This window comes from Bufo bufo, chromosome 1 (genome assembly GCF_905171765.1).
Source record: "Bufo bufo chromosome 1, aBufBuf1.1, whole genome shotgun sequence".
NCBI lineage: Eukaryota > Metazoa > Chordata > Amphibia > Anura > Bufonidae > Bufo > Bufo bufo.
In genome coordinates this window covers 388,712,963-388,857,141 of record NC_053389.1, presented here as the reverse complement: position 1 = coordinate 388,857,141, position 144,179 = coordinate 388,712,963, and the positions used below count along the sequence as shown (strand labels likewise).

Here is a 144,179-nt window from a genome sequence, read left to right as displayed (position 1 = left end):
AAACAACTTTTCATTCACTATTGTGGCCAGAAAGAGTCCCTGTGGGTTTTAAAATTCACCTGCCTATTGAAGTCTATGGCGGTTCGCCCGATCGCGAACATTTGCGGAAACTCGCGTTCGCTGTTCGCGAACGGAAAATTTTATGTTCGCGACATCTCTAATGACCTATACTCAAGATGGTTCATTAATATCTTATCAGTGGGGTCCGACACCCAGAACCTTCATTGATCAGATGTTTGAAGAGGGCGCAGCACTCGTGTGAGCACTGCATCCTCTTCACAGTTAACCTGTTTACCATCTAGATCGGAGCAGCGGTGCAGTGTAACGTCCACTTGAATGGGGGAGGAAGGTGTAATTACACCGTGCCATAGCTATGATCTAGATGACAAGCAGATTAATTTCCTTCTTTAAACAGCTGAGGGTGTCAGGCTCCAGATATTGATGATCTATCTAAAGGATAGGTCATCAGCATCAAAGCACTGCACAACCTCTTTAACCACTTCCCATCTGGGCCCTTTGCCCCCTTCCTGACCAGGCCAAATTTTGCAAAACTGACATATCTCACTTTATGTGGTAATAACTTTGGAACGCCTTTATTTATCCAAGTCATTCAGAGATTGTTTTCTCGTGACACATTGTACTTCATGATAGTCATAAATTTGAGTCAAAATATTTCACCTTTATTTATGAAAAAATCCCAAATTTACCCAAAAATTTGAAAAATTCGCAATTTTCTAAATTTCAATTTCTCTGCTTTTAAAACAGAAAGTGATACCTCATAAAATATTTATTATTTAACATTCCCCATATGTCTACTTTATGTTGGCACCATTTTGGAAATGTCATTTTATTTTTTTAGGACGTTAGAAGGCTTAGAAGTTTAGAAGGAATTCTTCACATTTTTAAGAAAATTGCCAAAATCCACTTTATAAGGACCAGTTCAGGTCTGAAGTCACTTTGTGGGGCCTACATAGTGGATACCCCTATAAATGACCCCATTGTAGAAACTACACCCCTCAAGGTATTCAAAACCGATTTTACAAACTTTGTTAACCCTTTAGGCGTTCCACAAGAATTAAAGGAAAATGGAGATCAAATTTTAAAATTTCACTTTTTTGGCAGATTTTCCATTTTAATCAATTTTTTTCTTTAACACATCGATGGTTAACAGCCAAACAAAACTCAATATTTATTACCCAGATTCTGCGGTTTACAGAAACACCCCACATGTGGTCATAAACTGCTGTATGGGCACACGGCAGGGCGCAGAAGAAAAGGAACTCCACATGGTTTTTAGATGCCATGTCCCATTTGAAGCCCCCTGATGCACCCTTACAGTAGAAACTCCCAAGAAGTGACCCCATTTTGGAAACTAGGGGATAAGGTGCCGGTTTTATTAGTACTATTTTTGGGTACATATGATTTTTTGATCATTCATTATAACACTTTATGGGGCAAGGTGACCAAAAAATTGGTTGTTTTAGCACAGTTTCTATTTATTTATTTTTACAGCGCTCACCTGAGGGGTTCAGTCAAGTGACATTTTTATAGAGCAGATTGTTACGGACGTGGCGATACCTAATATGTATACTTTTTCTCATTTATTAAAGTTTTACACAATAATAGCATTTTTGAAACAAAAAAATTATGTTTTAATGTGTCCATGTTCTGAGAGCTATAGTTTTTTTATTTTTTGAGAGATTTTCTTATGTAGGGGCTCATTTTTTGCGGGATGAGGTGACGGTTTTATTGGTACTATTTTGTGGGACATACGCATTTTTGATCACTTGGTGTTGCACCTTTTGTGATGCAAGGTGACAAAAATTGCTTGTTTTGACACAGTTTTTATTTTTTTATTTTTACGGTGTTCACCCGAGGGGTTAGGTCATCTGATATTTTTATAGAGCTGGTTTTTACGGACGCGGCAATACCTAATATGTATACTTTTTTTTATTTGTTTCACTTTAACACAATAATAGCATTTTTGAAACCAAAAAAATGATGTTTTAGTGTCTCCATGTTCTAAGAGCTATAGTTTTTTTATTTTTTGAGAGATTTTCTTATGTAGGGGCTCATTTTTTGCGGGATGAGGTGACGGTTTTATTGGTACTATTTTGTGGGACATACGCGTTTTTGATCACTTGGTGTTGCACCTTTTGTGATGCAAGGTGACAAAAATTGCTTGTTTTGACAGTTTTTTTTTTTTTTTTTTTTACGGTGTTCACCCGAGGGGTTAGGTCATGTGATACTTTTATAGAGCTGGTTTTTACGGACGCGGCGATACCTAATATGTCTATTTTATTTTATTTTTTCTATTTCTTTTTTTTTTTTTTATTCCTTACTTGGGAACTTTTTTTTTTTTACATGTGAAACTTTATTTTATTTTTTCAACCCTTTATTTTTTTTTTTTTTTTTTACACTTTTCGTCCCCCATAAGGTCATACAAGACCTCTGGGGGACATTTGCTTCACTTTTTCTTTTTTTTTTCACAGTTGATTTCTCCTGTAACTGGGGCTGACATAGTAGCCCCAGTTACAGAACAAATGCACCCCTATAGAGGCTGTACAGCAGCAATCCTGCGCTGTACAGCCTCACAGCAGGGCTGATCGAGGTCTCTTAAAGATCTCACACAGCTCCTGCACACTCCGGTCACGGCGGTCACATGACCGCCGGGCCGGAACAGGAAGCGCATAGCGCTTCCTGCTCTGCAGACACAGCGCTCGGTGAGCGCTGTGTCTGCAGCGATCGTGGAGGCAGGGACACCTGGGCACTGTCCCTGCCTCCTCTCTGGGTTGCCCTGCTGTCACTGACAGCGGGCAACCCGATCAGCAGCTGCACGATTAGCGTGCAGCTGCTATTTCTGACAGGACGTTCTAAAACGTGCTGTCAGAAATAGACGTCCACCCATAGGCGGTTAAACACCATAGTAATCCCGGAAAACCCCTTTAAAGGGAATCTGCCACCACATTGATTCCAATATTTTCCAATATGTTATATGTAGTTTATGAGAAATTTACTGTTTATTAGCTTCAGTGTGAGCTGTGAGGAAGGAATCATCTCATTCATGATTTTCATGTTTTCCCCGGTCAAACTGCACTCAATAACCTATAATGAGAAAGTGAAAACTGAAAATTATTAAAAAGGAAAAACTAAAATTTCACATGAACATAGGTATTCAGACACTTTACTATGAGACTTGAAATTTAACTCTAGTGGCTTCATTTATCTTGATCATCTACACCTTGATTAGTGTCCACCTGTGGTAAATTCAGTTGATTGGATATGATTTGGAAAGACACACCCCTGTCCATAGGCTGATACCCAGAGGGCCACCCAAGCCCCCCTCTTGGCTGCCAGCCAGGTAAATAAAGATCCGATGCGCTCAGCATTCATGTAAGAGCATCAGGCAATTATGCACCTGGCCAGCAGCAATGATACAGGACAAGACGAAGATATAGTTTCACACTGTGGCGGGGGCGGCAGTATTTTGTGCTGCACTGTGGTATTTGGTTTTGCAGAGGCAGTATTTTATGCTGCACTGTGGTGTTTGGTTTTGCTTAAGCAGAAGTTTGTGCTGCACTGTGGTATCTGGTTCTGCTGGAGTGTAATTTTGTGCTGCTCTGTGGTATTTTGTTCTGCTGAGGCAGTATTTTGTGCTGTAGTACGGTACTGCTAGCCCCGCCTTCTGTGAATTAGGACCATCTACAATATGGGCCCAATTTTAGTTTTTTTTTTACCAGGGCCACTTTATGTTCCCAGTCTGCACTTGCTTATGTCTATATACAGTCTCAGAACTGACAATGCATATCAGAGCAAAACCAGGCCATGAGGAGAAAAGAACTGCTTGTAGACTTCAGAGACAGGATTGTGCGTAGACACAAACTTCTGCTACACTAAAAGCTCCAAATTCTTAAATTAAAGACGTTTGGAACAACCAGGACTCTTCTTAGAGCAGGCCACCCCACCAAACTAAGTAATCAGGTGAAAAGGTCTTTGGTAAAAGAGGTGACCGAGAACTCAATGGTCACTGTAGTTGAGCCCCAAAGATCCTGTGTGAAGGAACTTCAAAAAGGTTAGTGGCCAGAAAGAAGTCTATCCTCAGTAAAAGATAGTTGAAACCCACCGGAAGCTTGCAAAAATACACTGTGAGAAATACGATTCTTTGGTCTGATGAAACCAAGATTGAACTTTTTGACCTCACTTCTAAATGTCATGTCTGGAGAAAACCAGGAATTGCTGCTCACCTGCCCAATACTATCCCTAAAGTGAAATATGGTGGTGGCAGCATCATGCTGTGGGGGTGTTTTTCATTAGCTGGGACAGGGAGACCGATTAGTGTTATGAGAAAGCTAAATGGAGCAAATTACAGAGACATTCTTAATGAAAACCTTACTGGGCCAAAAGTGCAACGTCCAACAAGACAATAACCCTAAGCACACAGCCAAGACAACATAGGAGAGTCTTATAGAAAACTCTGTGAATGTCTTTGAGTGGTCCAACCAGATCCCTGAATTAAACACAATCGAATGGAAACCTGAAAATGGCTGTTAGTGTTGAGCGAATCGAAGTTAACGAAGTGAACTTCCATCCGAATTTCAGGAAAGATTTGTCATCAAGCCAAATTTCCTCACGCTTCATGGTAATGAATCCATTTTTCCTGGAATGATGGTAAAAAAATAAAAAAGAATACATAGCCACTTCATCCACTTGCTCACGGAGATGCCTTTGCGGCCATCTAGATTAAAAAAATGTGCCAAATCTTGTGCTGGCTGGGCATTTTTTGTTTCTAACCCCTGAAAGGCCTCAATTAGTGTTGATCGAGCATGAACATTTTGACTCGAGGATCGCGATGCTTGGCCGAACACGGTGTGTACTCGAGCACGATGCTGGAGTCAGTGTATTTAAATCTAATTTAGCCTCTATTTCTGAAAAGTTTCTGCGGGGATTTGAACTCACAAACTTCTAAATTAGAGCCAAGAACCTTAAGCACTCAGCTATAAAGCTGAATGATAAACTGTGTCAGAAAAACCTCATAGTAGTTTCTCATGTACTAAGTATTCATATACAGCAGAAGTATCATTTTATATTTAAGTGTAGGTTAACATGGAACTCTATAGCATAGTGGTTAAGGTTCTTGGCTCTAATGTAGAAGGTTGCGAGTTCAAATCCCGGCAGAAACATTTCAGAAATAGAGGCTAAATAAAATTTATATATATTTTTTTTTTTTTTTAGTAATTGTAAAAAATGTATGGCAAAAAATAAATTTGTAATTACCAAAAAAATATAAATATATGTGTGTGTGTGTGTGTATATATATATATATATATATATATATATATATATATATATATATAAACAGTACAGACCAAAAGTTTGGACACACCTTCTCATTCAAAGAGTTTTCTTTATTTTAATGACTATGAAAATTGTAGATTCACACTGAAGGCATCAAAAGTATGAATTAACACATGTGGAATTATATACATAACAAACAAGTGTGAAACAACTGAATGTATGTCATATTCTAGGTTCTTCAAAGTAGCCACCTTTTGCTTTGATTACTGCTTTGCACACTCTTGGCATTCACTTGATGAGCTTCAAGAGGTAGTCCCCTGAAATGGTTTTCACTTCACAGGTGTGCCCTGTCAGGTTTAATAAGTGGGATTTCTTGCCTTATAAATGGGGTTGGGACCATCAGTTGCGTTGAGGAGAAGTCAGGAGGATACACAGCTGATAGTCCTACTGAATAGACTGTTAGAATTTGTATTATGGCAAGAAAAAAGCAGCTAAGTAAAGAAAAACGAGTGGCCATCATTACTTTAAGAAATGAAGGTCAGTCAGTCAGCCGAAAAATTGGGTAAACTTTGAAAGTAAGGGCTATTTGACCATGAAGGAGAGTGATGGGGTGCTGCGCCAGATGACCTGGCCTCCACAGTAACCAGACCTGAACCCAATCGAGATGGTTTGGGGTGAGCTGGACCGCAGAGTGAAGGTAAAAGGGCCAACAAGTGCTAAGCATCTCTGGGAACTTCTTCAAGACTGTTGGAAGACCATTTCAGGGGACTACCTCTTGAAGTTCATCAAGAGAATTCCAAGAGTGTGCAAAGCAGTAATCAAAGCAAAAGGTGGCTACTTTGAAGAACCTAGAATATGACATATTTTCAGTTGTTTCACACTTGTTTGTTATGTATATAATTCCACATGTGTTAATTCATAGTTTTGATGCCTTCATAGTCATGAAAATAAAGAAAACTCTTTGAATGAGAAGGTGTGTCCAAACTTTTGGTCTGTACTGTGTGTATATATATATATATATATATATATATATATATATATATATATATATATATATATATAAAACTTAAATTTAGCCTCTATTTCTGAAATGTTTCTGCCGGGATTTGCACTCACTCCATATATGGACATTCTCCTAAGCGTGGACTCACACTGGGGGATTCTCACGCTGTACAGCGATCTGCTGCATAGACCTCAGTGGGACCCATCACCCTCCCCTCTTCAGAGCAGGGGGTGCCTGGTTTAATGCTCGGGTTCTCCCATTGACTTCCATTGTGCTTGGGTGCTTTGTAGAGCACCCGAGCTTTCCAAAGTGCTCTACTCGAGCACCCGAGCACTTTGGTGCTCGATCAACACTAGCCTCAATGTTACTGTCAGATGCTGTGATCAGCATTGAACGCTGCATCTGAGGGGTTCAATGATTTGGGGGAAGCGTGTTCCCTGTCATTGCTCCTGCTACATACAATGGTATGCGATACGTGACAAAGTGATTCAAATTGACTTGAATGGCTGCCCACTGTCAGTTCCCATCCACTCTGCAGAGAAGAACAGCAGAATATCCCCAAACTCCTGGTGTGTAAACCTTGTGGCATCATACCTAAGAAGACTGGAGGCCAAAAGTGCTTCATCTAAGTACTGAATAAAGGCCTGAATACTTTTATTATTTTTTCCTTTTCAATAAATCACCGTACCAAAGATTTCTAACATTCTGTTTTCACTTTGTCATTATGGGGTATTGAGTGCAGAATGATGCAGGGATGCAATATAATAAAATATGAAAAAAGTTAAAGGGTCTAAAGACTTTCTTTCCTATTATACACTATATATATATATATATATATATATATATATATTATAATATAATTATAGTGTACATCCCCTGAAATTTATTTTTGGAATATTATTTTTTACATTGGGGATCCACTTTTACAACTTTATATTTTTATTACTATCTCGTACTGTGTCATTTTAGTTCAACTGTATCGGTAATTATGTTTTGCAGGCTGGTATACAATTTAGTAAAGTATAATCCCACAATATAAGATTACTTGAGTGCCATGATCTGATAGTTATTGATCTGATTTGAATTGAAAATGTCCTTTTTTCCGCTGTGCTCAACAATTTATCCATAGTTCTGTTGGTTGAGCTGCCTGTTCTTTACTTTTCAAATTAGATTGCAATACCAAAAAATGTTAATTCAATATGACAAGGAGATACCAACTGTTGTGCATATGTACTGTGTCTCAACCAAATATCAGTGTCACACACCTGTATACCTGTTAACCTCTTACTATCAAGCTGAAACAAGCATGCCAAGACAGATGCATATACCAAAAGGTATTTGTTAGGGTCTTTGTCATGGGGGAACAAGTGAACCCTAATTTTCCCCTGCACCTCTGTCCTTGCGTACTTGCACAACCAAAGTGCTGGTGAGGTATATAGAACCATTCACACTTCACAGGCAATCTGTGACCAGCATTTAAATACCCCACACTTCCTTGTCACATGATGCACTGCCTGGTCACCTGACATGGCCAGCGTCACGTGACCTCCAACATCAGAACACTTGACGTGAGAGATCAGACTGTCTCCCTGGCAACCAGACACAGACAGGTACACGGAGAATCGCGTCTGCCGACGCTGGTAGTGACAATCTTTTTTTGTTTGGTTGTCTCACACCATAATAGTTGCCGCATATAAACGGCACTTATCTAGCACCGATGAACACAGTCGGAAAAAATCTGCCTATGTAAAAAAAAAAATATGCCTTAACCACTTCCCATCTGGGCCCTTTGCCCCCTTCCTGACCAGGCCAAATTTTGCAAAACTGACATATCTCACTTTATGTGGTAATAACTTTGGAACGCCTTTATTTATCCAAGTCATTCAGAGATTGTTTTCTCGTGACACATTGTACTTCATGATAGTCATAAATTTGAGTCAAAATATTTCACCTTTATTTATGAAAAAATCCCAAATTTACCCAAAAATTTGAAAAATTCGCAATTTTCTAAATTTCAATTTCTCTGCTTTTAAAACAGAAAGTGATACCTCATAAAATATTTATTATTTAACATTCCCCATATGTCTACTTTATGTTGGCATCATTTTGGAAATGTCATTTTATTTTTTTAGGACGTTAGAAGGCTTAGAAGTTTAGAAGGAATTCTTCACATTTTTAAGAAAATTGCCAAAATCCACTTTATAAGGACCAGTTCAGGTCTGAAGTCACTTTGTGGGGGCTACATAGTGGATACCCCTATAAATGACCCCATTGTAGAAACTACACCCCTCAAGGTATTCAAAACCGATTTTACAAACTTTGTTAACCCTTTAGGCGTTCCACAAGAATTAAAGGAAAATGGAGATCAAATTTTAAAATTTCACTTTTTTGGCAGATTTTCCATTTTAATCAATTTTTTTCTTTAACACATCGATGGTTAACAGCCAAACAAAACTCAATATTTATTACCCAGATTCTGCGGTTTACAGAAACACCCCACATGTGGTCATAAACTGCTGTATGGGCACACGGCAGGGCGCAGAAGAAAAGGAACTCCACATGGTTTTTAGATGCCATGTCCCATTTGAAGCCCCCTGATGCACCCTTACAGTAGAAACTCCCAAGAAGTGACCCCATTTTGGAAACTAGGGGATAAGGTGCCAGTTTTATTAGTACTATTTTTGGGTACATATGATTTTTTGATCATTCATTATAACACTTTATGGGGCAAGGTGACCAAAAAATTGGTTGTTTTAGCACAGTTTCTATTTATTTATTTTTACAGCGTTCACCTGAGGGGTTCAGTCAAGTGACATTTTTATAGAGCAGATTGTTACGGACGTGGCGATACCTAATATGTATACTTTTTCTCATTTATTAAAGTTTTACACAATAATAGCATTTTTGAAACAAAAAAATTATGTTTTAATGTGTCCATGTTCTGAGAGCTATAGTTTTTTTTATTTTTTGAGAGATTTTCTTATGTAGGGGCTCATTTTTTGCGGGATGAGGTGACGGTTTTATTGGTACTATTTTGTGGGACATACGCATTTTTGATCACTTGGTGTTGCACCTTTTGTGATGCAAGGTGACAAAAATTGCTTGTTTTGACACAGTTTTTATTTTTTTATTTTTACGGTGTTCACCCGAGGGGTTAGGTCATCTGATATTTTTATAGAGCTGGTTTTTACGGACGCGGCAATACCTAATATGTATACTTTTTTTTATTTGTTTCACTTTAACACAATAATAGCATTTTTGAAACCAAAAAAATGATGTTTTAGTGTCTCTATGTTCTAAGAGCTATAGTTTTTTTATTTTTTAAGAGATTTTCTTACGTAGGGGCTCATTTTTTGCGGGATGAGGTGACGGTTTTATTGGTACTATTTTGTGGGACATACGCGTTTTTGATCACTTGGTGTTGCACCTTTTGTGATGCAAGGTGACAAAAATTGCTTGTTTTGACACAGTTTTTATTTTTTTATTTTTACGGTGTTCACCCGAGGGGTTAGGTCATCTGATATTTTTATAGAGCTGGTTTTTACGGACGCGGCAATACCTAATATGTATACTTTTTTTTATTTGTTTCACTTTAACACAATAATAGCATTTTTGAAACAAAAAAAATGATGTTTTAGTGTCTCCATGTTCTAAGAGCTATAGTTTTTTTATTTTTTAAGAGATTTTCTTATGTAGGGGCTCATTTTTTGCGGGATGAGGTGACGGTTTTATTGGTACTATTTTGTGGGACATACGCGTTTTTGATCACTTGGTGTTGCACCTTTTGTGATGCAAGGTGACAAAAATTGCTTGTTTTGACAGTTTTTTTTTTTTTTTACGGTGTTCACCCGAGGGGTTAGGTCATGTGATACTTTTATAGAGCTGGTTTTTACGGACGCGGCGATACCTAATATGTCTATTTTATTTTTTCTATTTTTAATTTTTTTTTTTTATTCCTTACTTGGGAACTTTTTTTTTTTTACATGTGAAACTTTATTTTATTTTATTTTTTCAACCCTTTATTTTTTTTTACACTTTTCGTCCCCCATAAGGTCATACAAGACCTCTGGGGGACATTTGCTTCACTTTTTCTTTTTTTTTCCACAGTTGATTTCTCCTGTAACTGGGGCTGACATAGTAGCCCCAGTTACAGAAGAAATGCACCCCTATAGAGGCTGTACAGCAGCAATCCTGCGCTGTACAGCCTCACAGCAGGGCTGATCGAGGTCTCTGAGAGACCTCACACAGCCCCTGCACTCTCCGGTCACGGCGGTCACATGACCGCCGGGCCGGAACAGGAAGCGCTGTGCGCTTCCTTCTCTGCAGACACAGCGCTCGGTGAGCGCTGTGTCTGCAGCGATCGTGAAGGCAGGGACACCTGGGCACTGTCCCTGCCTCCTCTCTGGGTTGCCCTGCTGTCACTGACAGCGGGCAACCCGATCAGCAGCTGCACGATTAGCGTGCAGCTGCTATTTCTGACAGGACGTTCTAAAACGTGCTGTCAGAAATAGACGTCCACCCATAGGACGTTTATATCCTATGGGCGGACGTGAGGCGGTTAAGTAACTTCGGTCAGTGGAGATGAACAGATCTCTTTAGAAAATGGAGTCAACATTTATTTAAGAAAAATTCTTAAATGACACTAGTATTCATTATATATCACAATGCTGAGGTGGTGAGCAAGATACATTGCATACATAACTGTAAGAGGTTCTCTTGAGATATCCTTGTAAGTTGCAAAGAAACTGAATTACCTGAAATCACTACTGTTTATTAAAAGACAAAAGTCACACTGTATTGATCTGTGATCTCCTGACCTTGGGATCGTGTTCTCCATCATTGAAGTCACTCGATTTTCCAAAGCAATATGAGAAGTGATGATTATGTGAGGAACAATACACATGACAGAAACACGGACTGTCACAGAAGAAACAGTAGATTAATGTGTCTGTGTGCATATAGAAAAATAATACAATCTGTATCAAAAGGTGAGAAAAGGCCACTTTATATATATATATATATATATATATATATACACTCACCTAAAGAATTATTAGGAACACCTGTTCTATTTCTCATTAATGCACTTATCTAGTCAACCAATCACATGGCAGTTGCTTCAATGCATTTAGGGGGGTGGTCCTGGTCAAGACAATCTCCTGAACTCCAAACTGAATGTCAGAATGGGAAAGAAAGGTGATTTAAGCAATTTTGAGCGTGGCATGGTTGTTGGTGCCAGACGGGCCGGTCTGAGTATTTCACAATCTGCTCAGTTACTGGGATTTTCACGCACAACCATTTCTAGGGTTTACAAAGAATAGTGTGAAAAGGGAAAAACATCCGGTATGTGGCAGTCCTGTGGGCAAAAATGCCTTGTGGATGCTAGAGGTCAGAGGAGAATGGGCCGACTGATTCAAGCTGATAGAAGAGCAACGTTGACTGAAATAACCACTCGTTACAACCGAGGTATGCAGCAAAGCATTTGTGAAGCCACAACACACACAACCTTGAGGCGGATGGGCTACAACAGCAGAAGACCCCACCGGGTACCACTCATCTCCACTACAAATAGGAAAAAGAGGCTACAATTTGCACGAGCTCACCAAAATTGGACTGTTGAAAACTGGAAAAATGTTGCCTGGTCTGATGAGTCTCGATTTCTGTTGAGACATTTAAATGGTAGAGTCCGAATTTGGCGTAAACAGAATGAGAACATGTATCCATCCTCTGATGGCTACTTCCAGCAGGATAATGCACCATGTCACAAAGCTCGAATCATTTCAAATTGGTTTTTTGAATATGACAATGAGTTCACTGTACTAAAATGGCCCCCACAGTCACCAGATCTCAACCCAATAGAGCATCTTTGGGATGTGGTGGAACGGGAGCTTCGTGTCCTGGATGTGCATCCCTCAAATCTCCATCAACTGCAAGATGCTATCCTATCAATATGGGCCAACATTTCTAAAGAATGCTATCAGCACCTTGTTGAATCAATGCCACGTAGAATTAAGGAAGTTCTGAAGGCAAAAGGGGGTCCAACACCGTATTAGTATGGTGTTCCTAATAATTCTTTAGGTGAGTGTATATATATAGTATCTATATATATATATATATATATATATATATATATATATATATATATATATATACCGTATTTTTCGCCTTATAAGACGCACCTAGGTTTTTGGGGAGGAAAACAAGAAAAAAAAAATTTAACCAAAAGGTGTGCTTTTGGTGGGTTTGGAACTAATGGTGGTCTGTGGATGGCACTATTACTGGGGATCTGTGAAGGACACTGTTATGGGGGGATCTGTGGATGACGGACACTGTTATGGGGGGATCTGTGGATGACAGACACAATTATGGGGGGATCTGTGGATGACAGACACTGTTATGGGGGGATCTGTGGATGACGGACACTGTTATGGGGGGATCTGTGGATGAAAGACACTGTTATGGGGGGATCTGGGGATGACGGACACTGTTATGGGGGGATCTGTGACGGACACTGTTATGGCGGGATCTGTGGCTTGCACTGTTACAGGGGGATCTGTGGCTGGCACTGTTACAGGGGGGAACTGTGGGTGGCACTGTTAGAGGGGGGATCTGTGGGTGGCACTGTTATGGGGGATCTGTGGGTGGCACTGTTATTTATGTGCCATCCACAGACCCCCCACCCCATAACAGTGCCATCCACAGACGGTTCCCCATAAAACTATCATCCACATATCCCTCCCCCCGCCGCTCCAGTATACAAATATAAAATGTCTTATTCAATTAAAAGTGATTACACATGCCCCCTCACTCCTAATAGTACCGTACATCCTAACAGCTTCTGTACAACCCAGGTAGGCAGGCCGGGCGGCCGGCGCGTCACTCACTGACGTCACTTGCCTGCGCCGCCTGCTTCATTCATAAAGTAGGCGGCGCAGGCACGTGACATCAGGGAGTTACGCTGCCGCCCGGCCTGCCTGCCTGCATTTTACTGAAGCTGTTAGGATGTACGGTACTATTAGGAGTAGGGGGGGGGGGGGCATGTGGAATCACTTTAAATTGAATAAGACATTTCATATTTGAATATTGCAGCACTGGAGTGGCGGGGCCGGACTACAGTGACTGCACCGACCCCGCCGCTATTGCCGGCCCCCAGCTCCTCCTCCCAGTCACTCCCCGCTCGCTCGTACATCGCAGACTGCGATGTAAAATGGTCAGCATTCGCCCCATAAGACACAGGGGCATTTTTCCCCCATTTTGGGGGGAGAAAAAGTGTGTCTTATGGGGCGAAAAATACGGTATATATATTTTTATATACACATATACATATATATATATTTAAAAAAATATATATAACAAGGCAGCACTCTGGTCTTCAGTGAAAAAGGTGGATTTTTATTAAGCCCAATGCAATGTTTCAGCTCATTTCTATGGAGCATTTGTCAAGCAGTTGGTTTGGTTATAATATATATATATATATATATATATATATATATATATATATACAGTACAGACCAAAAGTTTGGACACACCTTCTCATTCAAAGAGTTTTCTTTATTTTCATGACTATGAAGGCATCAAAACTATGAATTAACACATGTGGAATTATATACATAACAAACAAGTGTGAAACAACTGAAAATATGTCATATTCTAGGTTCTTCAAAGTAGCCACCTTTTGCTTTGATTACTGCTTTGCACACTCTTGCATTCTCTTGATGAGCTTCAAGAGGTAGTCCCCTGAAATGGTCTTCCAACAGTCTTGAAGGAGTTCCCAGAGATGCTTAGCACTTGTTGGCCCTTTTGCCTTCACTCTGCGGTCCAGCTCACCCCAAACCATCTCGATTGGGTTCAGGTCCGGTGACTGTGGAGGCCAGGTCATCTGGCGCAGCACCCCATCACTCTCCTTCATGGTCAAATAGCCCTTACTTTCAAAGTTTTCCCAATTTTTCGGCTGACTAACTGACCTTAATTTCTTAAAGTAATGATGGCCACTCGTTTTTCTTTACTTAGCTGCTTTTTTCTTGCCATAATACAAATTCTAACAGTCTATTCAGTAGGACTATCAGCTGTGAATCCACCTGACTTCTCCTCAACGCAACTGATGGTCCCAACCCCATTTATAAGGCAAGAAATCCCACTTATTAAACCTGACAGGGCACACCTGTGAAGTGAAAACCATTTCAGGGGACTACCTCTTGAAGCTCATCAAGAGAATGCCAAGAGTATGCAAAGCAGTAATCAAAGCAAAAGGTGGCTACTTTGAAGAACCTAGAATATGACATATTTTCAGTTGTTTCACACTTGTTTGTTATGTATATAATTCCACATGTGTTAATTCATAGTTTTAATGCCTTTAGTGTGAATCTACAATTTTCATAGTCATGAAAATAAAGAAAACTCTTTGAATGAGAAGGTGTGTCCAAACTTTTGGTCTGTACTGTATATATATATACAGTCAGGTCCATAAATATTGGGACATTGACACAATTCTAACATTTTTGGCTCTATACACCACCACAATGGATCTGAAATGAAACAAACAATATGTGCTTTAACTGCAGACTGTCAGCTTTAATTTGAGGGAATTTACATCCAAATAAGGTGAACGGTGTAGGAATTACAACAGTTTGCATATATGCCTCCCACTTGTTAAGGGACCAAAAGTAATGGGAATGAATAATAATCATAAATCAAACTTTCACTTTTTAATACTTGGTTGAAAATCCTTTGCAGTCAATTACAGCCTGAAGTCTGGAACACATAGACATCACCAGACGCTGGGTTTCATCCCTGGTGATGCTCTGCCAGGCCTCTACTGCAACTGTCTTCAGTTCCTGCTTGTTCTTGGGGCATTTTCCCTTCAGTTTTGTCTTCAGCAAGTGAAATGCATGCTCAATCGGATTCAGGTCAGGTGATTGACTTGGCCATTGCAAAACATTCCACTTCTTTCCCTTAAAAAACTCTTTGGTTGCTTTTGCAGTATGCTTTGGGTCATTGTCCATCTGTACTGTGAAGCGCTGTCCAATGAGTTCTGAAGCATTTGGCTGAATATGAGCAGATAATATTGCCCGAAACACTTTAGAATTCATCCTGCTGCTTTTGTCAGCAGTCACATCATCAATAAATACAAGAGAACCAGTTCCATTGGCAGCCATACATGCCCACGCCATGACACTACCACCACCATGCTTCACTGATGAGGTGGTATGCTTAGATCATGAGCAGTTTCTTTCCTTCTCCATACTCTTCTCTTCCCATCACTCTGGTACAAGTTGATCTTGGTCTCATCTGTCCATAGGATGTTGTTCCAGAACTGTGAAGGCTTTTTTAGATGTCGTTTGACAAACTCTAATCTGGCCTTCCTGTTTTTGAGGCTCACCAATGGTTTACATCTTGTGGTGAACCCTCTGTATTCACTCTGGTGAAGTCTTCTCTTGATTGTTGACTTTGACACACATACGCCTATCTCCTGGAGAGTTTTATTGATCTGGCCAACTGTTGTGAAGGGTGTTTTCTTTACCAGGGAAAGAATTCTTCGGTCATCCACCACAGTTGTTTTCCGTTGTCTTCCGGGTCTTTTGGTGTTGCTGAGCTCACCGATGCGTTCCTTCTTTTTAAGAATGTTCCAAACAGTTGTTTTGGCCACGCCTAATGTTTTTGCTATCTCTCTGATGGGTTTGTTTTGTTTTTTTCAGCCTAATGATGGCTTGCTTCACTGATAGTGACAGCTCTTTGGATCTCATCTTGAGAGTTGACAGCAACAGATTCCAAATACAAATAGCACACTTGAAATTAACTCTGGACCTTTTATCTGCTCATTGTAATTGGGATAATGAGGGAATAACACACACCTGGCCATGGAACAGCTGAGAAGCCAATTGTCCCATTAATTTTTGTTCCTTAACAAGTGGGAGGCACATATGCAAATTGTTGTAATTCCTACACCGTTCCCATGATTTGGATGTCAATACTCTCAAATTAAAGCTGACAGTCTGCAGTTAAAGTACATCTTGTTTGTTTTATTTTAAATCCATTTTGGTGGTGTATAGAGCCAAAAATGTTATAATTGTGTCGATGTCCCAATATTTATGGACCTGACTGTGTGTGTATATATATATATATATATATATATATATATATATATATATATATAAATAAAGGAAAAAAACACTGGCAGCACCACCCTAAGAGAGTGTGGAAAATAGACGGGTGCAATGTCCAAGTATGGTAAAAGGTGCTTACCCACTTATAGAAAATAAAAATCGGACTGCACTCCAAGCGTTTCTTCAGAGAAGTTTGTTTTTATTCACCCATATGGCCGAAACGTCGCTTTTGCCACCATATGGGTGAATAAAAACAAACTTCTCTGAAGAAACGCTTGGAGTGCAGTCCGATTTTTATATTATATATATATATATATATATATATACACAGTGGATATAAAAAGTCTACACACCCCTGTTAAAATGTCTAACAGGGCGGGCCAGTCCATAGCATCAATGCCTTTGTCTTGCAGGAACTGCTGACACACTCCAGCCACATGAGGTCTAGCATTGTCTTGCATTAGGAGGAACCCAGGGCCAACTGCACCAGCATATGGTCTCACAAGGGGTCTGAGGATCTCATCTCGGTACCTAATGGCAGTCAGGCTACCTCTGGTGAGCACATGGAGGGCTGTGCGGCCCTCCAAAGAAATGCCACCCCACACCATTACTGACCCAATGCCAAACCGGTCATGCTGGAGGATGTTGCAGGCAGCAGAACGTTCTCCACGGCGTCTCCAGACTCTGTCACGTCTGTCACATGTGCTCAGTGTGAACCTGCTTTCATCTGTGAAGAGCACAGGGCGCCAGTGGCTAATTTGCCAATCTTGGTGTTCTCTGGCAAATGCCAAACGTCCTGCAAGGTGTTGGGCTGTAAGCACAACCCCCACCTGTGGACCTGCCTCCATGCTCTGGACACTACGCTGACAGACACAGCAAACCTTCTTGCCACAGCTCGCATTGATGTGCAATCCTGGATAAGCTGCACTACCTGAGCCACTTGTGTGGGTTGTAGACTCCGTCTCATGCTACCACTAGAGTGAAAGCACCGCCAGCATTCAAAAGTGACCAAAACATCAGCCAGGAAGCATAGGAACTGAGAAGTGTTCTGTGGTCACCACCTGCAGAACCACTCCTTTATTGCGTGTGTCTTGCTAATTGCCTATAATTTCCACCTGTTGTCTATCCCATTTGCACAACAGCATGTGAAATTGATTGTCACTCAGTGTTGCTTCCTAAGTGGACAGTTTGATTTTACAGAAGTGTGATTGACTTGGAGTTACATTGTGTTGTTTAAGTGTTCCCTTTATTTTTTTGAGCAGTGTAGCATCTTATGCTATGTGTCATCCACAGATCCCCTCCATAACAGTGTCCCTGTAGTGTGAATGACCCTCAATACAGGGGATGGGGGTCGCATCTGCTTTTATAATGACAGCGGGGCCCGTACAGTATTACCCGATTATATACATAACAATTAACTATTACAGATACGATTATATACAGTGAGCGGGGCCCGTGTAGTAGAATACAGTCACTGCACGGGCCCCGCTGTCATTATAAAAGCAGATGCCGGCCCCCAGCCCCTCCTCCCTCTCAGCTGATACACCCACCGAGTGGCATCGCGGTGGGTGTATCATTGAAAATTCGGCAAAATGCAGCATTCGCCCCATAAGACGCACTGCTATTTCCCCCCCACTTTTGGGGAGAAAAAAGTGCGTCTTATAGGGCGAAAAATACGGTACCTTTTGATTTTATTACAGTCTTTTTGGGTATGAGTCTATCAGCACGGCACATTTTGACTTGGCAAGATTTTCCCACTCTTCTTGGCAAAAACACTCCAAATCTGTCAGATTGCGAGGGCATCTCCTGTGCACAGCCCTCTTCAGATCAGCCCACAGATTTTTAATCGGATTCAGGTCTGGGCTCTGGCTGGGCCATTCCAAAACTTAAATCTTCTTCTGGTGAAGCCATTCCTTTGTTGATTTGGATGTATGCTTTGGGTCGTTGTCATGCTGAAAGATGAAGTTTCTCTTCATGTTCAGCTTTCTAGCAGAAGCCTGAAGGTTTTGTGCCAATATTGACTGGTATTTGGAACTGTTCATAATTCCCTCTAGCTTAACTAAGGCCCCAGTTCCAGATGAAGAAAAACAGACCCAAAGCATGATGCTGCCACCACCATGCTTCACTGTGGGTATGGTGTTCCTTTGGTGATGTGCAGTGTTGTTTTTGGGACAAACATATCTTTTGGAATTCTGGCCAAAAAGTTCAACCTTAGTTTCATCAGACCATAACACCTTTTCCCACATGCTTTTGGGAGACTTCAGATGTGTTTTTGCCAAATGTAGCCTGGCTTGGATGTTTTTCTTTGTAGGAAAAGGATTTTGTTTTGCCACTCTACCCCTTAGCCCAGACATATGAAGAATATGGGAGATTGTTGTCACATGTACCACACAGCCAGTACTTGCCAGATATTCCTGCAGCATCTTTAATGTTGCTGTAGGCCTCTTGGTAGCCTCCCAGACCAGTATTCTTCTCGTCTTTTCAACAATTTTGGAGGGACGTCCAGTTCTTGGTAATGTCACTGTTGTGCCATATTTTCTCCACTTCATGATGACTGTCTTCACTATGTTCCATGGTATATCTAATGCCTTTGAAAAAATTTTGTACCCTTCTCCTGACTGATACCTTTTAACAATGAGATCCCTCTGATGCTTTGGAAGCTCTCTGTGGACCATGGCTTTTGCTGTGGGATGCGACTAAGAAAATTTCAGGAAAGACCAACTAGAGCAGCTGAACTTTATTTGGGGTTAATCAGAGGCACTTTAAATGATGGCAGGTGTATGCTGACTCCTATTTAACAGGATTTTGAATGTGATTGCTTAATTCTGAACACAGCTACATCCCCAGTTATAAGAGGGTGTGCACACTTATGCAACCACATTATTTTTTTTTTTGTTTTCTTTCCTCCACCTAAGGGTACTTTCACACTAGCATTTTTCTTTTCCGGCATAGAGTTCCGTCACAGGGGCTCTATACTGGAAAAGAACTGATCAGGCATATTTCCATGCATTCTGAATGGAGAGTAATCCGTTCAGGATGCATCAGGATGTCTTCCGTTCAGTCATTTTGACTGATCAGGCAAAAGAGAAAACCGCAGCATGCTACGGTTTTATCTCCGGCAAAAAAAACTGAAGACTTGCCTGAATACCGGATCCGGCATTTTTTCCCCATAGGAATGCCGGATTCGTCCTTCCAGTCTGCGCATGCGCAGACCGGTAAAAATGCTAAAGAAGATACAAGATGGATCCATCTGTCCACATGACAAGCAGAGAGACGGATCCGTTATTGCAATGCATTTGTGATACGGTTCCTCATCCGGATGCGTCTCACAAATGCTTTCAGTCACATCCAGATCGGCGGATCCGGCACGCAGTTCCGACGATGGAACTGCTTGCCATATCACACTGCCGCAAGTGTGAAAATAGCCTAAAAGATTTCAGTTTGTTTTTCAATTGAGTTGTACAGTTTATAGGTCACATTAACCACCTCAGCTCCCCTAGCTTAAACCCCCTTAATGACCAGACCACTTTTTACAATTCTGCACTACACTACTTTCACGGTTTATTACTCGGTCATACAACTTACCACCCAAATGAATTTTACCTCCTTTTCTTCTCACTAATAGAGCTTTCATTTGGTGGTATTTCATTGCTGCTGACATTTTTACTTTTTTGTTATTAATCGAAATTTACCGAAATTTTTGCAAAAAAATGACATTTTTCACTTTCAGTTGTAAAATTTTTCAAATAAAACTACATTTCTATATAAATTTTTCTCTAAATGTATTGTTCTACATGTCTTTGATAAAAAAAAATGCAATAAGTGTATATTTATTGGTTTGCGCAAAAGTTATAGCGTTTACAAACTATGGTACAAAAATGTGAATTTCTGCATTTTGAAGCAGTTCTGACTTTCTGAGCATCTGTCATGTTTCCTGAGATTCTACAATGCCCAGACAGTAAAAACACCCCACAAATGACCCCATTTCGGAAAGTAGACACCCTAAGGTATTCGCTGATGGGCATAGTGAGTTCATAGAATTTTATATTTTTTGTCACAAGTTGGCGGAAAATGATGATTTGTTTTTTTCTTACAAAGTCTCATATTCCACTAACTTGTGACAAAAAATAAAAACTTCCATGAACTCACTATGCCCCTAATGAAATACCTTGAGGTGTCTTCTTTCCAAAATGGGGTCACTTGTGGGGTATTTATACTGCCCTGGCATTTTAGGGGACCTAAAGTGTGAGAAGAAGTCTGGAATCCAAATGCCTAAAAAATGCCCTGTGAAATCCTAAAGGTGCTCTTTAGAATTTGGGCCCCTTTGGGCACATAGGCTGCAAAAAAGTGTCACACATGTGGTATCGCCATACTCAGAAGAAGTAGGGCAATGTGTTTTGGGTGAGAGAAATATATCTGTAAAACTCAACTTTTCCCATTTTTTTATACAAAGTTGTCATTTTAGAGATATTTTTCTCACCCAGCATGGGTATATGTAAAAAGCCACCCCATAACACAATGCCCAACTTCTCCTGAGTACGGCGATACCACATGTGTGACACTTTTTTGCAGCCTAGGTGCGCAAAGGGGCCCAAATTCTAAAGAGCACCTTTAGGATTTCACAGGGCATTTTTTACGCATTTGGATTCCAAATTACTTCTCACGCTTTAGGTCCCCTAAAATGCCAGGGCAGTATAAATACCCCAAAAGTGACCCCATTTTGGAAAGAAGATAGCCCAAAGTATTCCGTGAGGGGCATGGCGAGTTCCTAGAATTTTTATTTTTTTGGCACAAGTTAGCGGAACATGATGATTTATTTATTTTTCTTACAAAGTCTCATATTCCACTAACTTGTGACAAAAAATAAAATTTTACATGAACTCACCACACCCCTCACGGAATACCTTGGGGTGTCTTCTTTCCAAAATGGGGTCACTTGTGGGGTATTTATACTGCCCTGCCATTTTAGGGGCCCTAAAGCAAGCATGAGAAGAAGTCTGGAATCCAAATGCGTAAAAAATGCCCTGTGAAATCGTAAAGATACTCTTTGGAATTTGGGCCCCTTTGCGCACCTAGGCTGCAAAAAAGTGTCACACATGTGGTATCGCCGTACTCAGGAGAAGTAGGGCAATGTGTTTTGGGGTGTATTTTGACATATACCCATGCTGGGTGAAAGAAATATCTCTGGAAATTGACAACTTTGTATAAAAAATTTTAAAAGGTTGTCATTTACAGAGATATTTCTCTCACCCAGCATAGGTATATGTAAAAATACACCCCAAAACACATTGCCCTACTTCTCCTGAGTACGGCGATACCACATGTGTGACACTTTTTTGCAGCCTAGGTGCGCAAAGGGGCCCAAATTCCAATGAGAATCTTTACTATTTCACAGGCATTTTTTACGCATTTGGATTCCAAACTACTTCTCACGCTTTAGGTCCCCACAAGTGACCCCATTTTGGAAAGAAGAAACCCCAAGGTATTCCGTGAGGGGCATGGCAAGTTCCTAGAATATTATTTTTTTTTGCACAAGTTAGCGGAAAAAGATTATTTTTTTGTTTATTTTTTTTCTCTTACAAAGTCTCATATTCCACTAACCTGTGCCAAAATTTTTTTTTTTACATGAACTCGCCATGCCCCTTACGAAATACCTTGGGGTGTCTTCTTTCCAAAATAAGGTCACATGTGGGGTATTTATACTGCCCTGGCATTTTAGGGGCCCTAAAGCGTGAGAAGAAGTCTGGAATATAAATGTCTAAAAATGTTTACGCATTTGGATTCCGTGAGGGGTATGGTGAGTTCATGTGAGATTTTATTTTTTGTCACAAGTTAGTGGAATATGAGACTTTGTAAGAAAAAAAATGAAAAAATAAAATCAATTTCCGCTAACTTGTGACAAAAAAAAAATATCTTCTATGAACTCGCCATGCCCCTCAGAAGTGATCTTTTCATTGCGCCGCAGTGTTTTTGCAGTGATCAGAAAAAAAAAATTCTGTCACTGCGGTGGGGCGGACTGAACGCAAGTGTGTGCACAAGATCAGGCCTGATCGGGCAAACACTGCGTTTTTTGTAGAGCCTATAGAACAGTTTTTTGTAGAGCCTATAGAGCAATTGCGGACAAGAAAAGGCATTTTCTATATAGTTCTGGCAATGTGCGGATCCGCAAAATGCGGAAAGCACATTGCCGGTGTCCGTGTTTTGCGGATCCGCGGATCCGCAAAACACATACGGACGTCTGAATGGAGCCTTACAGGGGGTGATCAATGACAGGGGGGTGATCAGGGAGTCTATATGGGGTGATCACCCCCCTGTAAGGCTCCATTCAGACGTCCGTATGTGTTTTGCGGATCCGCAAAACACATACGGACGTCTGAATGGAGCCTTACAGGGGGGTGATCAATGACAGGGCGGTGATCAGGGAGTCTATATGGGGTGATCACCCCCCTGTAAGGCTCCATTCAGACGTCCGTATGTGTTTTGCGGATCCGATCCGTGGATCCGCAAAACACATACGGACGTCTGAATGGAGGCTTACAGGGGGTTGATCAGGGAGTCTAATATGGGGTGATCAGGGGTTAATAAGGGGTTAATAAGTGACAGGGCGGGGGTGTAGTGTAGTGGTGGTTGGTGCTACTTTACAGAGCTGCCTGTGTCCTTTGGTGGTCGATCCAAGCAAAAGGGACCACCAGAGGAAAAGGTAGCAGGTATATTAGACGCTGTTAACAAAACAGCGTCTAATATACCTTTCAGGGGTTAAAAAAATCGCATCTACAGCCTGCCAGCGTATGATCGCCGCTGGCAGGCTGTAGATCAGCTCGTTTACCTGCAGTTCCTGTGAACGCGCGCTCTTGTGTGCGCGCGTTCACAGGAAATCTCGCGTCTCGCGTCATCTCGCTGGCGCGTCGAAGAGGAATGAATCGACCGCCTCCGGAACGCAATCCTGCGTTAGGCGGTCCGGAGGCGGTTAAAGGTGGAAAAAGTTCAGAAATGATTTATCTTTATATCTATATTTTTTACAGCACAGAAACCTGACATTTTAACAGGGGTGTGGTGTAGACTTTTTATATCCACTGTGTATATATATATATATATATATATATATATATATATATATATATATGGAGAAAATCCAGCGGGAGCACCAACCAGGATTTGGGCGCAAAGTACAGTGCAGGGTAACGGCTATACCCAATATTGTAGAGACGAAGAAAGTAGGACTGCACTCCAGAATAATAGTGAAATAAAGTGTTTAATCACCCATAGTATGGCATGCCATACTATGGGTGATTAAACACTTTATTTCACCATTATTCTGGAGTGCAGTCCTACTTTCTTCGTCTCTATATATATACACTGCTCAAAAAAATAAAGGGAACACATAAATAACACATCCTAGATCTGAATTAATTAAATATTCTTCTGAAATACTTTGTTCTTTACATAGTTGAATGTGCTGACAACAAAATCACACAAAAATTAAAAATAGAAATCAAATTTTTCAACCCATGGAGGTCTGGATTTGGAGTCACACTCAAAATTAAAGTGGAAAAACACACTACAGGCTGATCCAACTTTGATGTAATGTCCTTAAAACAAGTCAAAATGAGGCTCAGTAGTGTGTGTGGCCTCCACTTGCCTGTATGACCTCCCTACAACGCCTGTGCATGCTCCTGATGAGGTGGCGGACGGTCTCCTGAGGGATCTCCTCCCAGACCTGGACTAAAGCATCTGCCAACTCCTGGACAGTCTGTGGTGCAACGTGACGTTGGTGGATAGAGCGAGACATGATGTCCCAGATGTGCTCAATTGGATTCAGGTCTGGGGAACGGGCGGGCCAGTCCATAGCATCAATGCCTTCATCTTGCAGGAACTGCTGACACACTTCAGCCACATGAGGTCTAGCATTTTCTTGCATTCGGAGGAACCCAGGGCCAACCGCACCAGCATATGGTCTCACAAGGGGTCTGAGGATCTCATCTTGGTACCTAATGGCAGTCAGGCTACCTCTGGCGAGCACATGGAGGGCTGTGCGGCCCTCCAAAGAAATGCCAACCCACACCATTACTGACCCAATGCCAAACCGGTCATGCTGGAGGATGTTGCAGGCAGCAGAACGTTCTCCACGGCGTCTCCAGACTCTGTCACATGTGCTCAGTGTGAACCTGCTTTCATCTGTGAAGAGCACAGGGCGCCAGTGGCGAATTTGCCAATCTTGGTGTTCTCTGGCAAATGCCAAACGTCCTGCACGGTGTTGGGCTATAAGCCCAACCCCCACCTGTGGACGTCGGGCCCTCATATCACCCTCATGGAGTCTGTTTCTGACCGTTTGAGCAGACACATGCACATTTGTGGCCTGCTGGAGGTCGTTTTGCAGGGCTCTGGCAGTGCTCCTCGTGTTCCTCCTTGCACAAAGGCAGAGGTAGCGGTCCTGCTGCTGGGTTGTTGCCCTCCTACGGCCTCCTCCACGTCTCCTGATGTACTGGCCTGTCTCCTGGTAGCGCCTCCATGCTCTGGACACTACGCTGACAGACACAGCAAACCTTCTTGCCACAGCTCGCATTGATGTGCAATCCTGGATAAGCTGCACTACCTGAGCCACTTGTGTGGGTTGTAGACTCCGTCTCATGCTACCACTATAGTCAAAGCACCGCCTGCATTCAAAACTGACCAAAACATCTGCCAGGAAGCATAGGAACTGAGAAGTGGTCTGTGATCACCACCTGCAGAACCACTTCTTTATTGGGGGTGTCTTGCTAATTGCCTATAATTTCCACCTGTTGTCTATCCCATTTTCACAACAGCATGCGAAATTGATTGTCACTCAGTGTTGCTTCCTAAGTGGACAGTTTGAATTCACAGAAGTGTGATTGACTTGGAGTTACATTGTGTTGTTTAAGTGTTTCCTTTATTTTTTTGAGCAGTGTATATATATACAGTGTATATATAGTATATAGATATATATATATAAGCAGCATTTGGACTACTAAAACATTTTGTCAGCAAGCAAAAGTTTGATCACAACTATTGTTGTTAATAGGGCAGCACTGGTGATTCTGATGCAATTATTGGTTCCATTATTGTAAATCCGCCATTTTGAAGTATTCATGTGAAGAAGTGCATGAAGCAACATTTCAGGCCAATAGGGAAGGACCTTTGTCAAGCTAAATATAGGTATATATAATGACAGGTAAGTATCATCAGGGTTCATTATATCACAATCATATCAATCAATGTCACAGATCATATAATGTCATAATAATATAATACTATACTAATAAAATAATATAGCACTCTCTCATATAAAACATGATACGCATTATGCAGTTTGTGATTCGTGCATGATTTAATAGACAAAACCGCCCATAGTGTGGTAGAATTCATGTACGGTTAAAAACCTATTACCCAGAACTGTCTGATAGAATACCCTCCTCACTTTCCACTACTGTCTGAAAGTCATAGTAGCTTGATATTGGTAATACATGGCAAGTTACTTATGGAAATCTGCCATAGCAGTAATTAAAATACATATATAACGGTTTATGGGAATGTTTAATAGGGAATACAAATGAATCAATGGTGTATACTAACAATGATTGATAGTAGTTAGGATGACTGGTAAATTACTTGAATGAATAGGCAATATAAGGTTAGCAAGGTCTAGTACTGCAAGAGAGATATTTACCTGTCAACTCGCTATTGCATATTTTATTCAGGTTTTTTACCAGTGATCCAAGATTCCATCTATTCCAAACAAAAAAAAAAATTATGGGGGTCAGAATATGGCAATGAAAAGAAAAAAAAATGTTTTCCAAAAGCTTCTTTTTTTCAAATATTAAAACACAAAAAAGCTACATATATGTGGTATCATTGTAATTGTACTGACCCAGGGAATGAAGGACAGTTTTACAGCGTAGGGAATGCCATCAAAATAAAACCCATAAAACTGTGTCGGAATTGTGTTTTTTTCCAATTCCACCCCATTTGGAATTTTTTTCCAGCTACCTTTGTACAATACAAACAGGGGCGTACATAGACATCATTGGGCCCCATAGCAAGAATCTAAATTGGGCCCCACTAACCAAACTGGCCCATCCCACCACCTGTCCTGGCTCCTCCCCTGCCACACACCCTTTGTATTCCTACTGACCCAGAGAATGAAAGGCACTGGTCAGTTCTGCCGCAAAGGGAACACCGTAGGAATTGGGTTTATTTTTCAATTCCACCCCATTTGGAATTTTTTGCCTGCTTTCCAACTACATTGTATGCCATATTAAAGTACAACTTGTACTGCAAAAAATAAGCCCTCATATGGATATGTGAACAGAAAAATAAAAAAGTTATGCCTCAAGGAAGATAGTGAAGAAAAATGAAAATGCAAAAATGGAAAAACCTCTGGTATTTTAATGGTTAAAAGGGTTATCCAACCCCTATTATGCAACAGTTCTTTGCCTTTATGGCCCCAGATTATGCCACATGCCCCCTCCCCTCACAACAATGAGTTCCCCTCACTCACAGCATCTGAGAGCGATAAAAACCAGAAATGTGGGATTACTCTTCAGGCATGCTTTCCCCCAGCGGCGATAAGGGAAAGCACCCTGTTCTATAAATAAGCCACAGCCTGTACTAGGCTTCCAGGCTCATTGTTACTATATCCCAGTTTAGGCCACTGGGTGGCAGCAGCGAACTGTGATACAGTGATTTTTATACAGACTTAGGCCTCATGCACACGACAGTATTTTTTCACGGTCCGCAAAACGGGGTTCCGTTGGTCCGTGATACGTGACCGTTTTTTCGTCCGTGGGTCTTCCTTGATTTTTGGAGGATCCACAGACATCAAAGAAAAGTCGTTTTGGTGTCCGCCTGGCCGTGCGGAGCCAAACGGATCCGTCCTGACTTACAATGCAAGTCAATGGTGACGGATCCGTTTGACGTTTACACAATATGGTGCAATTGCAAACGGATCCATCCCCCATTGACTTTCAATGTAAAGTCAGGAGTCCCTATTATACCATCGGATCGGAGTTTTCTCCAATCCGATGGTATTTTTTAACTTGAAGCGTCCCCATCACCATGGGAACGCCTCTATGTTAGAATATACCATCGGATTTGAGTTACATCGTGAAAACTCATATCCGACAGTATATTCTAACACAGAGGCGTTCCCATGGTAATGGGGACGCTTCAAGTTAGAATATACTACGAACTGTGTACATGACTGCCCCCTGCTGCCTGGCAGCACCCGATCTCTTACAGGGGGCTGTGATCAGCACAATTAACCCCTCAGGTGCCGCACCTGAAGGGGTTAATTGTGCGTATCATAGGCCCCTGTAAGAGATCAGGGGCTGCCAGGCAGCAGGGGGCAGACCCCCCTCCCCCCCCAGTTTGAATATCATTGGTGGCCAGTGTGCGGCCCCCCCCCCCCCATGAAAAAAAATGAAGTTTTTATGAAGTGAGTCCTGTGTATTTAAATTTTATTTTAAATGTTTCTGTAGGGATTTAAGCTCACAACCATCTACATTACAGGCAAGAACCTTAACCACTGGGCTATAGAGCTGAATGCTGAAAAACCTCATAGAAGTTTCTCTTGTATTAAAAACCTTATAGAAGTTTCTTTTGTATGACACAAGAGAAACTTCTATGAGATTTTTCAGTAATGACTTAGCACTGAGCTCTATAGCCCAGTGGTTAAGGTTCTTTAATGCAGATGGTTATGAATCCTCACAGAAACATAAAAAAAAATAGAGTCAAAATTAAACTTATATACACAGGGTGTCCCTAAGCATAATGACCATGCTTGGGAATACCCCTTTCACGTTCATAACACTGACTCCATATATGGACACATCCATATATGGAGTTAGAGCAGGGACTCCTAAGCCGGGAAATTCCCCACTAAGGGTCCCTGACTGAGCATAGGGGTAGCAAACAGGGCCCAGAACAGAAGAAAAGTGGGGGCCGGGGCCTTCCTTGCGCTCTGGGTCCCCATGTGCCACGGGCCCCATAGCAGCTGCGTGGTCTTCCTATATTGGCAGTACGCCACTGAATACAAAGTACCACTTTTGTGGCAAAAAACAAGCTCTCATATGGCTATTTGAAGGGAAAAATAAAAAAATGATGGCTCCGAGAAGGCTGGGAGGAAAAAAGAAACCGCAAAAACAGAAAATCACAGGGTCAAGGAGAAATTAAAAATGGCAGATTTAAAATAAAGCAACCTGAATCATGAGGTCCCATAATTGTGGATGAATAGTTGAAGATATTAATCTGGTTGTAGGAAGGATTACTTTGAGACGTGCACCCAGGAGGATAGGCAGTGCCATTGCATTTGTGCAATTTGCAAACTTTGATCTCACATGTGTGTTCAATAGTAGAAATGAACTCATTGCACCCACAAGGATCCAGTGACAATACAAGTGTTTTTTCACCCATTTCACCACGGCAATGGTTTAGCGCTCTCCAGAGCCATTTTTGGCTTGGTTTCTATAGTTATAAGCGTAAATACACACTTGTTTTATCATTGAACCCCTATGGAGTGCCATGAGTTCTCCAGTGTGTGTACTATTTGGAATTACCTGGATTTTGGCATTGAATACTCTGCTGCCAGCTCACATGATGTCTGTCCTTGGACCACTTTTGGACCCCACATGCCCTGCTGTTTTGACTGGTGCCATTGTTACAATATAATAGCATCTACTTTAACTAGGGCTGGACCATAGTCTGCACAGAGATTTACAAGGCCTTCTCCAAGAGGCACTGCAGCAACTGGAGAAATACATTACTCAACCCAGCTTCTGCAGAACATGTTTCGGAAGCAGTAGGGGGAATTAAATGTCACTTATTTAATTCAATTATATTGATTGCTTCATATTTTGATTTGATTGGCATGAAGCTCCTCCTTTTCTTTTCAAGTGATTAATTCTACCACATTTTATTTCAATCTCAGACTGGCCCACGGGGGAACAGATGAATTCCTGGTAGGCACCAGATCAAGTCCCAGTCCCCCATCCCCTGCACAAGTAGATTGTACTGCATACAGAGGGGCAGCTTACAGCATCTCAACCAGCCTTGGCGTCCATATAAGAACTGAGTATTATTTAACAAACTACCCAGCGTATTATCATCGATGCATAAAGAGACTGAGATGACGTCTAGGCACAGAGGCAGGCCAGCCAGCATCCTCTTTCCCCAGGGACCCACCTTCATGAAGTTGCTGAGGGGCCCCCATAGTCATTTTGCAGCATCTTGCTGCCCCCTGCTACTGTGTGACCATGTGTTCAAGGCAAGGACAAGTCAACAGGATCCTGAGAGAGGCTCCTGGACAAAACAGCCTGAGGCACATATATTATCAATCACATATGTACCTGTTGACCAATAAACAAGTTAGACTACAAAGAACAGTCCTCTTATTTGGAAGACAGGAATGGTTTATGCTGAATGACAGACTGCACACTGTGTGAACGTGTATGAAGACAGGACACATGGGCTAGGCAGCGGGCTACTACAGAAAAAAATGTGTTTGCTACAGTTTTAGGGATTTCTGAATTGAGGTCAGGTAATATTTGGTATGTAGCTGTACAGTGGGACCCCAGAATGTATTTTAATGGTGAGCCCAAGGCACCCTAGTCCGACACTGGGTTAAGTCATGAATTAGATGTTTGTAATTTAGCATGACCCATGCTATCATGGCATGTACCACCCTGTTCTCTGTTCTTTCTTATTTCTTTGACTTGCTAAGAAGGCCGCACATGCTCAGTTTCATCCTTCACTGCCTTCTGAGCTGTGATAGGGAGAGCTGAGACACGCCCCCTGAGCTGTGATAGGGAGAGCTGAGACACGCCCCCTGAGCTGTGATAGGGAGAGCTGAGACACTCCCCTTGAGCTGCCAGCTTGATATAAATCTAGCAGAGCAATGAACGGGGAGATCTCTGGATCAATGTGAGGTACAGGGCTGGTTCTAACTTTGTTAGAAGGGTAATGTCATGTACTATATGATGTCTGATTTTCATTTTTTACATTAATCATTGGATAACCCCTTTAATGAGCAGCCAATTGTCGGGAAGGAATGCTTCTGCTCCTTACAGTGTCTAAATGCAGCTTAAGCTAAATGTCTTAGTAAATAAGGTTTAACAGGCAACAATCAACCCTGCTACTGTTATAGATCTGTAGCATTTCTTCTCTTTAGGGCTACTTTAGGAGATACAAACAATGTTTTGTTGGATATTCAAGGGACATATTCATACATGCCCGTGGTGAGAGGCTGCAGGCTAGTCATTGCTCTATTCTATGTGTCTCTTCACTCAGGGGTGCACCACCAATGAGGCCAGGTGAGGCGATCGCCTCAGGCAGAACCAGGTAGGGACAAGAGGGGGGCAGCAGAAGGGCCATGGGCAATGAGCGCTTTCATTGTGACACTGGGGTTAGTTTAAAAAATTGGCATGGGGGCGCCATTTTAGTTTTCACCTCAGGCAGCAGAAAGGCTAGGTGCACCCCTATTGTTTGCACAAATGTTTGTTCCCAATCACTGCAATCAACTGACTGTATCTTTTATGCGAACATAAAAATCATAGACCCAAATTTACTAATCCTAAAACTTTGACATGCTGTCTAGACCTACACCAGATTTATTAAAGGGGATCAGGCTGGATGATAAATGTGGTGCGGGGATGGACACTTTACTATGACGCTATACCAACTATTGGTAGGCTTACATTGAGGCAGAATCTTATGTCAGAATTGTGGCACAATTTTGTATGAATCAGGCCACACCCTTTCCTGTTAAGCTCCACCACTTTCCACTAAGCCCCACCCCTTGTTGAGCATGTCTAGCCAACCCTAGATGCACCAAAGTGTGCCAATTTACAACACTTTTAGACTATTTTTTGGTGCAGACACATTAGTAAATCTAGTCCATATTTTGGCAGATACTATCATGTAAGCAGGGGATGGGAATAAAAGAACTTACAAATGATGGTTTATTTGGGCATATGATGATTGCTACAAAGTTAGAAAAATTTGATTCAGACGATTCGCTAAATTTCTTCAAGAAATTCAATTTGTTCTGAATTAATTTGTCATGAATCACGATAAAACAGGCATACTCACTTCACCCTGCCTAATCATATGCATCCCACTTGGTGGCTCAATCTCAGTGTGAAGGCTTAGAACTTACACTCCAGGGACAGTGCAGGGAGAGGGTGTGCATTACTTTCTAGTGCACCCACATTCATAGTTAATCTGTTCTGTAGATACTGTGTCATCAGCATTACAGGCAGGTGTCATTTATCACCGTCTACATCACTGTGCAGTGCAGTGATGGCCAGTTCGCCGTGTTCACCCGTGAACACATGCGGGCTACCATCTTAACTCACAAGTCCGGCGATGCACAGGTAAGCTCTGCCGCGAGTCTGAAATCAAATGCGGTCATTGGGAGCAGGCAGTTCCGAGAACAGCCGCCGGGGGCCTTCATCGGGCTGTTCTCGGAACTGCCTGCTGCCGGTGACCGCATTTGTTTCAGACCGGCTCGCGGCACAGGTAAGGGCTTACCTGTGCATCGCCGGACTTGTGAGTTAAGATGGCAGCCCGCATGTGTTCGCGGGTGAACATGGCGAACTGGCCATCACTGGTGCAGTGCACCAAAATTCATAGCTAATACAGGTCATTAAAAGCGTCAACTCTAATTTAGTACCATGGACTCAAGTAGTGGCCCCATGACAGAGTGGGGAGGGTGGCAGCAACAGTGATAATAGTGGCCCCATAACAGAGTAGGGATGGTGGCAGCAGCAGCAGTAACCGTAACAATAGTGGCCCCATGACAGAGTAGGGATGGTGGCAGCAGCAGCAGTGTCAGTAACCATGACAATAGTGGTCACACAGAGTAGGGATGGTGGCAGCAACAGTGACAATAGTGGCCCCATGACGAGTAGGGATGGTGGCAGCAGTGGCAGTAACCGAGACAATAGTGGTCACACAGAGTAGGGATGGTGGTAGCAACAGTGACAATAATGGCCCTATGACGAGTAGGGATGGTGGCAGCAGTAATCGTGACAATAGTGGCCTCATGACAGAGTAGGGATGGTGGCAGCAGCAGTAACTGGGACAATAGTGGCCCCATGAGACAGTGGGGACTGTGGCAGCAGCAGCAACCGGGACAATAGTGGCCCCATGACAGAGTGGGGAGGGTGGGAGAAACAGTGACAATAGTGGTCCCATAACAGAGTGGGGATGGTGGCAGCAGTGGCAGTAACAGTGACAATAGTGGCCCCATCACAGAGTGGGGAGGGTGGCAGCAGCAGCAGTAACACTGACAATAGTAGCCCCATGACAGAGTAGGGATGGTGGCAGCAACAGTGACAATAGTGGCCCCATGACAGAGTAGGGATGGTGGCAGCAACAGCAGTAACCGTGAAAATAGTGGTCCCATGACAGAGTAGGGATGGTGGCAGCAACAGTGACAATAGTGGCCCCATGACGAGTAGGGATGGTGGCAGCAGCAGTAACTGTGACAATAGTGGCCCCATGACAGAGTAGGGATGGTGGTAGCAGCAGTGGCAGTAACAGTGACAATAGTGGCTCCATGACAGAGTAGGGATGGTGGCAGCAGCAGTAACTTGGACAATATTGGCCCCATGACAGAGTGGGTACGGTGGCAGCAGCAACAATCGGGACAATAGTGGCCCCATGACAGAAGGGGGAGGGTGGCAGCAGTGGCAGTAACAGTGACAATAGTGACCCCATGACAGAGTGGTGAGGGTGGCAGCAGCAGCAGTAACAGTGACAATAGTAGCCCCATGACAGAGTGGGGATGGTGGCAGCAACAGTGACAATAGTGGCCCCATGACAGAGTAGGGATGGTGGCAGCAGTAACCAGGACAATAGTGGCCCCATGACAGAGTGGGGATTGTGACAGCAGTAACAGTGACAATAGTGGCCCCATGACAGAGTGGGGATTGTGGCAGCAGTGGCAGTAACAGTGACAATAGTGGCCCCATGACAGAGTAGGAATGGTGGCAGCAGTAACTGTGATAATAGTGGCCCCATGACAGAGTGGGGATGGTGGCAGCAGCAGTGGCAGTAACAGTGACAATAGTGACCCCCATGACAGAGTGGGGATGGTGGCGGCAGCAGTAGCAGTGGCAGCAACAGTGACAACAGTGGCCCCATGAAAGAGTGTCGGGGGCAGCAGCAGTGGTAGTAAGGCTATGTTAACATCACTGTTTATGTTTCTGTTCTTCTGATCCATCAGAGGACCATAAATTAAAATAAAATAAAATCCTGTATTATGAGCATCCATAAAGCCTCTTTCAGACGGTCAGTATTTAACCAGTAATAGTAAGCCAAAACCAGGAGTAGGTCCAGAACAGAGATAAACTGTAATGACTGGAATTATTTGCATCTCATCTGTGTTTTGGACCCACTCCTGCTTTTGGCTTACAAATTCTGATCAAATACTGATGCAAAACACTGACCAAACACTGACTAAAAGAGCATATTAGCTACGATGAATCTGGGTCGAGTTGGTGGAGTGATTTGTGAGGTTCATTCCGATAACCAATGATACTCCCGTATGGCAATAATCCAGCTGCCATGTTTGATCCATACAGCAGGTTCGGCCCATCTGGTTTTGACTCTAATACATGTTGAAAGCAAAATACCATTAAGTTCATAGTATGGGGGGTGTCACGGATGAAGTTAGCAGATAGTTGGAACATATAAATAAACGAGTGACTGGCTTGATCCCAAACTAAGGAGCTTATAGGTGAGCCCTATAAAACCCTAAGAGCTCTCCCTGACTGCTATGCACATGCAAGGGTCTGTATGGTAGACGATTGCATGCCCGCGTACCTAATACTGTGTGACACTGAAAACCCTATAATAGTGAGGGGACACGACCACCGGCTCCCTGCACTTAATACGGACGGAGTCAGGGTCACCTAGAATCAAGCCAGAAAGGAAACACAATAAAGTAAATGACTTATCTGAACAAACAGCAGAAGCAGCCTCCAGCAGAGAACACCTCATCCAAGAAGTAGTATAAACCGCAAAGTGAGGCAGTATGGGAGGGAATATAAAGGAAGACGATTAGTCGAAATAAGTGACACCTGGCAGAAGGAAAGGAGATGAGAAAGTGAAACCAAAACAAAGAACATCATACAAGAGGTAGAGAAGAACGTCTGCCAGATCTTCTTACATCACTGGCGGTGACAGGGGGATCCTGGATCCTATGGAAGGATCCACATGGGCTAAAATTTTGTTGCAATGCACAGTAATGTAGAATTTGTTTAAAACTTGTTGTTGCTGTCAGAGTGACACAGAATAAAATTTTCCATAACAGAACATGGTAACTAGGAATGATGAATTTGTGTCCAGTTGGTGGAGCGATTTGTCTGGTAATACTGTCATAGTTCCAACCATAAAGAATTGCAATAGCGACGCAGACTAATCTTTTCGCTAAAAGAACATATTAGCAACTATGAATTTGGGTCCAGTGGGTGGAGCAATATGTGTGGTTCATTCCGATGACAAACGACACTCCTCCTATATGGCCATGATGTTCTACTACAACTCGGTAGAGTACCGCTCTACTACATCTGGGTGGAGTACCGTTCTACTACAGCTGGGTGGAGTGCCGTTCTACTTCAGCTGGGTGGAGTGCCGTTCTACTACAACTGGGTGAAGTATTGTTGTACTACAGCTGGGTGGAGTACCGTTCTACTACAGATGGGGGGAGTACCGTTCTACTACAGCTGGGTGGAGTATCGTTCTACTACAGCTGGGTGGAGTATCGTTCTACTACAGCTGGGTGGAGTGCCGTTCTACTACAGCTGGGTGGAGTACCATTCTACTACAGCTGGGTGGAGTACCGTTCTACTACAGCTGGGTAGAGTGCCGTTCTACTACAGCTGGGTGGAGTACCGCTCTACTACAGCTGGGTGGAGTACCGCTCTACTACAGCTGGGTGGAGTACCGCTCTACTACAGCTGGGTGGAGTGCCGTTCTACTAAAGCTGGGTGCAGTACCGTTCTACTACAGCTGGGTAGAGTGCCGTTCTACTACAGCTGGGTGGAGTACCGTTCTACTACAGCTGGGTGGAGTACCGTTCTACTACAGCTGGGTAGAGTGCCGTTCTACTACAGCTGGGTGGAGTACCGCTCTACTACAGCTGGGTGGAGTACCGCTCTACTACAGCTGGGTGGAGTACCGCTCTACTACAGCTGGGTGGAGTACCGCTCTACTACAGCTGGGTGGAGTACCGTTCTACTAAAGCTGGGTGCAGTACCGTTCTACTACAGCTGGGTGGAGTGCCGTTCTACTACAGCTGGGTGGAGTGCCTTTCTACTACAGCATTCACTGTACTTGGCAGCACGGTGGCTCTGTAGTTAGCACAAATCTAATCCAGGACAACATCTGCATGGAGTTTGTATGTTCTCCCCGTGTTTGCGTGGGTTTCCTCCCACACTCTAAAGACATACTGATAGGGAACTTACATTGTGAGCCCCATTGGGGACAGATTGATGCTAATGTCTGTAGAGCGCTGCGGAATATGTTTGGTGCTATATAAGTAAAGAGCTGCTGCAGAACATCTTCGTATAGGAAAAAGAAAGTAAAGCTTCAGATTTAGATCTGTAGAATGTACAATATCCATGACATGGAGCTCCTCCTAAAGGGCAACATCCTAGCTTGGCCCTTTGCTGTGAGACCTCTACCTAGGTCTCTTGGGGTATTCGGCAACTTACAAGCATCAGTCAGCCCCATTTTCTAGCTAAGTACCAAGCGGTGCGACCGGTTCTCTCTTCACCAGTGTTTGGGGTGTTCTCCTAGTGCTCTTTCTCCACACTATGCATGCACAGACCATAAGATCCTCTTTGGCACCTCTATATATGCATTGTAGGAACCTCAGGGGTGCACCACCAATGAGGCTAGGTGAGGCAATCCAGGTAGGGGCAGCCGAAGGGCCATGGGCTGAAGGGAAGGGTTGGCATTGGGGAGGGAGGGGCACAATTTCAGTTTTCCCTCAGGCAGCAGAAAGGCTAGGTGCACCCCTGAGTAACCTGCTACACGTCTTAGGCATAACCACTACTCTGACCCCTGACCATCAACCCATTACTAGTCACCATTGTAGTATCTCGCCCCATACAGTGGGGGGCAATTATCATCAAACATGGCAGTACTGCCGCCTGTAACAGGGTAAACCGTGTGCCATAGCCATGAGCAAAAACAGTCCAAGGACACAGGAGCGGGTGAGATAATATATATACGGTATACACATGTACAGTGAGTGATAGATGTAGGTGGATGGGAGGCTAGACAGATGGGTGTGCACAATTGGAGGCATCTGGGGAGCAGGCTTCATGCAGCTCCTGCCCACATTACCTCAGGTGACTGGTGCAGTCAGTCTGTCTGCAACCTGCATAATAACTACCACCTGCAAAACATGGATCCTCCCGGGCACCCATGGCACTGCCCGCACTAGTCTGACGTGTGCGAGTAATTCATGAACTTTCTTCAGGAGAAGGACGAGGAGGCTCTTGTCTTTGCAGCGCACTGACAGAAATAATGAAGTATCTCATTAGGATCCTTACAAGAAGGTCAAATGGTGGTTGGATTCCGGGGGACTCTGCCTTTACACAGCCCGCTGTCAAAATGCAAGGTCACCCCTCCCTCCCCCGCCTCCATCCCTGTGTGGCACGCGGAGGGCGGCGCCAGCCTCTGCGATAGTGACTGTTGATGTTTTGTGAAGGAGGCAGCTGATCACTATCAATCAATGCGGAGTAATAGGAAGGAGGGGAGACACCGAGGAAGGGAGTGACGGCTCATTCCACTCGGCAGCAGCAGGCAGGACACGGCGGCGCCTCCCGGGGAGCTCCATCCAGGTTAGTGGCAGCTCTATGTCTATGCATCTGCTGGGGTTATACCAGGGGAAAACCGCAGTGTGTGTACTGTGCCCTCTGCCCATGTTCTACAGCTGTGACTGCCTGTTCTATGTAGAAATACTCAGACTCTGCCCTGTGGGTGCCTGGGAAGCCTTCCAAATCCCCAGTACTGCTATATTGGATCCAACCTGTGTGTACTAATGTATACTGCCCTATACCTGACACCGGTGAGATGGACCAGTGGTATCCGCATACCTACAAGGGCTTAGGGTATACAAAGTTGTGGGTATATATATATTATTGTAGATATTGTTTGGGGGGGGGGGGGGGCGCAGTGACAGGTGATTAGAAGCTAACTAGATAACACTAGTATTAAATACTACTAAATTATTATGTAATCAAATGATTATAAAATAGGTGATGAGACATACTGATATTATTCAGTGGGGGGACATTGTATTTGTCACTGAATATTAATCCATCACAGGGCAAAACCATATATATATATCATTTACCAGCTCTTAATCAGCCATTGATGCCAGCGCTCAGCCAGCATTTTCAAACTTTTGCTGCCAGGTGTGCCAGTGGCCGGTACTGTACGTGAGTCATTGTCTCCAGGGCATCGGCTCGTGCCCAGGGGGGCTGGGGTGACTGACACATAGCTGAGAGGGTGTAAGCTGAAGCAGAGAGGTGGCGGTGGCCAACTGCCCAGACTGGAGCAAGTGCCGGTGGTGGAAGAAGAAGCTTCACAGGTGGGATATATGGGTGAAGGAAGTTCTTCCCTAGGACAGGGCTTCCTATAGGTCTGTGATGGCTAACCTCCAGCACTCCAGCTGTTTGGTAAAAGTACCACTCCTAAGATGCACACTTGCTTGGCTGTTCTCAGAACTCCATAGAAATGAATGGAGCATGCTGGGAGTCGTAGTTGCACCACAGCTGGAGTGCCGGAGGTTAGCCATCACTGCTATAGGTGATCATCCAGAGGCTTCATGTATGGGAGGTGAGCCTCTGTGGCCCGTTATTGAGCCTATTGTTGCACACAGTAAGGCTACGTGCACATGACCGTATGTGTTTTGCAGTCCGCAAATAAAAACGGATGACGTCCGTATGTCATGCATTTATTTGCAGATCCATTGTAACAATGCCTATCCTTGTCCACAAAACCGACACGAATAGGACTTGTTCTGTATTTTTTTTGCGGGGCTATGGAACAGACATACTGATGCGGACAGCACACCGTGTGCTGTCCGCATTTTTTGTGGACCCATTGAAATGAATGGGTCCGCATCCTATCCACAGAAAAAAGGGAACATGGAAACAAAATACGTTTGTGTGCATGTAGCATTAGGCTACATGCACACGACCGTGACGTTTTTTGCGGTCCGCAAACCGTGGATCCGCAAAAAACAAGCCGCCCATTGTAGAAATGCCTATTCTTGTCCGCAAAATGGACAAGAATAGAAAATATTATATATTTTTTTGCGGGGCCACGGAACAGAGTGCTGTCCGCATCTTTTGCTGCCCCATTGAAGTGAATGGGTCCGCATCCGAGCCGCAAAAATTGGTCGTGTGCATGAAGCCTAATACTGATTTATTTGTTATGGTGTCCGGTGTGATTTCAGCATTTACATTACAGTACGTTTTGCAGTATGAATTCTATCCTTGTGATAGAACGGCTTTATGTCTGGTTATTCATCGCCATCAATGCAGGAATAAAGCAATAGATGTTCCGATGTCGTGTACACTTCCTACGTTTCTGTGTATGTGTTGGAATAATAATCCTGCTTTCCATCAAACATTTCATTTATAATGCTAGTGGAAACTCCCGTGAAATGAGCGGGATACGTGCGGGAGGCATTCAGCTATAAGGCGCTGTACATACTGTATATCCCTTCCGTGCTGACCGCACAGTTTTACATCCATGTGCTGCTGACGTCTGTCTGGGCTTTTCTCTATATTAGAAACGCAACAGAAACAAGTGTTTGCACATGCGCAATTTTTCCGCGCGAGTGCAAAACATTGTAATGCGTTTTGCACTCGCGTGAGAAAAATCGGCATGTTTGGTACCCAAACCCGAACTTCTTCACAGAAGTTCGAGTTTGGGTTAGGTGCTGGGTAGATTGTATTATTTCCCCTTATAACATGGTTATAAGGGAAGATAATAGCATTCTGAATACAGAATGCATAGTAAAATAGGGCTGGAGGGGTTAAAAAAAAATAGAGAGATGCCGGCTGCGCGATCAACTGGATTAAGGTGAGTTAAAAAAATTTTTAACCCCTCCAGCGCTATTGTACTATGCATTCTGTATTCAGAATGCTATTATTTTCGCTTATAACCATGTTATAAGGGAAAATAATAATGATCGGGTCTCCATCCCGATCGTCACCTAGCAACCGTGCGTGAAAATCGCACCGCATTCGCACTTGTTTGCGGATGTATGCAATTTTCACGCAACCCCATTCATTTCTATGGGGCCTACGTTACGTGAAAAACGCACAAAGAGGAGCATGCTGCGATTTTCACGCAACGCACAAGTGATGCGTGAAAATCACCGCTCGTGTGCACAGCCCCATAGAAATGAATGGGTCAGGATTCCGTGCGGGTGCAATGCGTTCAACTCACGCATCGCATCCGCGCCGAATACTCGCCCGTGTGAAAGGGGCCTTAGGGTACTTTCACACAAGTGTTGTTAGAATCCGGCAGGCAGTTCCGTTGCCAGAACTACCTGCCGGATCCAGCAAACGGATATCTTTTTTTCCGGATCCGTTAGATGGATACGGTGATATATCGGATCCGTCTCATCCGGTTTCACACGGAATAACTGATCTGGTATTTGCATTTTTTCAAAGATCAAAAGCAAAATTAGCTCCTCCTATATCCCGGCGCATGCGCAGACTGGAAAACCGGATCTGGCAATGCGCCAATTTCCAGAACACTTGGTACCAGACCCCGAGATTTTCCATTTTTGCGTTTTCGTTTTTCACTCCCCGCCTTCCCATAGTCCTAACTTTTTTTTATTTTTCCATTCACATAGCCTTATGAGGGCTTCTTCTTTGTGGGACAAGTTGTACTTTCTAATGGCACCATTTACGGTTGCATACCATGTAATAGGAAGCGGATTTTTCTTTCCAAATGGGGTAAAATTGGGAAAAAAACACAATTCTGATAAAGGTTTTTATATATTTTTAATTTTTTACACTGCATACTATGCGGCGAAAATTGACCTGTTATCTTCATTCTCCAGGTCAGTACGGTTACAACGATACCACACTTGTATAATTTTTCTTGCGTTTTAATACTGAAATTTTTTTTTTTAACCTTTTGAGGAAAAAAATACATTTTATAACCATATTCTGACCTCTATAACTTTTTTGTAGCTATGTGTACGGGGCTGAGTGAGGGCTCATTTTTTGCGGGACGATCTGTTCTTTTTAGTGATACCAATTTGTGTGCAAATTTTTGATCACTTTTTATAAAAAAAATATTGGGTAGTTGAAGTGACAAAAAATGGCAAATTGGCTGTTTATTTTTTTTTCCATTACGCCATTTGATATTTAAAATAGCATAAACCCTTCAGCATTGGTGCCCGCTGCACTTGTGAGCGGGAGCCATGTTTGGGGACCAGACTTCCGCCGTACATACACGGCGGAGGTCCTTAAGGGGTTAATACTTCTCTATGGAAGTGAGGTATTGTTCCGGGATTTTGGCCTGAACTGAAGACCTCCTGATACATACTGAACGGATTGCTTTCCATTCAGAATGCATTAGGACAAAACTGATGCGTTTTTTTCCGGTATTGAGCCCCTTTACCGGATTTCAATACCGGAAAAGAATAACGCTAGTGTGAAAGTACCCTAATACTTTTTTAATAAAGAGGACATCTAGTCTTTATTACTTTGGCACATCACTAGAAGACCCCATATTTATTGCAGCATTCGTCAGTGTGCAGAACCCATTGGCTCTGATTTGGAGGTTTTTGATCAGACATATGTAAAAGGCAAGTAAAACTGTAATTCAATTATCACTATTTCTACTGCACTATTAATACTGAAATATTGAGTCCACGTTCCGATGTTTTTGTATATTAGGTATCCAGTTAAACTCCTTTTTGAAAGGTCAAGAAGGCCACCAGCTCTACAGTGTAGGTACCAAAGGCATTTCTAGCATCTAGGCCTCATGCACACGACCGTAGCAGGTCCGTGCCTTTATTGCGGCATGCAAACATTGACTTGAATAGGTCTGTGGGTCACACGGTCATGTGCTTGAGGCTTTACACTGGTCTTTTCCCTGGTGTCTCAGACTACCACATTCAACATAAAGGAATTTTCCACCTTTTTTAAATTCCAACACCAGCCTGTTGAAACAAAAAAAAATCTACTCGCCTGTCTGCGGTCTTCCAGTCTCTATTCTGGATGGACGGTTGTCACGTGCATGGTTGCAGCTATGTCACTGCTGGGTCATGTTTTGCTTGGGTAAACGTCACCGCTGAGGCCAGTAATTTTTTGTAGAGGCTCACTTGACCTCATCTGTCTGGAAGTTTAGAGTACAGGACCAGAAGACCACAAAAGGGAGCCAGAACAAAGCAGCAGGAGAAGGTGGAAAACTGCCTTCTGCTAATGCTCCAGGTATATTCCGAGCCTAACGGCTCCCTCGGTAAGGGCCATGACAAACAAATTTCTATATTTGTGCTTCCTACAATCTTGTGATATGGCTGTGGGAGTGGAGTTTAAAGTGTAACTGCCAGTTCCTTTTTTTTTTTTATACCCTAATGGTATAGTACATCCTGCTCTATAAATGCTTTTGTGCTTTATAATTAAACCTTTTTCAATTTCACCTTATACACTGCTCAAAAAAATAAAGTGAACACTTAAACAACACAATGTAACTCCAAGTCAATCACACTTCTGTGAAATCAAACTGTCCACTTAGGAAGCAACACTGAGTGACAATCAATTTCACATGCTGTTGTACAAATGGGATAGACAACAGGTGGAAATTATAGGCAATTAGCAAGACACCCCCAATAAAGGAGTGGTTCTGCAGGTGGTAACCACAGACCACTTCTCAGTTCCTATGCTTCCTGGCTGATGTTTTGGTCACTTTTGAATGCCGGTGGTGCTTTCACTCTAGTGGTAGCATGAGACGGAGTCTACAACCCACACAAGTGGCTCAGGTAGTGCAGCTTATCCAGGATGGCACATCAATGCAAGCTGTGGCAAGAAGGTTTGCTGTGTCTGTCAGCGTAGTGTCCAGAGCATGGAGGTGCTACCAGGAGACAGGCCAGTACATCTGGAGATGTGGAGGAGGCCGTAGGAGGGCAACAACCCAGCAGCAGGACCGCTACCTCCGCCTTTGTGCAAGGAGGAACAGGAGGAGCACTGCCAGAGCCCTGCAAAATGACCTCCAGCAGGCCACAAATGTGCATGTGTCTGCTCAAACGGTCAGAAACAGACTCCATGAGGGTGATATGAGGGCCCGACGTCCACAGGTGGCGGTTGTGCTTACAGCCCAACACCGTGCAGGACGTTTGGCATTTGCCAGAGAACACCAAGATTGGCAAATTCGCCACTGGCGCCCTGTGCTCTTCACAGATGAAAGCAGGTTCACACTGAGCACATGTGACAGACGTGACAGAGTCTTGAGACGCCATGGAGAACGTTCTGCTGCCTGCAATATCCTCCAGCATGACCGGTTTGGCATTGGGTCAGTAATGGTGTGGGGTGGCATTTCTTTGGAGGGCCGCACAGCTCTCCATGTGCTCGCCAGAGGTAGCCTGACTGCCATTAGGTACCGAGATGAGATCCTCAGACCCCTTGTGAGACCATATGCTGGTGCGGTTAGCCCTGGGTTCCTCCTAATGCAAGACAATGCTAGACTTCATGTGGCTGGAGTGTGTCAGCAGTTCCTGCAAGACGAAGGCATTGATGCTATGGACTGGCCCGCCCGTTCCCCAGACCTGAATCCAATTGAGCACATCTGGGACATCATGTCTCTCTCTATACGCCAACGTCACGTTGCACCACAGACTGTCCAGGAGTTGGCAGATGCTTTAGTCCAGGTCTGGGAGGAGATCCCTCAGGAGACCGTCCGCCACCTCATCAGGAGCATGCACAGGCGTTGTAGGGAGGTCATACAGGCACGTGGAGGCTACACACACTACTGAGCCTCATTTTGACTTGTTTTAAGGACATTACATCAAAGTTGGATCTGCCTGTGTGTTTTTCCACTTTAATTTTGAGTGTGACTCCAAATCCAGACCTCCATGGGTTGAAAAATTTGATTTCCATTTTTTTATTTTTGTGAGATTTTGTTGTCAGCACATTCAACTATGTAAAGAACAAAGTATTTCAGAAGAATATTTAATTAATTCAGATCTAGGATGTGTTATTTTTGTGTTCCCTTTATTTTTTTGAGCAGTGTATTAACACCCAGAAATGTGTGACACTTTCACATTGAGCAGCCTCTACTCACAGCGTTGTCATGTGCAGGCCGTCTCCTTATAAACGAGACGGGCAGAGCACTGGGAGGCGAAGCTCAGCCCTGAGTGCCCGGGGAGAGCACTGGGAGGAGGAGCTCAGCCCTGAGTGCCCGGGGAGAGCACTGGGAGGAGGCGCTCAGCCCTGAGTGCCCGGGGAGAGAACTGAGAGGAGGCGCTCAGCCCTGAGTGCCCGGGGAGAGCACTGGGAGGAGGCGCTCAGCCCTGAGTGCCCGGGGAGAGCACTGGGAGGAGGCGCTCAGCCCTGAGTGCCCGGGCTCGGACAGAAAGTGGAGGGGGAGGGCTGCTTTAGATGGTGATATCTCCTGAATGGTAGCAGCTAGAAACATGCAACTGGTCTTGTTTGAAAGCTGACAGGCTTTCCTGCTAAAGTCCAAGCAACAGAGGAGAAATCACTGTTAGAAATCGAGTCGGGAATAACCGCGGGTAAAACCTGCTTTTACTTTCTGCTGCGTTCACAGCATCCCGATTTCTATCAGTGATATCTTCCCCTGTACTGAACAGATTGCTATCATTCTCATATTGTCTTAAAGCTTGGAATGTACTAAACCAGAGATATGAGCAGCTAAAGCAGTACCCCCCCCCCCCCCCCCCCCGTCAGTGTGGAGAAGAATGAAGAAGCAGCTGCAGAGCTGACAGGAGGGGAGAAAGATAGTAAAAAAAAATGTAGAAATGTGACATTATCATCAGTGTAGTGACCCACATACTAAAATTATAAAAAAAAAAAAATACACAAAATAATGTCAAAATTGCATTTTTTTTTTATCTTCCCCTAAAAATAATATTAGAAAAGTTATTTAATACATTTTATTACACCCCAAAATGGTTCCTAAAAAAACTTTTAATGTGACTATTAAGAGGCTAAAACAAATTCTTACTGATTTCATGTAATTGCAGGGCTTGTCTCTGGTTAGACTACTTTCACATTAGCGTTTCAATTCCGCTATTGAGATCATCATAGGATCTCAATAGTGGAAGAAAACTCTTCTGTTTTGTCCCCATTCATTGTCAAAACTAAACTGAACGAAACAGAATGCTCCAAAATGCATTCTGTTCCGTCCCCATCGCGGACATGTACGGTGCTGGAGAATGTGCGTACATGGCGCCCGCTCACACATGCAGCGGGCGTCATGGCCAGCAAGTCTTTGCTGTTTCAAACAGCAGAGACCTGCGGCTAATTACCGTGACTGGCAATAATGCAGATCGGGATAATTAAAGGCTTTAAAGTGAGATCACGGCGTCTAAATGCGTAAAAACCTGCGATTCCTACTGACACCCCCTGCGGCCAATGGGGGCATCAGTAGTTGCGCTGAACACTATCAGCCTCGCTGACGAGGCTGATAGTGTTCATGCTGCAATTCTTATTATGGCCAGGATAAGAAATGAGCAATTTTAAGTCCAAAACCTATTTTAAAAATCCCTGATAGTACAAAATTAAAAACATAATTTATAGGCTCATATATGAGCTTCAAAATCATCACAAAAAAAAAAAGACTAAAAAAATATAAAAGTTTAAATCGCCCCCCTTTCCATATAATTAAAAAATAAATACCTAAATAACAATAAATATAAACATCATGGGTATCACCACGACCGAAAACGCCCATACTATTAAAATATTGAAAAAATACCGCATACCGGAAAAAAGGGACAAAATGGATGATTTGCCATTTTTTTCATTGCTTTTCTTACCCAAAAAAATGGAATAAAAAGTGATCAAAAAGTCACACACACTCCAAAATGGTATCAATAAAAACTACGGATTGTCCTGCAAAAAAATGAGCCCCTAAACAGCTCAGTAGACATGAGTATAAAAGTTATGGGGGTCAGAATATGGTGATGTAAAAAAATATTTTTTAGCAAACTTTAAATTTATTTGTGCACTATTTAGACATAAAAATGATACATATGGGGTATCTTTGTAATCAGACTGACCCAGAGAAGGAAGGGCATGGGGCAGTTTTGCCGCAAACGAAACAAAACCCGTAAAACGGTGGAGGATTATTATTTTTTTTTTTTACTGCCTCCCACTACATTTTATGCCATAATTAATGGTGGCATTTAAAAGAACAACTTGCCCCCGCAAAAAATAAGCCCTCATACAGCTATGTGAATGAAAATATAAAAAAGTTATAGCCCGAGGAAGATGGAGAAAAAAAAATAAAAACAAAAAAACCTCCGTTATCCTAAGGGTTAATGGTAACCTTCTATGGATTGGAGTTCAGCCATAATACTTTTATTTATTGCATCTCCAGGTATTGACTTTTGGATGTAAAGACTCAGGCTTTAGGGTACATGCACACGTTCAGGATTCATGTGCGGAGCATCCGCACTGAAATCCGCAGGTGTTCGCAGGCAAATCTGTGCGGTCAATCCGCATCAATTGGTGCGGTTTCGGTGCGGATTTTCCGCATGCAGATTTTACAAAGTAAATGAAGAAAATCCGGTCAGGAAAAATTAAATAAATTGACATGCTGCGGATTTTAAAATCCGCACCGCAGGTCAAAATCCGCGCGAAAAAAATCTGCATCGTGTGCACTGAGAATTTCAAATTCTCATAGAATAAAATGTACATGACCTACAGTGCAGATTTTCCGCACGCAATCCTGATCGTGTGCATTTAATCATTAATGGTTCACATCATTTTTTTATAGCGTTAAATATTTTAGCATATATGTCTCTTTCATTCCTTATTCTTTAAGGGTTTGCTCACCTATAATAACTAACACTATGGTAAAAAAGGCACACTATTACCCCCTATTACTGGAATGGTTGATCTAGATTTCAAAATGTGTCTTTCAGCAGCAGGACATTGAATAGATCTAATATATAAAGCTGAGTGAGTGTGTGTGTATATCCGCTAAAGGAATCCGCACCGTCACATTTACAATCACGAAATTTGGCACACAGGTACATCAGATGTCCAGGAATGACCACGTCTCAGCTCTCTAGGACGTACCGTTCCTGAGAAATTCCCAAAAAATGCATTAGCCAATAGAAGCTTGGTCACATGACCCTTATCAGCCAATAGAAGCTCGCAGGTCCTCCAGTCTCCACATACAGTTTTACTCCACGTTTCCATAACAACCCAGCCATTTATCTTCACTGCTGTAGGAGAGCTTTAAAGGAAATCTGTCACAAGGATAATTGCTAATGAAGTAAAGCCATGGCCTAATAGCACTTTATTTCAAGATGTGCATTTGTTCCAGCAATAGATGATTTTATCCTCTGAAAATCCAGTTTATTGTGCAGTAAGGTGCCCAGAGGGACGTCATTCTTGCAGGAAGAAGCCCAGACACGCCCCCTGCCAAATGTGTTCACCCTCAAAAGACTTAAAACGGCGCCCCCAAGTCCCGTTAAGACACGCCCCTTATCTGGTTAGGCCACACCCCCTCCCACTCCTAAGCCGACTGAGATTGAAGAAATTAAGTTGAAAATCAACTTATAGGTTCCGCTAAGCCATGACCCGATCTGGTTAGGCCACACCCCCTCCTCTCAGCCGACGGGGATTGAAAAATTGAAGGTAAAAATCAACTTAGGGGTGACTTTCTCCCTGCAGCTCACACTCGGACAGTACAGTGCTGCTGTCTTAGAGTGAGCTGTTCAAAAGGACACGCTCCCAATCCAGTAAAGGCCACTGTTAAGGGGGCGGGCCCCTGTTGAGGTCACTGTCAAGGGGGTGGTATGCTGTGAAAGTCACTTTTAAAGGGGAAGGCTGCTATAAAGGTCAAAGTTAAGGGGGTGGGCTTCTGTGGAGGTCCAATTTTAAGGGACTGGGCACTGTAGGGGGTCATTGTTAAGGGGTGGGGGGCTGTGGAGGTCACTGTTTAGGGGGCGGGGTGCTGTAGATGTCACTGTTATACTGGATAGTGTTGATATCTTTTAACGACACACACAAACATTAATTGAAATAGATTAAATATACCCGAGCGAAGCCGGGTCCTTCAGCTAGTTTATCATAAAGGGCAAAACCTTTTGAAGAATGTGATAACTGTATATGAAATGTACATAGAAGACATGATTTGGTCAGCTGACAGTTTATAGGAAAAATGCTTAATTAGTAATGAGAATGAATATCGTACCCCCTTAAAAAACAAAACAAAAAAAAAACTGTCAATTTATGAAAAAAACAACAACTAGGCATCCACTACTATCACAGAACATCAGTACACACTGACCCTCCTAACAAAATTTTATATTTCTACAGAAACAAGTTAATATTTTGGTGTTTCTGCTGAAGATAGCAAATTTAGAAAAGGTACATATTTGGGATTTAAAATGGTTTTCCAAGATATTTTTACTGATGACCTATCCTCAGGATCGGTCATCAGTATGTGATTGGTGGGGGTCTGACATCCAGGACCCCTACGATCAGCTGAGAAATCACTGGCACTATTGTGAGCGCCGCAGCCTGCTCTATGCTCACTAAGTACAGCGGTGTACATTGTACAGTGGCTGTGCTTGGTATCACAGCCCAACCGCATTCACTTGGGACTGAGCTGCACCTAGGAGTCAGCTCCTAAGCTGAGAGAAGGCCACGGCACTCACAGGAGCGCTGCTGCCTTCTCAAACAGCTGATCGACGGAGGTGCCAGGTGTCAGACCCCCACCAATCACATACTGATGACCAATCCCGAGGATAGGTCATCAGTATAAAAATCTCAGAAAACCCCTTTAACAACCCATTATCAAGAACAGAAAGCACTTAATAGCATAGATGCCATATCAATAGTATAGAAACGATATAAGGTCCATCTTGGGTTGGTCCTATCTAGATTGGTGGCGTTAGCACCACCTAGTCACAAGCAACCTGGCAAACAAGCCAGTTTTGGGTAGTTGGTGGGGGACTCGCTGTCCTATAGAAGGGTTAAGGAAAAGGGCAGACTAGGCCTACCTTTTTTTGCGGATCCATTGTAATAATGCCTATCCTTGTCCACAAACTAGAAAAAAATAGGACATGCACTATTTTTTTTTTTTGCGGGGCAACGGAACGGACATACTGTGCTGTTCGGGTTTTTTGCGGACCCGTTAAAATGAATGGGTCCACACCCTATCAGCAAAAAAAACGGAACGGACCCAGAAACAAACAACGTTTGTGTGCATGTAGCCTAATGAAAATGTTTTTATCTGTTGTTGGTTTGTACAAGTCATCCACAATGGGTTAGCTGTTTCCTCATCTAGTACTTCTTCTAATTCAGAGATTGGCTACAACTTCTACAATGCTGAACACATTATTACTTTTACTGGAAACAAATATGTCCCATAGCTCCTCTAGTTATGTCTTAAAGCTTAGGTCAGCTTTGCACAGTACATTTGTAGCCTCCATTTCCCATCATTAGTAAGCACATCAGCTTTCAATAGTCAGTATAGAACAGCATTATCTTAAAATACTTGTACATTAGAGCTGAACATGACATTCGGTTTTATAATGTCTTCCTTCTAAAATGTTCCTTATGTCGGGGCCCTTTGTTCCCCTCAGATTCTGGCAGTGTGTGATAGATTGATAATACATTGCGGCCAGACTAGAACAGTACACCTGTAACTCCTCCTTCTGGAGCTTTAGACCTGAAATTTACTGACACGGTTTATCCTTTCTGATCCAGTGAATCAATCTGAATTGGTCTGCTTTTAGGCCTTGTTCACATTTCCATGTCCGTTTTGACATCCGTGGAAAAATCCATTTGTGTATCATCTGTGAAGATGTCCGTGAAAAATCTGTTTGGTCAGTGTGTCCATGTGTCATCCGTATTCCACAGACACTACTCAGCTGAAAATGAATTCCATAGCATCTCCTACCAGTAGTCCATGAAACACTAACAGAACAGATGTCATTCGTGTTGTCAGTGGTTTATGTGGACCCATTGACTTCAGTGGGCATGTTTGTGCAGTGCATGTGAATAAACTCACTAAAATCAATGTGTTTGTGTGCTCTCCATGAAAAATGTGAATAGCACACATCCCTGAAAAATGGAAATGTGATGCGTAAAATAAATTCATTTTTAGATTCCTGTTATTCCTTTGCCCTTGGTGGGGAATTATAATTCTAAGAATGGCCAAAATCAACCAATTTGAAAACTAAAATCTTTAGCAGGAAAACATTGAGATTACGGATGATTGCCAGGTAGCCGCATATTAACAGTCCCTTCTCTAGTATCTGAAGCAGTGCCCCTTAGCTTACACCCTTACTTGGAGCATCGGAGCAAGCATGAGATGTCTGGCCCTGTTAATCAAGTGGCAGCACTGCTCAAAAACTTGAGTTGATTCGCTCATCTGTAATTGGGATTGTTGGGTCAACTAACAATCTACACATGCTCCATGTACTTCAATGGATACATGGCTACAAGCAAACATACCCACTTTACCATAGAATTTGTAAAAAGGGGTCAGTTAATTTTTGCATGTAGCTGTACAATAGGCCCCCAAGAATGAATTTTGCTGCTGGGCTCCTCACTCTGACACTGATTTACCCCATTTTGTATTTCCATGGTCAGCTCTCAGACGATGTTCCGTATTTGGTCTGTCTTTTTAAAGTCTGCCATATCAATAAGTCCCAAATGCAATGATATAGAATATTTGGTGTCTGCACTGGTCTAATGATTAGGGCAACCTTTAAAGGCTATGTACACCTTCGGGCAATTTTTTTATTGCATTTTACTCATTTTGAGCCTAAATATTTTTTTCAATTGCTCTTTATTAAAATTTTTAGAACCACTGTCTTTGTGCAGCCTTCAGTTTCTCTAGTAGCAGGATCTTTGACATTTTCACTCTGTTCCATCAGACAGCTCAGCTGACAGACTCCTTACCTCCTAGACACTTGTTATAGCTCAATTCTTATCTTACTGATAAGAATGTGGCTTAAGGGCCCTTTACATGGGGTGAGAATTGAAAAGATTATCGCTAACTAGCGTTCATAGTAACGCTCAATAGCGAAGATCTGGCAGTGTAAATATACCGCTCATGAACAAGCATTGGTGATTGGATCATTAGTGCAGCCAAAAAATCTCAGTGGCAGATTGTGCATTAGTGATCGCTCCTCCACATACTCTGGAGGAGATCGCTGCATGTGATAGCAGCGGTCTCCTCCGCTAGCGATCAGCAGATTGTCCAGAAGGAACGCTTCCTTCCCAACAATCTGCTTGTACATTGTCCAGTGTAAAGGGACCTTAAAATAAGAGTTTATGACCTTTTAGAGATAAGATTAGATGCCTGGCGCAATGTGAAAGTAAAAAGTACAATTTACACGGGTAGAAAAACAGTTGGCTCTTTGTGACAGAACGGCTCAATATTTTTCATAAAGACCAATTGCAAAATATATTTTTAGCCCAAAATGAGTAAAATGCAATCATTAAAAAAATTGCCCCCAAAGGTGTACAGCCTTTAATAGCCAAATGTGAACTGGACTGCCTCTGAAACAAAATATGGGTTACGTAGATCTAGTTCAGTGTCTGGTGCCTGCGGGATATGACACAGTTTGTAGAAAGTGCTTATCTAGCGCAACTTGTATTTACTTATCTAGTCTCCCAAGGGATCTCTCCGGCACTGGCAGTTAACCTATCCTCATCCTCAAGTACTTCCTCCACTTGTTTAAGGAAAATCAATAAACTTGGATTAGTTGCTAAAACCTGTCTTACAAATGAGATTCAGGCTTGGATTTTTGAAATGAATGTCATTGCATGATATGAGTTCCCACAACATTTGAGGTTCATGCCTACTTGTAATGTTTTCAAAAGATTCTTTCCTATAGTCTGTCTTAAAGGGAGTCTCTCTGGGTCTCTGCTGGTGGGAGGAATGGAGCAGTTTGAAGTGTACTTTTATGGAAAAGACTCTGTAAGTTGTCATTTATTCTTTTAAATCTGTGCTCATTCTGTGTTTAGGAGTCCACGGGGCGGTCCCACTAAGAGACTGACAGCTGTCTCTGTATACGCTCATGCAGGAATGTGGCCTATTGTTACTATTCCTGACCTGCACAATGCTATGTTATGTAAATTACATTTAAAAGATATATCAAGTGAAAAAAAAATCCCTCACCAGAAAGACATGGAAAGCACCAGTGAAGCCCAGATTAACGGTGATATATGTATCTTGCGTTCAGAACGTTGATTACGGAGGGCTTTTAATTGTCTAGGGAGCTTAGAACACTCCGCTGTTTTTTATAGTAATGGGATCACAAAACCACTGATGGGGATTTTCAAGCAATACATTACTTGTGACATCACAGAAAAGACTACATCTGAGTACTTCTAAAATCCATATTTTATTAATATAAACGAATTTAACACAATTAAGCTCATATTGGTCAAAAACTAAGGCACTCCTTTATTATATTATGCGTATTTCAGGTGCAGAGGGCAGTGTAACTGTTAGTTGCTCTGCCATCTGTGACTTTTCCACACGCACGCCAGGTCTAAAATTGTGGGCGTGGCTGGGACACCAGATATTTGTGGGGGGTGCCTCGCTAGGTTTTCTTCCTCTGAACTGCCACCATTGCATTATTATTGCATTTTTTATAAAACAGTTAAAACCATGTATGTGCTGTATACCAGTTCCACCCCCCCAATAGTCATGTGGGCGGTGCCACTTGTGTGCTTTACATCATGGGATAGGCTCTATTCAATGGGCATGATTGCATCCCGGACTGCATGACTGTTCACAGGAATGGCAACATCCAGATGTCTATTCAGCAGTTATCGTTTAGCGCACATATAATTATAACTTTTCTTAATATATAATGTACTAACACAGGGTTTATGAAAAAGCACAATGCTAAAGCTGCTCAAGAGCAGAATTTATTTTTATTTATTTTACGCCTTTATATAGAATAGAATAACAATGTTTGCGGTGGTTTAGAGGAGGAACACCTAGTAGGAGATTCCCTTTAAGCCACTGTCAACACTTGCATTTATACTGAGATTAAACCTTATCCTTCAAGCAGTGGTTTTATGACGCAAATTAATTTGACCTTTAGGGCTCATGGTAGTGACCAGTATATTTTCTGCATATGTAAGGACATTAATCACATTATACAGCACAGAAGAAAAATCCTTATTCTAATGAAATTCCCTAATTGACTAATTATGGTGACATCAGTAGTTATTACATTATAATGGAATAAAATGTTAATTTTATGACACTTTTCTAAAAATGAATCATGGAATTTTACATTTGTTAATCTTGTAGGCATCTTTTATTAAACAGAACTGGGAAAACATGGTTTATTCAAATGCAAGCGTAAAAGTGTTAGTCTTGCTATAATATTAAGTATCTTAATGGTCTGTGGGATTTAAAACCATATCCCATCCTAACTAAGAATTTAGGGAGCTAATACTGTAAATACTTGAGACATGGTCCACCAAAGTCAGAAGGACATAGGTAGGTGGAGCAGTAGACGAGCCAATAATCAAAACTAGATCAGAGTCTGGGTTCAGAACTAAAATATCTCACACACTAAAAAGGCTCTGATTGAGGAAAGACGAAGATCTCAGGAAGGTGGGTCCGTGGTAGGTGTGAAAGGATTCCGAGGGAAACTGCAGATTGGTAGTGAATCCTTTAGGGCCCTTTACACAGGCTGAAAATCGAACAGATTATCACTAACAAGCTTTTAGAGTAACGCTCATTAGCGATGATCAGGCAGTGTAAATGAACCGCTGATTGCCCGATGAACGAGCGAAACACTTTGTACGCAAAAGTGATGGTTTACCGGCAGCAGATCATGCTGTGCAAACACGATCACCTGCCGGCAAACAATGAGTCCTTATAGGGAAGAGCAGTGGCATTAGCGATTGCTCCTCCCTATACTCTGGAGGAGATCGCTGCATGTAAATGCAGTGCTCTCCTCCGCTAGTGATCGTCAAATTGTCGAGATGGAGCACTTCCCTCCCGACAATCTGCTGTAATATCGTCCAATGTAAAGGGACCCATACACTGAGCTCCTACATCCAAACAGCATCTTGACATTCCTTTGTTCCATCTAACAGCCACTTAAAAAGGATTTTGTTGCACCTAGTACCTAACACCTTATACAGCACACTATAGCCCCTGGTCTGTTTTGTCACCTAATATGTAAATGCAGAGTAAAGGTCGAAGGAGGAGGGGACCTCTGCTTTCTTCAGTGTCCGTAGTCTCCTTCTTCGTTTTGATGCTATCCAATCAATGGGCACTGTTTCACAGCCAGTAAGAAGACATGCTGTTCTCATGGGATTTGCCTAGCCTCACAAGAAGAGCTTATGTAAGGAAGACATTCAGGAACCGACTTTACCTCTCGTCATAATGGTGTTGGCTCAGAAATGTCTTACTTACATATGATGTTATTGTGATATTAGGTCAATCTTGCAAGAACAACATGTCTTCTTCCAGGCTGTGAAGCAGTCCACATTGATTGGATGGCATCACAGGAAGGGAGAAGAATATGCCTACTGAGCAGAGCAGAGGTCTCCTCCTCCCTGTACCCAGGGCCGGCGCCACCTGTAAGGCGCAATTTAGAAGGGGGTGCCGGCCCCGTGCGGTTTAAAAAAAAAGCGTTGCCACAAGTTTTTTTTAAAGTACGGCGGCGGGCCCTCCCTCGCACCGGGCGGCTGCCGCACTGCCCGGACTGGTGCGTCTATGATTGTGCACCGCCCGGGCACAGCCTGAAGAGAGGGACTGACAGGAGGGAAGCGCCTCTAATGTAGCTTGGCCGAGCTCTGTTCGGTCCGCGGTACAGGAGCTTTTGTTTCCTGTACCCGGCTGGACTGAAAGTAAGTGCTCACTTAGTGTGCACTTCCTTTCAGTCCGGCCGGGTACAGGAAACAAATGCTCCTGTACCGTGGACCGAACAGAGCTCGGCCACGCTACACTAGGGGAAGGGGGGAGGAATGAGAGTGACAAGGGAGGAATGAGAGTGACAAGGGAGGAATGAGAGTGACAAGGGAGGAATGAGAGTGACAAGGGAGGAATGAGAGTGACAAGGGAGGAATGAGAGTGACAAGGGAGGAATGAGAGTGACAAGGGAGGGGGTGGAGGAATGAGAGTGACAAGGGGGGTGGGCAAACAAACTCATTTTCCTGGCACTGGGCTGAAGAGGTTAAAACCCCTTCAGCCACTTACCTTTTTCCAGCGCCGGCACTGGGAACTCTTCTCCCCGATCCTCCTCTCAGCTGCGAATGCGCACGCATTCAAAACTATGTTCCGCGTCTTCCCACTGTAATTTTCACAGTGAGAATCGCGGAAGCACCTCTAGCGGCTGTCAGGGAGACAGCTACAAGAAGCTTGATTAACCCTAAGCGAAACATAGCAGTTCTTTTAATTTAAATGCTGAGAAAGGGGTGGAACATATGGGATGTCATGATATGGGCAGATCATCTGATAAAGGGGGGGGAGGCGGTAATTTTTATCTTGCCTATGGCGGCAAAAATCCTTGCACCGGCCCTGCCTGTACCTTTACTTTGCATTTCTATATTGGGCACCAAAACAGATCAGGGGCCATAGCGGGGGAATGGAGGGGCCGATTTAAAAAATAAATAAATAAAATGCTGTGGAATCTGCTTCAGACGGACAACAACAGAAGGTGTTGGATATAACAATACAAAATGACAGGCCCTCTTTAAAATTTGATTTGTTTAATGTAGACCAAGGAGCACATGAAATTCAGTCTTGTAAACAAGGAGCAATGCGTGAACATCCTGAAGCTAGGACCCTTGGTTACATAATCAAAGGGGCCCGGTGTTTTAGTGTAAGGAGGTCACTATTTCTCCATTTTAAATGTTTGGAGATTTTTAAAAATTCTGTCACCTTCAAAATCAAACAATATGCTTTGTAGGCTGTTGCCCTGAAACAGAACCATACCTTTCTTGTGAACATCCATTCATTTACTCCTGTTCTGATCAGTGGGAATTTTCCTACTGTTTGTTCTCCAATCTGTTAGATTGCTTGGAGCAGTTGCTATACAACTGCCTCACAGCTGATCCCTTAGGCCTCATGCACACGGCCGTTCCTTGCATTGGGGACCGCAATTTGCGGGCAACGTCTGTGCGGTGGCCGCGACGGATCGAGACCCGGACAAGAATAGGCAGTTCTATAGGGGTGCTGGCCGGGTGTATTGCGGATCCACAATACACTACGGACGTGTGAATGGAGTAGGAGAGGAGATCTGATAACTATGTATAAATGTATTAAAGACCAACACAAAGGCCAAGAAATGTAAGTCTTAATACAATTTTCCCCCCATTGAGTTCAATTCAAATACGAGGCTCTATATTCCTTAAAAAGCGGTTTATATCACCTGTCAATCACTTCAAAATGTGTCCAAGGGGACGTCTCATGGTGAAAGGTGCCCGGCTGCAGCCATGTCGTTTAGGTGCCCAGCGCCGCCTTCTGAGCTGAAATCGCCGCCCTCCCTTTCATGTGATCCGCCTACCTCACGTCATCACTGCCTCTCTAACCACCGCTCGCTTCATCCAGATCCCGCGCGTGCGCACTAGGTATATTCTGATGCGCCCGTGCAGACTACTGGCAGCGGCCTCGTATAGCGAAGTGCGCATGCACTGGCCGGCGCACTTCGCTCTAACCTCCACTGACTGTCCTATTACAGCCCATCCCAGCCATCCAACCTCCTACAGCCTGGTTCAAAGCTCGCGGGATCTGGATGAAGCGAGCGGTGGTTAGAGAGGCAGTGATGACGTGAGGTAGGCGGATCGCATGAAAAGGAGGGCGGCGATTTCAGCTCAGAAGGCGGCGCTGGGCACCTAAACGAGACGGCTGCAGCCGGGCACCTTTCACCATGAGACATCCCCTTGGACACATTTTGAAGTGATTGACAGGTGATATAAACCGCTTTTTTAGGAATATAGAGCCACAGGGGCATTTGATAAACTCACTTTAGGATTCAGTGTTTTACAAGGGACATCTCCATATGTTTAGCTTATAGGGCTCATTTCTAATAACAGAATCCCTTTAAGCACAATAAAGAGTGGGATGACATCTAACTCCTCCATTCACTTCATCCAGACTTCGCATTTGGATCCCTGCGAGAATTCAGCTGCTCCAAATGTATAATGTTATCCTATTAAGCACCCGATTTTGGATCTTCATACAGCCCTCTGGATACAATTAAAGAAAGATATTAAAAACAATCACATATACAAGAGAAAAATACAATAATCTGATGTCATGCATATAATCCATTATAATGCATAATATTATGCATTATATAGATTAAGAGTGTATTTACTGTATAACGGTATATATGATAGACACCTGAAACCACAAGCACCAAAACCGCTCCCATGACCTTATGGGAATATCAAAACTGAACTCCCCATTGATGGCCAGATCACTTTCATGTAAGGGTTCATGCCATATTGTTAGGTCATGAACATCTTGTCAGGGTTTAGGCACTTTAATGAAGCAGTGTTCCATTAAAAAAGCAAATCTATGTGCAGTCCTTATGTAAAAGTTATGATACATGATGCGTGTTCGCACATTTTGCAATAGATTCATATCTTCCAGCATTAGGCACCTGTTACTGTCGGTAAATTAGTACAGCAGGGTTTTGTATATTATTATATGCCCTGATGTCAAGGACTAAGGCCTCATGCACATGACCGTTGTGTGCACCCGTGGCCGTTGTTCCGTTTTCCGTGATTTTCTGCGAACCCATTGACTTTCAATGGTTCCGTTGAAAACTCGGAAAATGCACCGTTTGTCATCCGCGGCCGTGATCCGTGTATCCTGTCCGTCAAAAAAATAGGACCTGTCCTATTTTTTTGACGGACAACGGTTCACGGACCCATTCAAGTCAATGGGTCAGTGAAAAAACACGGATGCACACAAGATTGGCATCCGTGTCCGTAGGTTACTTTCATACAGACGGATCCGAAGATCCGTCTGCATAAAAGCTTTTTCAGAGCTGAGTTTTCACTTTGTGAAAACTCAAATCTGACAATATATTCTAACACAGAGGCGTTCCCATAGTGATGGGGACGCTTCTAGTTAGAATATACTACGAACTGTGTACATGACTTCCCCCTGCTGCCTGGAAGCTCCCGATCTCTTACAGGGGGCTGTGATACGCACAATTAACCCCTCGGGTGCTGCATTGTGCGTATCATAGCCCCCTGTAAGAGATCAGGGGCTGCCAGGCAGCAGGGGGCAGACCCCCCTCCCTCCCCAGTTTGAATTTCATTGGTGGCCAGTGCGGCCCCCCACAGCCCCCCCTCCCACTATTGTATTAATATCATTGGTGGCCAGTGCGGCCCCCCCGGCCCCCCCTCCCTCCCTTTATTGTATTATCATTGGTAGCCAGTGTGCGCCCCCCCCCGGCCCCCCTTTCCTCCCTTTATTGTATTATCATTGGTAGCCAGTGTGCGCCCCCCCCCCCCCGGCCCCCCTCCCTCTATTGTATTAATATCATTGGTGGCCAGTGTGGCCCCCCCTCCCTCTATTGTATTATCATTGGTGGCCAGTGTGCGCCCCCCTCTATTTTTTTAATATCATTGCTGGCCAGTGTGCGGCCTCCCCCCCCCCCCTTACTTAGCAATATTAGAAGCATCATACTTACCTGCTGCGCTGTCTGTGACCGGCCGGGAGCTCCTCCTACTGGTAAGTGACAGGTCTGTGCGGCGCATTGCTTAATGATCTGTCACTTACCAGTAGGAGGAGCTCCCGGCCGGTCACAGACAGCGCAGCAGGTAAGTATGATGCTTCTAATATTGCTAAGTAACCATGGCAACCAGGACTGCAGTAGCGTCCTGGTTGCCATGGTTACCGATCGGAGCCCCAGCGGATAAACTGGGACTCCGATCCGAACTCTCCGCTGCCACCAATGATCGGGGGGGGGGGGGGTGTCGAGGGCAGGCCGCACACTGGCCACCAATCATAATACAATAGAGGGAGGGGGGGGCCGCACACTGGCCACCAATGATATTCAAACTGGGGAGGGAGGGGGGTCTGCCCCCTGCTGCCTGGCAGCCCCTGATCTCTTACAGGGGGCTATGATACGCACAATTAACCCCTTCAGGTGCGGCACCTGAGGGGTTAATTGTGCTGATCACAGCCCCCTGTAAGAGATCGGGTGCTGCCAGGCAGCAGGGGGCAGACCCCCCTCCCTCCCAGATCTCTTACAGGGGGCTATGATACGCACAATTAACCCCTTCAGGTGCGGCACCTGAGGGGTTAATTGTGCTGATCACAGCCCCCTGTAAGAGATTGGGTGCTGCCAGGCAGCAGGGGGCAGTCATGTACACAGTTCGTAGTATATTCTAACTTGAAGCATCCCCATCACTATGGGAACGCCTCTGTGTTAGAATATATTGTCGGATCTGAGTTTCGCGATCTAACTCAAATCTGATGGTATATTCTAACATAGAGGTGTTCCCATGGTGATGAGGACGCTTCAAGTTTAAAATATACCATCGGATTGGAGAAAACTCAGATCCTATGGTATATTAACTCCTGACTTTACATTGAAAGTCAATGGGGGACGGATCCGTTTGCAATTGCACCATATTGTGTCAACATCAAACGGATCCGTCCCCATTGACTTGCATTGTAAGTCAGGACGGATCCGTTTGGCTCCGCACGGCCAGGCGGACACCAAAACGACATTTTTTTCATGTCCGTGGATCCTCCAAAAATCAAGTAAGACCCACGGACGAAAAAACGGTCACGGATCACGGACCAACGGAACCCCGTTTTGCGGACCGTGAAAAAATACTGTAGTGTGCATGAGGCCTAAGGCTGCTACTAATGTGTTTGCTGACATTCAGCACCGACGTGTACAAGTCTCCATGCACATTAGCAGATTAGTATCAATTACTCCTATTGTCCAAGTAACACTTCATATTTCATTAGAATATACCACATACTGTAATTCTCCATCCAGATGAATGACAAATGAACATCAATATACGGTAACAACCACCCCCCCCTTCCTATTAAGCATCTTATTCCCATATATGAATAACCACGCCTGCCCACACCCCCAAATATGACTACTACACCTGCTCTCCTTGCTGCAAAAGAATAACCCTATGTAACATCACACCCCAAAACATGAGGGCCACACCTCATTGTGACAAACAGGGGAAATGTGTATGATTGCATATGTTTCTCATCCTAAGATAACCCTCTCCGAGTCTCTAATCGCTGATGGCAAAAATAATCCAACGTTCTATTTTTGCCAGGATAAGTGTCAAGTTCTTCTTGCTCAATTGCATGTAATTAAGAAGTTTCTGCTGCAGTGTGATACAAACATAGAATACTAAGCTAAAAATACAGGAACCTCCGTGAGAAAAGGTCAGCAAAAGTGTAAGCCGAGTTCTTTGAGCTTCTGATTTTACATCAATACTGAGAAATATACAGTACACTCCTCCCTATCCAGTGGGACCAGGTTCTATTCATATGGGGAGATTAATGAGCATGAGTCAAGTATTGCAGATGCATCATTTGTATCCTGTAATAGACAAATTAGTCATTGGTAGGACATTATATGCAGTTTCTATATAGTGGTGTAATAAATAGCAGTCTTTTTTTTTTTTTTATCAATTTTCTTAGAATATTATAAATTTCTCAATATTTTCTGTCTCTTTCTTATAGTGTCTGCTTCCAACTGTACTGAATGAGAATACCTCTTTGACCGGCAGGGCAGAACTCATCAGAGGACCATGGATTTTGTTATGAAGCAAGCTTTAGGGGGTAAGAGACCTTCTGTAACCTGTGTCCATCTGATTCTAACTGACTGTTGAAATGAATATTGTCTCTCATAAGCTCCACGTCGCTCCGGTCCTCCATGCTGCCTCCGCTGTCTTCATCTTCCGGTCCTGGCACCGTTTACATCTCTCTCGCTATTACATGAACTACTCCAGCCAATGACTGGCTTCAAGCAGCACATCACTGTTGAAGCCAGTCAAAATGGCAAAAGGGGTGATTTTTTGTGTGTGTGTGTGTGTGTGTGTGTGTATATATATATATATACACTGCTCAAAAAAATAAAGGGAACACAAAAATAACACATCCTAGATCTGAGTTAATTAAATATTCTTCTGAAATACTTTGTTCTTTACATAGTTGAATGTGCTGAAAACAAAATCACACAAAAGAATAAAATGGAAATCAAATTTTTTAACCCATGGAGGTCTGGATTTGGAGTCACCCTCAAAATTAAAGTGGAAAAACACACTACAGGCTGATCCAACTTTGATGTAATGTCCTTAAAACAAGTCAAAATGAGGCTCAGTAGTGTGTGTGTGGCCTCCACTTGCCTGTATGACCTCCCTACAACGCCTGTGCATGCTCCTGATGAGGTGGCGGACGGTCTCCTGAGGGATCTCCTCCCAGACCTGGACTAAAGCATCTGCCAACTCCTGGACAGTCTGTGGTGCAACGTGACGTTGGTGGATAGAGCGAGACGTGATGTCCCAGATGTGCTCAATTGGATTCAGGTCTGGGGAACGGGCGGTCAGTCTATAGCATCAATGCCTTCGTCTTGCAGGAACTGCTGACACACTCCAGCCACATGAGGTCTAGCATTGTCTTGCATTAGGAGGAACCCAGGGCCAACCGCACCAGCATATGGTCTCACAAGGGGTTTGAAGATCTCATCTCGGTACCTAATGGCAGTCAGGCTACCTCTGGCGAGCACATGGAGGGCTGTGCGGCCCTCCAAAGAAATGCCACCCCACACCATTACTGACCTAATGCCAAACCCGTCATGCTGGAGGATGTTGCAGGCAGCAGAATGTTTTCCACGGCGTCTCCAGACTCTGTCACGTCTGTCACGTGCTCAGTGTGAACCTGCTTTCATCTGTGAAGAGCACAGGGCGCCAGTGGCGAATTTGCCAATCTTGGTGTTTTCTGGCAAATGCCAAACGTCCTGCACGGTGTTGGGCTGTAAGCACAACCCCCACCTGTGGACGTCGGGCCCTCATATCACCCTCATGGAGTCTGTTTCTGACCGTTTGAGCAGACACATGCACATTTGTGGCCTGCTGGAGGTCATTTTGCAGGGCTCTGGCAGTGCTCCTCCTGTTCCTCCTTGCACAAAGGCGGAGGTAGCGGTCCTGCTGCTGGGTTGTTGCCCTCCTAGGGCCTCCTCCACGTCTCCTGATGTACTGGCCTGTCTCCTGGTAGCGCCTCCATGCTCTGGACACTACGCTGACAGACACAGCAAACCTTCTTGCCACAGCTCGCATTGATGTGCCATCCTGGATAAGCTGCACTACCTGAGCCACTTGTGTGGGTTGTAGACTCCGTCTCATGCTACCACTAGAGTGAAAGCACCGGCAGCATTCAAAAGTGACCAAAACATCAGCCAGGAAGCATAGGAACTGAGAAGTGGTCAGGTCACCACCTGCAGAACCACTCCTTTAATGGGGGTGTCTTGCTAATTGCCTATAATTTCCACCTGTTGTCTATCCCATTTGCACATTAGCATGTGAAATTGATTGTCACTCAGTGTTGCTTCCTAAGTGGACAGTTTGATTTCACAAAAGTGTGATTGACTTGGAGTTACATTGTGTTGTTTAAGTGTTCCCTTTATTTTTTTGAGCAGTGTATATAATATATATTTTTATTCAGCCCACTCCTGGTAAATAATCCTCCTGATTTCAGTGGGTGTCGGATTTATAATTGCTTAAAGGGCTTCTATCACCAGATTTGGTCCTATTTAGCTGACTGACACTAGCGATGTGCTAGTGTCAGCAGTCCATAACAGTGTTCTTACTTATCATCTGTCTGATGCCGTTCACCTTAAAAACGTACTTTTATAGATATGCTAATGAGCCTCTAGGCGCTATGTGGGCGTCATTAGCACCTAGAGGGCTCCATCCACTAACCATTTCAGCCGCCCATCGCGTCCCTCCAGCCCGCCCTGCTCCTGTTGATTGACGTGAAACTTCTCAGTATCTCGTACCAATTCCCGCGCCTGCGCCGTGCGCTTCTGTATTCGGCGCAGTGAGTGAATGCCGCGCTCCTGGTGCCGGCTTCCTCACTGTAACGTAGTTGGCGCACGGCGCAGTGAGGAAGCCAGCGCCGGGAGAATACAGAAGCGCACGGCGCAGGCGCGGGAATTGGTACGAGATACTGAGAAGTTTCACGTCAATCAACAGGAGCGGGGCGGGCTGGAGGGACGCGATGGGCGGCTGAAATGGTTAGTGGATGGAGCCCTCTAGGTGCTAATGACGCCCACATAGCACCTAGAGGCTCATTAGCATATCTATAAAAGTACGTTTTTAAGGTGAACGGCAGCAGACAGATGATAAGTAAGAACACTGTTATGGACTGCTGACACTAGCACATCGCTAGTGTCAGTCAGCTAAATAGGACCAAATCTGGTGATAGAAGCCCTTTAAAGAGTGGATGAGACTAGAAGACAGGAGATCACTTTTATTCAAGACTCAGGCTATTGACAAGAGTCAGTACTGAGTCTGGACAAAGTGGCCCTTTCATGCAACCCGTACATAGGAATATTCAATACCTCAACCTCCTGTGCTTGCCCCTCACACGATCCTGCTCTCTGATTCATATCAGGAAAACTTATATCAATTTCACTTTAAAATATTTTCAAGTTTTCAAGATGCTTTCTGAGTAAAGGAACATTTTACTTGTTAATTATCAGTGATTGTGCCAGCATGTCCATAAACGATTAATCTTGCCAGTGCAGTACGCAGCCCTGCAGGGTAATGTGATGGTGAGGTCACGGTTAATAGGCAAACGAGGGTTGCTCTTGGTTACTCACAGTTTATAGAGAAGACCCTGGGCAGGCGTACAGCAGTGATGGAGAGGCTGGCACAGACGTCCTCTGGGGGCACTCTCTGTATATAGGGACCAGGCCGGTGGTAGGTGAGGTGCCCTGGGTGTTGCAGGTTTAATGTGCCGGTGGCAAGATCCCTTTAAGATTTGTGACGCCAGTGCCTGTAACGGTGGCACACCGATTGATGATAGGAATAATTGAGGAACACGATGTTGTGGTGAACCAAAACTTCCTTTTACTGGAACATTCAACTATTTACAGTCTTTTAGCAAAGTTCCATATGGCAGTAGCAAATCACAAGCAGGCTTTTATAAATGGCAGGCACAATGTTCTTGCAAGATACTCAGAGGGTTAAACACTCTCACAGATCAGTGTCACGACTGTGACTGATCCAGACAGGTCTGGGAGGAGAAGGTCGCAGCGACTTGCTACTCGCGATAGCTTGTGAGTTTGCTCCATGGTTCAGGGTATGTCATCCGGGTTTTGCCTTGTGAACCTTTTTGTCCTGACTGGGAGTTTGTAGGCATCCTTCTCAGGTGAGTCCTGTCTGCCACTCCCAGCTACTATATTAGTTTCAGTTTCACTTGCAGTCATTGCCAGATATAGTCCTTACTTCCAGTTCTATTCTGACCTTTGAAGGAGATCGTTTGATGGTGTTGCTGTGGAGCTCTTGTCCGGCGTGGACTGTCGTGATTGGGATCGCCTTCTCTGCTCGTGACTGGATAAGTCTATCTCTGCTATAGTTTGTTTGTTTCTGTCTTCCCCTGCTGTTCTCCTAGACATGAGTGATGGTGACTAGTGCTCCCATCGGCCTTTCCCCACTCTAGGCTTGTTAGGGTGACTGAGGGTTTAGGCATCCTGCTCGCCGCACGGGTTCACACCCCGTCTAGGGTATCAGGGCAGACAGGTGCCAGCTTAGGGTTAGTCAGGGGTGGCCATACTATTCCCATCCGTAGATAAGGGTCCCCCTTCCCCTCCGTCTGGTGCGACACGACTGCTACTGGGATAGCGGTCGTGACAATCAGGCTGCACCTTTTCCTCAGAAATCCTGTGCACTATTCCTCAGAACTCCTGTCTGTCTTTATCCCAAGGCCCGTATGCCCTATTGGTGGCTTTATCCTTGGTAAAGAAACTTCCTCAGGTATATATCTCCTTGCATTGAATAGACTCTTCTGCCCTTCAGCTCTCTTGTTTGGCTGGAAACACTTCTGCTCTGCTCTGTACTGTACTTGGTAGGAACTGCAGGTTTCTCAGGAGGTAACTCTTCCCCTGGGGACAACTAGAAGCCTGGGCTGTCTAGCTGCGTGTCAGAAGCTCACTTCAGCTGCTGCCTAGCTAAAGTCCACACTCCCTTCTGACTCTACACTACTTTCCCTGAACAGGACCTGACTATATATATATTAGGGGTTCCCTAGCTCCCTCTACTGTCTTGGAGGTGGAACTACACCCTAACAGGCCTGATACACAAATAAAGCAGGGAAAATACACATAAAACATAGCAATACACATTAAAATGTGATGTAAAATACAATGCCACTGTTCCACAGGAGGTGGAGAACAACGTGGCCCAATTGACCCTTGTGTAGTGCCCACATTTACCTAGTGGGACACTACACCAGGATCTTTTTCATGCACAAATGACAGCAGAGTTTCGGTATCTGTATTTTATGGATTTGCAATTTGTGGACCGCAAAATTCATATGGTCCTATGCATGAAGCCTTATCCTCGTTCTTGCCATATACAGTTGCAAGAAAAAGTATATGAACCCTTTGGAATGATATGGATTTCTGCTCAAATGTGATCTGATCTTCATCTAAGTCACAACAGTAGACAATCACAGTCTGCTTAAACTAATAACACACAAAGAATTAAATGTTACCATGTTTTTATTGAACACACCATGTAAACATTCACAGTGCAGGTGGAAAAAGTATGTGAACCCTTGGATTTAATAACTGGTTGAACCTCCTTTGGCAGCAATAACTTCAACCAAACGTTTCCTGTAGTTGCAGATCAGACGTGCACAACGGTCAGGAGTAATTCTTGACCATTCCTCTTTACAGGACTGTTTCAGTTCAGCAATATTCTTGGGATGTCTGGTGTGAATCGCTTTCTCGAGGTTATGCCACAGCATCTCAATCGGGTTGAGGTCCAGGACTCTGACTGGGCGACTCCAGAAGGCGTATTTTCTTCTTTTAAGCCATTCTGTTGTTGTTTTACTTCTATGCTTTGGGTCGTTGTCCTGTTGAAACAGCCATCTTCTGTTGAGCTTCAGCTGGTGGACAGGTGGCCTTAAGTTCTCCTGCAAAATGTCTTGATAAACTTGGGAATTCATTTTTCCTTCGATGATAGCAATCCATCCAGGCCCTGACACAGCAAAGCAGCCCCAAACCATGATGCCCCCACCACCATACTTCACAGTTGGGATGAGGTTTTGATGTTGGTGTGCTGTGCCTCTTTTTTTTCTCCACACATAGTGTTGTGTTATTCTTCCAAACAACTCATCTTTGGTTTCATCTGTCCACAGAATATTTTACCAGTACTGCTGTGGAACATCCAGGTGCTCTTGTGCAAACTGTAAATGTGCAGCAATGTTTTTTTTGGACAGCAGTGGCTTTCTCTGTGGTATCCTCCCATGAAATCCATTCTTGTTTAGTGTTTTACGTATCGTAGATTCGCTAACAGGGATGTTAGCATATGCCAGATACTTTTTTAGAAGTCTTTTGCTGACACTCTAGGATTCTTCTTCACCTCATGGAGCAGTCTGCGCTGTGCTCTTGCAGTCATCTTTACAGGACGGTCACTCCTAGGGAGAGTAGCAGCAGTGCTGAACTGTCTCCATTTATAGACAATTTGTCTTATCGTGGACTGATGAACAGCAAGGCTTTTGGAGATACTTTTATAACCCTTTCCAGCTTTATGCAAGTCAACAATTCGTAAGAGAGCTATTTTGTGCGAGGCATCATTCACATCAGGTAATGCTTCTTGTGAAAAGCAAACCCAGAACTGGTGTGTGTTTTTATAGGGCAGGGCAGCTGTAACCAACACCTCCAATCTCATCTCATTGATTGGACTCCAGTTGGCTGACACCTCACTCCAATTAGCTCTTGAAGATGTCATTAGTCTAGGGGTTCACATACTTTTTCCACCTGCACTGTGAATGTTTACATGGTGTGTTCAATAAAAACATGGTAACATTTAATTCTTTGTGTGTTATTAGACTGTGATTGTCTATTGTTGTGACTTAGATGAAGATCAGATCACGTTTTATGACCAATTTGTGCAGAAATCCATATCATTCCAAAGGGTTCACATACTTTTTCTTGCAACTGTAAATAGTATTCAGGGCTTACACTGAGTAGGAAAGGACTATTGGCAAAATCGAAATGTCTCCCCTCAGGCTTTAGGTGCTTTCACTGAAGATTGGCAGCATAGCAGAGGCAATTAATGTGATACCCATCAGTCGTGTTGGGATACAGACGTCCTCTCTATTTTTAATTTTGGAATAGTTTTTCAATGCCTTAATGACCGCCGATGAGCCTTTTTATGGCCTTAGTCTAGGCTGCTGTAAAAAGGCAGCAGAGAGCAGGAGCTCAGCTCTCATATGAAAGCCAGGCTCCTGCTCTAATGGCTCTGATCGACAGAAGCACCGATCCTGGTCATTTAACACCATTGAGGTCATGGTCAATAGCGACCATGTCTTCTAAGTAATTGCAAAGGGAGAGGGCTCCCTCTGTCAGTCATTGGCACCCCGCGAATGAGATCCAATAAAGGACCCCAAGTCTGGCTTGTGTATATACTCTATTACGCCGTGCTAGAGGAACATCCTATTAGAGTGCCTGTCAGTATGCTACTGACAGTATGACATACTGTACACTGTTTAATGCTAGGGCTCCTCGCCTTTCCCTCGCATTTCCTGTCTGACAGTGGTGTGGCCTCCACTTATAGGGGGTTTACCTTTTAATTTTATGTTATGAATATTTATATCAGAGGTAAATCCCTGCTAATGGACATTTCTAAGTTGACAATATTATAATTTTGTTTCAAGGAATACATAATATAATAACTGTGTGAGCATTTCACAGATAAATGGTGGTTTACCATATATTGACCATGATCTTCAAGTGCAATCTTAATGAGCTATCCATCATCTTAGGCCTCTTTCACACTTGCGTTGTCCGGATCCGTCGTGTACTCCATTTGCCGGACGTGCCCACCGGATCCGTAACACCGCAAGTGAACTGAAAGCATTTGAAGACGGATCCGTCTTCAAAATGCGTTCAGTGTTACTATGGCACCCAGGACGCTATTAAAGTCCTGGCTGCCATAGTAGTAGTGGGGAGCGGGGGAGCAGTATACTTACCGTCTGTGCGGCTCCCGGGGCGCTCCAGAATGATGTCAGAGCGCCCCATGCGCATGGGGCGCCCTGACGTCACTCTGAAGCGCCCCGGGAGCCGCATGGATGGTAAGTATACTGCTCCCCCGCTCCCCACTACACTTTACCATGGCAAACAGGACTTTAGTGTCCTGGCAGCCATGGTAACCATTCAGAAAAAGCTAAACGTCAGATCCGGTAATGCGCCGAAACGACGTTTAGCTTAAGGCCGGATCCGGATTAATGCCTTTCAATGGGCATTAATTCCGGATCTGGCCTTGCGGCAAGTGTTCAGGATTTTTGACCGGAGCAAAAAGCGCAGCATGCTGCGGTATTTTCTCCGGCCAAAAAAACGTTCCGTTCCGGAACTGAAGACATCCTGATGCATCCTGAATGGATTTCTCTCCATTCAGAATGCATGGGGATAATCCTGATCAGGATTCTTCCGGCATAGAGCCCCGACGACGGAACTCTATGCCGGAACACAACAACGCAAGTGTGAAAGAGCCCTTAGTGATCTAAAAATCCTTTTTATTTGGTATGTTTTTGGGGAATTCTTTTCATCAACATATTGAACAAGACTTGAAACAAAATGATTTGAATATTGGATAAATTAGAACAGATTTCTGATTGAATAATATTGTGGGTTGCAGACGTTTAGTCTATATTTTTTATATTTGTAACTTTCGATCATATTGTATTAGATTTTGTCCATTTAATTGATTTGCACTTGTATGGCTATTATGCTTAAGATCAGGTCTTTCTGAAACATGTATCTAGCCTGCACTTCAACTCTTAGAGGAGGTTTGAATTTCCTGTACGTATTCAGTATCAAAATATTCCTGCTGCTTCTGGAGAAAATCCCAAGGGGTGGAGCAGTCTGACAATAATAATTGTCTCAGGGAGATAAAATAACAATCTAATCTCATGTGAAAATGAATTCAAATATTTAGATATGATTAGCAAAGTGCAAAAGAGACTTAGTCTGATTATATAAACTCTCCACATTTTGGCAAACATGATGCTTAAAGGGGCCCATACATCTTTATTAGTAGTGATGAGTGGCAAGGGCAATATTCGAATTCGCGATATTTCGCAAATATTTGGTAGAATATTCGTCATATACTCTCAAATTCGAGATTATTTTCTTGATCGCGAAAAATCGCCAATGTGATATTTGCGGCATGCGCACGAAATACAGGCGTGGGTCACTGTTGCTACATTTGTCAAACTGCTAGAAGTTACCTGAGACTGTAGAAAATGGTTGGCACTGCAAAATATTACAATAGCTTTATATGCAGATAGAGTGCTCCAATATATTCGCGATTGCAAAATTGGCACTGATGATGCGAATATTTTGGCGCAATACGTGCAACTTCACATTTTAACAGGTCTGACTACTTATTAGTGATTGGTGCACCAAGTATTGTTGGTAACTTGTGACATCACAGCACTATGTATGGACAGCAGAACATCAGCTACACTATATCACTATCTAACCTACCCTGACTATCTCCCACTAACTATCTGTAAAAATAATAATAATATATAAATATACATATATATATACATATATATATATATATATATATATATATATATATATATATATATACACACACTAACTATCTAATGTAATGACACAGGAAAGCAGAGAGCACAGCAATAACACTGCTGTCTGTCTCAGATCTGCAAAATACTGCATACAAGGGCTGCTGGGGAGGTTCTTATATAGTAAGGGGCAGGCAACTTTCCTATTGGTTGCTAGGGATGTTGCTAAGCTCAGATAAAGACATTGCAGCCTTCTCACTGGCCCACAAGCAAGAAGGGAGGTTACTGATGAAAAATAAATCTAGAATATTTGAAATTACGAATATATAGCACTATATTCACGAATTCTCGAAGTGCCGATATTCGCGATTAATATTCGCTGTTTGAATGTTCGCGCCCAACACAATTTATTAGTTGTTGGCTGAATGCTCATTTGGCCAACAGTTATCTCTCGTGATTCCCCGATAAACATACAGACTCCGTTTTACCAAACATTCATGTGTATTCACAATGGAGAGAGGAGGAAGCCACTGCCAGACACCTGGCAGTTTCTTATCACCTGAAAAAACAAAAGGAGCAGGCATTGAAATTCAGTTCACCCGATCCTTCTCTCCTCCAATATTATTTGTTGGGGGAGCGCCGAGAGTTCCCTATACACATAAGATTTATGGCCAGTCCCACAGAAAATGTAAGGTTGATCCAACAATAGTGTAATGGGTATGTGTAGCCTTAAAGGGGTTATCTGGTAATTAAGAAAATAATAATACCTTTAGTTATAAAGGCTTGTTTTGTCTGGGGAGCAATCGGGGAACATAAAATGCCCACTGTCCTATTAGTACACTGTCCTACAGTGATTCAGCTGAAGATCATATTAAACTGTATTCAGGATCATAACCCCTAACAAGCAGAGCAGATAGGAGGATAAGGCAGCTCTTTAGCTCAGTGTTGCTCAGGTTTTGTGTGTACTAGTAGGACAGAGGCCATTTTATTTCCCCTGATTGATCCCCAGACAAGACAAGTAATTAAAAGGCATTTGAAAGGTAATGAAAGGTATTTTGAAATATATTTATAATAAATTAAGTATTTTCAGTAATTTTTATTTTCTTAATTCCCGGAGAACCCCTTAACATCAGTGACTCCTTAACTAGCATATTCTCGCTTAAAGGGGTTATCCAACCACTATAACACCCCCCAAAATGCCTGGGCACTGCATACAGGTTATACTTACGGCACCTGCGTCCCTTCTGATGCTCACGCAATCACCGTTTTATCTCCCCCTCGCTTGGATCAAAACATCTGGTGAAGGGGTGGGTGGGGGGCGTTTTCAGCCAATGCGACAGGAACTAGCCTCCCTAGCGTCGCCCGCGATGCTAGGTAGGCTCGTTCCCATAACGGCCTGCTATTGGAAGACCCCCCTGCCCCTTTGCAGGATGTTTTGATCTGCGTGATTGGGAGATGCAGCAGCGGCCGTGCGGGCATCAGGAGCCACAGGGGTGCTGGGGAGCAGGGTAAATATAACCTGTATGTGGTGCCTGGACATTTTGGGGGGCATTAAAGGGCTAGAATAACCCCTTTAAAGGAAACCATATTCTACCAATAAATGTGTACGGGAGGTTGATGAAATTTTTGGAAAAATAGGTATAATGAGATGAGTGACTGACAGATATTGTATAATGGTGTTAAGTAGTTTAAGAATGGTGTGTAGATTAAAATGATAAGGGGAAGTGTACCATATCATGTATATATTTTACTTTTTTATTGTACTTGCAAAATGCATGGAAGTAAAATCAACTTGCCAACATTAACATAGTAATGTGCCCCAATAACCTCAAACTTTGTTTCTTGGGCAATGTGATGGATAGAGTGAATAACTATGGACAGGTGTAAACTGTAAAATGCATTTCATTCCTTCCACGTTATTTGGCTTTTACAGTATTTTCCATTCTCCATTTTGATGTCTTGATTTATTTCCCATTGCACACAGGGGCAACAAAGGATATGGGGAAGATGCTCGGAGGTGAAGAAGAGAAAGATCCAGATGCCCAAAAGAAAGAAGAAGAAAGACAAGAAGCACTGCGTCAACAAGAGGATGAGAGGAAGGCCAAACATGCCAGGATGGAAGCAGAAAGGGAGAAAGTCCGGCAACAAATAAGAGATAAGGTGCCCTCTTTTAATTCCATTTTGATTGTGAAAGTTAACTTAATAAGTCAAAGTAAAATTATGTTTGGAAAAAAAATCTAATCTGTAAACTGGCATAAATTCTAATTATTGTATTGGCTGTGGTACGCTACAGCCCTTCCATTAAGTCCTGCCTATACCACATCTTCTTTGTGGAAAATGGCTCAAAATGACCAAAAGTCACAAATGAGACATGGTCCAAAATGTTCGACTTTTGTAGGCCAGTTTTCTGTCGTAAAGTCACTTATAAATTCCCTGCTAACATTTACTAGGGGCAAGCTAGTTTAGTTGTCAGTTAGTGGTCAATTGCATAATGCAGGTTGTAGAAGCATTTTTGTAAGGAATTTTCCTTAAAAAAAAGTTGCTGCATGGGTTACATGCACAATATATTTTCAAAATTTACACTCAGAAGATTGTTTTAAAAATCATATTTACCTTATGATCATGGGCTAATTCAGGACACCTGTCAAGACCAGATACCAATGACCCTTTAGACATGTGAACCAATCAGTCAGTATGTTGACCCAGTGATAGATGTTAAAACAAAGATGTCAGAATATATCAATTAATGACATATATCATTAGCATTTTATTAGTAGATTGATCTAGATTTAAGCCTTAAAGTGAACCCATCACCATGAAAATGCAATGTAAGCTGCAGGCAGCATGTTATAGAGCAGGAGGAGCTGAGCAGATTGAAAGATAGCTTTGTGGGGAAAAGAGTCAGTAAAACTTGTGATTTATACATTTATATTCCTGCTCATTCTGGGCTTTGAAGTTAAGGAGGCGGTCCTATCAGTGATTGACAGCCTTCCCTCTATGACTGTGTATACAGATAGCTGTCAGTCACTGATCGGACCGCCTGCTTGACTTCAAAGCCCAGAATGAGCAGGAATAGGTACATGTATAAATTACATGTTTTACTAAACCTTTTCACACACAACGATATATCAGTGTGCTTAACTCCTCCTGCTCTATAATATTCTTCCTGCAGCTCAGACATCATGTTAAATGTGACAGGTTCCCTTTAACCTCTTTAAATTATCAACGGATATGACAGCTGGATGGACATAACATGTTTCAGGCATCAGACAGAAAATGGATTCCTATTTTTCATATTCCTTATCGTTCCAGGTACACAAAGTATTAATTCATTTTTGCATCAAGTTTCATTTACTGTGTGCCAATATAAAGAATATAACAAATATTCCATTATTTCTAACAGTCTACTGTATGTTAAAATGTGCAGTAACATACCGTAAGTTTGGACATAAATGAGAAGGTATAACATTTAGTAGTACTGAGATCAGTATATGGTGATGCGGTGTGATAAAGAAATACTTTACATTAAAAGGGTTACAAAAATAAAAATCGGTCAGAATTGCTTAAAATAAGTCCATCCTCTTTGATCCCCTACCTCTCCTGTTCTGACTTCCTGTTTCAACACAGGAAATGTGACTACTCAGCAAACCATGGAAAAGGCAGGGAATCTGAGAAGATGACTTCTTTTATTTTACGCCATTTTTACTGGATGGACAATCGCTGTAAATTATTACATTGTAGACAGCTACAGTTAACGTTAATGTTACTGTGAACCTGACAGTTTTAAGTTGTAACTTTCAATAGTTCCTAACTACTGCAGTTTATTTAAAGGAGTTATCTAATTTCACCAACAGCCCCCCCCCCTCCCATATGCCAGGCCTCTCCGTAGGACTATACTTAACCCGCTCCCTACGCCGCTCCTGGCCCCGCACCGCCGTTGCTGCTTTTCCCTGTACACGGATGAAAAGGGAATTGGGGGTGGCGGAGGGTTCAAGCAACCAATGGCAGGCAGGGACGGGGACGAGCCTCCCTAGCATCACCCCCGATGCTAGGGAAGCTCATCCCCGTTCCCGTCTGCCATTGGCTGCTCCCCCTGCTTCCCGATACCGGATGTTTTCATCCATGTACAGGAAGAAGTAGCAGGAGCGGCGTATGGGGGGCTGTTTGTGAAATTTAATAACCCCTTTAACTGTGACCTTTTTCTCTTCTAAGGTCTCATGCACACAAACGTATTTTGTTTCTGTGTCCGTTCTGTTTATTTTTGCGGATAGGATGCAGGCCCATTAATTTCAATGGGTTCACAAAAAATGCAGACAGCATACCGTGTTCTGTCCGCATCAGTATCTCCATTCTGTAGCCCCACCAAAAAAATAGAACATGTCCTATTCTTGTCCGTTTTTAGGCATTGTTGCAATGGATCCACAAAAAAAATAAAACAGATGGCATATGGATGTCATCCGTGTGTTTTTTATTTATTTTTTCAGACCGCAAAACATAGTCATGTGCATGTAGCCTAACTGATAGTATAAAAACCAAAAGTAACCTTGACATATTCATATTCTACTGTGGTTATTCATTATATACAGCAGAACAGTGAAACATTCAGTTACTATGGGAACTCTTTTTTTTTATATCCTTTAAATTTGTAAAATGTAGAAAAACACGAAGCACTGAATATCTCTTATGCTTAAAGGAGTTGTTTCACCTCACTATTACTAAGGTGAGATGAGACCAAGTCCCAACCACCAGCTGGCCGGGAAATGGAGGAGCAATCCGGTGCTGTCACGCCCTGCCCTGTGGGTGTTCTGAGGAGATCTGTCAGAGTTGCTGCACGTGACTCGATCTGACAGTTTGTTTTGTTGTGGATTTGAACAGAATCCCACCTCCTCCCAGGTCTTGTTCTTTAGGTAATTGGTGAGGCTATTTATTCCTCCCTTCACCTATAGCCTTTGCGGGTTATAGTTCTGCCTTGTGTGAGCTCTGGAAGTTTGGATTGTCTGCTCCAACACATATCTAGATAAGTCCTTTTCCCTTATTCCTTCTGTGTCTGTTTTTACTAGGCCTCTAGGGTGACTCTAGCTCCTTCGATTGTTGAAGGAGCTGGGTGTCTCTTTCCCTCTTCCCTACTGCTGAGGGTTTTGGTTCAGTGTGTTTTAGTCTTAGGTACGTGGGCATGTGCATATCTACCATCGAGATATGCACATGGGCATAGCAGCTTAGAGAAAGTGTTTTAGGGATTGCTATGAGGTGACCCCTTAGTTCCCTAGCATTTAGGGCCTAGTCAGTTGTTTTGTTTGCTTTGCCGTGTTCTGCTTCCTTCCCTTTTATCTTACCTACTGTGACAGGTGCTCACCTTTTCAGTAGCTCCCATTGTGGTGCATGGGAGCTATGAAAACAGCATAGCACAGCAAGATATGTTGTTTCTGAGTTAGAGAAACAGTATAGCTTGCTGTGCTCCGCTTTTTCCATATTTCCCATGCACCACATTGGGAGCTACTGAAACAGAGGGCGCCGGGCTGCTCGGCTGTTTCCAAGCCGGCTGGTGATCAAGACTTGGTCTCAATCCCTTTAACAATTTCCAGCTAAGCGTAATCTGTACATGGTTCGTTGGTGTACTCGTATGAAAATAAGTCACATATAATAAGGCATGTTGCAGGTGTTGTGTGGCACTGAAATGGAATAAGGGTATCAGAAAATATGTAATTTATTTTTTTTACAGAAAAATAAGCATATATGAATTAAAATATGTTGGGTCATTTACAATGACTAGGCTTGACCGAATCGACCTTCGGAACATAGACCAGAAGTTGATTAGTTCAAATACTTTGTTTTAATACTGTATCCGTACGTTTCGACCAAAGTCGGGGGAAACTTCAGTGAATTCCTACTGTATGCATATCTGTGTATTGAAAAGCAATTTAAAATAGTAATCAGAACTGGGCTTTAATACTGGCTGGTACCTTGGTATCAAAGCCCAGTTCCGATTGCTATTTTAAATAGTTTTTCAATACGCAGATATGAATACAGTAGGAATTAACCGAAGTCTCACGCAAAAAGTAAGTACTTGAACTAATCGACTTCGGATCTGTGATCTGAAGGTCGATTCACTTAAGCCTAATCATTACCCCTACACCACAAAAAAGTTGCCAACCATGGTTTTTGACTTTTAAACTCCCTTGAGACTATATTTACTCACCATTGGCATTTCTATGCCACCCTTGCCACTTTCCAAAAAGAGGTTGTAACAAGGGTAATGCATGGGCAGGATCATCAGCCCAGGAACATTTATCATCATTTATGCTAGTTTTCTGGTGTAAATGATAAATTAAATCTACACCTGCTATGAGCTGGTGCACGGACTAAAGGATGAGCTGCGCAGGGGATATCAAGACCAGCATAGAAAATGAGCCCCATTGGTTTCACATGCATACATCATATAAGGGTACTTTCACACTTGCGTTAAAGTTTTCTGCTATTAAGTGCCGTCACAGGGGCTCAATACTGGAAAAAAATGCTTCAGTTTTATCCTAATGCATTCTGAATGGAAAGCATTCCGCTCAGGATGCATCAGGATGTCTTCAGTTCAGTCCCTCTTACGGTATTTGGCCGGAGAAAATACCGCGGCATGCTGCGGTATTTACTCCGGCCAAAATTCCGGAACACTTGCCGGAATTCCGTATCCGGCATTAATTTCAATTGAAATGTATTAATGCCGGATCCAGTACCAAGTGTTCCGGAAAACCGGATCCAGTTTCCCGGTCTGCGCATGCACAGACCTTTTTAAAAATGCAAAAAAAAATTATATTGGATCCGTTTTTTCCGGATGACACCGGAGAGACTGATCCGGTGTTTCTATGCATTTTTCAGACGGATCCGGAAACAAATGCTATCCGTTTGCATGTGGATTTCCGAATCCGGCAGGGAGTTCCAGCAATGGAGCTGCCTGCCGGAATCCAACAACGCAAGTGTGAAAGTACCCTAAAATCATGTACAGAGCATACATTTAAAAACAAGAATAGTATAATATACCATATTACACACACATAGCAATATTTACTGTATTATCTCCTTCGAGTTTTTCGTACACCAAAATTATTAACATATTGGTCCATTTATCACTTCAGATACTAACATGCCCAACAGTGTGACCTCTGTGATATATTGATATGTATTAAGGCAATTTGCCTGGATTTGTGGGAGGGGCTGAGGTCCGCCTCCAGCCTATTTAGGGCACTCCCCTTACCTGGCTCCTGCACCATTTGAGGTCTGAGCTTTTGGAGAGAGGAAGTCGCTTGTGGAGTTTCTGGAGAGTTACCTGCGAGTCGCTGAATTTCTGGGAGTTTTTCGTTGCCATCAGTTTCTGGATTTGGAGCGTTTCGGTTCTATTTTTCCGGCTTCACTCGGTTCACTGTGGGTCACGTTTGCCCGTTAAACTACGAGTCATCCATACGGTACAGCCGGGGCCTCACGGTTGCCCCCTGTACCGGTTCAATTCATTTCACCAAACGCTGCACCAATGTCACTGTTTTCTCGTACAAGTCACCAGTATTTCATTTCTGTCACGCCTTGTTCATGCACAAATTTGTCTACACCGTACCACTATTCCGGTCAACACCCCTGCGGCATGCAGGCAGTCGTTTCCTGGGCTAATCCCCCATTTCTGTTCATTTCATTTCACCAAACGCTGCACTAATGTCACGGCTTTCTCGCACAAGTCACCAGCATTTCATTTCTGTCATGTCTTGTTCATGCATAAATTTATCTACACCGTACCACCACTCCGGTCAACACCCCTGCGGCATGCAGGCAGTGGTTTTCTGGGCTCATCCCCCATTTCTGTTCATTTCATTTCACCCCACAATCATTCACATTCATGCCCCCCCCCCCCTCCTCTTCTTCTTCATATTGTAACGGCTGCCCAGCAGCACACAGTAGTGGGGCGCACGGCACACACCCTCCCTCCCTCCATGTCCGACATTTCTGGGCGCACCGCTGCGTCAGGCATCCCCTCCCCACCGCCTCCGGCCTGTTCCACCGCTCCTCCTGCCGCGCGGTTGATGGCGGCCAGCCGCGTCCCGATGCCTGGTCTGCGCGGCCGGGGTACTGCGCATGCGCGGCGATACGTCGGCGCATGCGCGGTGTCCCGGCAGCCGTCCAGCGGTGCGTCTGATGCGGGGGGCCGCCGTCGGGTGGTCCGGTTTCAGCCTGGCCGGTGGAGCTCCGGGTCGGGCGTTTTTCCACAGCATGCCCACACCTGCACAGTCAGCACAGTCAGGGGGGCATCCAGCACTCCCCAAAAAATGACCCCTCCATATTAAATCACCCCAGCAGCCTCCCAACATAAACTGGAACTCCGCCGCATATCACATAAAAAATAAAAATAAATAAATGTTGGAGCATTCCTGTTCCATTTATCCTGCTTCATTTCGGTTCACTGTGGGTCGTGTTTGCCCGTTAAACTACGAGTCATCCACACGGTACAGCACGGGGCCTCACTGTTTTGTCCCCTGTACCATTTCATTTCACCAACGTTGCACTCATGTCACGGTTTCTCGCTTGCAAGTCACTTGCCATTTTCATGTCTGTCATGCCTTTGGGTTATGCATAGGAATTTGACCACACAGTACCCCTACTCCAGCCACCAACCCTGCAGCAGCAGCCAGGTCATTTCCGGTGCTTACCTCCCATTTCAGTTCTCATTTCATTATCACCCCACAATCACTCACATTCATGCCCCCCCCCTTGTTTCATGTCCAAACAGCATGGCCAGAAGTGCTCACTAACCTTCCGTAGCGCAGTCCACACTGCACACACCCTCCCTCCATGGCCAGCATTGCTGGGCCGCACCGCTGCTTCAAGGCGCCCCCCCCCCCCCACTGCCTCCGGTCCGTTTCGCCGCTCCTCCTACCGTGCGGCCGATGGCAGCCAGCCGCGTCTCATTGTCTGATCTGCGCATGCGCGGCCGGGGTACTGCGCATGCGCGGCGGTGTTGTCGGCGCGTGCGCGGTGTCCCGGCGGCCGTCCGACGGTGCGGCTGGTGCGGGGAGCCACCGCCAGGTCTGTCCGGCCTCCTGGATGGCCTGCGGAGCTCTGGGTCAGGCGTTCTGCATCATGCCCCCACCTGCACAGTCAGCGCAGCCCGGGGGGCATCAGCGTTGCCTCCAACAACCCCTCATGTTAAAATCACCCCAGCAGCTCCCCGAACATAATCAGGAACCAGCCACATTGCACCATGGTCAAAATAAAAGAAAAAAAAAATGAAAAAATTAAATAAATATAAAAGATTTACAGACACAAGAAACCTGCCATATAGTACATGGCCACACGCTCCAAAAAATAATAATAAAAAAAAAAAATATATATATATATATATATATATATATAAACCCCCATACAGTCCGCACGTTCACACGTTCCGCAACATCATACGGCCACATCACGGGCCTCATTTCTCACACCATCCGCACAGGCATGGCATTCTCACAGGCTTACGTTATGATCCTCTGAGGGTCATGCCAAAGGTTCAAACCACAGTCCACACTCGTCATACTACTTTCTGTCTACCCCCCCCCTTTTTTTAGGCGGTCAAGCTTAAACATATTTGCGCTGCACGTGTGTCCAGTGAATTTTTCTTTGCTACCAGGTACGTACACCTGCTCATAAACGATGGTTCTCCTTACATTTCGGATGGTCCCGTTAGGGTCAGCGTGCTGGCTTTAGGGGCACTATAATCCCACTAGGTTACCCCCTCTTGGCTTCGCCATCAGTTAGTGGTCCCGCGAGGCCAACATTCCGCCTCAAACGTTCAGAGGCAGCCGCCCATCGAGCCACTCGTTAGTAAGCCGCCTCGCGTGTTGCATAGAGAGGGCCTCACCTGTCACTCCCTTCCCCTAGTCCTGTCTTACAGTCACCGAGAGGCCAACACTCCTGCCACTACGACAAGTGGCCTCATTAACCCCTCGCGCCAACTCATAGATAGAGCCTCTCAAGCCGCTTGGCAATTAGCAGGGCCTCATCTGTCACCATGCAAGTGTAATTTTTCGCCGTCTGGCCTAGCTAGCTTGCCAGCACGATCCTGTGTTTCCCATAGCTAATCAACTGTTTTTGTTTTGCTATGTCTCTGGAAGGGATAGAGAACTTCTCCCTACCTGGCACCCCTGCTAGATCCGTCACTGCTACCCAGGGAGACGATCTAGCCAGTCCAGCATCCATCAGATCCTGGACAATCCCGCGCATAACGACGGAGTTAAGGAGACTGCATGTTCCCTTCCCCACCACGGCGAGGAAAGCGGAGCTTTTCCAGCTGCGGCGCACGTCAACCGATAGCGGGGAGGCAGGGGAAGGACCTAGCCAGTCCAGCACAGGGGATATACATGCCATGCGGTCCTCTCTAATGACATCCATGTCTAAAGTCAACGCCAGGTTGGAGAGGCTGGAATCGGTCACCACGACCCTCTCCTTGGCAGGGCCACCACCGGCAGCGTCACCGGCGCCGGCCAGATTACAGGGATCACGCCGACCGTTAGCCTGGAGGACCAAGAAGTCAGCCCGGCGAACATGATACCGGAGGAGGAACTTGGGGTACCCATCGCCACCAAGAAGACAGAAGGGCCAGACACGGTGGATTCAGCCTCAATGCAAGCCAGTTTACCATCCGGGAAGATCCAGGATATTCTCACCCACATAGACGACTACCTTCAACTCGGCACCTATAACCACAAAGAACTACAGTCCCTGCTGGGCTCCCTGAACTTTGCCATGCGCATCATACCCAGGGTCGCTCATTCATATCACGGCTTCTGCACCTCTTCCCCTTGTTCCTACACGACTCGCACAGGTTGTCCCTGGATGCCCACGCTGCGGCAGATCTGGGCATGTGGAGGAGATTTCTGTCCACCTGGAATGGCGGGAGCTTGTTTCTCCCTCAGCTGTCGGACTCTTCCCCCTCTATCTGGTCAGATGCGGCATCTACCACAGGCTTTGCGGCCATATTTGGGAACGATTGGCTGTGGGGCAGCTGGCCTCCTGCGGTCCGGGGTCTGGAAGGATTCTCCACTACCTCAGCGCTTTTTGAGATCTATCCCATCGTAGCGGCTGCCGTGGCGTGGGGTCATTTATGGGCGAACATGTCGGTCCGGTGCTACTCAGACAACCAAGCAACTTGCCAGATCATCAACAAAGGTCGTTCTAAATCCCTCACAATCATGAGGTTTCTGCGAAGGCTTACTTGGCTGGCCGCTTGCAATAATTTCTTCTTGCATTGTTTCCATGTTCCGGGGGTGTGCAATTCGGCAGCTGACAATCTGTCTCGCTTCAAATTTCAGGCATTTCATCAGGCTCTCCCATCAGCATCACCCACGGCCTCCAGCACTCCGTCATTTCAACAGCTCATTCTGGATTAGAGGTCATCATGCGGCATAGCCAGTCTTTGTCCCGCTTAGCACTGTCAGACAATACACATAGAACATACAACAGAGCATTCACACTATTCAACAGGTTCCAGCTGGAACACAACATCACGCACCATTTCGTCATGACGTCTCTTTTGGGGTTTGCTTCTTTCTGCCACCTCAAACTCAAATGTCATACAACACCATCAAACTATACCTCACTGGCATTCAACATCATATGCTAATCATGCATCCCAACAACATCAGCTTCATGGCCTCGCACCAGATCAAAACCATACTCAGAGGCATTCAGAAGACGGAACCCGCACGTCCAGCTCAGAGGCTACCCATAAACAGTCATATCTTCAAAGCTTTATCCGACTTGCTGGACGCCACGCCTTTTGAAACAGATACCAACTCCGTCATCAAAACAGCAATTTACTTCACCTTCTACGGGTTCCTGAGACCCGGGGAATTCACTACAACCTCCACGACCTAAACCTCACCTTGTCGTCTTGTCTCCCACTTGTCAAAACACCTGGATCATTACATCTTGACCATACCTCACTCCAAGAATAGTCAGCATTCACCCGTCAACATTTCATATTACCCCTCGCACAACAAATGGTGTCCAGTAAGGGTTCTGGACACCTACAGTCAGCATCACAAGTTTCTACCCTCTCAACCGCTACTTCAACTTCATGGGTCGGTACTCACCACCACCACCTTCATGACCCATGTCAGGTCATTTCTCACACAACTGGGCCTCAACGCAGCCAACTTCTCAGGGCACTCCTCTCGCATCGGAGCCGCATCCACTGCCTCCAGTGCCAACATCCCTACTCATGTCATCAAGAAATTGGGGCGCTGAAAGTCATCCGCTTACGCACGGTACATTCCCAATCCAGCACAAGAGTTGAGAGTGGCTTTCCAAAACATGTCGGGTTGAGCTATTCATGTATTAACTGGCTACAAAAAACTGGTTTTATTTCCATTTTTGCCCTCTTCTTTCTCAGGCCTACCTCATCCTCGGTTTCGGCACACCACAACCGACTGCATTTCCTTCCCTGCTTCCCAGGTCTCTTCACTGTACTACCGTAAGCGCCTCACACAAGTATTAAGGCAATTTGCCTGGATTTGTGGGAGGGGCTGAGGTCCGCCTCCAGCCTATTTAGGGCACTCCCCTTACCTGGCTCCTGCACCATTTGAGGTCTGAGCTTTTGACCCTTCCACCACTCCACTCATTCACAACTCATTTCTTCCATATCTTTTCCTTGGGTGGGCCCTCTTCTTTCTCAGGCCTACCTCATTCTCGGTTTTGGCACACCACAACCGACTGCATTTCCTTCCCTGCTTCCCAGGGCTCTTCACTGTACTACCGTAAGCGCCTCACACAAATGTATTGACATATGCATGCTGGCCTTCACTAGCAAACGATGCATATGTGAGACAACGTAAAGCTGACGTATAGACTTTCTTCCAGGGCAATCAATTTATGAACAGTCTGTCAACAACGTTATGAATGTGGCTCAGTTTGGCTAAATACATAAATGACATATACCCTAACCCTATTGATGTGTGACCCCTGTTGTGTTCCTCCTTCTATGCACTGTATTCTCATTGAGGCTCGAGGATCTGAAGGACCACAACTGACAGAGAAAGGGGAATTACATTTTTACATACCACTTCTTCCATAAAAGTAATTTATTAGGCTACTTTCACACTAGCGTTCGGGGCTCCGCTTGTGAGCTCCGTTTGAAGGGGCTCACAAGCGGCCCCGAACGCATCCGTACTGCCCTAATGCATTCTCAGTGGAGGCGGATCCGCGCAGAATGCATCAGTCTGGCAGCGTTCAGCCTCCGCTCCGCTCAGCAAGCGGACACCTGAACGCTGCTTGCAGCGTTCGGGTGTCCGCCTGGCCGTGCGGAGGCAAGCGGATCCGTCCAGACTTACAATGTAAGTCAATGGGGACGGATCCGTTTGAAGTTGACACAGTATGGCTCAATTTTCAAACGGATCCGTCCCCCATTGACTTTCAATGTAAAGTCTGGACGGATCCGTCTGAAGCTACTTTCACACTTAGAATTTTTTCTACAATATAATGCAGACGGATACATTCTGAACGGATCCCAAGTCTGCATTGTATGAGCGGATCCGTCTGGGCAGACATCAGACGGACCCGCTCTGAACGGTAGTGTGAAAGTAGCCTTATATATTTCCGTGCCATTCCTTTTTCTGTTATATTTGTTGTTTACTTCTTTATCACAGTGCCTGAAGCAGTTACCTAATATCTGTAGGGCCACAGAATGTGAAGGCTGAGACAGTCAGTAATCAAATCTTAGTTTTTTCCTGTTACACGCAGTACACAATTGGCTCATTCATTCATCAAGAACAGTACAGATGGCGGTCAGATTTTATGGCCTCTTCGTTTCACTACTGCATATATTTAATGCGGAAGGAACATGAAGGATCATCTGGTCACATCGCTATTATTTAGTATCTGTAACAATAGTACATGTCTACTAGTCAGTGTGAATTGCTCTTATATTTTTATTTAAAGTTGTTCCAATAACTTGTCCAGCATAACGGAAAAGCAATGTTTTCCTCTGTTCAGGGACCTTGTTCAAGCATGTGCTATTCGAAGCCTTGCATTTCTGTTGTTCTACACAAAAAAGCTATTTGGACTACTTTACACCCATTTGGGAGCTGTTAACCTTCATCCAGTATATATGTTTTTGACTTATCTTCCTGAGAACAACAGGATTGGGCAGCTGATCTCCCCAGAATCTGCTGTTGGCAGGGAGGCCCCCTTACACATTAGATGATCAGCCAGTGGCACTAGAATGGCGGCTTCAGCCGGCACTTATCTAATGTGTATGGCCGGTTTTATATATTCTTTCCTCAGTCACCGTAGTACTCTATTGTAATCTCTTACCTATGTGTTCCAACCTGGTAATCTGCCAAAAGCTACACTTAGAGTATAACCATAACTAGTACTGAAGAGCTGCAAAGCTAGATGCCATGGTTATTGGGTGACCTTATTCTGTATTATATGGCCATGGTAAGGAGGTGAGGTTACATACATTGATCACAGTATTGTAACTTTGAAAACTTTACCTGTAGAGGTACATCATACAGAGACACCTTTCACTGCAGCAGTAACCCTTGGCAATTTAGCTTTCCTATGTCTGCTCCTTGTCATATTCTACTCGTATCTGTCCATGACAGTGGCTTTCTTTTCACTATACTCCAGTCATTCTTTATATTATGAAATATTTTTTTATGGCAGAATTATTACACTTTGGGGAGGTGCCAACTCACCGCTCTAATTATTGACAAACACAAATTATACATAGCAGGACCGGCTGGGATTTGTGTGTTATCTTCTATTAATTGGTAACAGAACGTGGTAACAAGTCATTTGTTACTTGTTTTGGATATGAGTTGGCATCCCTGGGTACAGACATTAATAGATAGGCACATAACAATTATACTGTTTTCCCGGAAAAAAAGCCAAAAGCTGAAGTGAGGTGCTGGACGCAGGTTCCACCTTTTATAGAAATGTGTACCCTTTTTCTAGTTATAAATAAATTCTGTAATCTTGAGTAAAATATGAGGCTTAGCCAGAGTTTTGCAAGCTTTGTCCTTTATTTTTAGAGACAATCTCATGAAAGTTGTGCTGTCCTAGATTTAAAAAATTTAGTGTTGGCCCTGCCTACACGTGGGTGATCTCTACTCTACTAGCAGAAACTTCAGTCTTCCAGTCAGCAGCTGCTACCACTACCATTCCCTGCTGTCAGATCAGCAGAACTGGCACACTGAATGCATTCATTTGGCATGTGGTTGGATCGATGCATATGCCTTGCGTAGAATACTAAATGGGGGAGTTTTGCAAAGTCAAATGGTCAGTAAATGTGTCAAAATAGTGGTGTACATACCTTACACCACATCTGTGTGTTTTGGACACTTTGTGCCCCTCTAGACAAGGGGGTCTTGCATAGAGGACAGGGTCATGATTTGAAATGCAACAACAACTTAAGTTAAGCAATAAGTGGTATATTGTAGGACAAAACTGTCTAACATATCTAGGAAGATGCACCAAATTAATCATGTAGCATGAGCCCCTGTGATAAATTTGGGGCATCTTTAGACTGCTTTGTCTAAGTTTACACTGTCTAAGTACTAGACAGAATTAGTAAATATATGTCACGGTTTAAAATTATTAAAGTGGTTGTCTGGGTTCAGAGCCGAACCCAGACATATCCCCATTTTTACCCAGGTAGCCCCCCGTGTTATGAGCATCGGAGTATTTTATGCTCTGATGCTCTCCTTTGCCCTGTGCTGAATCGCGCAGGAAAAGGGTGTTTTGTTTTTTTTTGTTTTTTTTTTGTTCGTTTTTTGGGAGTTCCGGTGACTTAACTAGTAGTGAGCCGGCACTAATGAGAGGGCTTTAGCACTGCCCTAGCCTGTAAAACGACTAGGTCAGCGCTAAAGCCCACCCATCAGTGCCGGTTACGTCACTGGCAACACTGGGGTCCAGAGTTTGAATCTGACACCATCTGTGTAGAGTTTGTATATTCTCCTTGTGTACGTGTGGAGTTGCTCCAGCTTCCTCCCGAGTCCAAAAAATACTAAAGATTGGCCCCAATTGGTCCAAATTAGGTTGTGAGCCTTGTTTGCAACTGGTACTGATATGAATGATGACAAACCCTGCACCGTGCTGAATGTCAGCACTGTATTGTATGAAATACGGTAAATAATTGACTCTTTATTTACTAGCATTTTTTGGAAAAATAAGAACCGAACCGATTGAAGGGAGAAGGATGTAAACGAGCTGTATCCTTCTGTATAGGCCTACCGGTAAATGTATCAGTGAAGAAGGAGACCTTATGTTGATGTACATTTGCATGGTATCCAGGGCAGCCATAACTGTAAATACAATCTGTCCTCTGTAGTTTTTCTAATATCTAACATTCAGGCTCCATCTTCTATCAAAATGATGTTAGGATGTAAAGACCAACTGTAACTTAAAGGTAGACTGCTGACATGATCTAACCTCTCACACCTGCCTCTCTGGCCCGCAGATCCATAATACAATAAGTCATTACTTCAGTAACAGCTGATAGATGGAGTGTGCTCATGTTGGTTATAGATTCTCATGCTGCTTTGTGTGTGCTCACAGTGAGACCTACAATGAAAAGGGAGTTTAAAGAGAACAATAAAGGAACAAATATAGTTATAGGATTCATCAGGCATTGATCGCGTGCACTGGGGTTTCAATGCAGCAGCTGTTGTGCAAAGTCTGGACAATGACAGGAGTTGTGCTCCAGGTGAGTGAATGACAGATGAGCACATACTGTTCTGTTGGATTTACAAGTGCCTCTGGGTGGGGCTTTTGAACCTGTACCTGGATTTATATTGTCACTGCATCCCATATGTTGAAAGAGAAAAAAAGAACACAAGAAAATGGAAAAACAAGTATTCCCTTATTTAAAAAAAAAAGTCCTATCATGCAAACATAGTTTTATTTTATTCAGTTATATAGTGGCCACAGCACTGTGCAGAGATTGTCATCCATAGAAATATTATTAATAATATGTCACAGATGTGAAGGAGAGTTTCTAACTCGGAATGGGCATAGCTCGCTGTGCCATGCTGTTTCCGTAGCTCCCATCTCCCACAGTGGGAACTACTGAAACATCTAATGCCATTGTTCTCCACTGTTTGGCGACCTGCTGATAGTCGGTGACTGTGTCTCATCTCGAATTAACGGCAAGATGAGACAGTCCTCTTTAAGGCAAATGTTTTTATAGGAGTTGACCTGTTTATTAACTTCATTCACTTGCATTCTACACCCTCCATTCATTTCAATAAGAGGCAGATACGATGTTGAGAACTTGCTAGCAAGTAACGTCTTGTGATTACAGCAGCCTCAGCAGAGATTTCAGCAGTGTGAAGAGGTGTGTTAACCCAGCTTTCCGTACCTGCGATTCTGTCTCCACATGAAGGTATGGGCGCTGGGCTTAGTCACTCCTTCCCACTGCTGCACGCTGTGCTGACAGGCGTAGGAAGCGGGGTTCTTAGCTGTGGTCTCCACTCCTGCCGCCAGCATCTCCCTCCTGGCTCTGAGCAAAGCTTGCATTCTGGCTCAGAGTTCCTTGTGTACGTTTAGGGGGTGTGAGGGCGTGTCTCTCCTCCTTATGTGAGGTAGCATGTGCACTCTTCCTGTGTTTCCCAGCCTATGGGTGGTCTGCAAGAGGAATTTAAAGGTGCCTCCTTCTATAGGATGGCGTCTGAGCAACTTGGGTTCCTAGCCTTATCTAGTTCCTGTGAGTGAAGGTGTTTCTGTTATTTCTGCCTTTACTTTGTACCGGATCCTGCATCTTGTTTAACGGACCTTTCCTTACTACCGCTTGCCCTGACCTTGTATCTGGTCTTACGGATTTTGCTATCTTGCCGCATGCTCTGACCTCAGCCTTATTTACAGTCTTTTACCATATTGCCACCTGCCCTTACCTCGAAGTCTGTGTCCAGACCTTGCCTTGCCTCCGTCTGATCTGCTTCTGGCCACCTAGCACTCTTTGGGTGTCCCGTACCATCTGGAGGCTAGTGCAGAGGGTCCACACCCAGGTTCTCGTTTCCTCACATTCTAACCTCCCCCTCGGAGGTAGAGCCTGGTGTACCCCTCGGGAAAGTCTATCCTCACTATCAGAGGTATTGTGAAGAACGAGGGTACACTTAGGCCCCTTTCACACGGGCGAGTTTTCCGCACGGGTGCAATGCGTTAGTTTAACGCATTGCACCCGCACTAAATCCGGACCCATTCATTTATATCGGGCTGTGTACATGAGCAGTGATTTTCACGCATCACTTGTGCGTTGCGTGAAAATCGCAGCAAGCTATATTTTGTGCGTTTTTCACGCAACGCAGGCCCCATAGAAGTGATTTTTCATGCACGGTTGCTAGGAGACTATCGGGATAGGGACCCGATCTTTATTACTTTCCCTTATAACATAGTTATAAGGGAAAATAATAGCATTCTTAATACAGAATGCTTAGTACAATAGGGCTGGAGGGGTTAAAAAAATAATAATAATAATTTAACTCGCCTTAATCCACTTGTTCGCGCAGCCGGCATCTCTTCTGTCTTGTTCTGTGAGGAATAGGACCTTTGATGACATCACTACGTTCATCACATGGTCCATCACATGATCCATCACCATGGTAAACGATCATGTGACGGACCATGTGATGAGCGTAGTGATGTCATCAAAGGTCCTATTCCTCACAGTACAAGACAGATGAGATGCTGGCTGCGTGAACAAGTGGATTAAGGTGAGTTAAATTTTTTAAATCTTTTTTTTAACCCCTCCAGCCCTATTGTACTATGCATTCTGTATTCAGAATGCTATTATTTTCCCTTTATAAGCATGTTATAAGGGGAAATAATACAATCCACACAATCTTGAACCCAAACCTGAACTTCTGTGAAGAAGTTCGGGTCTGGGTACAACATTCAGTTTTTTATCACGCGCGTGCAAAACGCATTGCACCCGCACGATAGAAACTGAACGCAATTGCAGTCAAAACTGACTGCAATTGCGTACCTACTCGCGCGGGTTTGCCGCAACGCATCCGGATCTTATCCGGACACGCTCGTGTGAAAGAGGCCTTAGTCATTCTCCGCTGAGGAGGTTGGTCACATGGGACAGCAGGTTCGCACCCGCTAACTATTACAAAGTGTAGTAACAGGGACAGGAATAGCTAAAAAAAATATATATGTGAGCTATGAGCCATGTAGAAACAGTGAATTGGTTGCAGCTTCACTGTGTCTGTAACATGGTAATCAATCACAACTTCATGTTAGTGAATAAAGAGGAAGTAGAGGTTTGAAGCATAAATTGCTAAAATTTAAAGGGAATCTGTCAGCTCCAAAACACACCCAAAACTAGAGTGAGAAGTGTATAATCCAAGTGAAGCTTAGTCTGGTTATGTAATTCTTATCTTCATATTCACTTGCATTCCAACACTGTGCTCTGGCAAATCAACAGTAAGATGCATTGAATGCATTGCGATCAACTGCATTGAATGCATTGCAATTATTTTTGCGAGCTCAGGAGTCCTCACAATGCATTTCACTGCTGGTTTGTAGGAGCACAGGGTCAGAAAGTAAGCAAGTATGAAGATAACAATTACATTACCGGACTAAGCTTCACTTACACTATACACCAGTTACTCAAGTCTGGAGGGTGTTTTGGAGATGACATATTCCCTTTAAAGAAAAAAGCTACTCTTATGGATCTGAGACCACTGTGAGGTGTGCGTGTGTGTGTGCTGCAGCGGGAGGCACGGTGGATCATCAAAACCGCAGCTACTGGCCCACATGGTTTAAATGATAAGAATGATAAGGCGGTTTTCTTATAGTCTATCCCGCTAGCCGTATTCCATCCCTATTACCCCCACTTCACTTTTGTGCTCGTCTGTCTGATTTGTTACTTTTTACATTAGTAATGGCTAAAGTAATACCTGCATGTATCGCTATGCTCTATTGCACATGTATGCTTCTCTTTGATGTGGTCTTACGTTGTTTCTGTTTGTATATGGAGCGTCCTGCCATCACTATGGGGATGGTTCGAGGCGACGCCTATTTGTAGCACGTCTGGTGCGCAGAGACGTCATAGCGGTCTGACGAAGCGCTAGTTCAGCGCGAAACTGCCGTCACCGCCGATCCTCAGTGAATGGCTTGCTCCGCTCCCCTGCCTGTCTGTTGTCCTTGCAGTAAGGAATAAAGCCTGAAATTATTTTCGCATCCTGGTGAGTGCCGCATCTTCTTTCTCTCATTATTTGCATCCTTTGGATCTGTGTTCTCGCATGCTGTGCACCACTGAAGAGGCCGCTGGTTAATACAAGAGGTTGTTTGGTCGATGTCTCACCGTCTGTTGGGGTTGTTCTTGCTTGTCTGGTAGTGCCGCCGTGTCCAACTTCTGACTGATCCTACTATTAATTTGTGTGTATTATATATATATATATATATATATATATATATATATATATATATATATATTTATATTTGTTTGTATGTATTTACACTTTAATGGTTTCATGGTACAACAGTGGGTGTGAAACCACTGTCAACAAACAGATTTTTTTGACTTTGGGTTAATTCTCAGGGCATTATCCTGTCAGTCCTCTAGTTTTATCCCTTTAACCCCTATACAGGGATTTGCAAGTGAGTCGCCAGACTGCTGCCTCCTGGAGTAGTCTCTGTGCAGTTGACAGCTGACCCATGGGGTAAGAGACCCCAGTGTGGAGCACCGAGGCAAAACTGTAGTCCGGGACAGGCTTGACTGCAAGCAATCCTATAAACAGTCCAAGGGCAGGCAGCAAAGGATCAGAATCCAGGAAATAGGCACTAATCAGTACATGGGCATACAAATCGATACAGCACTCCTTTGCAGGAATGCACAATCTAGGTAACCTATTTCTCAGGCACTCTCCCACTGGGGAAGGTGTCTGAAGTACCTCAGGGTTGCCAACCATTAGCTGGTGAAAATTAGGATGTGCACTGGCCCTTTAAGGCCCCTTTCACACGGGCGTTGCGGGAAAATGTGCGGGTGCGTTGCGGGAACACGCGCAATTTTTCCGCGCAAGTGCAAAACATTGTAATGCGTTTTGCACTCGCGTGAGAAAAATTGCGCGTGTTTGGTACCCAAACCCGAACTTCTTCACAGAAGTTCGGGCTTGGGATCGGTGTTCTCTCGATTGTATTATTTTCCCTTATAACATGGTTATAAGGGAAAATAATAGCATTCTGAATACAGAATGCATAGTAAAATAGCACTGGAGGGGTTAAAATAAATAAATAATTTAACTCACCTTAGTCCAGTTGATTGCGCAGCCCGCCTTCTCGTCTGTCTCCTTTGCTGAACAGGACCTGTGGTGAGCATTCATTGCAGGAACAGGACCTGTGGTGACGTCACTCCGGTCGTCACATGATCCATCACCATGGTAAAAGATCATGTGATGACCGGAGTGACGTCACAACAGGTCCTGTTCCTGCAATGAATGCTCACCACAGGTCCTGTTCAGCAAAGGAGACAAACGAGAAGCCGGGCTGCGCGATCAACTGGACTAAGGTGAGTTACATTTATTTATTTATTTAAATAGCCCTCCAGTGCTATTTTACTATGCATTCTGTATTCCGAATGCTATTATTTTCCCTTATAACATGGTTCATTTCTATGGGACCTGCGTTAAGTCAAAAACGCACAAAGAGGAGCCTGCTGCGATTTTCACGCAATGCACAAGTTTCTGGGTCCGCTTGTGAGATCCATTTCAGGGCTCTCACAATCGGCCCAAAAGGGATCAGTTCAGCCCCAATGCATTTTGAATAGATAAGGATCCATTCAGAATGCATCAGTTTGGCTGCGTTTGGTCTCCATTCCGCTTTTGAGGCGGACAGCGTTTTGGTGTCCGCCTGACGATGAGGAGCCAAACAGATCCATCTGGACTTACAATGTAAGTCAATGGGAACGGATCAATTTTCACTGACACAATATGGTGCAATTGAAATCGGATCTGTCCCCCATTGACTTTCAATGTACAGTCGTGGCCAAAAGTTTTGAGAATGACACAAATATTCGTTTTCACAAAGTTTGCTGCTAAACTGCTTTTAGATCTTTGTTTCAGTTGTTTCTGTGATGTAGTGAAATATAATTACACGCACTTCATACGTTTCAAAGGCTTTTATCGACAATTACATGACATTTATGGAAAGAGTCAGTATTTGCAGTGTTGGCCCTTCTTTTTCAGCACCTCTGCAATTCGACTGGGCATGCTCTCAATCAACTTCTGGGCCAATTCCTGACTGATAGCAACCCATTCTTTCATAATCACTTCTTGGAGTTTGTCAGAATTAGTGGGTTTTTGTTTGTCCACCCACCTCTTGAGGATTGACCACAAGTTCTCAATGGGATTAAGATCTGGGGAGTATCCAGGCCATGGACCCAAAATGTCAACGTTTGAGTCCCCAAGCCACTTAGTTATCACTTTTGCCTTATGGCACAGTGCTCCATCGTGCTGGAAAATGCATTGTTCTTCACCAAACTGTTGTTGGATTGTTGGAAGAAGTTGCTGTTGTAGGGTGTTTTGGTACCATTCTTTATTCATGGCTGTGTTTTTGGGCAGAATTGTGAGTGAGCCCACTCCCTTGGATGAGAAGCAACCCCACACATGAATGGTCTCAGGATGCTTTACTGTTGGCATGACACAGGACTGATAGTAGCGCTCACCTTTTCTTCTCCGGACAAGCCTTTTTCCAGATGCCCCAAACAATCGGAAAGATGCTTCATCGGAGAATATGACTTTGCCCCAGTCCTCAGCAGTCCATTCACCATACTTTCTGCAGAAGATCAATCTGTCCCTGATGGTTTTTTTTGGAGAGAAGTGCCTTCTTGACACCAGGCCATCTTCCAAAAGTCTTCGCCTCACTGTGCGTGCAGATGCGCTCACACCTGCCATTCCTAAGCAAGCGATCCCGCAGCTGAATCCTCTTTAGGAGACGATCCTGGCGCTTGCTGGACTTTCTTGGACGCCCTGAAGCCTTCTTAACAAGAATTGAACCTCCTTCCTTGAAGTTCTTGATGATCCTATACATTGTTAATTGAGGTGCAATCTTAGTAGCCACAATATCCTTGCCTGTGAAGCCATTTTTATGCAACGCAATGATGGCTGCACGCGTTTCTTTGCAGGTCACCATGGTTAACAATGGAAGAACAATGATTTCAAGCATCACCCTCCTTTTAACATGTCAAGTCTGCTATTTTAACCCAATCAGCCTGACATAATGATCTCCAGCCTTGTGCTCGTCAACATTCTCACCTGGGTTAACAAGACGATTACTGAAATGATCTCAGCAGGTCCTTTAATGACAGCAATGAAATGCAGTGGAAAGTTTTTTTGGGATTAAGTTCATTTTCATGGCAAAGAAGGACTATGCAATTCATCTGATCACTCTTCATAACATTCTGGAGTATATGCAAATTGCTATTATAAAAACTTAAGCAGCAACTTTTCATATTTCCAATATTTATCTAATTCTCAAAACTTTTGGCCACGACTGTAAGTCAGAACGGTACCGGACTTTTTTTTTGAAAGAATAATGCAAACTGATCCGTTCTGAACGGATACAAGTGTTTGCATTATCGGTGCAGATCCGTCTGTGCAGATACAAGACTGATCAGCACCGAACGCAGGTGTGAAAGTGGCCTAAAACTGATAATGTTCACTTTAAATTTAGATCTTTTGGTTACCATTTATTTGGATATTTTAGGATGTCTATGTAAACAAAAGAAATCATCTGAACATGCAAAAACAATATTATTTATAAAGATAAACCCCTTTAGGACCGGGGGATTTTCCATTTTTGCGTTTTCGTTTTTCACTCCCCGCCTTCCCATAGTCCTAACTTTTTTTTATTTTTCCATTCACATAGCCTTATGAATTCTTTTATTGTACTCCCCATCACCACCTCCTCAGGCAGAGAGTTCCATAGTCTCACTGCTCTTACCGTAAGGAATCCTTTTCTATGTTTGTGTACAAACCTTCTTTCCTCCAGACGCAGAGGATGTCCCCTTGTCACAGTCACAGTCCTGGGGATAAATAGATGATGGGAGAGATCTCTGTTATGCCCCCTGATATATTTATACATATTAATTAGATCTCCCCTCAGTCGTCTTTTTTCTAAAATGAAAACTCCTAATTTTGATAATCTTTCAGGGTACTGTAGTTGCCCCATTCCAGTTATTACTTTAGTTGCCCTCCTCTGAACCCTCTCCAGCTCTTCTATGTCTGCCTTGTTCACAGGAGCCCAGAACTGAACACAGTACTCCATGTGTGGTCTGACTAGTGATTTGTAAAGTGGTAGGACTATGTTCTCATCACGGGCATCTATGCCCCTTTTGATGCAACCCATTATCTTATTGGCCTTGGCAGCAGCTGCCTGATACTGGTTTTTACTGCTTAGTTTGCTGTTCACTAAAATTCCTAGGTCCTTTTACATGTCAGTGTTACCCAGTGTTTTACCATTTAGTATGTATGGGTGATTTGCATTATTCCTTCCCATGTGCATAACCTTACATTTGTCAGTGTTAAACCTCATCTGCCACTTCTCTGCCCAAGCCTCCAATCTATCCAGATCCTTCTGTAGCTGTATAGTGTCCTCTTCAGTGTTAATTACTTTACACAGTTATGTGTATGGCGCTGTGCGTGGGCTAATTTTTTTGTGGGACGATCTGTTCTTTTCAGTGATACCAATTTGAAGTGTGTGTGTGACTTTTTGATCACTTTTTATAAAAAAAATTACTGGGTGTAGTTGAAGTGACCAAAAATGGCAAATTGGCTGTTTTTATTTTTTTGCCGTATGCCATTAATATTGTTATTTTAATTGTATGGGGATTTTCGCATGCGGCTATGCCCATGATGTCAATTTTTTTTATTGGTTAAGTATTTTAATTTTAAGGAAAGGGGGGTGATTTTGATATTTTTTTATTTCTTTTTTTATATTTGTAAAAACTTTTTTCTACTTGCTTTTTTTTTAAAGTCACCTTGGGTGACAATAACTGGCAATCCTTACATTGCCCATTGTGTTCATTGATCTCTATATAGACATTATTGAACACTTCATTTGCACTATACCATTACAATGCTGCCACCTAATGGCCTGTATTGGTATATTCCTGAAATGGGCACCAAAGCCTCAAGCAGGCTTCGAGCTATTTCAGCAATGTACCAGTTTCCCTGATCTCAGTCGGGGAACGCTGTTACCGGAGCAGAAGCGTGTGACTTCCGCTTCTGGTCTGATCAGATGCCGTGGTCACATTTGACCATGGCATCTGAAGGTTGAAATGTATGCGATCAGCCTTATGGCTGATCGCATACATGTGCTGTGGGTCTCTGCTATTTAAAATGGCAGAAACCCGGCGGCTATGGCTCCATGTTTAAGGAGGCGGGCGCCATGTTTAGGGACTGGACCTCCGCCGTACATACAGTTGCAAGAAAAAGTATGTGATCCCTTTGGAATGATATGTTTTTCTGCACAAATTGGTCATAAAATGTGATCTGATCTTCATCTAAGTCACAACAATAGACAATCACAGTCTTCTTAAACTAATAACACACAAAAAAACATTGCTGCACATTTACAGGTTGCACAAAAGCACCTGGATGTTCCACAGCAGTACTGGCAAAATATTCTGTGGACAGATGAAACCAAAGTTGAGTTGTTTGGAAGAAACACACAACACTGTATGTGGAGAAAAAGAGGCACAGCACACCAACATCAAAAACTCATCCCAACTGTGAAGTATGGTGGTGGGGGCATCATGGTTTGGGGCTGCTTTGCTGTGTCAGGGCCTGGACGGATTGCTATCATCGAAGGAAAAATTAATTCCCAAGTTTATCAAGACCTTTTGCAGGATAACGTAAGGCCATCTGTCCACCAGCTGAAGCTCAACAGAAGATGGCTGTTGCAACAGGACAACAACCCAAAGCATAGAAGTAAATCAACAACAGAATGGCTTAAACAGAAGAAAATACGTCTTCTGGAGTGGCCCAGTTAGAGTCCTGACCTCAACCCGATTGAGATGCTGTGGCATGACCTCAAGAAAGCGATTCACACCAGACATCCCAAGAATATTGCTGAACTGAAACAGTTCTGTAAAGAGGAATGGTCAAGAATTACTCCTGATCGTTGTGCACGTCTGATCTGCAACTACAGGAAACGTTTGGTTGAAGTTATTGCTGCCAAAGGAGGTTCAACCAGTTATTAAATCCAAGGGTTCACATACTTTTTCCACCTGCACTGTAAATGTCTACATGGTGTGTTCAATAAAAACATGGTAACACTTAATTCTTTGTGTGTTATTAGTTTAACCCCTTAAGGACTTAGGGCGTACCGGTACATCCTAACTTTAAACAGACATTGCGGCGCGGCGGGGGTTAATAGGAACAGGATCCTGTCACAACGCCGGGGAAGGGGGTCATGTGACCCCCCGTATCGGCGATCGCCGCAAACTGCCGGTCAATTCAGACCTGCGGTTTGCGACTTTTACCTGCGGCTGCGGTGCCATCGGGTCCCCATGCGGCTGTAGAGGGGATCCGATGGCATGGAAGGCAGCGTGATGTCTAGGGAAGGCACTGCGCTGCCTTTCGGTGACGAGCCTGTGAGATCCAGCCCCCTGGATCTCACAGGCCGGAAGCTGTATGAGTAATACACACAGTATTACTCATACAGCCAATGCATTCCAATACAGAAGTAAAGTGATTTGTGTCCGAAAACACACGATAGGGTACCTCTTTGGCGCACAGGGACGACCACAGTTTCAGGTTTTTAGGTAAAGATACTATTTATTGTTCAGTTGACAACGCGTTTCGGAGTTTATAACTCCTTTTTCAAGTCTGGGGACTCCTTCTGATGTGTGCTGCTGCTGTATCTGGTGTCGCTCCAGCTACGCCAGATACAGCAGCAGCACACATGACCCCCCGTATCGGCGATCGCCGCAAACTGCCGGTCAATTCAGACCTGCGGTTTGCGACTTTTACCTGCGGCTGCGGTGCCATCGGGTCCCCATGCGGCTGTAGAGGGGATCCGATGGCATGGAAGGCAGCGTGATGTCTAGGGAAGGCACTGCGCTGCCTTTCGGTGACGAGCCTGTGAGATCCAGCCCCCTGGATCTCACAGGCCGGAAGCTGTATGAGTAATACACACAGTATTACTCATACAGCCAATGCATTCCAATACAGAAGTAAAGTGATTTGTGTCCGAAAACACACGATAGGGTACCTCTTTGGCGCACAGGGACGACCACAGTTTCAGGTTTTTAGGTAAAGATACTATTTATTGTTCAGTTGACAACGCGTTTCGGAGTTTATAACTCCTTTTTCAAGTCTGGGGACTCCTTCTGATGTGTGCTGCTGCTGTATCTGGTGTCGCTCCAGCTACGCCAGATACAGCAGCAGCACACATCAGAAGGAGTCCCCAGACTTGAAAAAGGAGTTATAAACTCCGAAATGCGTTGTCAACTGAACAATAAATAGTATCTTTACCTAAAAACCTGAAACTGTGGTCGTCCCTGTGCGCCAAAGAGGTACCCTATCGTGTGTTTTCGGACACAAATCACTCTTCTCACCCCTAACAATCCCTAGGAGTGTTTTGGCAACTCCATCCAAAGGGACTGAACGGGTACCGGCAGCACGGACCTCCCTCACCCTTCCAACCTATTGTGTGTCTAAACCTGTTGTGCGCTTACACCTGCACAACACCCAAAGGTGAGCACATTTTATCCATCACGTTATCTGCGTATCATCGCTTACCACCCTATGAGCGCCTCTCTCTTCTCTCTTTTGCCATAATTGCAATACAGAAGTAAAGGATTTGAACCCCAAAAGTTCAAGTCCCAAAGTGGGACATAAAATAAAGTGAAAAAAAAGTTTAAAAAATAAAGTTTTCCCCCCAAAAAATTAAGTTTCAAGTAAAAATAAACAAAAACGTCATTTTCCCCAAATAAAGTAAAAAAAAATTGATAGGAAATAGGGGGAAAAAAGTATACATATTAGGTATCGCCGCGTCCGTATCGACCAGCTCTATAAACATATCACATGCCCTAACCCCTCAGATGAACACCGTAAAAAATAAAAAATTAAAACTGTGCTAAATCATTTTTTGTCACCTTACATCACAAAAAGTGTAATAGCAAGCGATCAAAAAGTCATATGCACCCCAAAATAGTGCTAATCAAACCGTCATCTCATCCCTCAAAAAATGAGACCCTACCTAAGATAATCGCCCAAAAACTGAAAAAACTATGGCTCTCAGACTATGGAGACACTAAAACATGATATATTTTTTTTGTTTCAAAAATGATATTATTGTGTAAAACTTACATAAATAAAAAAACAGTATACATATTAGGTATCGCTGCATCCGTGACAACCTGGTCTATAAAAATATCACATGATCTAACTTGTCAGATGAATGTTGTAAGTAACAAAAAATAAATACGGTGCCAAAACAGCTATTTCTTGTTATCTTGCCTCACAAAAAGTGTAATATAGAGCAACCAAAAATCATATGTACCCTAAACTAGTACCAACAATACTGCCACCCTATCCCGTAGTTTCTAAAATGGAGCCACTTTTTTGGAGTTTCTACACTAGGGGTGCATCAGGGGGGCTTCAAATGGGACATGGTGTCAAAAAAGCCAGTCCAGCAAAATCTGCCTTCCAAAAACCGTATGGCATTCCTTTCCTTCTGCGCCCTGCCGTGTGCCCGTACAGCTGTTTACGACCACATATGGGATGCTTCTGTAAACTACAGAATCTGGGCTATAAATATTGAGTTTTGTTTGGCTGTTAACTCTTGCTTTGTAAAAGTAAAAAAAATATTAAAATGGAAAATCTCCCAAAAAAGTGAAATTAAAACGTATCTCTATTTTCCATTAATTCTTGTGGAACACCTAAGGGGTTAACAAAGTTTGTAAAATCAGTTTTGAATACCTTGAGGGGTGTAGTTTATAGAATGGGGTCATTTTTGGGTGGTTTCTATTATGTAAGCCTCGCAAAGTGACTTCAGACATGAACTGGTCCCTAAAAATTGGGTTTTTGAAATTTTCTGAAAAATTTCAAGATTTGCTTCTAAACTTCTAAGCCTTGTAACATCCCCAAAAAATAAAATATCATTCCCAAAATGATCCAAACATGAAGTGGACATATGGGTAATGTAAAGTAATAACTATTTTTGGAGGTATTACTATGTATTATAAAAGTAGAGAAATTGAAACTTGGAAATTTGCATTTTTTTTTTACAAATTTTGGGCAAATTTGGTATTTTTTTTAAATTCATTTTACCAGTGTCATGAAGTACAATATGTGACAAAAAAACCATCTCAGAATGGCCTGGATAAGTCAAATCGTTTTAAAGTTATCAGCACTTAAAGTGACACTGGTCAGATTTGCAAAAAATGGCCAAGTCTTTAAGGTGAAATAGGGCTGAGTCCTTAAGGGGTTAAGCAATTTGTGCAGAAATCCATATCATTGCAAAGGGTTCACATACTTTTTCTTGCAACTGTATGCTGCTGAGTTCCTTAAGGGGTTAAGAAATTAACACTTTTTCTTATAAGTTTTCCAGCATTTTCCTCTGCTTTTAGACAACATTGTATTACTAATTTTAGAGGCAAAGATCTGGTGTGTATTAGGGACTCCATTTACACCTGTTAGCTTTTTCCTGCTGTGTAAGAAGAGTAGGATTGAGTAAATGAGCCATGGCTTCCTCTATCTATTACGGTGTCACCCAAGAGTGGTGGGCACGGAATCAATGGTCCATGGATCCAATCTAAAACTTGCTTCATTTAATCCAAGGTCACCTTCAAACAGAAAACAACCTCCCTTTCTCTGTGCTATGCCAAATTGTTATGTTTAGAAATCACAGCAAAGAAAGAGCTCTAAAAAGAATTGTAAAAGCAGCAATATTACATTGAGTTCAACCCTTTCAAACCAAACTGATAATGCAAAGCTATTAGTTATAAATACGAAGCTTTAACAAAAAATAAAAACCTGTAACCTTGCACATTAATACACAGTATGTGTGGATACTATGCATAATCTTGTTTGATTTTATCAAACAAAATGTAGAAAATGCATTTAATAAATTTAAGATCTATCAAATATATATTACAATAAGAACAGAGAAACTGATATGTATTTTCCCATCTTCATCCAATATTATTCTATAGTGTATACCACAGCAATGTACACAGAATAAACAACCTAAACACATGAGTAGTTGGCAGGAGCTCACTCATGAGGCAAGGTGAGAACTTCACCTCAGGCAGCTCCATTTGCTGACTGTAGGAGGCAAACACGTTGGCACATACATAGTCCATCTGGTTACTTTCCTCCTCTCCAGTTTTTGGATGGGGGCACCATTGCACTTTTTACTTCAGGCAGCAAAAAGATTGGACGTGCTCCTGGCTGTAGAATTTTTAGGCTACATGCACAGAAAAATCTCTCCTCCCTGTCTCAAGCACGCACAAAGTAGGTTTAAATACTTTTTTCAGAAATTGCAAAAGCCCTTTAAGCATTACAAATAGAAAAATAAATAACCCCATAAAATGCTTACACTGGAAGAGTTAACATGTGCATAGTGAAGCTACATAGCAGAAGTCCTTAGATGGCATATGTTTATGGCATACTGAAAAGTATATTACGGTGGTTGTGGTTAATAGATGCATATTTCCTTCCTTTTTTTTTTTTGTCACAATGAAATAAAAGGGCCACAATGAAAATAAAGGTGCTACTACCATCTGAGATATATGGTGTATGAACAGTATAAGTAATAAATGTCTACATATCAGGAGAATGGAGATGCCTAAAAGGAATAGACCATGTGTGCATGCAGCGCTCTCCTTTTGTAGTTTATCAGAGTTGCTGAAAAAAACAAACTACAGTAAAGACCCCACACATCTACTTCTTTATCTACCCCCCCTGTCACGAGGGTGTCACGACCTATCGCTGACCCTGTGGTGCCTGGGGTCAGAAGGTTACAGCGGGTGGCTACTCACCCGATTTCAAGGGATCGCTCCATGACCTAGTTGTGAGAATGGATTCCAGTCCAGGTTTTCCTGTTTTGGTTTACTATCCTTTTTGTCCTATCTAGGTATCTGTAGCAATCGGGTGAGCAATCCATCTAGGGACGTCAGGGTAGCCAGGTGCCAGTGCTAGGTGAGTTAGGGGTCACCACTCCTCCCTCTCCCTTGTGTTAGGGCACCCGGTTTCCCTTCCCTCTGCGCCGCATGTCTGGTACCTGCCATACCAGACGTGATATCCCCATTCCGTCAGTGTATGAGAACTCGGAGATGACCACATTAAAAAGGTAATAATTAATGTTATGCAAAGTAAAATAAAACAGATGGTCATACAGTGTACCATTAGTACTTACCCATCCCTGCACAACATGCCACTCTTCTCTGGCATAGAAAATACATAAGAGCAACTACCAGTTACAGGCAAACGTGTGGAGACATAGCCAGGTGCATGTGGCCCCAGGTCGTGAGACCCTGCTGTACTGCTTAGGACCTATATCACTAACATATGACATTGCTGTCAATGCTATTAAATCAGTGTGTAGTTTCTATGGGATTCAGGAGCCAAAGGGGCTGCTAGCAAGCCATACCTCACCACCAATGGTGCTTCTAGTTTTTTACTGCCTGAGGTAAAAATAGCCATTTCTAAGATTGTAGATGGGATGGTGCTGGCCTATATATCTGTCAAAATGCTACCTTCCTACAGTACATACAGGGAAGGGTGCCACTAGAGGTGGTGTTTTCACTCCCCACCCCCCTACATTTTCCTTAGCCACCAATTTCACAAATTCTTTAGTCTACATGTTGGACAAAAAGTGGCAAATACATTTTGACTACAATATTTTTCTGCAACTCTATTAATAAAGATGAATATGGTGATAGTCTCATTGCAGTGCTGTTATCTGCTAATTTTCTTCTTTACACAGCAGGGAAGGGGAAGCCCACTGATAACACAATGCTAGCACATGGTGATTATATGCGCGCACAGAATTCCATATTTTACTGAACACGTAACTTACATTGCAGTCTTCACTTGAAGGTCAGCTGCAAGAACAAACAATTGTTATGTAAATAGACACTTTTAAGACTCTTCTCCAATATTTAACTTCAATATTTACCCATTTCCAGACTTGCATCTATGCAATTTTGATTCAAAGGACAAAAAAATACTTTCTTTCATTAAAATCAACAGATGGAGCATCTGCTGTCATTTATTCCCACAATCCATCCACGTCCAAGGACTTTAGGCGACATTTAAAAAGTAGTTTGGGGAATATAACTCCTATTAGAAGATTGCTACCAGTGACTAAAGAAAAATACTGTAACAGTCTGTGAAAACTGAACGAGCTCAGAGCAGGGACTCATGAACACATTGGTTCTGGCATTCAATCATGAGTCCTGTTGTATAGGTTACTATCAGGACTGTGAACATTAATTAGTATTTGTGCTCTCCGAGCATTGAGTATTGTTTGAGTATTATTGTGTGATCCAAAAATTCCAGTGTTTCAAAAGCTTTTACCAGATACCAGGCAGCCTGGTAGCAATAGTCATTAAAGGGGTATTACGGTAAAGTAACTTAATTTTTGAAAAACGGCATTAAGGCTGCAAGCTGTGACCCAACCAGAGCCCATACCTATTGTAACAGGGTGCCGAAGGCGCACTCGGTATCCCATCAGCCGCAGACCTGCTGCTTAGCTTCGGGAGCGAGGATCTGTGTTTGACCTCATTCCCAGGGCGGCGTTACTAGCTGGGAGGCTCCCTGCTCCTAGGTCTGCCTTGAGCGCCGAGCTGATCACTCGGTGCTCGACTGGTCAGTCTGTCGGTCATGTGATGCTGGCCACGTCACATGACCCTCACTCCCAACTATAAATACAGGCAGCCTGCTGGCCACAGGTTGCCTGTTAATTTTAGGTATCTGGTGATTGTTTTGTTCCTGCATACTTACCTGATCCTGTGTTCCCTGACGATTCTCTGAATGCTCCTCCTGTACTGCGCATCTCTCCTGGTATCCTGACCCCGGCTTCCACCTGACGTTTCTTTGCGGACTCCTGTTGTACTTCGTTTCTCTCCTGGTATTTGACCTCGGCTTTTCCTGACTATTCTCTGCTCATTCCTTAGTACTGCGTAGCTCTCTAGGTATTGACCCGGTCCGTTCATGTTCCGTTATTTGTCTTGTCTGTCTTCCCAGCACGTATCCTAAGTTAGGGACTGCCGTCTAGTTGTCCCCTGTCATTAGGACTTGCGAGGCAAGTAGGCAGGGCCAGGGGTGAGGGTGGAGCGCAGTGGTCACTATCCTTCCCCCTGTGTGTAGTGTACGTTACCGTCACACCTATACATATAACCAGAGCTTCAATTTACCTTGCAATCTATTTGTCTATCTCCTATGTGAGCCTGCAACACACTGAGAGTATAGTGGCACCTGATCTTCCCTCACAAAACTTCAAAGACTACAATCCCTAGCTTTCTTGCTGTGAGTGTTGAGGTTTATTGATTGGCTGCCTGATCAGTCCAGTCACGCCCCCTCTACTTAGTAATCACCAGCACACTGACACGCCCTTTGTTTCACAAGACATTTAGCTAGAGAATTGATAGCAACACACTGAGCATGCTCGACCTAACAAAAACTCAGAACTACCGGTCGATGCCATGGTAATTTATGAGGAAACAGTGGGTAGCAGAGGAAGAAAACTTTTATAACTACTGAACGATAAATATGTGAAATTTACATTATATTAGTCAGTGGTCGGCAAAGTGCGGCTCGCGAGCCACGAGCGGCTCTTTAGATCCTTCAATGCGGCTCTTTGGTGCGGGCTGGCGGCCACGCAGCCATATCGCGCCGCTCAATCTCTTGCAAAATGTCTGTCATGCCCCTCCTGCCCCGTCTTTCTGCTCCTTCCACTTTATGAATGATGTGCAAAATAACCGTGGAGCCCCAGTTATGGGTCTTCAACACAGTGAAAGCCAGATATCCCTCAAAGGAAGGAAAACCGACCATATTAAGTGGCCCCTATGTCAAGATCCCGCTCCTTTTACAAGCTTTAAGGATGTGACGGGGAAAACCTAAGCCAGTTATCCATCCACAGACAGCTGTTTCGGGGTGTTGCCCCTCAGGGATATCTGGCTTTCACTGTGTTGAAGACCCATAACTGGGGCCACATATCTCTGTTTCCCAGGGAGCTTTGCACTTTGGATTGCTGTGTCGAGACTCTTAAATGAGGCTCCACAGTGTTTTCCGTAGCTGGTCTCCCTAAGATCAGCTATTGTTTTATTTGAGTTTTACTTTATGAATGAAGCAGGAGGCGCATGACGGAGGGTGAGATGTCACGCTGCGCACAGCAGCAGAAGGGCGGGCAGCAGCGCTCTAGGTTCGGCTACCCACTGCCGGCCATGTGAGGAGTGGTGAAGAGGCCGCCGCTCAGGAGGAGCGAAATGTCCTGCAGCAGAAAGGTAGGAGCTGCCCCCGGTGTGTGCACAGCGCCGGGCACTGCATCGGCCCCGCCGCAAGTGTCCCTGCCTCCTCCCTTCCCCCCACTAATACATTACTTTACTTACTAGAAGGCACTTATGGGGGATACCTGTGGAGGCAGGCTCGGACTGGCCCACAGGGGTACAGGGGAATCCCCCGGTGGGCCCCTGAGCAAGGTGGGCCCCTAGTCTCCTACCCCCTGCACAAGTGGCACATAACACATTAGATTTACTGCACTATATACATATATTCAATGTACAGCATCTCAACCAGCCTATGTTCATATCAAAAACTTGTGATATTATTTATTATATTCGAATGTATCCGTATGGTGGGCCCCCAAAATAAATTTTACTGGTGGGCCCTAGGTACCCCAGTCCGACACTGTGTGGAGGGCACTTATGGGGGATATCTGTGGAGGGAACGTATGGGGGATATCTGTGGATGACACATATATAGCATCTTATGCTATATATGTGCCCTCCACAGATATCCCCCATAAGTGCGTCATCCACAGATATCCCCCATAAGTGCATCATCCACAGATATCCCCCATAAGTGCGTCATCCACAGATATCCCCCATAAGTGCGTCATCCACATTACATCCACATCTGCAGACAAGTTTAATAAAAGTAAAAAATGATAAAGATAAAATGAAATAATAATCAAGATCCAAATAAAAAAAAGTGCATATAAAAGTATGTAAAAACACACTCTGGGCTCATGCCCACGAATGTAAGGGCGCCGTGCCTGTGCTGCGGACTGCAAATAGCGGTCCGCAATGCACGGACACAGACCATGGGGCAGATGCATGAGGATCGCGGACCCATTCACTTGAATGGGGTTCGCGATCCGCATCCGACTGCCCGCACCGCAAAAAAATAGCGCATGCTGAAGTGAATGGGTCCATGATGCGGACTGCACACGGCCAGTGCCCGTGTATTGCGGACCCGCCGTATGCGGCCTGCAATATGGCAACGGCGGGCACACGGTCGTGTGCATGAGCCCTAATAGTCCTCACTGGTACTGTTGACGCAATATTTTAGGTTTTAAAAATGTGGCTCTCGAATGAAATTTCAATCGTGGTTTTGGCGATATTTGGCTCAGTTGACAAAAAAGTTTGCCCACCACTGCTCTAGTGTAACTTGCGATGCCTGTGTTACATCCCCTCGACCATATAAAGCACATCACCTAGTACATATGAAGCACAGAGATTATTACTACCAAGATGCATAACTTTACATTTATCCACATTGAACCTCATTTGCCAAGTTGATGCCCAATCACAAAGTGTCCAAGTCAGCTTGCAGTTTATGGACATCTTCCATAGATTGCACAGTACTACATAGCTTAGGCTACTTTCACACTAGCGTTTCTATTTTCCAGTATTGAGATCCGTCATAGGGTCTCAATACTGGAGAAAAACGCTTCAGTTTTATTCCCATTCACTCTCAATGGGGACAAAACGTAACTGAACAGAACAGCATGCTCCAAAAAGCATTCTGTTCCCTTTGGTTGCGTTCCCATACCGGAGAGCAAACCTCGGCAAGCTGCGGTTTTCTTTCCGTCGTGGGATGCGGAGTAAGACGGATCCGTCATGACTAGAGTTGAGCGAACACCTGGATGTTCGGGTTCGAGAAGTTTGGCCGAACTTCCCGGAAATATTCGGGTTCGGGATCCGAACCCGACCCGAACTTCATCCCGAACCCGAACCCCATTGAAGTTAATAGGGACCCGAACTTTTCGGCACTAAAAAGGCTGTAAAATAGCCCAGGAAAGAGCTAGAGAGCTGCAAAAGGCAGCAACATGTAGGTAAATCCCCTGCAAACAAATGTGGATAGGGAAATGAATTAAAATAAAAATAAAATATATAAAAATAAACCAATATCAATTGGAGAGAGGTCCCATAGCAGAGAATCTGGCTTCACGTCAGCAGAGAATCATGCCATAGCAGAGAATCTGGCTTCACGTCACCCACCACTGTAACAGTCCATTGTCATATATTTAGGCCCCGGCACCCAGGCAGAGGAGAGAGGTCCCGTAACAGAGAATCTGGCTTCATGTCAGCAGAGAATCAGTCTGCATGTCATAGCAGAGAATCAGGCTTTACGTCACCCAACACTGGAACAGTCCATTGTCAGATAGTTAGGCCCAGGCACCCAGGCAGAGGAGAGAGGTCCCGTAACAGAGAATCTGGCTTCATGTCAGCAGATAATCAGTCTGCATGTCATAGCAGAGAATCAGGCTTCACGTCAACCACCACTGGAACAGGCCACTGTCACACATTTAGGCCCTGGCACCCAGACAGAGGAGAGAGGTCCCGTAACAGAGAATCTGGCTTCATGTCAGCACAGAATCAGTCTTCATGTCATAGCAGAGAATCAGGCTTCACGTCACCCACCATTGGAACAGGCCACTGTCACATATTTAGGCCCAGGCACCCAGGCAGAGGAGAGAGGTCCCATAACAGAGAATTTGGCTTCATGTCAGCACAGAATCAGTCTTCATGTCATAGCAGAGAATCAGGCTTCACGTCACCCACCACTGGAACAGGCCACTGTCACACATTTAGGCCCCGGCACCCAGACAGAGGAGAGGTTCATTCAACTTTGGGTTGCCCCGCAATATAATGGTAAAATGAAAATAAAAATAGGATTGAATGAGGAAGTGCCCTGGAGTACAATAATATATTGTTAAGGGGAGGTAGTTAATGTCTAATCTGCACAAGGGATGGACAGGTCCTGTGGGATCCATGCCTGGTTCATTTTTATGAACGTCAGCTTGTCCACATTGGCTGTAGACAGGCGGCTGCGTTTGTCTGTAATGACGCCCCCTGCCGTGCTGAATACACGTTCAGACAAAACGCTGGCCGCCGGGCAGGCCAGCACCTCCAAGGCATAAAAGGCTAGCTCTGGCCACGTGGACAATTTGGAGACCCAGAAGTTGAATGGGGCCGAACCATCAGTCAGTACGTGGAGGGGTGTGCACAGGTACTGTTCCACCATGTTAGTGAAATGTTGCCTCCTGCTAACACGTTCTGTATCAGGTGGTGGTGCAATTAGCTGTGGCGTGGTGACAAAACTTTTCCACATCTCTGCCATGCTAACCCTGCCCTCAGAGGAGCTGGGCGTGACACAGCTGCGTTGGCGACCTCTTGCTCCTCCTCTGCCTTCGCCTTGGGCTTCCACTGGTTCCCCTGTGACATTTGGGAATGCTCTCAGTAGCGCGTCTACCAACGTGCGCTTGTACTCGCGCATCTTCCTATCACGCTCCAGTGTAGGAAGTAAGGTGGGCACATTGTCTTTGTACCGGGGATCCAGCAGGGTGGCAACCCAGTAGTCCGCACACGTTAAAATGTGGGCAACTCTGCTGTCGTTGCGCAGGCACTGCAGCATGTAGTCGCTCATGTGTGCCAGGCTGCCCAGAGGTAAGGACAAGCTGTCCTCTGTGGGAGGCGTATCGTTATCGTCCTGTGTTTCCCCCCAGCCACGCACCAGTGATGGGCCCGAGCTGCTTTGGGTGCCACTCCGCTGTGAACATGCCTCATCCTCATCCTCCTCCACCTCATCCTCGTCCTCCTCGTCCTCCAGTAGTGGGCCCTGTCTGGCCACATTTGTACCTGGCCTCTGGTGTTGCAAAAAACCTCCCTCTGAGTCACTTTGAAGAGACTGGCCTGAAAGTGCTAAAAATGACCCCTCTTCCTCCTCTTCCTCCTGGCCACCTCCTCTTGCATCATCGCCCTAAGTGTTTTCTCAAGGAGACATAGAAGTGGTATTGTAACGCTGATAACGGCGTCATCGCCACTGGCCATGTTGGTGGAGTACTCGAAACAGCGCAACAGGGCACACAGGTCTCGCATGGAGGCCCAGTCATTGGTGGTGAAGTGGTGCTGTTCCGCAGTGCGACTGACCCGTGCGTGCTGCAGCTGAAACTCCACTATGGCCTGCTGCTGCTCGCACAGTCTGTCCAGCATGTGCAAGGTGGAGTTCCACCTGGTGGGCACATCGCATATGAGGCGGTGAGCGGGAAGGCCGAAGTTACGCTGTAGCGCAGACAGGCGTGCAGCAGCAGGGTGTGAACGCCGAAAGCGCGAACAGACGGTTCGCACTTTATGCAGCAGCTCTGACATGTCGGAGTAGTTGCGAATGAACTTCTGCACCACCAAATTCAGCACATGCGCCAGGCAAGGGATGTGCGTCAAACCGGCTAGTCCCAGAGCTGCAACGAGATTTCGCCCATTATCGCACACCACCAGGCCGGGCTTGAGGCTCACCGGCAGCAACCACTCGTCGGTCTGTTGTTCTATACCCCGCCACAACTCCTGTGCGGTGTGGGGCCTGTCCCCCAAACATATGAGTTTCAGAACGTGCTGCTGACGTTTACACCGGGCTGTGCTGAAGTTGGTGGTGAAGGTGTGTGGCTGACTGGATGAGCAGGTGGAAGAAGAGGAGGAGGAAGCTGAGTAGGAGGAGGAGGAGACAGGAGGCAAAGAATGTTGCCCTGCGATCCTTGGCGGTGGAAGGACGTGCGCCAAACAGCTCTCCGCCTGGGGCCCAGCCGCCACTACATTTACCCAGTGTGCAGTTAGGGAGATATAGCATCCCTGGCCGTGCTTACTGGTCCACGTATCTGTGGTTAGGTGGACCTTGCCACAGATGGCGTTGCGCAGTGCACACTTGATTTTATCGGACACTTGGTTGTGCAGGGAAGGCACGGCTCTCTTGGAGAAGTAGTGCCGGCTGGGAACAACATACTGTGGGACAGCAAGCGACATGAGCTGTTTGAAGCTGTGTGTGTCCACCAGCCTAAATGACAGCATTTCATAGGCCAGTAGTTTAGAAATGCTGGCATTCAGGGCCAGGGATCGAGGGTGGCTAGGTGGGAATTTACACTTTCTCTCAAATGTTTGTGAGATGGAGAGCTGAACGCTGCCGTGTGACATGGTTGAGATGCTTGGTGACGCAGGTGGTGGTGTTGGTGGTACATCCCATGTTTGCTGGGCGGCAGGTGCCAACGTTCCTCCAGAGGCGGAGGAAGAGGCCGAGGCTGCAGCAGCAGAAGAGGCTGGGGCGGCAGCAGCAGAAGAGGTAGCAGCGGGAGCCTGAGTGACTTCCTTGTTTTTAAGGTGTTTACTCCACTGCAGTTCATGCTTTGCATGCAGGTGCCTGGTCATGCAGGTTGTGCTAAGGTTCAGAACGTTAATGCCTCGCTTCAGGCTCTGATGGCACAGCGTGCAAACCACTCGGGTCTTGTCGTCAGGACATTGTTTGAAGAAGTGCCATGCCAGGGAACTCCTTGAAGCTGCCTTTGGGGTGCTCGGTCCCAGATGGCGACGGTCAGTAGCAGGCGGAGTCTCTTGGCGGCGGGTGTTCTGATTTTGCCCACTGCTCCCTCTTTTGCTACGCTGTTGGCTCAGTCTCACCACTGCCTCTCCCTCCGAACTCTGAAAGTCAGTGGCACGACCTTCATTCCATGTGGGGTCTAGGACCTCATCGTCCCCTGAATCGTCTTCCACCCAGTCTTGATCCCTGACCTCCTGTTCAGTCTGCACACTGCAGAAAGACGCAGCAGTTGGCACCTGTGTTTCGTCATCATCAGAGACGTGCTGAGGTGGTATTCCCATGTCATCATCATCAGGAAACATAAGTGGTTGTGCGTTAGTGCATTCTATCTCTTCCACCCCTGGGGAAGGGCTAGGTGGATGCCCTTGGGAAACCCTGGCAGCAGAGTCTTCAAACAGCATAAGAGACTGCTGCACAACTTGAGGCTCAGACAGTTTCCCTGATATGCAAGGGGGTGATGTGACAGACTGATGGGCTTGGTTTTCATGCGCCATCTGTGCGCTTTCTGCAGAAGACTGGGTGGGAGATAATGTGAACGTGCTGGATGCACTGTCGGCCACCCAATTGACTAATGCCTGTACCTGCTCAGGCCTTACCATCCTTAGAACGGCATTGGGCCCCACTAAATATGGCTGTAAATTCTGGCGGCTACTGGGACCTGAGGTAGTTGGTACACTAGGACGTGTGGCTGTGGCAGAACGGCCACGTCCTCTTCCAGCACCAGAGGGTCCACTAACACCACCACGACCATGTCCGCGTCCGCGTCCCTTATTAGATGTTTTCCTCATTGTTCCCGTTCACCACAATTTTGAAAATGGCAAATTTGGGAATACTTTTTCAACCCAGAACAAAAACTGTGCTTTTACGGTCACTACAAATAATTTGACCAGCTAAAACAGTACTGATTTAGAGGAATATAAATGTCAGGGCTATTTTTTAGGCGCTGTGTGACAGGTATACCTTTAATCACAGAATTAGACTTGTATCTGCACTGTAGCGTGTGTGTTAAGTTTTTCAAAATGACACTATCAGCACCTTGAATCTAATATACCCTTTTTGGGATAGATTTAAAGTAGGCCTGATATAGCAGAAACTACCAATTTAGAAAATGGCAAATTTGGGAATACTTTTTCAACCCAGAACAAAAACTGTGCTTTTACGGTCACTACAAATAACTTGACCAGCTAAAACAGTACTGATTTGGAGGAATATAAATGTCAGGGCTATTTTTTAGGCGCTGGGTGACAGGCTCAACTTGCCCCTGATGTAGTATATGGCCAAAAAATAACCACACTATTGATGGTTAAATGCACTTGGGTGACACAGGCTCAGCCTGCACCTGATGTAGTATATGGCCAAAAAATAACCACACTGTTGATGGTTAAATGCACTTGGGTGACACAGGCTCAGCCTGCAGCTGATGTAGGATATAGCAAAAAATAACCACACTATTGATGGTTAAATGCACTTGGTGGTAGCTTGTGCTGGCGCACCACAAGCCACAAAATGGCCGCCGATCACCCCAGAAAAAAGTGATATAAAAACGCTCTGGGCAGCCTAAAAAAAGTGAGCAATTCAATATCAGCACTTCAATGATCCACAGCTGGAGATCGATCACTGAATTAAGTCTTTTGGAGGAGTTAATCTGCCTAATCTCGCCCTAACGTCGCAGCAGCAACCTCTCCCTATGCTTGAATCAGCAGAGTGACGTGCAGCGCTACGTGACCCAAGCTTATATAGAGGCTGGGTCACATGCTGCACTGGCCAATCACAGCCATGCCAATAGTAGGCAAGGCTGTGATGGCCTCTTGGGGCAAGTAGTATGACGCTTGTTGATTGGCTGCTTTGCAGCCTTTCAAAAAGCGCCGAACACCGAACCCGAACCCGGACTTTCACGAAAATGTTCGGGTCCGTGTCACGGACACCCCAAAATTCGGTACGAACCCGAACTATACAGTTCGGGTTCGCTCATCCCTAGTCATGACCCACAATGCAAGTCAATGGGAACAGATCCGTTTAACTCTGACACAATAGAAAACGGATCTGTCCCCCGTTGACTTTCAGTGGAGTTCATGACGGATCAGTCTTAGCTATGTTAAAGATAATACAACCGGATCAGTTTATAACGGATGCAGACGGTTGTATTATCAGTAACGGAATGTTTTGCTGAGCCCTGCTGGATCCAGCAAAAACGCTAGTGTGAAAGTAGCCTTGGTGTCATCTGCAAAAAATAGAAACCATGCTATTAATTCCATTATTGATATCATTAATAAATAAATTAAATAATAGGGGACCCAGCACTGAACCTTGGGGTACACCACTTTTACATTCTGTCTTTTTAGAAAGTTTATATAAAAGCAATGTTGTATAAGAGAGGAATAACGTGCTGGTGGTGGAGGTTTAGCATTACAAATCCATGTGACCGGTTCCCATTAAAGTAGTAATGAAGTACTGATTCCTAAACTACAACTCTCAATAGAAGACTGTCAATAAGAAACTTTGCTTCATTTACAGTTAGGTCCATATATATTTGGACACGGACACAAATTTTGCTTTTATTACCTGTTTACTAAAACATATTCAAGTTCTAGTTATATAATGGACATAGATTCCAGACCTTTAGCTTTCATTTGAGGGTATCCACATTAAAATTGGATGAAGGGTTTAGGAGTTTCAGCTCCTTTATATGTGGCATCCTGTTTGTAAAAGGACCAAAAGTAATTGGGCAATTGACTCAAAGGTTGTTTCATGGGCATGTCTGGGCAATTCCTTCATTATTTCATTCTCAATTAAGCACATAAAAAGGCCTGGAGTTGATTTGATGTGTGGTGCTTGCATTTTGAAGATTTTGCTAAAAAGTAAGCATGCAGTCAAAGGAGTTCTCCATGCAGGTGAAACAAGCCATCTTTTATCTGCGAAAACAGGAAAAATTCATCCGAGAAATTGCTACACTATTCGAAGTGGCAAAATCCACAGTTTGGTAAGAAAGAAAGCATTGGTGACCTCAACAATGCAAAAAGACCTGGACGCCCACGGAAGACAACAGCTGTGGATGATCGCAGAATAATTACCCTTCACAACAGCCAACCAAGTGAACAACACTCTCCAGGATATAGGCGTATCAATATCCAAATCTACCATAAAGAGAAGACTGCATGAAAGTAAATACAGAGGGTTCGCTGCACGGCGCAAGCCACTCATTAGCCTCAAGAATAAGAAGGCTAGATTGGACTTTGCTAAAAAAAAAAACATCTTAAAAACCAGCAAACTTCTGGAAGAACATTCTTTTGACAGATGAAACAAAGACCAACCTCTACCAGAATGATAGGAAGAAAAAAGTATTGCGAAGGCATGGTACAGCTCATGATCCAAAGCATACCACATCATCTGTAAAACACGGCGGAGGCAGTGTGATGGCTTGGGCATGCATGGCTGCCAGTGGCACTGGGTCCCTAGTGTTTATTGATGATGTGACACAGGACAGAAGCAGCCGGATGAATTCTGGGGTTTTCAGAGACATGAAACGCCGACCAATCAGTTTGGCTGGATTTGAGCACACAGTATAATACAGATGGACAATGACCCAAAACATAAAGCCAAAGCATGGAGTTTCTTAAAGCAAAGAAGTGGAATATTCTTGAATGGCCAAGTCAGTCACCTGATCTGAACCCAATAGAGCATGCATTTCACTTGTTAAAGACTAAACTTCAGACAAAAAGGCCCACAAACAAACAGCAACTGAAAACCGCTGCAGTTAATGCCTGGCTGAGCATTAAAAAGGAGGAAACATAGCGTCTGGTGATGTCCATGAGTTCAAGACTTCAGGCAGTCATTGCCAACAAAGGGTTTTCAACCAAGTATTAGAAATTAACATTTTATTTACAATTATTTAATTTGACCAATTACTTTTGAGTCCCTGAAATAAAGGGATTGAGTTTAAAAAATGCTTTAGTTCCTCACATTTTTATGCAATCATTTTGTTCAACCCACTGAATTAAATCTAAAAGTCTGAACTTCAACTGCATCTGAATTGTTTTGTTCAAAATGCATTGTGGTAATGTACAGAACAAAATTTTTTTAGTTTTTGTCTCTTTCCAAATATATATGTACCTTAACTCTAGTTACTTATATACATAGAATTCTTCTCCCATATAAGATGCTGTGTCAGTTGGAAAGTCAGAGTGTTGGTCACATGACATAGCTGAGGATCAGAAGGAAATGGATAACTCACAACTACAAGCATCGGTCAAAATATTACTTTCACTACAATTTATATCATGTACCTTTCTAATAGGCCAGAAAATAAAATCTTTGTAGAAGTGCTTTTTTATGCAAAAACTGCAACACTTCTCGGTCAGTAGGTTTCCGGAGGATCTCTTGATTATTATCCTACTATTAAAATTAGGCTAGTATAGAGACGGGAAGCAGTCTATCAAACCCTACCTCTCTGAACCAGCTGTCTGTCAAATGCCAACTACTGAACTCTACTGAGACAGAGATCAGTATGGGAGCAGTGAACTGGAACATCAGATTCAGTTTGTGTCTGTACATCAGAAATAATGGATCAGCATTATAATGTTCATCTCTCTACTGGTTCTCCCTCATGCTTTATATCTTATGCTATACAATATTTACAACCTGTTTAGTCTTAATGCACATTTAGCCTGGAGGGGATGAACTCATGAGACATAAGTGTCTTCCCCCGCCCCTTTTTGCTTTGTTTAATTCTGCTGATGCATTTATTTTCTATCATCATGTTCAGCGTTCTGAATGGAGTTAGCAGGCGGTGCACAGGATTTGCCCGCTTAATAATTAATTGGCTTCAGAGCCGCTTCCTGTCTTTTACTGTACACCATATGGTCGTAACCCTTTCACTTCCTCATAAATAGGCTCACGTTAACAAGTCTTCTGTTTTTAATGATCATTTTGGAGGCAAAGTTCCATTTCAATGCAGTTTGGGCATACAGTCCATTCCATAAAACCTTGCGTCATGACAAATGGTCACGTGATGCAATGGGAGCAGGTCAACACGGTGGCCAGGAATTGGTTGCAAAGAAAAAGGGGGTCAGTCAGCACACCCCATTCCACAGGTGCACGCGCTGCCATGGCTAGAAAACTTAGGAAAAAAAGGGTAATGCAGCAGCACTCTGAAAACACATATAAAGTACAACAATGTCACAATCATAGAAAACATTCTAGTGCTAATGCTACGCTTATTTTGCAAGTGAGATGCTTAGCAAATACATTTTGTACAAAATTATTTGGGCCCGTCTGCCACACGTCAAGGCGAGCTCTATTAGACGGGAACCTAACACTAAATCCTACCTGTTATGTGATAATTTTGTACAAAATGTATTTGCTAAGCATCTCACTTGCAAAATAAGCATTAGCACTAGAATGTTTTCTATGATTATGACATTGTTGTACTTTATATGTGTTTTCAGAGTGCTGCTGCATTACCCTTTTTTTTTTTTTCCAGGAATTGGTTGCAGCAGCGTCAAACAGGAAATTTACATCTAGGGTGCACAGCAGAGGCCATGAAGCGAAGGAGCCAGCATCGGGAAGCAGGTGAGTATGCTTCCCTTGGCAGATCTGCCTGGAGGGGGGCCAAAAACCAGCCCAAAGGTGCACAGTCCCTTTAATGGTCAGCTACCTATACCAGAGTGGTTCTTTGTTAAAGCATTAATATAAATTTATAATTTAACCTTTCCTCCATGAAAGTATTCTATGCAACATACTTTCTATAAAATGTGCATGATATTTATCACCATCTTTAAAATGTTCCAAATAAAACTTTTACAACTGAGCAAAGACCGTTTGAATATTACACAGAACTGTGTTTTTCTTCACTGGTATAACTAGAACCCTATGGGCTCCAGTACAAATTGTAGACTTGCCCCCTTCCTTCTCAATTCCATGAGATCCATGGTGTCCCGTCCGTCCCCCCCAAAAAAAAAAAAAATGTTGTATATATGGTTACCTAAAATTATCTGCCTGAATAGACGTATTAGGAGAAAAATAATAAAGAGTTTATTAAATATAAATAGGGGAAACTCACGTCTGTGACTATCAGGCTTCCAGGCTCCAATAAAGTGGTGTAGGAGAGGGATTAAATCCACACCACTGTCATGGAGTCCGGACTAGAACCCTATCCAGCTAGCACTTCGGTGCTAATATGAGCTGGTAAGGGAACAAGGCACGGCTCAAAAGATTGAACCAGGCACAGGTGTGTCAGGTGTGGATCTACCTGGCTGGGCGATGTGGGATAGCTGACGAGTGAATCAAATTCCCTTGAGGGTAAAGCATCCACCAGATGCCACAGTAATGTGGACGCTCACTCAGCCATCTCCATCAGCCCAAATCAGCCTAAGGTATAATAAAGATCACAAACCCTATATACACAAGTCAGCTGTTGCGCTGCTTGAGTCAAAGTAACACCCTGCCTAGAGAGCCGTGTAACAAACACAGGATCACCGGCTCAACGCGTTTCGCTATGGCCATATGAGCCACAATTCATCAGGAGCGAAGCGAAGGTCTCTGTTTAAACAATATTTGCCTGTAAAGCAGAACCGCCTCACAATATTTAGTTTCCCCTATTTATATTTTATATTTAATAAACTCTTTATTATTTTTCTCCTCATACGTCTATTCAGGCAGATAATTTTATGTATTATTGGACGTAAAACTTCTTTTCCTACGTTACTGTGAATTTATATATGGTTACCTCTCTAAATAAGTCATACAGTAACAAAAAATACTATTGGTAACAAATATCGCTATACTACTCGTGAATAAAGCCCAGTAAACAAAGACCAATACTGCCAATAATCACCAGATCGTGAACACAATGTACCACCACCTAATGATTGAAAACCACCATACTGATACTAAATAAAGACATTTTATTGGAATCATTCACTATCCCTTTTTTAATCTTCATCTAGCCCAAACCACTGTATATACTTCCTCCAGTCACGATTCATGTCAGCAAAGTGTAATATAAAGATATCTTTTGCTCCTTGCTTTTCCGACACCCTTAGTAGTTATGTCCCTTTTAGTGCATTTTAGTACATTAATGCCCCCCTTAGTGCTTCTTGCATCAGTAATGCCACCTTAGTGTATCTAACTCTGTTCCCATTATGAGAAGTCCACTTCCTATCACCCTCAGTGAAGTGTATGGTGCAGGTGGTGTGATGCAGTGACATCATTGCACCACCTGATGATCTGTGTGCCCCCAACTGCCTGTGAGCTACCAGTTTTAGGCCATGCCTTCAAATCTCTGGTAGACCACATACCTAAAGCAACCTGTGGCTTACCAGAGTAACTGGCAGTGTAGGATTAAACTCTCCATAGAACTTAATAGCTCTGGAGAAAAAAAAGACATGTTTATCAACAGATTACATTCTAAACCAAGTTTTGTGTAAACTATAAACTAAACTACATTTATATATCAACTTGGTCAGCTTCTTCTGTTCAACACACGTAGTGCCGGTAGATATAGACACACATTTAATGTGACAGGTTAAAGGGCAGCAGATTTGTACCTAGGAAACTGGCTGAGGCTTCGTTCACATCACCGTTCAGCCTTTAAGTTCTCCTGCCCCATTTAGGGGCACGAAAATGAAAAGAACGGAGCCCACGGGCCCCATAAACTATAATGGGGTCCATTAGGTTTCTGCTCAGAAGAAGATTTTGGAGCGGAGACAAAAGTTATGCATGCAGAACTTTTGTCTCCGCTTCAAAAATCATGGAAACCTAACGGACCCCTATATAGTCTGTGGGGCCCGTAGGCTCCATTCGGCTCCGTTATGTGCCGAATGCGTCCTTTCCATTTTTCTGCCCCGAGAACGGAAAGGCTGAACGGTGATGTGAATGAAGCCTAACCGGTTGTGTGTGTGCTTGGTCTCATGTTTATATGTGCCTGCATTGCTGATAAAAGTGATATTTTAATATATACAACGAGGACATTGTCATTACACATAATGGCTCTTCTCTGCAATTGCTGCGCCCCCTCCACTTTGACAGGGCCAGACGGGATAACATTTTCAGTGCCTGACCCTGTCAATCAAAGTTAAGATAATGCAGCAGTTGCAGAGAGAGCAGAGCCTCTAAGTGTAACAACAATGCTCCCATTGCTCCTAGAGCAGTGGTGACAAACCTTTTAGAGACCAAGTGCCCAAACTGCTACCCGAAAACCCACTTATTTATTGCAAAGTGCCAACACAGTAATTTACCCTGAATACTACATTCCAATATAGTATATCTTCCATGTACTTTATCACTTAGCTATAATAGCCTGCCTACATTTAGTGCATTGCCTGTGCTGTTCATAGCACGCCCTGCGCTGATGAATAACAGGAAAAGTCTAAGGCATATCTGTACACATTATTATTATTATTATTATTATTATTATTATTTATTAAAGCGCGATTCATTCCATAGCGCTGTACACATGAAAAGGGGTATACATACATAATAAAGACAATTGCACTAAGCATAAACAAGACGAGTTACAAACTGGTACAGAAGGAGAGAGGGCCCTACCTGTGAGGGCTTACAATTTACATGGTATGGGAGAAGGATACAGTAGGTGACGGTGAAGAGGTGGGTTTTCAGCTTTCTTTTGAAGGATTCCACTGTAGGTACTAGTCTGATACGTTGGGGTAGCGAGTTCCAGAGTGTGGGGGATGCACGAGAGAAATCTTTGCGGCAATTGTGATAAGAGAAGAGAAGGAGGTTTTGTGAGGATCGGAGATTGCGTGTGGGGATGTATCGGGAAAGTACCTCAGAGATGTAGGGAGGGGACAGGTTGTGGATGGCCTTGTATGTATTTGTTAGTATTTTGAACTGAATTCGCTGGGCAATGGGGAGCCAGTGAAGGGATTGGCAGAGGGGAGAGGCAGAGGAGTAACAGGGTGAGAGGTGGATTAGTCGGGCAGCAGAGTTGAGGATAGATTGGAGGAGTGCGAGAGTGCTAGATGGAAGGCCACAGAGGAGAATGTTTCAGTAGTCTAGGCCGGAGATGATGAGGGCATGTACAAGCATTTTCGCAGATTCAAAGTTAAGGAAAGGATGCGGGAGATGTTATTGATTTGGAGGCGGCAGGTGGTGGAAAGAGCTTGGATGTGCGGTTCGAAGGAGAGGGCAGAATCCAAGGTCACTCCAAGGCAGCGGACTTGGTTGACCGGGGAGAGTGTGCAGCCATTGATCGTGATAGATAGGTCTGTTGGGGGGGTTGAGCAAGATGGGGGCAAGATGATGAATTCTGTTTTATCCATGTTAAGTTTTAGAAAGGGAGAGGAGAAGGATGATATAGAAGATAGACATTGTGGGATTCTGGATAGTAAGGTGGTGATGTCTGGACCAGAGAGGTAGATTTGTGTGTCGTCAGCATAAGAGTGATACTGAAAGCTATGGGACTCTATGAGATGTCCCAGGCCAAAAGTGTAGATAGAGAAGAGCAGGGGTCCTAGGACAGAGCCTTGCGGGACACCAACAGAGAGGGAATGAGACGAGGAGGTGGTGCGAGAGTGGGAGACGCTAAACATCCGGTCTGTGAGGTATGATGTGATCCAGGAGAGGGCCAGGTCAGTGATGCCAAGAGATGAGAGCGTTTTCAACAGGAGGGAGTGGTTGACAGTGTCGAAGGCAGAGGACAGGTCAAGGAGAAGGAGGATAGAGTAATGTTTTTTGGTTTTGGCTGTTAGTAGGTCATTGGTGACTTTGGTAAGGGCAGTCTCAGTCGAGTGATGGGGTCGGAAGCCAGATTGTAGCCGGTCAAAGAGGGAGCAGGAGGAGAGGTGAGAGGACAGTTCCGAATGGACATGTTGTTCAAGTAGGTTTGAGGCATACGGAAGAAGTGATATGGGGTGATAACTGGACAAAGAAGATTGGTCAAGTGAAGGCTTTTTGAGGATGGGTGTAATGGTAGCATATTTAAAATCAGAGGGGAAGACACCAGACGTTAGTGATAAGTTGAAAAGATGAGTTAGGGCTAGGATAAACACTGTGGTGAGGTTAGGGATGAGGTGGGATGGGATTTGGTCAAGTGCACAGGTGGCGAGATGTGATCTGGAGAGTAGAGTGGAGAGTTTTTCTTCTGTAATGGTGGAGAAGTGGGTTTTGGGTTGTGTAGAGGGTCTGTGGGGACTGTGTAGTGAAGCTTTCTCTGATGTTGACTATCTTTTGTTTGAAGTATGTGGCAAAGTCCTCAGCTGAGATGAGAGGAGAGGGTGGGGGTGCTGGGGGACGGAGAAAGGAGTTAAAAGTGTTTAAAAGTTGTTTAGGGCTGTGGGCCAGGGAATATATAAGAGATAAGAAATAGGCCTGTTTTGCATCAGCGAGTGAGGATTTAAATATGAGGAGGGATTGTTTGTATGCGGTGAATTGATCTTTAGAATGGGATTTCTTCCATCGCTGCTCAGCAGCCTTGGAAGCTTGTCGGAGTTGTTTGGTCAGGTTTGTGTGCCAGGGTTGTCTGTTGATTTTTCGGGTTTTGCTGTGTGTGAGGGGGGGGCAAACGTGTCCAGAGCTGTACTTATTGTGGTGTTATATAGGGTGGTGGCAGCATCTGTGTCTTGGAGGGAACAGATGGTAGAGAGTGGGAGAAGAGAGTCAGAAAGCATGTGAAAGTTGAGATGTTTAAGGTTCCTGCGGGGGTGTGCTAGTGTGTGGAGCGGGGAAGCAGCAGAAGAGACTAATGAAGAGAAGGTGAGTAGGTTGTGGTCGGATAGGGGGAGAGGCGAATTAGAAAGGTTAGATAGGGAGCAGAGGCAGGTAAAGATGAGATCCAGAGTGTGACCATCTCTGTTGGTGGGAGTTGAAGACCACAGTGATAGGCCGAAGGAGGAATAGAGTGATAGGAATTTAGAGGCAGCTGAGTTGCAGGTGTCAATAGGAATGTTAAAGTCACCCATGATAACAGTGGGGATGTCGGTAGAAAGAAAGTGTAGTAGCCAGGTGTTAAAGTGGTCAAAAAAGATGGTGACTGGGCCTGGGGGGCAGTAAATGACAGTTACTTAAAGGTTGGAGGGAGAGTAGATGCGAACAGAGTGTACTTCAAATGAGGTGAGCGTAATGGAGGGTGGCAGTGGAGTTGGGCTGTAGGAGCAGGTGCCTGATAGTAAAATACCAACACCTAGACCATGTTTGCAGCCAGAGCGGGGTGTGTGAGTTAATAGAAATCCACTATATGAGAGTGCAGCAGGGGAGGAGGTGTCAGAGGTTGTCAGCCATGTTTCTGTGAGACCCAGAAAGGAAAGTTTTTGAGAGATGAAAAGTTCATGAATGTAGGACAGTTTGTTACAGACAGAGCGTGCATTCCATAATGCTCCTGCAAGAGGAACGGTTATTAGGTTTAAGGGGTTGCAGAAATTTGTAGAAGGAGATTTGTAGTGGAACGTTAAGGTGATAGTGGGGATTTGCTGAGGGGGGCCTGGATTTGAAGAGATATCGCCAGCATTAAGGAGAAGCAGAGAAAGTGTTAATAGATGTGAATAAGAGAGGGCATGAGTTATCTGTGTGTAGTTGGGAAAGAAGTGTTTTATTTGTGCAAGAGGTCAGATGAGAAGGTAAGATGGAGGAAGAGATAAATAGTTCCTTGCTGGGTGTATTTCAGGAGGTTGTGGGAAAAGTGGGAAGAGTAAGATGAAAAAGTGAAACATTGTTTGCATTAACTATGTCTGTTATTACCTGTGGTCCCCTTCTGGTCCAATTCACCATAGACTTTTTCCAGGGCGTGGGTGCCCACAGAGAGGGCTTAGTGCCACCTCTGGCACCTGTGCCATAGGTTCGTCAACACTGTCCTTGAGGCTCATTTGCATATATTAAAACGTGGTTGACAGCTAATTCTTTAGACAAGACTATTCCCGGAAATATTGTTCATGGGCAGATTGAACAACTAGAACGGCCAATATGGACTAAAATGTGTACGGCCATGTCTGTGAAATGGTTGTTCACCAGATTCAATTGCTGTTTAACCTACTACTGCCTAATGTGTATCGCCAGCTATTTCTAAGATAATAAATTGGCTTTAGATTTTTCTCTTTTTTTGAGATAAGGACATCTAGGGTCTTCTGTATCATTGTAAGGCTGATGAAATGGTGTTGGTTTTTCTCAGTAATAGACGCTACTTGTTGCCATCTTATAACTTCCTGGCATTGAGTCACATATAAATCATTCCATTTAATAATCTTCTATTGCCTATCTGATTTTGTGTGTTTGCCAAGACTGTCTGTCACATCTAGAAAAAGAAACCTTTCGCTTCTTCATTAAAACTTTATTTTGTAAATAGCATAGATGTTTCTTATTATTTCTTTCATAGAAATGGTATCAGCAAATTTGCAGGAAGAAGATTAAACCAACTTCAAAGCGCGTAACTTACTTTTAGTTCTTTCTGTGACCTTGGGAAACCAAATGTATGTTGTCTCTGAAGAGATTTTAGAAAGTTCTAAGTTATCAACAAATCGTTTAATATTAGAAAGCTCAGTCATATCTCTATCTATCATCTCCCTTGGGCAGCTCATTTCCACTGCAGATGTTCCATCTAATCATAAGTTGGGCAGAAGGACATAGATCTTTAATATCCTGTCAGGAAGATGAGGGAGATAACAGATAATAAATTGGCCTTCTAAATTCCACTATATCAGATAAAGAATATTCTTCATAAATGAAAGAAATCTCTCCATCGTCCTCTGTTTACAGTGTGGTGGAGGTAGAAATTACATTTCTTGAAGCGAGTTTGATTGTTCCAAATGTGTGCAGTGTTTTCTAGCTTGATGCCTGGAAAAAATTACTATTAACATGAAGTTTCTATGGATCTTGGAATGTTCTGCTTATCTTATATCAAAAATGTTTCTGATGTAATTATTTCTCTTAATGAAAGCAATCGAAATAACGGGCATGTGTATGGGGGGATTGGGGCAAGCATTTGGGCTGTATTACACCTGCAGATCAGCATTACGATTGTTGGGAAGGAAGCATTCCTTCCCAACACTCGCCTGCTCATCAGTGAAGGAGACCGCTGCTATTACATTACAAATAAAGAAAAACAAGGCCGTGTATGCATCGAAGGAGTTTTCTCGTACTTAGATTTCGATAGCCCTTTCTTAGGATAGGTCATCAATATTGGTTGGTGGGGTTGAGGTGGTCGGACTCAGACAGCCACCGGCATTGGAAACTATACAGTGGATGGAGCCGTAAGCACAAGTTTCCTTCAAGGGAATGGGAACTGAGCTGCAGTACTGTGGCGTTTGTTTTTTACGCTAGCAGCTGCCCAAAACAGCTGATTGGTTCCAGACTACCACAATCTGATATTGATGACCTGTATGGAGGATAGGCCATCAATATCTAACATCTTTAAAATACATGTGAAAACAATTTAATGTGTTAATTTTCTGTTGTGATTGCATGTAGTCATAAGCCTGAGGTTGAAGAGAATCTGACATTTTATTTATTTTACTCACTTTTATAGTGCTGACGTATTCGGCAGCAATTTACAGACATTATCCTCATCACGCTGTCCCCAGTGAGGCTCACAATGCAAGTTGGATGCCTTTTGGATTGTGGGAGGAAACTGGAGTACCCAGAGGAAACAAAAACTAATACGAGGAGAACATACAAACTCCATGCAGATGTTGTCCTTGGTTGGATTCGAACCTAGGACCCCATCAGTGCTAACCACTGAGACACCCTGCATTTATGCTTGATATGCAGTATTGTCATAAAAACCTTGTATTTCATCAGATCACTAAATATATTACTTTTCACACACGTACTGTACTTGACATTTTTAAGCCAAATATGTAGACCTTGATGTATATTTCGATTTGAATCCACACAAAGTCTGCATAACAATGCTAACCTTGAGAAAAAGCAGATGGGGATGTGATTTCATTAAGATCTCCGTAGTGATGCAACTACTAAGCATTTCTACTCTACCGTCTAAGCTTAGCTTCATGAATGACATCACTTATGTTTCTGAACTTTACTGCAGCCACTTTATCAAATTCCTGCTACTTCTCATTTTATTAGAATTGTATAATAGTTATATATAATCCACTTGACAAGTTCTAATTTCTACTTACAGTATGGTTTGAAAAAGAAAGAGGAAAAAGAAGCAGAAGAGAAGGCAGCCATGGAACAGCCTTGTGAAGGTAGCTTGACCCGTCCAAAGAAAGCCATTCCAGCAGGTTGTGGTGATGATGATGAAGAGGAAGAAGAAAGCATTTTGGATACTGTACTCAAGTACCTCCCAGGTCCTCTCCAGGACATGTTTAAAAAGTAACTGTGACCACCGAAGTGAACTTCTTCTCTAGCTAAACATATTTTCAGCTACAAAAATTGGGGACCAGCTATGGAATCTTTAATCACAAAAGATACATAAAAGCACACAAATGGATAACACAAAAAAGAATAAACAATAGGATAATCTAGAACCTTCTTTACTGACAGATATAACCATACATGCAGACGTATAGGCACAGTTGCATACATATATACATTCCGGAGAACACAAGGACAGAAAATTCTACTTCTAATTTCCTTTTTATAGACATGGCTCTTTAATCCTTACCACTATGTTACATGGACCAAACCTGGCACGGCTGCTTTTTTTCAGCAGAGGCAGAATGTACAAGACTTTTCAGTTTTGGATCTGACGTTGCTGAGCAGCTGTTATCAGCTGAGTAGATAGGGTTAATGTCTGTGCCCTATAGATGTTTACTAGACAACAAAACAAGGCTTCAGTGATCAACAATACCTGAAAGCTCATAATAGTCCTTCAAGTGTCAATAATATGTGTAAATAATGAGCTCCTCTCCCATATGGGTAAAAGGACATGCAAAGTGACAAGTGACATATGCAGATTTACAGTCCACTTTGTGAATTTTGTCGCACACTGTGTGATTTCTGGGAGCTTGAAATATGTCATGAGATGCATGTGGAGAAACCCTAGTGTGTTTCCATCTGTTCTGTGCACTGTATATTGTTTTCTTGTTTCTCTTTCTTCTCGCCTTTCCTTATCTCTTCCTTGCTAATGGGACCTGCAGCATTTAGCTTTTTTATTCCAAATTTTTGATCCACCAACATCCTTTGCACAGAAATTTTGGAGAGTTCTACACAAAATTAAACAACTTCTGGTGCCATGTAGAAGTTACATTTATCCTGCGGGTCTCTTAGCAATAATTTTCTTGAAAAGGGAACAAGGATCTGAAGGCTGGTGTGGATCCTCACATGAATGCTACTAGGGTCCATAGACTTCTCTTCTAGAGTTCTATGACTGTAATGCTGATTGCATGCTTAGGAAAATTCAAGTGTTTAATGCCTTTTTGAAATTGCAAGCACTGTCTGTCTTAGTCCTGTGCCTATCACTGTATTTTCTTGTTTACATTAATACCAGTAGCGCTGTGAATCTAACATGTATAGCGTTGTGTGCACTCAGCAGCCACTCACGTCATTATTTTTTACTGGGAGAGATCTTCTTTTCTGTAATCAAACCAAAGTGATTTTCTGTTTGTCTCTGTCAGTCAAAGTGTATGTCCAACATTGCAAAGACATGCAGACATAATTCCTTTACCCTTTCACCAAGGCAAAATGCCAAGGACCAAAACTGCAGATCCTATAAAGGATAGCATAATATTTTGTATAATATAGCACAGGGTTCATAAGTCTCTTGGAACCACTCTATATACCCATGGTTGTCATTAGATCCCATGTTTGTATAGCATTATTTTTATAAAGAGGTCTGGTACATTCCATTCACCCTGTGATTAACAAAAGTCAGTATCTTTATGACATATTAGTGAATTACAGTAATACTTTTCCAGGATATATGCACAATGTACACTTATAAAAGGTAACAACATGTGTTTGCTACAAGGCTGTAAAACAAAACAAAACTTAGTCTGTCATAGAAGCAGGAATTCTCTTTAAAATCATATCCTTTAAATATTCCCTCATTTCCCAGGAAAAAAAATCTATTGCATGTAGTGTACATCAGGATGGCTCCTGGCCAATATAAAATGATAATGTTTCAGTTTATCAGTGATTCACACTGTAATGTCTGTAGAGCAGCCATGTGAACAGTTCTCATTCTGGGCATTGAATAAAGCAGCTCTATCTGCCTACAGCACAGCAGGAAGTTCCAGCATCTGCAGCTGAGTTACATCCACCCAGCTGCATTTTAAAAAAAAATCTTATCTGCTTCTGCAAAACACCCCCTTGTTTGGCTCTTTTCACAGTGCACAAGCCTGAGTGGCAGTATGCAACACAACCCACTGCATGACAAAAATGATATACACAAGAAGCACATGATTTCATGTTGCTCGATGCTGGCTGTCCACTATATTGCATGTTATCACGTTACCATTTAGAACCCCATTAAATAACATAGTAGTGATGACATAATGTGAAAGTAAATCCTTTTCCACCTGATATTCCCATTTCTATGAAGTGTATGTCTGTCAACATAATATCCAAAACTGATTCATTTTCATAAATTGGGTTTGTATATATTTTGATAATTACTTGCATTAATAATCATAACGGAAAACTTCTGTAAAATATGAGAGCATTAAATATAAAGGGGACAAAGGGCACTATACTGCAATGTAATAAAAAAATGGATTTTACATCTGTAGATCTTTTAAATATACACAAATAGTAGGAAATTCCTAGAACTTAAAGCTTTGAGTGGTCCTTGCAAATATTAATGTACATTATATGTGTGTGTGTCCAGTGTGTGTATATATGTACATTGAGATGTTTTGATGTCATCACTTATATTTCTGGGGTGTGTGTTTACTGTGACATATTATGACTTGCAGAGATGGATAAATGTTTCATACATGCATGCTTCTGTTTCATATTGCTGCCAAGCTGTACATGTCACATGACTGGGAACGGCCACTCGTGACCAGTCATTGAAGCCCTTTGGCTTCTGTAGGAGATAAAGCCATAAAGCCATTACTTGATGTCTTGTAAAGTCTGTTTTGTATATGTTCATTCTGTTATGCACATGAATATATAGAATCCAACCAACTCCGCTCTAGAGGTTCTGTTGGGGACAAATCTGAAAGCAACCAAAATTGTCCAAAATATTTGAGTTGTGCATTCGATATTAATATAGTATGGCACGGGAAATAATGCATATTTGTTTTTATGCAGCGTAAACCTAGTGATAATGTATTCTGCTCCCACTTTGCACTTTACCTAAAGTTAATATAGATATAGTCTTATTTAAGGAATGTTAAAGAAGATATTTTATCAATGATAGATATGGTAACTGTACTTGTAGCCTCAACATTGGCTTCAATAAGTATCCGAAAATTTGCTAGGGAACAGTTATAAGAAAACAAAACAAAAAAAAAACACCAGTAAAGACAAATCTATTAATTGTCCTCCTAGAATTGAGATCTGAGTTTGTTACAAATTCTTAGGTTCATCCGATCCTGGGAAACTTAAGTGATAACCAATTTGGTCACAGTTACAGTTCCAGTGATTAAAGAGGTTATCCAATAGTATAAATACCCCCCACAATGCCCAGGCTCCACCTACAGATGATACCCAGTCTCCGGCACCCACGTCCCTTACACAGCTACTGCTGCATCTCCCCGTTGCATGGGTCAAAACATTCAACGACTGGGTGGAGCAGCCAATAGCAGGTCGTGACCATCCTCCCTAGCATAGAGAGGCAGGTCACCGTCGTGGCCTGCTATTGGCTACTCCCTCCTGTTGCAGGATGTTTTGATCTGCGCAACAGGGAGATGCAGCGGTAGCTGTGCAAGGAACCGGAGGGATGCGGGTGCCAGAGACCGGGTATCATCTGTAGGTGGAGCCCAGGCATTGTGTGGAGGTATTTGTGCTATTGGATAGCCCCTTTAGGCCTCTTCACACGGGCGTCCCGGATTTGCTCTGGATACGTTGCGTGTGCATTGCGGGAAACTTGCGCGAGTGCGCACGCAATTTCAGTCAGTTTTGACTGCTATTGCGTTAGGTTGTTCAGTTTTTATCGCGTGGGTGCAATGCGTTTTGCACGCGCGCAAAACTGAATGTGGTACCGAGACCCTAACCCAGACTTCTTCACTGAAGTTCGAGTTTGTGTTAGGTGTTCTGTAGATTTTATTATTTTCCATTATAACCTGGTTATAAAGGAACATAATAGCATTCTTAATACAGAATGCTCACAAAAATGTTGATTGAGGGGTTAAAGAATAAATAAATAACTCCCCTTTATCCACTTGATCGTGCAGCCGGCATAGTCTTCTTTCTTCTTCTTTCAGGACCTGCAAAAGGACCTTTGATGACGTAATTGCGCTCACCACGTGGTGAGCGCGGTGACGTCAGCGCAGGTCCTGCTGAATGAAGATAGAAGGATCTTCTATCTTCATTCAGCAGGACATGCGCTGAGCGCGATTACGTCATCAAAGGTCCTTTTGCAGGTCCTGAAAGAAGACTATGCCGGCTGCGCAATCAAGTGGATAAGGTGAGTTAATTATTTAAATTTTTTAACCCCTCAATCGATATTTTAGCAAGCATTCTGTATTAAGAATGCTATTATTTTCCCTTATAACCATGTTATAAGGGAAAATAATACAGTGAATTTACTTTAATGGGGTTCGGGGTTGCTCATCACTGTCATCTCCTAGCAACCATGTGTGAAAATCGCACTGCATCCGCACTTGCTTGCGAATTTCACGCAGACCCATTCATTTCTATGGGGCCCACGTTGCGTGAAAAACGCAGAATATAGAACATGCTGCGATTTTCATGCAACGCACAAGTGATGCGTGAAAATCATCGCTCATCTGCACAGCCCCATTGGAGTGAATGGGTCCGGATTCAGTGCGGGTGCAATGCGTTCACCTCACACATTGCACCTGTACGGAAAACTCGCCCGTGTGAAATGGGCCTTAAGGTTGTTACACAATCGTTTAAGCAAATTTGTTCTTACACCTATACCACTGCATTACTAGACTGATTTGTTATTTTCATAGCCTTTCATATTCTTTTTACAAAAAAAAAAGAAACATGTTAATATGGATAACTTGGAGATTTCTAATTAGTGGTGATTTTTATTTAATTTATTTTTTTGCTTATAGGGCAAATGCTATGTCATATTTAGATTTTTTTTATTTATTTTTTTATTTCTGTATACCGCAGTTACATTTTTATTTATTTTTTCTGTGGGGCAAGCTTTACAGATCCCTCTCTTAGAACCCGGTTTTCTTTGAAGCCATATTCATATGTAGGGATGAGTAAATCGCTCTTTTATGATTCAGATTTTATAGGAATTCTTTGTGGGGTTGTAAAACTTTAAATTCACAGACTTAAAAACACTTTCACAGTAATATTATGAAACAACACTACCAAAATACCAACATAGCAGAAAACATTTTGCTAAACTACATGTAATTAAAATCTGCCAATGTACAAAAATACTATTGTGACATACCTTAAACTTTGGAAACTGAATCATAGGAGATTTACTCACCTCTATAGCTATAACTGCAATATTTCTTCATGATATTAATTGTGTGAAAGTTAGTTGGATTTTGTAAATGTCAGAATACCTTTACTAAAAGATGGGTTCCTTACATGCTGATGTCTATGGGTTTTTTATGCTATAAATCACCTCTTAATCTTAAATAATAAAAAAAAAATATTGAACACCACATCAGTGTATTGAGAAAAATAACTCCAGATTTAATTAAATTAAGTATGATCAAGACCATGGTGAACTTTATCAGGTTGATTATCTATAGAACATCTGGGATTAAAATCCATATTCTATGAATTGGGGCTGAACATGTATAACATAGCCGATATAGTTGCTTGTAGCAACCACTTTTAATTTTCCAAAGGAGCTGTGTCAAATGAAAGGTGGAATATGATTGATTGCTATGGGCAAATAAGCCAGTTCTACTTTTCACTAATTTTGTAAATCTCACCCAAAGTTTTAAATGGATTCTTATGATATGATCAACAACCTCTATAACCCTACTGTATATTTTGAGAAGCTGTTTTGCATTATCATATCTATCCTAAAGGTGGTCATACATATTAAATATAAGTAAGTTGACTGAACAACCATTGAATGAATGATGATTTTGCAGACGCCATCCATACACCTATTAGTCCATATTAGTTCTTATAAATGTTCAAACTGTCCATACATTTTCAAAGACCCTGAACGAAGCATGAACACCCTTTCTGGGAATCTCTTTATCTGTGAACTATATTTATTTTGGATGAAAGATCTGAAATCTGATATTGGACAAACATTTTAAGACTTCTTTTCAGATCATGATCTGTCAATGGTTTGTTAAATTTCATTTTGATAAACATTTTGGTTGAAATTGTCTGTTTTGATCAACTGTAGATTTATGTGTATGGGCACCTTTAGATTGAAGAAGAAAATGGCTCTTGCTGGCAGACTAACTTGGCAAAATGTATTTTCAAAGTTTTAATGGCTATTTGGCAACGCGTTCCATTGCCGTAGTGGCAACTTCATCTGGCCACATACATATTAGCAGAAAAAACTGTGTGATTTAAAAACACAGAAAGGAGCGAGACAGAGGTACAAACATTATACTTAGAGATGAGCGAATTTTTCAGAAATTCAATTCGCCGGTCCACAGAATTTTTTGGGGAAAAATTTGGTTCGATCCAAATACATTTGCGGCAAATTTCATAAAAAAACTGCTATTTCCTGGCTGCAGAGAGCCTTTATAGTGGTGTAGAACACTGCACCTTGCAGTAACACGCATGGGGAGTCTGCTTTGGTAGTGAAATAATACTGTGAGTCCGTCTGACATGCAAATGACAGGCGTCGCACTTAGATTCACTGCACACTTCACTTATTTGGGCAGTCACGGGGCCAAAACTGACCAAATAACTCAAGTATGAACTCAGCCTTACAGGTCGATGTTAGCGCTAATAAGAAGCGCTTTCCTTTTACAACGTGGTCAGCTAATTACACATGGATGTCAACAGAACCTGTTCTATTAAATGCTTATACAAGTAGAGTTTCCCCCCCCCCCCCCCCCCCCACACACACACACACACACACACACACACACACAGTGGAGAGGGTTTCAGCAGTAAGTTTGCATTGACATCACTAATTATTTTGCCCTTCCTCTGATCCGTCAGAAAAATAACAAAAAACTGACCCTGTCTGGAGCATCCGCCTTCACTCGGTCAGCATTTGGTCAGTAATCCATCAGTATTGCTAATGACAAAAAAAACTTGAGTGGATCCAAAACAGAGATGACCCGTGAATAAAATATTTGTAAGTCTTCTGTGTTTTGTACCCACTCCTGCTTTTGGCTACCAAATCATAAGCCAATTCTGATGGGACCATACAGGCCTTACAGCTGCTACACAGAGAGGATTAGTTGTGCATCTCATTTTACCTTCCTTCTGACAGATCAGAAGAAGGGTCAAATAAATGATTGTCAGCCAAGCCAAAAAGGCTAAATAGTGGCCCAGTCATGAAGCGGGGAGAAGTCCACAGAGTGGCTCTATGACATAGTGGTGAGGTGGAATAAACATGAGGAGACCACAGAGTTTGAAGGTGACATAGTGTGGAGGCGGCAGCAGCATCAGGAGGCCACAGAGTGGCAAGGTGACATAGTGTGGAGGTGGGTGGCAATACCAGTACCCGCTGAAGATGGTGGGTGAAAGAAGGAGCACTTGGCATCAGGCTGGTGGCAGTATCATAATAGTAGCTGAGGCAGGTAGCCAGAAGAAACTGGTCTCTTATGTCAAAGTGTGGCACCATGGATGATTTAGTCTGATACATCAGGAATTGGTGGGTGGAAATCCTGGCTGATCCATGCCTGATTCATCTTGACAAAGGTCATTCTCTCCACATATTGGGTGGTAACTATGGCTCCCGCTGAACTAAACACCCGCTCTGGTGCCACACTACTGGCCTGGCAGGACAGCTTTTCCAGGGTAAACTCGGCGAGTTGCAGCCACAAATCCAGTTTGGCTGCCCAGTAGTCCAGCAGATCTTCAATGTCGGCTGGCAGGGTGCACTCAAAGTATGCCACCACCTGCTGGTTTCTGGTTCTGCTCTATGTCTAGCTGCTGGTGAGTAGTTTCTTTACTAGGTGAGTGAAGAAAGCTGCTCATCGGCTACTGTAGACTCAGGCTGCTGGAGCTGGTACTGCTCCTGCCACCGCACCCCTCCCCAGAAGACATGGAAGTGCAATGTGAGGCGCAGAGTGCCCTCCCCCCGGTCAGACCTGTGAGAGGATGGACAATGGCGCAGATAGGCAGCAGCCAACTGACTACATAGGATGTTGTGGCAGGCGCAGCACTATGAAGTGTCTTTTGTGACATTAGAAGAATTTTGATATCTCTGACTTTTTAGTCTAACCAGACTATTACTCTGTAATTCCTCTACCGCTGTTCTATGGAAGTGGTACGTTTGAAGAGCACACCAAATGCTTGAAATAACTTCTTTATTAACTTCAACTTTTCTTCATATATAACACTGCTGCCTCCGCAGCAGATAGTCCATGTACATAACACGTGTTGAATAAAGTATCATAAAATGGCGGTATGCAAAGGATGGTGGTTCCACTGTTCAATCTTGTCATTCAACATAAAATGGTGGATATATTTCTCTCGAGTATCTGTACTATCACTTTAAGTTATTTAAGTACTTTATGATCTCTCTGAGAGGTATATTTGAGGTTAACCAATAGTTAACTTGCTCTACTTGGTTTGCAGTTTGCTCTATACAATTGCTTATGATCTGGTATGAGCAGTTCGCATTTGTATGCAATTTGTTTGGATCGTATGATTGTATGGCTAAGTAGTTCGTTTGTATGGTTTGTTTGTATGGTGGAACTGTAAGTAAAAAAACATATAACCAGTTCAGTATACAGTTCTAATACTATATTAACAGTAGGAACATTTTATAACGGTTTTAAATACCTATTTTGGCCTCCTGCTTCCATAAAACACAGCTCTTAGTGGAGTGTGTGTCTGTTCAGCTCCTCTTTTTGGTGAATATTGATTCCAGCAGCTCCTGCTAGGGGAATTTCCCACACAAGCTGTGTGTGAGGCTGGCTGTAATTGGTCAAAACTCCTAGGCTGTGTGAGGCTAGCTAGGATTGGTGAAGACTCCTGCTTAGCAACAACAGTTTAACTCTATGCTTTTTGTTGTGTCTGCTGTATCATTGAGCTTACCTTACATTATATAATAAATCTTAAAGACACTATCTTTTTCTGCTTCTGTGGACACAAAATATAACTATTACATGACATCCAAACATTAAGTCACTGTAAATAACTCTGCTTTTGTCTTTAACACACAAACATAGGAACTGTATTAAGGTTGTTGGCAGGTCTAGTTGTATAAACATATAAGCTATGTTAGCAACCTAGAACAGGTCTTAGCTGGCCAGCTACAGATGTCTCTATAATAGTTCAGTTTGTCCTCCCTCTCAGCGGGTGTAAAAAAAAAAAAAAAAAAAAAAAAAGGCCCCTATTTTGGACCGGTAGTGAGGGTTCAACAAGGTGAAGAACCAGAAGTCATTCCTCTGCCGAATGTAGAAGAAGAAAAGGACCGGCACTCGCAGATTAGATGCAATTCTTGAATATTTATTGCCACATCAGAAGAATGACGCGTTTCGACTTACACTTGAGTCTTTTTCAAATAGGTAAAGGTACAGAGAATAGGGGAGATTTAAATAGCCCGCCAGATCTGACGTCATGAAGCGTGATGTCAGGTTGTCAAGGAGACAGCATAAATAAATATAATTACTGAAGCATCGAAGTTCAGGTAGATAGGGAAATTACATGGGAGGCATATTAGAATAATTGTATCGTGGTCATGGCATGATGCATACAATGAAGAACAATATTATATGATATACAGTGAGGATATACCATAAGGAATGTAAATCAAACTATGTGGAGACGTATAGATCTGATGGTGGGAGGCTATAAGCGTAAGTTTCAGGATGATTTCTATAGGAACTACTACATATGTGAAATCATGAATCATCTAGCTGATAGGGATACTTACCAACCATCGCAGCATGATCCTGTTTTTGATATAAAGAAAAAATTGATTTAAGTGGTAAATATATTTCAAGAGAAAAATTTTATTGACACTAAATTGGGCAATTATTTAATCCACCAACACCCTGTCACCCCAGTGCTGTACACTTTACAAAAATTCACAAGTCCATCACTAATCCATCAGGACACCCTATTGTGACTTCCACAGACTCCATTTTTATCCCCGCCAGCAATCCTTTTGGAGACAGTTCTTACTCCATTAATCAAATGTACACCATCCTTCTTACTTGATACTAACCATTTCCTTAGAGAAATCAAAAACCTCTCACTGCAGGTTGAGGATCTACTAGTGACCTTTGATATTTGCAGTCTTTACACCTCAATTGAACATAAGAAGGGTGTGCATGTGTTGAAATTGATGCTAACCTCTTCTTACAGTACATTTGAAAAAAAAAATTCACACTGCTTCTGGAGATAATAATTTTTTATTTCAGGATACGTTTTTTAAACAGCGCCACGGGACCGCAATGGGTTTAAATGCTGCACAGCCTTACGCAATCTGCTACATGGCCTGGTTTGAAGATTAATTTGTTTATAAAAACCCACTGTTCGTACAATATTGTGTTCTATGTTGTTTCATTGACGATATTTTCTGCGTGTGGCGGTGTGACATTCGGACCTTCCTAGAGTTTGCCGATTACCTCAATTCTATTTGGAGTGAATTCATCATGCACTGGGATGTCAACAAAATCAATTTCCTTGACACCTGGGTCATCAAGGGTGATAATGGCCAAATACAAACCGATATACATATAAAAAAGACAGATAGAAACAGCATTTTGCATTATACCAGTAACCATCCTCCTGCAGTGAAGAAATCATTACCCTACTCACAATTCCAACGTGTTGACAGGATAGTCTCTGATAGCACTGTAAAAGAAACCAGAATTAATTACTTGATAGATAAATTCAAAGCAAGAGGGTATCCTGATTGCCTATTATATCATGAAAAGGTGAAACTAGACAACAAGACCACTACATAAATCACCAAAAAAGCCACGTATTCCCTTCAAAGTTAAATACCATCCCTGGATCAATAACTGTAGATCCATTGTACAAAAACATTGGGGCATTATCAAAGAGGCATACCCAAGTATAGAGGGGTTCCAAAGTCCACCAATGATCTGTTATAAAAAAAATCTAAAAACATAAGGGATACCATAATCAAAGCTGATATTGGCAGCAGGAATGCAGGGCTACGACAGACTGTATTATCCACCCACAAAAAGGCACTTTTACGTGCCTACAATGCATTCATTGTTCTAGTGTGATTAAGGGGAAATACTTTACCCATCCACATACGGGAGAAAAATTTCCAATCAAAGGTTTATTTACCTGTAAGGGTCCATTCACATGTCTGTAAGTGTTTTGCGGACCGCACATCGCCGGCACTATAATAGAAAATGCCTAATCTTGTCCGCAATTGCGGACAAGAATAGGACATGTTCTATTTTTTTGCAGAAACGGAAGTGCGGATCCGCAAATGCGGATGGCACATTCCGGCCCCATTGAAAATTAATGGGTCTGCACCCGTTCCGCAAAATTGCGGAACGGATGCGGACGTGTGAATGGACCCTAACAGTAACTTTGTGGTATATATTCTGAAATGCCCGTGTGGACTCATATATGTAGATGAAACATCTGTTCGCATGAAAGACAGATTCTGTAAGCACAAATCTATTAGGAAAAATAATTTTCTTCGTTCAATACCATTTCATTTTGACAAATGCTGTCACAATGTATCCCAACTCTGCTTTCAGATCATTGAGCAGGTATCACAACCACAAAGGGTGGTGACAGAATCAAATTGTTAAAAAAAACGCGAGGCCTTTTGGATCCACAGATTACAAACTCTGGTGCCAAGGGGCTTAAATCGGGATTATGAGTTTAGCGGTTTCCTATGATATCATGCCCTTTCCATTGCAATGTTCCTAATCTTCTCCCCTTTTTCCCCTATAGAAATCATCCTGAAACTTACGCTTATAGCCTCCCACCATCAGATCTACACGTTTCCACATAGTTTGATTTACATTCCTTATGGCATATCCTCACTGTATATCATATAATATTGTTCTTCATTGTATGCATCATGCCATGACCATGATACAATTATTCTAATATGCCTCTCATGTCATTTCCCTATCTACCTGAACTTCGATGCTTCAGTAATTAAGTTTGTTTATGCTATCTTCTTGACAACCTGACATCACGCTTCATAACGTCAGATCTGGCGGGCTATTTAAATCTCGGCTATTCTCTGTACCTTTACCTATTTGAAAAAGACTCAAGTGTGAGTTGAAACGCGTCATTCTTCTGATGTGGCAATAAATATACAAGAATCTGCGAGTGCCAGTCCTTTTCTTCTTCTAATTGTGAGCGGGACACCAGCCCCGGACACGTGCACCACTCCACTGACAGCGGAGTGCCGACTGTGTTTGCAGTGCAACTACTCTCTGCCGAATGGTGACAATTTGGCTGTCACTACCCAAGCAAGTGAGCATGCAGCGGGCCATTTGCGCAAGTGACTCGGAGGGCCTCCATCTCCACTGCATACTGCAAAGGTGTGTCTGGGTCCTCTGCGTCATCTTCCTTATTGCCCTGTAGCTCCTCTGGCTGCTCCTCATGGGGCCGTGAGATCTAGGCACCACCTCTCCAGTCCCCTGACCAGCTAGATTTACCAGCATCTTTTTCAGGACATGAAGCAGTGGAATGACCTTGTTCATCCCCTAGTCCTGGTGCCTGACAAATAAATTGGCCTCCTCAAAGGGCCTGAGCAAACGGATGGTGTCACATATGAGCTGCCACTGGCTGACATGGAAGTTACACAGGGGAGTACTCCTGTAAGCTTGGATCATCAGGAAATTGTTTATGGCCTTTCTCTGTTCGTACAGTTGGTCCAACATATGGAGGGTGGAATGGCAATGAGTGGAAACGTTGCATATCAGCCTATGTTGGGGGATGCCATTCTGCCGCAGCAGCTCAAGGAGGGGGTGCTTTGCGGTGTTCGAGTGGCTGAAGTGCATGCAAAGTTTCCTGGCCATTTTTTGGATGTCTTGGAAGACTTCAGGAACTGCTTGACAACCAGATTGAACACGTGTGCCATGCAGGGCGCATGGCTCAGCCCTTCTTGACGCAGCACCAAAACAATGTTGTTCCCGTTGTTGGTCACCATGGTTCCGATTTTCAGTTGACACAGAGAAAGCCAGGATTTGACTTCTTGCTAAAGGACATGGAGCAGTTCCTCCCCTGTGTGACTTCATTCGCTCAGGCAAACAAGGTGCAGAACAGCATGACACCGCCGCGCCCTGCACATGTGGTATGCTGGAGGGGCACTGTGAATTGTCCCTGCAGTGGAGGCTGAGGACATTGTGGAGGATGAGGAGGCAGAGGCGGACTTTGTCACTGGACAATGGCGTGGCAACGTGTAGGCGTCACCTGGCCAAGTTGCTGGTGTGGCTGTGCAGGAACCACATTGACCCAGTGGGCCGTAAAGGACATGTATTGTCCCTGACCTTAATTAAAGCTCCACACGTAGGTGCTGCTGTGCACTTTGTCAGACACCGACGGGCTCAAGGACTGGCCCACTTTCTTTCTACATGTGTGTGCAGGGCTGGTACTGCCTTTTTGGCAAATAAATGACGGCTTGGGACTCTCCACCTTGGCTTGGCACAAGCCATCGGTTCTCTGAAAGGTGCAGTCCACCACTTGAAAAGGGAGGGACTGCAGCACCAGCAGCTTGGACAGGAGCACGTTCAGCTTTTGCCCCGTTGGACGAGTGCACGCATACTGTTGTCTCTTGGCAATCGCTTGGGTGATCTATTGCTGACAGGATGAGTGACTAGGAGGAGGAGCAGGAGCATAGGGACCAGCAGATGATGGGAAGGACAGACAGCTCTTTCAGCTGAGGTGGTGGAGCCTTGACTGCATGAAACCGGGTGTTGATGCAGCGGTTGCTGTGGCAGGCTGGACTACCACATAGCCACGGTTCGCCCAGGCCACTTCATGGCGACGCTGCATATGTTGACGCAGGGCCGTAGTGCCAACATTGGCACCCTGGTAACGCTTCACCTTCTGCCATATTCTACGTATGGCCATGTTCACCTGCTCCGGTGGCTTAGAAAAAAACTGCCATACGGCCGAGTAGGTGATTTTACCCCCAACACTACCCACTGACTGACTGCTACCCCTGCACCGCTACTTCCCAGGCATGTAGGCTCCCGCAAACGTTTGGCTACCGACCTCCCACTGCTGCCACCCTGCTAATTCCCGCCCACGCTAGCAACTTTCTGGCTCACGGTCAAGCTTCCACCCTCTTCTCCCAATGATGATGAAGCCCCTTCATCACCCAGCTTTCAAGTGCATTCAGCTATATCCTCATCATCGAGTACTGTCTGCACGCCACTGATATCCTCCTCTACTGTCTCTGGGTCAGGAGCCTGACCGCTTGCAATGCCAGCTCCCATGCCACTCTCCTCATCACTACTTGCCCGCCTAGCGGAGGAAGCGGCGGATGTCTCCTCCAGATCTTGGCTGTACAGGAACTGCTGACTGTCCTCTAGTAGCTCTTCCTCGCTGAAAAGTAGAGCCGAGTCTACGGCATATAATACTTCTCGCGGTGAGGGAACTGAAAATGACAGAGGAAAGTTCAGGACAGGTGCAGGCACAGGGCCTGCTCCCGGCCCATGCCAACTAAGCATCATTTCAGAGGAACCCACCGACTCTTGGCTGTGGGTGTCTGATGTTACTTGGGATGAAGTGGATGACCGAGTCAACCATTAATGAACTGCTGGGTTGCTGGTCGAGACATAACTGCTAGATGACACCGGGAGCTCAGGCCTCTCGCTGCGACCCCTGCTGCCATGCCACCTTACTCTGTGACCTCTGCCTGCGCCAGAAACATTTAGACCTCTGCCACTTCCCTGTGCAGGGCCTGGCACTTCTCTGTATGATATACTGTTAGATCAAATAATCAAATGTTAGAGCAAATATTTTTTATTTTGGCACTAATACACAGCAAACAGGGCTTTAGAGTATATCACTGCACCCCTGAACGGCAATTAGTCCCTATTTTTTTTTTTCACCTTTTACACAACACAAAAAGCTTTTCAACAGATAAGTGCAACGCTGAACGGCAAATATTTTTTTATTTCGCCACTAATACACGGCAAACGACTTTGGACTATATTGCTGAACATCAATTGGGCCCTAATTTTTTTCTACTTTTACACAACACAAAAGGCTTTCCAACAGATAAGTGCAACGCTGAACGGCGAATATATTTTTATTTCGCCACTAATACATGGCAAACAGGGCTTTAAAATATATCACTGCACCGCACAAGGGCAAATAAGACGTACTCTAGAATTATTTCCTTGTAATAAACCCTGTTAATGGCTGTATCAAACACCACTTGCACCCCAATAACAAGAACGGTTTGCTGGAATTACAGAGCTGTATAATGGCAATGTGGATCCCCAGCCAGTTCACCAAGGTGTAATAGGATTGTTCCTATTACCCATTCTGTAACCTCCCCTACTGAACCCTGTTCTACACAAATTCTGTGGAACGATTCCTCCCTATTCTTTCCCTGCACTTATTAATCATTTTTTCATCACAATCAAGTCTTTCCTATCACTGTCCCTAGCGCCTGCTGACATCTCTCCCTGCACTAAGTGCACTGGTAAATGGCAGAATCTAAGATGGCTGCCGCTATTTATAGGGCTGTGACATCACAGGGCTGGCTGGCTGCTGATTGGCTGCATGCATAGCATTATGTGTGATCCCGCCTTCCCAGAGTTCCTTTCTCAATGTCCTGACACATGCAGCAGCCATTTTAAGAAAAAATTCAATTTGTTACCACGAAGCGTGAGGAAATTCAGCTTCGGTGTGAATTAACTTTTTCCTGAAATTCGGATCGAATTCCACTTCGTCAGCTTCGATTCGCTCATCTCTAATTATACTGTATGCACCCATGCTGCACGTACCACTTCAAGTTCCTAAGGATTCAGCTATTCTCGGTTATCAGTAGCACACAACAGCAGAGTTCACAGACCCCCTCCCACGCAATTTTTTCTCTCCACTGTGCCTATGCATTCGATGGCTCTTTGCTGATTACACTTATTTATTATTGTATTTATTTATTAGCTTTGTGCTTCTATTCTGTTAGTTCCCTTTTGTATATACAGTGAGAAACAACCCACAATCAGTCAGATGCCAACTCCTACCATGAGCAAAACCAAAGAGCTGTCAATAGACACCAGAGACAAAATTGTGGACCTCCACAAGGATGGAAAGGGCTACGGGGTAATTGCCAAGCAGATTGGTGAAAATAGATCAACTGTTGGAGCAATTGTTAGAAAATGGAAGAGGCTAAAGACGACTGTCAGTCTCCCTCGGACAAGATCTCACCTCGTGGTATATCACTGATGATCAGAAAGGTGAGTGACTGTGGGGTGGACAGGTGTCATTAAAGAGCTCAGACAGATGCTACTAAGTTAGATCAATGAGTGTAGTAGAGATGGACTTTTTAAAGGCACAGTAACAGGTGTTTGAGAGCCAGAATTCTTGCTGTTCCTCAGGTGTTCAAATACTTATGTTCAGCAGTGCAAGACAAATAAATTCTTTAAAAATCATACAATGCGATTTCCTGATTTATTTATTTTTATTCTGTCTCTCAGAGTGGGGATGCACCTACAATGTGCATTTCAGAGCACTCCATGATTTCTAAGTGGGAGAACTTGTAAAATCGCAGGGTGTTCAAATATTTCTGTTCCTCACTATATACTTTATATATATTTATTTATTTAGTTTGCTATATTATTATTTCACAATATATGTTTCTCTCTCATGAAGCAAGATATGGCCCTCCGTTTCTCTGCTTTCTGTGTTCTTAAATGACACGGTTTCTTCTACACTGAACAAAAAAATAAATGCAACACTTTCGGTTTTGCTCCCATTTTGCATGAGCTGAACTCAAAGATCTGAAACATTTTCTACATACACAAAAGACCCATTACTGTTTCCTCATGGGCGGACGCATGAGGAAAGAACGATTTGTTTTATGCCATTTTATATTGACTATTTAGTGAGTATAATAAATATCCTTTGGGAAAGTGATCCTTGTGAAACTTCACTATCTTGCGCCAATTTACATTACAGTGGTTTGGATGTCCCTACGGTGCACCTACCCCTGGATTTCAATTGTGTGGCTGCATTGTGAAGAGCTTGGTAACCCGAGATACCATTACTTGATGGACCTCCATTACGCTGGGCAGCACGACCACCATTACAATATATGCAGATGAGCTTCCCTGAGACGGTTTCTGACAGTTTGTGCAGAAATTCTTTGGTTATGCAAACTGATTGTTGCTGCAGCTGTCCGGGCTGGTCTCAGACGATCATGGAGGTGCACATGCTGGATGTAGAGGTCCTGGGCTGGTGTGGTTACACGTGGTCTGCGGTTGTGAGGCCGGTTGGATGTACTGACAAATTCTCTGAAATGCCTTTGGAGATGGCTTATGGTAGAGAAATGAACATTCATTGCACGGGCAACAGCGCTGGTAGACATTCCTGCAGTCAGCATGCCAATTGCACACTCCCTCAAACGTTGCGACATCTGTGGCATTGTGTTGTGTGATCAAACTGCACATTTCAGAGTGGTCTTTTAGTGTGGGCAGTCTAAGGCACATCTGTGCAATATTCATGCTGTCTAATCAGCACCTTGATATGCCACACCTGTGAGTTGGGATGGATTATCTCGGCAAAGCAGAAGTGCTCACTAACACAGATTTAGACAGATTTGTGAACAATATATGAGAGTAATGGGTCTTTTGTGTGCAGTGCCCCACTACCCTCGTGGGTACTGCAAAGTTGTTGTGTATTGCTTTGCATTCCTTATATAGCCTGTTTTTATGCTGCAATGCATCTTTATGTATGATCCCTGCTTACAGGTGTATTTAGATTGCATTACACTGAGCCTACCACTAGGGGGAGATAATACCTCCCATATATATATAGTTCAGCTCAGGCCTAGCCAGTTAGTTCCAGACCAGTTGTGTCCAGTCCAGTCTGGAGTCTTGATCCCTGAGTTGAAGTGCTCCATTCACTCAGCAGGATGTTAATTCAGAGGATGCTAAAGAAGGAGACCCCCAAAGGGTTACAGCCATCTCTACAAGCGCCTTAGGACCTTTGGATTTAAAAGTGAAGGATTTACCAGCCTCCGGCAGCCTCACTGACCTGCACTGGGATAACCAGGACAGCCTAGAAGTCCTCTACCAGTAAGGCTACAAACCTATATCATTTAATGGCTAGAGAGACAGACACTACAACTGTCAGCAGTGGACCTGTTGCAGCTTTACCTCTGTCCATCTTACAGGATGTTACCGTTACCAGGAGCAACGTTCAGTAAAAGTTATAAGTTGGATTACACCATCCTTGTCTCAGTCTTCAGTTCCTCAATTAACACTACAGTAAATGGTTGTACCACCACAAAAGGTACTGGCGTCACGACTACAAGGGACCTTGCTATAGGCACATTAATAGAGACCATCAAGGGCGCCTCGAACCACCATGTGGCCTGTGTCCCTTACACCAGAGTGTGCCCCAGAGAATTTTTGTGCCATTCTCCTCTTCACTTATGCAGGCCTGCCCAGGGACGACATAACCGTGAGTAACCAGAACTGTATTTACCTCGGGCCCACCTATTGCTCACACTGTGACCTCACATATAATTCCCCGGTCAGTCTGGCATACTGCATAAAATTAAAATTGGCGTCACAAACAGGATTTCTGAAAAATTCCTATGTGCCTTTAATGAACTGTGTGAACAGCACTTGCAAAACCCTGCATCATTATAGACTGCCAATTGTGAATGAGCCCCAACTGTTTATTGCTTTTATTGGTCCAAAAGACTGTTCAGATTGCTTAGAGACTGTCTGCATGTATTGCGCTATCCTTCTACTACAAAACCGCATCGTTAAAACTGCAAAATTGTGGATTTTTCAAGAGTCAGTAGTGCTGCTTGCTGTATTTGAATGGACTGTTTTGCACTTAAGATGGCTGCCTAAGAGACTTGTAATTGTTTGCTGCACCATTACTGAGCAGCCTGGTGGGAAAAAAAAGTTACATGGAAATACTCCTAGCTCAATTAGAGGGAGCCGCACTCCGGGAGGTGAAGTCCTGGCCTAGCTCTGAAAGAAGAACACTGGGACAGATCTTTGAGAGACTCTACACCACCTTTGAACCCAAGACTGTGTCAGAAGTCAAAATGAGGTTTTTCAGCACAAAACACCGAACAGGTGAGTCACTCAGAGACTTTGCATTGTCTTTACAAGAAGCCCTTAGAGCTGCGGTTCAGGTAGACCCCCGTGAGGCAGAGAACCAAGACAAAACTTTAAAGGAACAATTCATTGAAGGTGTTAACACTGACAACCTAAAAAGCCAGTTGAGAATGTTAGCTGCACAACACCCAAGTGTCACATTCCTAGACTTTAAAGAGCTAGCCATTAGTATTTTGAGAAAGAGTCCTCAGCCAGAGCCTGCTAAAATTGCTGAAACTCTTGTCCACACGCCTGCTACCCCTTCCACGTGTTGTCCGGTAGCCAGCAAGGCAGCTCAAACTCCAGTCCCTGATGCCGTAGAAGCCTTGACAGATTAGGTTAACTTTTTGACAAAAAGCCTGGAGAAGGTGTGTCAGAAATTAGAACAGTGGGAGAAGCCTTCATTATTGGAGGATGAGACACCTGTACGAAAATAACTTTTCCCTCCTGACTACAAAGATATATATCCCAGAAGTTCTGGCGGGCACCCAAATGACCACTCCAACGCCCTCAGGCGACCTGTTTGCACCTCCTGTCATAAGTCGGGACATACAAAAACAATGTGCTGGCGGTTAAAAGAGAGACGCTTGAGGCTAAGGACCGCCCCTTGAGAGGTAAACCAGTAGGTCCACAAGATCCCAACTGGATGCCTAGATACGTAGGATCCCGTCCGGAAGTAGCAGTCCGAATTAACGGTATTCCCTTTGTCGCCCTACTGGACACCGGATCTCAGATCACTACCATCCTACGGCCTGCATTTGATAAATACTGGGACCAGAGCCAACTTACGCAACCACCAGAATCCTGGTTGGATCTTACAGCCAGCAATGGGAAACCCGTGCCAATACATGGTTATTGGGAGCCAACTTTGCAAGTAGAAGAAACCACCCTACCTCGACAAGGTATTATTGTTGTACAAAAAGGAGACAAAGGTGGCTCTGCAGTGATCCTAGGAATAAATGTCCTTAGGAATTGTTACATTGAGATGCTTGAGGCATTACGCCAATCTATCCCTACTGCTTCACCCGCCTCCAAAAGGGTCATACAACAGACCATCCGTATGTTAAGTGCACAACAGAGATTCGCCAATGAGAAAGGAAAAATCTGCTGTGTCCGCATCTGGGGTAACCAACCTGTGATCCTTAAACCAAATACAGAGACACTCAAATGGTGCCGTGCCACCCTGGGAATTCAAGGTCAAGACTACCAAGCCATGGTAGAGCCCTTCACGCTAGACGATCATCCCCTAGTCAGAGCTGCAAGGAGCTTAGTGACTGTTTCCCAAGGTAAAGTGCCTGTCCGTCTCATAAACCTGAATGATCACCACGTTACCCTCACTAAACATTATCCTGTTGCTCAGTTATTTCAAATCTCTTTCCAGGATGTTATCAGCGTGCCTACAATTAAAGTAGAACAATCTGCGCAGAGTTCCAGTACTCCAGAACATGCTCTGCCTGCCTCATGGTGGGAAGAACTTAACGTAGGAGGCAGCTCTACGCCCAAAAACCAA

The 144,179-nt window shown here is 43.7% G+C and overlaps 1 protein-coding gene across 2 annotated transcripts; it reads left to right on the top strand.

Annotated features, from left to right (window-relative positions):
* The first annotated feature begins 37,122 nt into the window (after positions 1–37,122).
* Positions 37,123–125,527, top strand: CPLX2 (complexin 2). Of its 2 annotated transcripts, none has more exons than XM_040405652.1 (4): positions 37,123–37,271; positions 60,337–60,435; positions 71,402–71,577; positions 123,340–125,527. In XM_040405652.1, exons 2-4 carry the CDS (start codon positions 60,405–60,407, stop codon positions 123,535–123,537), a joined length of 405 nt encoding a protein of 134 aa, XP_040261586.1. In that variant the 5' UTR covers positions 37,123–37,271; positions 60,337–60,404; the 3' UTR covers positions 123,538–125,527. The 2 variants fall into 2 exon arrangements, with proteins under 2 accessions (XP_040261586.1, XP_040261590.1); XM_040405656.1 differs by lacking the exon at positions 37,123–37,271 and adding an exon at positions 41,189–41,269.
* The last annotated feature ends 18,652 nt before the right edge of the window (positions 125,528–144,179 follow it).

What these genes read in the sequence shown, in the direction of transcription:
- CPLX2 (XM_040405652.1), top strand. Translation starts at nt 60,405, where the DNA reads ATGGATTTTGTTATGAAGCAAGCTTTAGGGG. An exon ending in TATGAAGCAAGCTTTAGGGG is followed by an intron (nt 60,436 to 71,401) that starts GTAAGAGACCTT and finishes CATTGCACACAG; the next exon opens with GGGCAACAAAGGATATGGGG. An exon ending in GGCAACAAATAAGAGATAAG is followed by an intron (nt 71,578 to 123,339) that starts GTGCCCTCTTTT and finishes TTCTACTTACAG; the next exon opens with TATGGTTTGAAAAAGAAAGA.